At 43.8% G+C, this 144,179-nt stretch overlaps 3 protein-coding genes across 4 annotated transcripts in view; all 3 read right to left on the bottom strand.

Moving 5' to 3' along the window:
• Window positions 1-40,823, bottom strand: part of SCP2 (sterol carrier protein 2) — a 101,412-nt gene extending 60,589 nt beyond the window's left edge. Inside the window, exons 1-6 of the mRNA XM_085897913.1 lie at window positions 40,705-40,823; window positions 39,951-40,002; window positions 31,248-31,319; window positions 18,760-18,891; window positions 9,903-9,967; window positions 9,661-9,793 (exon numbers count right to left, since the gene is read on the bottom strand). Coding sequence (XP_085754039.1) covers window positions 9,661-9,793; window positions 9,903-9,967; window positions 18,760-18,891; window positions 31,248-31,319; window positions 39,951-40,002; window positions 40,705-40,791 — 541 coding nt within the window. The 5' untranslated portion in view covers window positions 40,792-40,823. The remainder of the gene's footprint in view (window positions 1-9,660; window positions 9,794-9,902; window positions 9,968-18,759; window positions 18,892-31,247; window positions 31,320-39,950; window positions 40,003-40,704) is intronic.
• A 24,166-nt stretch (window positions 40,824-64,989) lies between these two features.
• Window positions 64,990-132,834, bottom strand: LOC147018342 (uncharacterized). Of its 2 annotated transcripts, none has more exons than XM_085897911.1 (9): window positions 131,416-132,832; window positions 125,390-125,418; window positions 124,735-124,789; window positions 116,903-116,976; window positions 100,927-100,985; window positions 87,557-87,699; window positions 85,744-85,845; window positions 85,432-85,534; window positions 64,990-73,850 (listed from the first exon to the last, which is right to left on the bottom strand). In XM_085897911.1, the coding sequence occupies exons 1-9, from the start codon at window positions 132,686-132,688 to the stop codon at window positions 73,682-73,684; spliced, it is 2,007 nt and encodes a 668-aa protein (XP_085754037.1). In that variant the 5' UTR covers window positions 132,689-132,832; the 3' UTR covers window positions 64,990-73,681. The 2 variants fall into 2 exon arrangements, with proteins under 2 accessions (XP_085754037.1, XP_085754038.1); XM_085897912.1 differs by lacking the exon at window positions 64,990-73,850 and adding an exon at window positions 73,881-74,416 and having other exon boundaries at window positions 131,416-132,834.
• A 2,128-nt stretch (window positions 132,835-134,962) lies between these two features.
• Window positions 134,963-140,386, bottom strand: RPL32 (ribosomal protein L32). Its single transcript, XM_085897910.1, has 4 exons — window positions 140,232-140,386; window positions 139,749-139,849; window positions 138,556-138,737; window positions 134,963-135,152 (listed from the first exon to the last, which is right to left on the bottom strand). Exons 2-4 carry the CDS (start codon window positions 139,842-139,844, stop codon window positions 135,023-135,025), a joined length of 408 nt encoding a protein of 135 aa, XP_085754036.1. The 5' UTR covers window positions 139,845-139,849; window positions 140,232-140,386; the 3' UTR covers window positions 134,963-135,022.
• Window positions 140,387-144,179: the final 3,793 nt, after the last annotated feature.

Here is a 144,179-nt window from a genome sequence, read left to right as displayed (position 1 = left end):
GACGCAAGCTTTCCCCACCAAGTGGTCATTCTCGACACCGAGCCCCGGCCCACAACAGTATTATCATATGGTGCAATGAGTGATGGGAGTTGTAACTGTGTGATAATGCATTAAAGCCTCCAGCGAGTAAAGTTTGATTCGTGATGTTGCATTGATGGGTTGATTGACTGCTTATAGACAGAACTGAGGTTGTGGATCTTCTGATGTAGGTAATCTACTGATATGGATCCATGGATCCGCCATTTGGAGAGGTTTTGGGCTGAAAGGATCAAAACCTCGAGGAAGAACGGTGCCCAGCTGATGATCCGTGCGGTCAGGAAACCATTCAACTGCTTACAGGTTAAGGTTCTTACTTTAGGTGAGGGAACTATGTTTTGAGGTTGACAATTTATATAAACTTGAATATAGGATGTTGTGAAATTAACATAATTTACAGCAATCCTTAAAATATGATATTATAGGAACAGCCAAAACTGTACAGTTAATTAAAAGTGTGTGCGTGTGCGTGTGCGTGTAAGTATTGTTAGGAACAGAAATGGAAAAAAAAAACGAGGTGTGTGTCCGTTCGTCACAGTTTATTCTAAAGAGTTCCTGCTGTCATAGAATAATAAAAGTTGTCCCGTTGGAAAGCTCAATCAAGTCACTTTGAAATAAAATCATGTCCACTTAATCATAAAAATGCCTACTTGAAAAGCCCGTCTTTACGGGATGGAAGAAGAATAAGCAGGACCTGGAGCTTTCATGTAGTGATTCCAATCGTACGACAATAGGAGCCCTTGAGAATAAAGTGCGACGGGCATGGAAAGAATGCACAAAACTCCTTTGACATCCTCATTGAGACTCACAGATATATATGAAATATGTTTGTGAAGTGCATGGTACTGTCTATTCATGAAACCAATCAGTGAAGTGACAGGTAGACATGCCAAGTCTGTATGAAAAGAAGAAACATCACAAGCAGCTAGCTATGCATATTTGCAAGACAAGGTCAAAGAAAACCATTGGGTTTTTTATCAGACACTTCTTCCGGTCATTCCTTAATGGTTATTTAACTTTTCTTGCAAATGGCACAAGCAGTTACTTCACAGACGGTAACAAAGGAAAAACGTCACAACATGGCTGTGTCATTGATGCATCGCATCTCCAAATTCACCAATCCCATGAAGCTTAACATTGACACATACATCATGAAGGGCTTCCCTTACAAAATACAATCAAGATGATGAGAACTAAATGTCGCAAACTAAAGTGTTACAAATTATAATATTGTGAATATCTCAAATACAATTTGTCAGAGGAAGTTTGAAATGTGTGAAACAAAATTAATTTTTCCACCGCAAAAAAAAAAAAAAAAACAGTTTTAACTGCTTGGACAAGAAAAATTACTCTTTCTTCAGGTTTCCATCATGCTTGTAGAAAGCTCAGGATTCATAAGGCAATTCTCTTGTATCTCACAAACGAGTCAGTATATTAGAAACTATTTGAATATCACAAAGAGAAGCACAGGATAAGGTCCAATGTCAAGGAGACGTTTCTCATGAGAGACAAGAAAAAGAGCAATCAGAGTTTGTAGACCCTCATCAAGACTTCTTTTTTTTGTGTGGTGTATTTTGTGTACTGGTGTGTTACATAATTAATGAGACATAATTAGACCTGCCACTTTATAACTGCTGACAGTGATGACCGGGTAACAAGACGTCCCGCTTTGATGGGACACCTGACGCTGACCCATGACGTTTTTTATTATTATTATTATTCCTATCGGATATCCAATATGTGTCGGATAGGGATGGTTATGAGGTGTGTGTTGGTCCCCATGGGTCAGGAACTATGAACCAGAATAGCACTAAGTTCCTTGACTTTGCAAGAAGTCATGGACTTAGGGTGGCTGGTTCATGGTTTCAGCGCCCGCAAGCTCATCGCTGGACTTGGTATTCCAACGCTGGCGGTGTGGCAAAGGAGATTGACCATGTCCTCATTGACGGTCGTTGGAGGATGATCCAGAACTGCAGGGTCTACCGGAGTGCTCAGTTCCTCAATACTGACCACAGGCTTGTTGTAGCAACTCTAAAGCTGCACCTTAAATCCTAGAGAATGGTACCATCCCAGCCGAGGCTGGATGTTGCCAAGCTCAGGGATGAGAGAGTAGCTGAGGAGTTTGCGAACAGGCTGAGTGGACACTTGGGGGGTCTGGGTGCTTTGGGGGGTCCTGAAGAGTTGTGGAGTGCCTTCAAGACCACCGTCCTTGATGTTGCCGGTGGATGTCTTGGAGCTCACCGCAGGGCAAAGAAGGATTTTGTCTCTCAAGGGACACTGGATACCATTGACCAGAGTCGCAGGGCCAGGCTGAATGGCAGAGCTGAGATGTTCAGGGAGCTGAGGCGTAAAACTGTACGTGCACTGAGGGTGGACAAGGAGGCCTATGTGCGAGGAATCTGTGAGGGGGTAGAGCATCACCTGTGGACAGGTGATTCTCGTCCCGCTTACAGGGGAATTCGCGCATTACGTTCATCCAAGCCCATCCCTCGGAGCACTGCAGTTCGAGCAGAGAGTGGTTGGCTCTTGACAGAGGAGTCTGAAGTGAAGGCCCGCTGGGCCGGTTACTTTGAGCGGTTGTACCAGGCTGATCCCCCAGCTGTCGAGTTGGACGTCAAGGGTGTTACAATCCCTGTTGCTGACCCTCAAATCAACTGTGGTCCACCTTCGCTTGTGGAAACACGGGCTGCGGTGAACCAGTTGAAACGGGGCAAAGCTCCAGGGATCTGTGGCATCCATGCCGAACTTCTCAAGGCTGGTGGAAATGCTGCACTCGTGTCGTTGCATGCAGTTTTGTGCTCTGCCTGGAACACGGGCATCATCCCAACTGACTGGAAGAGGGGCCTTGTTGTCCCTCTCTGGAAAGGGAAGGGTGATCGCCAAGACTGCAACAACTACCGAGGGGTGACGCTGCTCTCAGTGCCGGGCAAGGTCTTTGCTCGGATAATTCTAGATAGGGTTCGCCACCATCTGCTTGAGCACCAGCGTCCAGAGCAGTCAGGCTTTACACCAAAGAGGTCAACGATTGACCGTATCCTTGCCCTCCGTGTCCTCACCGAACGCAGACGAGAGTTTCGGCAGGGGCTGCTTGCAGCCTATGTTGATCTCTGTAAAGCGTTCGATTCAGTGAATCGGGATGTCCTCTGGAGGATTCTTGGTCTTCGTGGGGTGCCACCAAAACTGATCGATCTGATGTCTGAACTCTACTCTGGTACTGAGAGTGCTGTGAAGTGTGCTGGTACCACCTCTGACTTATTTCCAGTTGTTACTGGAGTTCGTCAGGGATGTGTACTTGCCCCCACACTTTTCAGCACTTGTATGGACTGGATTTTAGGGAGGATGTCGGAGAGATCAAGTTGCGGTGCATCGTTTGGGAATGTCAAGATCTCGGACCTTGATTTTGCAGATGATGCAGTCATCTTTGCGGAGACTTTAGACATCCTTTTGGGGGCCCTCGAGGTGCTGAATGAGGAGTCGGAGCCGCTGGGATTACGGGTTTCTTGGGTCAAAACTAAGATCCAGGCTTTCGGTGACATCTTGGATGCTGCTGTCCTGTCTGTGTCTGTTTGTGGTGAGGATGTTGAGGTCGTGGAGAGATTCACTTACCTTGGCAGTGATATTCATGTCTCTGCTGGCTGTGAGTCAGAGGTCAATAGACGTCTGGGTCGGGCCTGGGGAGTCATGGATTCACTGGATCATGGGGTGTGGCGCTGCCGGTACCTGTGCGGGAGGACGAAAGTCCGAGTCTTCAGGTCCTTGGTACTTCCAGTCTTGCTCTATGGGTGCGAGACTTGGACTCTGACCAAGGATCTGAGACGGAGACTTAATTCCTTTGGTACCAGGTGTCTTCGGAGAATCCTTGGCTATCGCTGGTCAGATTTTGTGTCCAACGAGCGGTTGCTGAGAGAGACTCGGATGAGATTTGTCACCTGCATAGTCCGTGAGCGTCAGTTGCGGCTGTATGGACATGTGGCTCGTTTTCCTGACGCTGATTCTGCTCACCAGATTCTCTCAGCGAGGGAGTCTCATGAGTGGAGGAGGCCAGTGGGCCGACCACGTGCCTCATGGTTGCAGCAGGTTGACCATCATCTCAAGGAGATGGGGATGGGCCTGGCATCTGCCTGGGGGATGGCCAGACGGAGGCCCCTGGAGAACCGGCGGAAAGTGGACGCAGCGACACGCTGTTCTGGCACATGCTCCCATACCTGACCTGACCTGACCTGATTATTATTCATTATTCAATTAAATTTAGAATGGGATTAAAATAAATTAAATTCAAATCAAATGGAAGCCCAAATTGGTACAGTCCTCCATTGGAGTAATCAGAAGACACCCAAACAAGCAAAAAGCAAAGATGAAGTCATCGGGAGGAATCTGGATAGGATTCACATTTCAGCTGCTACTCCTCTACTCTCAAACCCACCCAGGCACAGCCAAGGGAGCCTTCTTCAAAAAACAACAAAAAAAACAACCCAAAAGAACCCATATCAAAAAATTAAATAATGCTGGCTACCAGACGATGTGTCCGATCAAGTTGAAATTTAAAACATGTTTTCACTATCATGACTCGATTATAAATGTGACATTTCACATCGTTTGATTAAGTGGTTCCAGAGGAAACATTATCTCTATTATAATACCAAGCTTACACACTAAAAACTCGGCTCGCCGTCACACGATCCCTATAAAATTGCTGTGGCACTTAGCGGACATGCCGACAATGTTTGGGAAGTCTTGGCGTTCCATAGTACCACTTGCATTTTGCACAATGCGTATTTTTCTCATTCCCCGTGTACGGTCTGTCGTCTGCTACCAGCTATGTTGTACTGCTATCCCGTGCATGTGCACGGGTATTAGTCAGGTCAATATATGGAAAATACCCCCTCAACCACCCAAAAATTGCTACAAAAGGTTTCTCAACAGATTCTGGTAGGTTTTAGTGTACTTTATAACATACTAAAAGTTTACCAAAGTATGACCCCCGGAAAAGTGTTTTTTTTCAAGATGGCGTCCAAGATGGCTGCCGAAACATTTTAATGATCATAACTCTGTAACTATCAACTCAAATTTGATGATCTTGGTGTCTATACCTAGGTTTTCGGGGGCAAAGAACACATTAAGATCATAAAAAATGATGTTGCCGTGCTATGTAACATCAAAATTCAATATGGCATCAAAAATGAACACATTGTAACCATTTTTATATCACATAGCGTAAGTTAAGATTTTTTGCTGCAGTGGCTTTCCATATTTTCAGAGCTGCAATCAGTTGAGAAACCTTTTGTTCCAATGTTTTGGGGGTTGAGGGGCCATCTTCTTGTTGACAAGAGCCTGCATAGCCAGCTTATAATGGAAATGGCCACAGACAATCCCGAGATTCAGACACTGCTGGATCAAGCCGAGGAATTGTACTCCTCCCTTCTTAGCGGAGAGACGACGCGAGGAGATGCTGCTTGTTCTGAGGTTTTGATGCAACTCGAGACAGTAACGGAGAAGAAGAAATCTGAACTTGCTCAGACCTCAAAGACCAGCCAGTTGTGGCATAATTATCAGCGTATGGTTGGCATGGCAAGAATGTTGATCAAGGCGGATTGTACTGGGTCTTGGTTGATGCATTTGCAGGCAGTGTCCAATTGCTAACTGTCTTTGCTGCAGCTGGGCACTTCATTTACCTGTGATCTGCTCATTACTACCTGCAGCAAATGAGCAACCTGGAGGAAAAGCACCCAGACATTTATCGAAAGTTCCTTGATGGTTTTCACGTTGTTTGTAGGAGCAATCAGTGCTGGGCAGGGCTTAGTAGCGATCTTGTCATTGAACAAACGTTGATGAGGTCTCTAAAGAGCACTGGTGGTCTAACTCACGGCAGTGGGATGACCGAGGACATGCGAAACCTTTGGACCTTATCTGCACCTGTAACATCTGAGTACAACAGTGCGATGCAGGATTTCACAGACCTGACCTATACTACAAGTCCGCAACACAAAGACTCAACTGAGGCACGCATCAATAGAGATGCATGTGATCTCGAGAAAATTCGAATAAAGCTTGCAGCCTGCTCACCCTTCACATCTGATTCTACTCCGAGAAACATTGTCAACGGGATAGTGGCTGGGCCAGATGTGAATGTACATGCCTTTGAATCGGTTGGGAACAAGATCATTGAAGATATAATCGGGAAGTCGGCATTTACTTACAAATTCAAGCGGAAAGACAGAGCCCAAACCCTTGGGAATATCTCTGCTGTGAAGATTGCTCCTGATCGTACCATTGATCCTGCCCTTCTGTTCCAGCGTTTCCTTGTGGTGTCAAGGTCAGGATAGCTTTCCCTTGAAGATGTTTTGAGGTATGAACTAAGCCCCTACCCTCCAGCCCTCTTTGAGGTCAGGAGCATTCTTCGAAAAGCAGACAAACCTCAGCTTGCTCAGGCAATTCGAGACCATGCTGGGAACTTATCAAGTGAGGCTGTGATGAACTCTATTCTTAAAACAGATTGTTACGTGCACGATGGTGGCTCTTTGCTCCATCGTTTACCGTGGAAGAAAGGCGACTCATTTAATGCAATGGCTGAGTCTTATGCAGACTTCACTGTGAGACATTACGGACTACCGACAGTGGTGTTCGATGGCTATGGTGAAGGTCCCTCCATAAAAGACAACACACATCAGAGATGAGGACAAAACCTGCACCCTATTGTTAGTTCCACTGCAGAAACAGAGTTTTCAGGGAAAAAGGAGGACTTTTTGTCTCGTGACAAAAACAAGGCAGACATGATTGCTCTCATCAGCACAGCACTAACTAAAAGGGGATGCCATGTCATTCAGTCACCAGGGGATGCCGACGTTGATATCGTTAAGGCAACTGTTGAACGATCCCATCATTGCACCACAACGTTGGTCGGTGAGGAAACAGATTTGCTGATCTTGCTCCTTCATTACTCTAGAACAGACAATGAGATCATCAACTTCTGTTCTGACACAAACATGCAGTCAAAAGAACACAAAGTGTATAACATTAACGTGTTGAAAGCCGCTTTAGGAGATGATGTGTGCAATGAGTTGCTCTTTGTACATGCCTACACAGGCTGTGATTCAACTTCAAGGATTTTTGGCAGCGGAAAAAAGTCAGCCTCCCGAAAATTAGTGAAATCTGATCCTGTCATGAAGTCCTGTGCTGGTGCATTCATCCTTAAAAACAAATCTCAAGAGGACATATCAGATCTTGGAAAAGACCTGATGGTTGATCCCTTTGGTGGCAAGTCTAATGATACGCTATCATCACTGCGCCATATCATTTTCACCAAGAAAGTGGCAACTGCTCAAGCATTTGTCACTCCTGAACGGCTTCCACCAACATCACCTGCAACAAGATTCCATAGCCAACGTGTGTACTTTCAAATTATGGTATGGATGGGGATGGCAAATTAAATGAACCCAACTGAATGGGGATGGAAACAGGAAAATGATCAGTTCATTCCAATTATGACCCAAAACAATGCTACGCCTCACGAACTCTTGAAACTTATCCATTGCAACTGTTCGAGGGGGTGCAAATCCTCTCGATGCAGCTGCAGACGCTATGGACTTCCCTGCACTGCTGCATGTGGCCCTTGCCAAACTGAAAACTGTGACAATCCAAACAACACTCAAGAGGTCGATACTGAGGAGGAGGATGACACTCAAAACTGAATGCTCTGAAACTTATTCTATGGACAAAGGTTGGATTTTTGTGTTACATAATAGGCCAACATCATTTTTTATGATCTTAATGTGTTCTTTGCCCCCAAAAACTTAGGGATAGACACCAAGATCATCAAATTTGAGTTGATAGTTACAGAGTTATGATCATTAAAAGGTTTCGGCAGCCTTCTTGGACGCCATCTTGAAAAAAACACTTTTCCGGGGGTCATACTTTGGTAAACTTTTAGTATGTTATAAAGTACACTAATACCTACCAGAATCAGTTGAGAAACCTTTTGTAGCAATTTTTTGGGGGTTAAACTGTGTATTGACCTGACTATATCTCTATACTAGTTTAATATATATTATTCAATATCGCTGCCAAACCATGTGACCGATCAATTCATCCTGAACAAACTTGTACCCCAAGCCATGGGTGTACATTTGCATGAAGTTTCCCCTCGATCTGTCCAGCCATTCTGGAGAAGAATTTTATATGTTTTAGGGTAAATCCAATATGGCTGCCAAACCATACTACCTATGATATCATATGTGTGAACCTTTTGTTCCTCTCATGGACAGGCGGTCAAACGTATAAAGTTTCGCCTCAATATCTTCAGCCAATTCAGAGAAGAAGATTTTTGAAGGGTTTTTAAAAAAAAAAAACAATTATAGCTGCTGAATCACGTGACCGATGACATCATCAAATCGTTTTCTGTTGACCATTTTATCCTGAGATGACCCTCAAAAATGTTCATACTGATCAGATGTAGCGTTCTCCATGTGCAATTATGACATCATCAAAACATCACACTTATGCCCCACGAGGAGTACTTGCCATGTGCTAAGTTTCAATTTTTTTCTTGGTGTGGTTTCAGAGATACAGAGGTCCAAAGTTTTTCCATTTTCCAACATGGCTGCCACACCACGTAACCTATAATATCACAATTATGACTACAACATTCTACATGAGTAATCACACTTATGGTGAAAATTCTGTTTCAATCCGACAAGCGGTTGCGGAGAAAAACATGAAAGTTCTGTGTGGACAAACAAACAAACAAAGACAGGATTCATTGTTTTTTTGGGGGTGGAGGGGGGGGATGCAAGTTAGGTGTGTGACAGGCAAACGGATCCAAACACAATACCCTCTCCTTCGGCGAGGGTAATTATTAATCTTTCATAATTTTGACAGTTGCATATGATGAAAACTATGATGATGATTATTTTGGTGTGTATATTCCAAAATGCTTAAAAAACAAAAATAAAGAACAGGATCATAACTAAAAGGCATTGATGAATCCTCAAAGCACAACTTAAAAACTTTACTTCTTCACCCTATCCAAACATACCTTCTCATTCCTGCTTAATTTACATAGAAATGCAAACGAAAAAAATAAAAAATAAAAAGTACAGCGAAGTCGATGACGTGCCATTGCAAATCCTGGTGCTTCCCACTGAAAACAAAGTTTAAAGATGGCAAAAAGTTCCACCAGTAATGACCCAATATCAAATTTTGAGTTAAAAAACATCATCTGTTTTGACTGCTGTAAATAGAAATCCCCACCACTTGGAGCATGAACAAGGGTCAAGTCAACATAAAAATAAAATCGTTTGGTGCACCAAACTGAAAAAGTTTGATGAATTTCTGCACAACTGTTTATAAAGAGATGGTGTGATGGACAGACGGACAAACAGACAGGACAGGACAGACAGAGCAAATTACAATTCCTTCCACCCTCCCCCCTCCCTCCACCACTCCCACCCCACACCCTGTTTTTTTTTTTTTTTAAACGTAGAGATAGAGATTTCACTTTTACCCCTTTACGTCTCCTTTGTGCGGTAGATAAAGGATGGAAAAGTACAGAGACTGCAACAAGGAAAGTGTGGGATGCAAGTTCGGTGTGTGCCAGTTTCAGTGTCAGATGATGACATGCGATCACACCGTATTTCTGGCTATGTTCACGTCCAGCATTGGAAAACATCTGTGGAACTATTGGTGCAGCATCAAAACCATAAATATCTCCCATCACTTCTACGTGGTGATCCAGTGGATTGGTATGCAAGGGAAACTGGTTCTGAAATGCAAACATACATGTGCAATGGGTGACATAACATTTAAACAACCACATTGGTTTTTTGTCACAATAGGCAACAAACAACATAACATTTTATGCGAGGCCTCGCCTTGTTTGTGAGAGGACCACGGTCCATCTTCTCAAAGCCAAGTGCCAGCACACAATCTGCCAAACCTACCAAGAGAAGATCATGAACACCAAATGCAGTGTAAATAAACAAACATGTGAAAGGCTAAATTAAAGCAAACGATTGTATCTGTATGTGCACGCGCACACACACACACACACACACACACACACACACACACACACACACACACACACACACACACACACACACACACACACACACACACACACACCCTATAGAAAGTCGACACCTCCTTTCAAAATTTTCACCTATTGTTGTCTTATAGCCTGGAATTAAATTGCATTAAATCAGACTTTTTCCACACCGTAACCCACAGCTTCCAAATGTAAAACAAATTCTACAAATTTCAGAAAATTAATTCAAAATACAAAACTAGAATATCTTGGTTGGATAAGTGTCCCCTCTATAAATTTGGAAAGGAGCTCAGCTGTAACCAATCACCTTCAAAATCACACACCGAGTTAATTGGCCTTCACCTGCATTAAATAGTAGTGGTTCTGATTATTTCAGAATAAAATCAGCTGTTCCTGTAGGTTTCCTCTGCTGAGTAGTGTCGATGCAATTCCTCCAACATTGGCATAATGGGCTTGAGGGTGATAAAAACAATAGTAAAATGTTGTTAATTAAAGCTCAATATCAAAATTTATGTTTTGTTATTAATCTGTAATGAAAAATGTACTCAAATATGGTATGATTTTATGTGCTTGATCATGTATCTATTTTATTTTTTAATATACATAATCATATCTTTCCTCTGTATTGAAAGATGATCAATCTGTCTCGTAAAGATGTTCAAAACAGGTTGGCTTTTCAAATAAAACTTAAATCATTATTCAGTATTTGCCTATCATTTAAAAGCTATCTTGCTTTCGAAGGCATTTTTTTATGAAAGGCACCAGCAAGCTGGATGGGGAATATGATTTCAGGCCAACTGGAATGTGGGTCTAAGGAAATGTCCAGATGTATTCACTCAGCTCCAATTGCTTCAAGATAGTGTATTTCCCCAATTTGTCAGAAGCAGACTGACTTTTAACCTACACACTATAGAAAACTATCAAAATACTCAAAAGGGTTGCAGTCTGACATCATTCTATCATTCTGTGCATCATTCTGTGCCAGGAGAGAATCTACACATATGGGTTTGAAATATATGCTACAATTCCACAACAAATCAAGCTGGCGGCTGCATGAAGGTTGAAGATGAGCTCCACTTGGGAATATCAAGACCTGACAAAACTGTGGTGCCAGCATTTGGAAATAAAAATGCTGTGTCTCACTGGATTCTATATAAACGACTTCACTCTATCATGTATTTCAGAGATCTGGAGCAAGACTGTGTTCTGATCACTCCATATGTACATATGTATTTGTTTGTATGTTGAATAAATGTTCAAATGTACAGAATGACATGAGAATTTCTTCTACAGTAGTGCATTTCACAGCAAAAAAAACCCTCAACCATGAGCACCAAGGACCTTCCAAAAGACCTCTGGGATAAAGTTGTTGAAAGGCACAGATCAGGGAATGAGTATAAAAATATTTCAAAGGCCTTGAGTATCCCTTGGAGCACAGTCAAGACAATCATTAAGAAGTGGAAGGTGTATGGTACTACCAAAACTCTGCATAGATCAGGCCGTCCTTCCAAACTGGATGACCAAGCAATGAGGAGATTGAGCAGAGAGGCTACCAAGAGGCCAATGCCAACTTTGAAAGAGCTACATGCCTTTATGGCAAAGACTGGTCACTGTGTGCATGTAACAACAATATCCCAAGCACTCCACAAGTCTGGCCTGTTCGGTCAGGTGGCAAGAGGGAAGCAGTTACTCAAAAAGCCCACATTCAGTCCCGTTTGAGGTATGCAAAAACCACTCCAGAGAGTCTGAAGGCATGTGGCAAAACGTTTTGTGGTCTGATGAAACCAAAATGGAACTTTTTGTGTTCCATCATTACGTTTGGTGCAATAAAAACAGAACACATCACATCGTTACGATAAATGTACAACGTTACGTTTGGCGCAAACCCAACACAGCACATCACCCAAAGAACACCATCCCTACTGTGAAGCATGGTGGTGACAGAATCATGTTAGGGGGACATTTGTCATCAGCAGGAACTGGGACAGTTCTCAGGATTGAAGGGAATATGGATGGAGCAAAATAGAGAAAAATCCTGGAGTAAAACTTGCTGCCCTCTGCAAGAAAGCTGAAATCAGAACAGAAGTTCACCTTTCAGCATGACAATGGTCAGATGCACACAGGCAAAGCTACACTGGAGTAGCTCAGGAACAAAAAGACAAATGTCCTTCAGTGGCCCAGTCAGCCCCGACCGAGATCCAATCGAAAATCTGTGGCACAACTTGAAGATTGCTGTCCATCAACGCTCCCCATACAACTTGACTGTGCGTGAACAGTTTTGTACTGAAGAATGGGAAAATATTGCCACCAATCAAGGAGTGCAAAGTTGGTGGAGACCTATCCCAACAGACTCACAGCTGTAATTGCTGTCAAATGTGCTTCCACCAAGTATTAACTCAGGGGGGTGAACCCTTATCCAACGAAGATATTCTAGTTTTGTATTTTAAATTAATTTTCTGAAAACCATGTAGAATTTGTTTTTCACTTGGATGTAGTGGGTTACAATGAGTAAATAAAGCTGGAAAAAGCCTGATTTAATACAATTTAATTCCAGGCTATAAGACAAGAAATGGGGAAAATTTTGAAAGGGGGTGTGGACTTTCTGTAGGCACTGTATAAATCAATAGATATAGATATAGAAATCGATATATGTATATACATGTGGCATCTGTACAAGCGCTGGGCTCATGAGGCTCATACTCGGACCTGCTGCCAAAACCGACCTTGAGGCCTCCGGCCACAGATAACTACGTAGCCCGATGGGTTGTTAAGCAACTGCGGATGCCGGCAAAAGCAATTACACCGAGCGGTGTCCTCGAGTCCACAGCCATGTTACCGACTCATTGGTACAACTATCTGAGCTTGGGTCCACACCCTCAAAGTGCACTCATATCACTGCTGAGCTTGACAGAGTGCAGCGCTGGCTAACCCGTGGAGCCAATTAGTGGGGCATAAACTTCCTGTCTATCTATGAGACATTTTGTTGGATCAATGGAAGAAAGGACAACCGAGCAGATTGGAAAGATAACAGTTATTTACACACACAAGCAGGCAATCATTAAAGTGAGTATTTATAAGGAGGAAAAAGGCACAGAAGTGCAGACTTAACCTGAGTACGTATTCCCCTTAAACAGATTTACTTAGAAAAAAGACATTTGGTCATCATTGAATCCAGGAAGAAAGAAGACAAGAAGAATTGAGAAGAAAGAAGCGGAACAGAGTGTGACGCCGACCCCTCTCTTACCCCACGCAACTATGCGGGGTTACGTCGAGCCAAATATTGTGAGGGGGGGGCATGTTTAGGATGAGAAAGGTGAACGGTGGAGTGTCTGAAGCATGTGACATGAGTGTATAATTTGTGGAACTGCGAACCCAGGGGACTGCACCGCACTCCTTCGTTCATCCTGCCACTCGCCTCTGGCCCTGGCATGACTTGATCCCATGCCTTGTATCCCAGTGCAGCCAAGTCCAGCGCTACCCACACGCCGGCAGGCAATCTCTCAAACAGGCAGTCGGAGATACACTCGTGCTCTGTGCATGAACAGCTACCGGGGCATGGACAGCAGCTCTGAATGCTCCTTGTTCTCCGTCTCTTAAAGCAGCTTCGGCTGGGCGTAGTTTTGAGGGAGTAAACGTTATGTAAGCATCTTCCTCATTGGTGCACATCCGGCAGGAGGCAGGGTGTAATGCCAGCAATGGAAAATTCTGCCTCATGCTGTGGATGCTTTCACATGCCCACGTTGACGACGAGAGCCCCTGCTCCCTCCCTCACACACAAACGTTCCATTGTGCAGTGAGTACTGTATTGCGTATGTGAGATGTCCTTTGTACTGGACAGTGTATGGCAGAGGTGTTGTAGTTTACTTTGTATGTGAGAAGGGTTGGCCCACGTGATGAATGTAGGAGTGCAGGGAAGGAAGAATGTGGGGAAAGGTAATTCGTTCCTGGTCCGGAGGATTAATTGTTTACGATGAGTGACGGATGTTTGGTGGTGAATAATAACAGAGGAAGTGTTGGATGAACGGATGGTTGTCAATTATAAAATAATGAGTGAATTTGAGTGGTGAGTAAGACAGACAGACAGAATGTGCTTAATACAATAATGCGTTGATGAAGTGGTAACGGAGAGGGACACAGATGAACCGAAGGACGAGAATAAACCTGCAGGGTTGAAAGAAAGACCAACGGGATGAGGGAGGGGTTATTGAATTGAGGTTTGGTGAAGCAGATTATTGGTGGGTTGAGAAAGGCAAAGGAATGATTGTTGGAACGGATGTTGGATTGAGAGAAATATTGAAAGTCGCAGAATGGGGGCGTGGGGGGGGGGGAAGACATCACACTGGGCATGCACAAACTAACCTCAACGCATCCCCTCAAATGCCTGGACAAGGGGCAAAGGTCTACCTTCCACATCAACTCATGACATAACTCATTCTCAGGAATCCAACATGTGCAGTAATGCTCTCTCTCGGGATACATTTCCAAACAAGTCACAATATATTATTGTGGTTCACTCCTCCGATGCAATGGCATGCAACATATAGCAGTCCTGAGACAGTTATTTAACTAGTATTCATTTAAGATCGCCCTTCCCTCATGTGTTGTGGTTTTATGAGATAATATGCATTGCGTGGGCTTTAGGTCATGTTTTCCTTTCCATTCTTTACCCATCTTTCTTTCTTTAAATTAGTTTGCTTTGCCGTACACAGCCTTACTTGATGCATGTGTGCACAGCAAAGACCATAGCAACAGGGCAAGTCATTTGCATACGTGCGCCATTATCCCAGACAATACACCTCCGACTTCACCAGACTCAAACCCCAACGTTGCAACATTCCATATACGACCAAGATAGATGCGTTTATTAAAAAAAAAAAATCCACACCATTGGACCACAACCCAAGCTCATTTATCTTTGCCATGAACAACAAGGAGTAAGGAGGCAACAAGTAACAATCCCCTCCATCACACTCAATTCCTCCCAACTTTACCCTCTGTTTCATGTCTTAAATTTTTTTTTTTTTTTAAACAAATAAAATAAGAATCTTTTCCCTTCTCACCTTTCCCTCCCATAACCAAGTGACTTCCTCTTTGGACTATTCCTCTTCTTCTTTGCCTTCCACATTTCCAATCCCACTTTGATGGTGAAGGTAATCACCACTCACCTTCACTTCCTTTACTCTGCTCCCCCTCTTCCCTAATCTTAACAAAGTCTTAAAATGTTTCAACTTCCTCTCTGCCATGCTTCAAAAACCTGATTTATTTTCAAACTTTCTTTCATCCTGTGTCGAAAAATTCCATCTGTTACAAGTTACAACGCTTCCTTCCTTCATTCTCTCAAATCTTCTGAACTCCATCCATCCTCCAATGTATTTAAACGAATCTCTGCCCAACACATTTTTTTAATCCCATTTTGCAATGTGTGTTCGTCTTCCAATCGTTATTTTTTTTCCAACTTCAGTGCAACTTCATCCCACCTCCTCCAAACTCCTCCCATGTTATACCCCCTCCTTACTCCTCCCATCTTGCCCCCCATCCTACCTCCTCTCTTCACTCCTCGACATTGCCCTCTGCTTTAATAACAGCTTCCCCTCTGGTATCCCAAACTGTATGGTTTTTCAAACATCCTTGGGCTCCATTCCATCCAAACAAGTATCTCACTCACTCATTCAGTGCACTCTTCAATATCTCAAACATGCTCTCTCTTTCTTCTAATCAACACCCCCCCTCATCCTGTCACACACACACACACACACACACACACACACACACACACACACACACACACACACACACACACACACACACACACACACACACACACACACACACACACACACACACTCTCCCAGCTTTACGATACCTCTATTGAGCCTCATCCTTCCCCTCTCTCTACCATTCCATTCTCCCTCCTCCACGGCCGTGCCTGCTCTCATCGTCTCCCCTCTCCCTCAAAGCTTCCCTCTCATCCCTTCCTCTCAATTCAGCCACCTCCCTCTTCAAGGCAAACATCACTCCCCCCCCAAGCTTCCCCCTTACCTTTATCAAAAGTTCCCCACACCTTTCTCCCTCAATTCTCTCCTCTCACCATTCTCCTCAATTCTTCCCCTCACCATTCTCCCTCAATTCTACCCTCTCACCCTTCTCCCTCAATTCTCCCCTCTCACCCTTCTCCCTCAATTCTCCCCTCTAAACCTTCTCCCTCAATTCTCCCCTCTAAACCTTCTCCCTCAATTCTCCCCCAATTCTCCCATCTCAACCTTCTCCCCTCTCAACCTTCTCCCCTCTCACCATTCTCCCTCAATTTTCCCCCTCACCATTCTCCCTCAATTCTCCCCTCTCAACATTCTCCCCTCAATTCTCCCCTCTCATCCTTCTCCCTCAATTCTCCCCTCTCAACCTTCTCCCCTCAATTCTCCCCTCTCAACCTTCTTCGTCAATTCTCCCCCTCACCCTTCTCCCTCAAATCTCCCCCTCACCCTTCTCCCTCAATTCTCCCCCTCACCCTTCTCCCTCAATTCTCCCCTCACCCTTCTCCCTCTCACCCTTCTACCTCAATTCTCCCCTCTCAACCTTCTCCCCTCTCACCCTTTTCCCTCAATTCTCCCCTCTCAACCTTCTCCCTCAATTCTCCCCTCTCAACCTTCTCCCTTTCCCCTCAATTCTCCCCTCTCAACCTTCTCCCTCAATTCTCCCCTCTCAACCTTCTCCCTCAATTCTCCCCTCTCAACCTTCTCCCTCAATTCTCCCCTCACCCTTCTCCCTCAATTCTCCCCTCTCAACCTTCTCCCTCAATTCTCCCTCTCAACCTTCTCCCTCAATTCTCCCCTCTCAACCTTCTCCCCTCTCACCCTTCTCCCTCAATTCTTCCCCTCACCCTTCTCCCTCAATTCTCCCCCTCACCCTTCTCCCTCAATTCTCCCCTCACCCTTCTCCCTCAATTCTCCCCTCACCCCTCAATTCTCCCCCTCACCCTTCTCCCTCAATTCTCCCTCTCACCCTTCTCCCTCAATTCTCCCCTCACCCTTCTCCCTCAATTCTCCCCTCACCCTTCTCCCTCAATTCTCCACTCACCCTTCTCCCTCAATTCTCCCCTCACCCTTCTCCCTCAATTCTCCCTCAATTCTCCCCTCACCCTTCTCCTTCAATTCTCCCCTCACCCTTCTCCCCTCTCACCATTCTCCCTCAATTCTCTCCTCTCACCATTCTCCCTCAATTCTCCCCTCACCCTTCTACCTCAATTCTTCCCTCACCCTTCTCCCCTCTCCCTTCTCCCTCAATTCTCCTCCTCACCCTTCTCCCTCCTCATATCCCCTCCCTCCCCCTTCTCAAAGCTAATCCCCATCTGATTTCTCAACAATCCTCTTGAAGTTCTTTCATTCAAGCTTTTGGGTCTTACTATCTGCTATGATCTTTCCTGGGAGAGCCACATTTCCAAGCTGGCCTCCAAAGCCAGTCACCAACTGGGAATCCTCCATCATACAAAGTCCTTCCTCGGCCCAGCTGAGCTCCTGACCACATACAAAGCCTTCATCCGCAGCTTGATGGAGTACTGCTCTCCCCTCTGAACTGGTGCTCCCACCTCACACCTTTCTCGGCTTCACATTGTGGAAACCAAGACATTAAGGATCATTGGTATCTCCCACGATAAAGCTGAGTCTTTGGGTCTCTCACTCTCTCACCGCAAGCAGGTCAGTGGTCTTTCTGTCTTCTACAGTCTCCCGTCTGGCTTCGCCCCCATCCCCGCTCTGTCTGTGATCTGCTCCCCCCCCATATTTCCGCAGAGGTCCACCAGCAACCTCCTTCTGGTGAAACTTCCAAAATCATTGCTCACCTTCATTCTTTCATTCCTCTTTTCCCGCCTTTGGAACAAACTCCCACACTTTCTTCAATCCCACTCTTCCCTCCAGGTCTTCAATATAGCTGTTCAACACCATCTCTCGTCTTCCCCCATCCAAAACCATGATCTTTTCTACTCCCATTAATCCACCCCAAACCTACCCCTTCAAATCCCTGCTTTCCTTCCTGAAAGTCGCTGTCGTGTCCATGTACCCCGCCCATCCTTCTCCCCCGCACAGATCTCCTAACGTCTCGGTTCCCCACTGTTTTGCGCTTCCCTCTCTCACCCCTCCTGTTTCCAGTTCCCTTTGTTATACATTGTGTTTTAGCTCTTATATGAGCCTCGATATTGTATACAAAAAAGGACATTAAGAAAATGGACAAATGAACACAGACAGTACACATGATGTCAACCTGAAATTCCACCATCTTGAGCTGTGTGTTCAGATAGGAATATCAGAGACCTAACCCAATGCACTTATAGCATTTAAGCTGGTGTTGGTGTTTACTTTTATCCATTGGGCAGGAACTATTTGGTAAGAAAATAAGTTGTGTTACGAGTTCGACAAGAGGCAATTGCATTTTCCTCGAGTGGTCTTGAAATACCAAAGGGCCTGCATCAGATAAAAATGAATTCATAGATTCATGGTATCGAAAACACAATCATGGTGCAGTCTTATCAGGTATGCTCTATGTGTGGGTCAGTGAGCTCTATTTCTCACGATATAATCCCCATTAGCTCAAGGATACAGAATGTTAACAGTGGAGGCAACAAAGTCAGATACACATCCAGAGCACTACCAACACAACAATCATGATTAAAAAAAAAAAAAGTGGCACACCTCCTTCGATGACTTGGCGTGCACCAAATAGGGCAGTAGAACCACTGGAACAGTTGTTATTCACATTAAAGATTGGGATGCCAGTCATACCCAAACTATGATAAATTGCCCGTTGTCCACATGTGGAGTTCCCTGTTCCGGAAACACAATAAATACACACATAAGCGAGCATGGAAAGGAGTACAGAAACTGTTTATTTTAAAAAGATAACAACAAACACAATATATGGAGGCAAGCAGTCGCTGCGGTAGCAGGAATGCGAACAGGAACATTGGATGCTGAAAGAATGGATTCAACATGTCGGATTAATATTTCAGCCATAATTTAAGATTTCCTTTTTGTCTATAATGTATGACAGACAAAAAGAATCCTGAATACATTTTCAGATCATTCATCTCATCACTGGTGGTGATAACAGACAGCCAAATGAGAAAAGCATGCAATAATATGCATTTCCTTACAAGCAACTTCAGTTTTGGAGAAAGCCATTGGGCCCATCAAGCCTGCACAATGGTTGCCAACCGATGCTCCATCCTTTTTAAATGCTGAATGTCAAGCAAGTATGCAGCACGTACTTCGGTAAGACTCATGGTATGATCTTTGGTATGGTATGATTCAGTCGGAGTTGAATTTGAACCGCCAAACTAGCGGACACTCTAACTTAACCATTATGCCACCAAGTCTGGTTATGGACTTAGGTTTGAGCAAATAGTTTTAAACTTGCAATTCTGCTCTCACAAGCCCAGGGTGTATTTTGCACCTCCAGTAGGATCAAAATATGAAATAAACAGCCTAACCTCAAAAAAATTGCAAGAAAACGTTTTATCACGTTTTTCTGTAGTACTTGGTCCAGAGAACAACATCTATATTAATATTTTGGCATGCCCCTTTTTTGTTCCACCATCAGATTTTTGTTACTGCATGAAATGAAGCAAGCTTTGACATATTATATAGTAATGATATTATTGTCTTCCTTAAGAGGCTCCTCAAAATTCGTTTTGATGATTATGGTAGTTAAACAGTTCATGTTCTCCATTTGCAAAATGGGAGGAATTATTGCACAAAAAAGAAATAAAAATGTTTCCCATTTTTTAGAGGACCACTAAGATGAGTTCGGCTCATAGACCCACGCTCCATTTGGGGAGAAAACAGTTGAGTTCAGACCTGACTAATTTGCACTTTCCATGTGCCGTAGTTTCTTCACAAAACCATGGCTTTCTGACCATCTAAAATTTACAAGATATGAATATATAGACGAAACTGATCCGGCCTTTTGGATCACTTTAAAGTAGGGTGCCCTGTAATTTTAATGTGCTCTATGGATCCTCCGGAACTCACGAATCGTACACGTTGTGTAGTCACTAAACTACGTGGTAATGTCATCGAAGGAGAAAACCTGAATGATAATCAATGGATAAAAATGATATCATATATTGTTTAAAATACATTCATGCTATCTGCCTTTTACCATATGTTGCCAGTGATGCCCGCCGAAGACGGGCACCTTTACGAGTATCAAATGTTGGCTGAAATCGGACCATCAGAAAGGGTCAAACTTTGACGTTAAAAAAGATGGCTGCCACTATTACAAAGTGCCTCATTTCTTCTCATATCCCATCATCTTAGCTGTTTTTACACATATAAGTGTAAAAATAAATAGTTTAAAACTGTTCAAACCAGTATCTCAGTGAATTCGCCATTCGGTATTGAACATTGCATACCCAGGTGACGTCATGAGGTAATCTATGACGTCATGACGTGACTTTTATTATTTCACAATTATGTGGCAAATTGATGATGATGAAGATTTTAGATGGTATTACTGAAGGCATGCAAGTTCATTAATTCTTCCTGATCAAGCACCTATAGTTACAGTGCTGCCATCTACAAACATCTTCAGAATATTAAGACAAAGAATTCCAATCAGCTTCAGATTTTTCCAAATTTCACTTCCATCAAAATGTTGAATTATGATATAGAAAATGACAATATGTTTCGAAACTAAAGAAGATCACACAGGTAAGATTAAAAAAAACTTTCAATGGCCATTTTTCCCATTAGACAGTCATTCAGTTTGACTTCAATTAACGCTGGTGAGGCCATGTGCAATTTTTGTGTAGGCGTACATGGTGTAAACTATATGTAGGGCAGAGACCATTGATGAAGTACGAACTTTCGCCTTATCCACCCTCCTTGTTCGAAGCTAAACATCAACTATGGAAACTGAAATGAGAGCGAGAGAAGAACCTTCAGAGTTTAGGCTTTATTCCATTTGATTGGAGCCACTTCTGCGGGCACACCGGGGAATACAGGTTCAGCTAGGAGTACATAAGCAGTAACGTATACATGTGCAATTAATCATTGCAGAATAAATCCGCGTAAGCACGGAGTTCGATATAATCTCCATTCTCACCAGTCAATGAGCACCTTCAGTCAACGAGCACCAAGTGAACAGCCGATGTAAATGGCAATGCCCCGGGGACAATCACCCCGTGCCGCGGAGACCTCCCCTTATACGCGAGACGCACAACATGTGATCCCGCGTCATGTCCCTCAATTCACCTCAATTCACCACATTCTCCCCACCTTTAAAATGCAACTAGGGGCCCATCTTACGCACCATGATTGCTTTAGCACTATAGGAGTATACATTTCAAGCAACGTGGACTAATAGGTCTACAGAAGCATACATGCCAAGCAGTGATTATTTTGAGTTGTAGGAGCATGGTAATGAGCATCGATATATGATATAATGAGCATATAGGAGCATGAGCAGCGAGAATGCCGATAATCCCCTTTACAGATTGAGTCATCGAGGAAGCCTTATTCGTCGACCTCTCCGGGAGTAAATGGCAGTTTCACTTGAGGGAGACTCCCGATCCTCTTGGTGAGCCTCGACTTGTGCCGGGGATGACTCCTCGATCGCTCTCGGGTGGAACGCGGCAGCCCCGTCGCCCGGTGGAGTTCCTGGGGGGGAACACCTGGGGAGGGGATGTCAGAAGGAGGAGTGCCAGAAGGTGGTGTACCTGCGGGAGGAGTACCTGAGGGAGCCAGATGGCGAACCGACACAGTGGTCTCCCTGCCATCCGGGAGCCTGACATGAGCATACTCTGGATTAGTGTCAATGAGTTCGACCCCCTCCACCAGGGGTTCATACTTGCTTTGTCGTACCGGGCGTTTCATGAACACTGTACCGGGATGGGTCAGCCAGTTGGGCACCGTTTGACCGTCAACATAACGTCGCTGGTGAGTAAACATTCGTTCGTGAGGAGTTGCATTGGTGGACGTGCAGAGCAAAGAGCGTATGGAATTCAGAGCGTCGGGAAGAGTAACCTCCCACCGCTCGGGGCCCAGTCCTCTCGATTTCAGCGCCAGAGTTACGGCTTTCCAAATAACTCCATTATACCGTTCCACCTGCCCGTTTCCCTGTGGGTTATAACCCGTCGTTCGACTAGTTGCTATGCCGAGCTCTAGTAGGAATTGTTTTAGCCCGGCCGACATGAAACACGGCCCTCTGTCTGAATGTATGTACGAAGGTTTCCCAAACATAGCGAAGAGGTCAGAGAGACATCTCACGACAGTGCCCGAGGTCATATCCGAGCACGGAAATGCGAAAGGGAACCTTGAATATTCATCAACAACGGTGAATATGTATCTGTTGTCTGTCTCGGTCGGCAGGGGCCCTTTGAAGTCGATGTTTAGTCTCTCGAAGGGGGAAGTGGCCTTGATCAGTCTGCCAGATGCCGCGCCATAGAATCTGGGTTTTAGTTCAGCACAAACAGGGCATGAAGCATTCATTTGTTTAATATCTCCAACAGAATAGGGAAGGTTCTGTCTGCGCACGAAATGTGCCATTCTGGTTACCCCTGGGTGGCAGAGAGACACGTGTAGGTCTTGCAAAGCCTGACTGATTGTTGCCGAACTGTAGACCCGAGAGAAGGTATCTGCAGCAGGGTTTTCCTTCCCGGGCCGGTAAACAATGTCGTAACTGTAGCAAGCTGGGTCTATCCGCCATCTCATAATTTTTTCATTCTTAATTTTCCCGTTATTTTTCCCATCAAACATGAATGCAACGGATCGTTGGTCCGTAACGAGCGTGAAGTGGTTTCCCAGTAAATAATGTCTCCATTTCCGCAGCGCTTCGACGATGGCGTACGCTTCCTTCTCTATCGCTGAGTGTCTCTGCTCGCTTCTAGAGAGAGTTCTCGAGAAGAACGCGACCGGCCGCCCAGACTGATTAAGCGTAGCAGCTATGGTGTGATCTGAAGCGTCGGTTTCCACCACAAAGGGCACCGAGCTATCGATCGATAAAACCACGGACTTACTGATATCATCCTTGAGGTTGTGGAAAGCTCTTACAACAGCGGCATCTGGTGGAAAGTTTTTGCAATGCACTAGGGGATGTATTTTCTCGGAGTATTGCGAAATCCATCTTGCATAGTAAGCGAACATGCCGATCACCCGGCGCATTGCCTGCAGGTCCTGAGGTGGCAAAACGAATGTCAGGTCAGGTTCGATCTGTGACCTGCTACAGGTACCATGTAAACCTGTACTAACCTGTTCCATGGTCGGGTTGTCGGCGACTAAACCGTCTCCCCCACCAGGTTTTCTGGTGAGGAGGGTGTTTGGATATGGACACCCAGCAGGATTAAAAACAAAACCTGTCAAAGGGCGGAGGAGCTCCTTGTGAGCCAACGGCCATCCATATCTAGTGCCCAACTGTGTCTGCGGACGTCCTCCTGCAGTTGGGGTCACTTCTTATTAGGAGGTTGGTGGCAGGATTTGCACTCCGGCCACCGTAAAACCCTTCATTCCGCAAAACGCAAAAACGCAAAAAAATCTGAAAACCCACTCCGTGGGAGTACCTCCTGTGCAGCTTCTCTTTGCAGGGCAGCTCACCGGATGACGGGATTGGGGCAAAGCTCTCGGGACCCCCAATCGTTGATAGGAGGGAAACCACGGGGTAACATCCCTGGGTCAGATTGCGGGAGAGTGTGTCGGAGTGGTGCTGAGGTGTCGTCCACCAGACGGCGGTCTCCTTGGGTTAGCCTGAGGCGGTCCCTTCGGGTGGGTGCCTGGAATGTCCTATCCCTAAGAGAGGATGATCACCTGTCTCTGTTATCATCTGAGCTCAAGCGTTTGGACATCGGGATTGCAGCTCTCTGAGGTTCGGAGACCGGATTGCGGCGAGATAATGGTGGGTGGTTACACCTACTATTGGTCTGGTCGCTCTGATGGTTACCATACCCAAGGAGTTGCTGTAGCTGTGTCCAATAAGCTGACCCCAATGATAATTGAGGTAACACCGGTCAACGAGCGTATTATGAGATTAAGGATTCGTCACTCCTTAGGTGTCATTTCCCTGGTCTCTGTTTATGCTCCGACTGAGGCGAGTGATCTCACCGTGAAGGACACATTCTACGCCACACTCGAGTCTGTGGTTGATCAGTGCCCCAGACGAGATACACTTCTAGTCTTGGGGGATTTCAATGCATCGACTGGAACTGATAGGGACGGTTATGAGGTGTGTGTTGGTCCCCATGGGTCAGGAACTATGAACCAGAATAGCACTAAGTTCCTTGACTTTGCAAGAAGTCATGGACTTCGGGTGGCTGGTTCATGGTTTCAGCGCCCACAAGCTCATCGCTGGACTTGGTATTCCAACGCTGGCGGTGTGGCAAAGGAGATTGACCATGTCCTCATTGACGGTCGTTGGAGGATGATCCAGAACTGCAGGGTCTACCGGAGTGCTCAGTTCCTCAATACTGACCACAGGCTTGCTGTAGCAACTCTAAAGCTGCACCTTAAATCCTGGAGAATGGTACCATCCCAGCCTAGGCTGGATGTGGCCAAGCCCAGGGATGAGAGTAGCTGAGGAGTTTGCAAACAGGCTGAGTGGACACTTGGGGGGTCTGGGTGCTTTGGGGGTCCTGAAGAGTTGTGGAGCGCCTTCAAGACCACCGTCCTTGATGTTGCCGGTGGATGCCTTGGAGCTCACCGCAGGGCAAAGAAGAATTTTGTCTCTCAAGGGACACTGGATACCATTGACCAGAGTCGCAGGGCCAGGCTGAATGGCAGAGCTGAGCTGTTCAGGGAGCTGAGGCGTAAAACTGTACGTGCACTGAGGGTGGACAAGGAGGCCTATGTGCGAGGAATCTGTGAGGGGGTAGAGCATCACCTGTGGACAGGTGATTCTCGTCCCGCTTACAGGGGAATTCGCGCATACGTTCATCCAAGCCCATCCCTCGGAGCACTACAGTTCGAGCAGAGAGTGGTAGGCTCTTGACAGAGGAGTCTGAAGTGAAGTGGCGCGCTGGGCCGGTTACTTTGAGCGGTTGTACCAGGCTGATCCCCCAACTGTCGAGTTGGACGTCAAGGGTGTTACAATCCCTGTTGCTGACCCTCGAATCAACTGTGGTCCACCTACGCTTGTGGAAACACGGGCTGCGGTGAACCAGTTGGAAACGGGGCAAAAGCTCCAGGGATCTGTGGCATCCATGCCGAACTTCTCAAGGCTGGTGGAAATGCTGCACTCGCTGCCGTTGCATGCAGTTTTGTGCTCTGCCCTGGAACACAGGCATCATCCCAACTGACTGGAAGAGGGGCCTTGTTGTCCCTCTCTGGAAAGGGAAGGGTGATCGCCAAGACTGCAACAACTACCGAGGGGTGACGCTGCTCTCAGTGCCGGGCAAGGTCTTTGCTCGGATAATTCTCGATAGGGTTCGCCATCATCTGCTTGAGCACCAGCGTCCAGAGCAGTCAGGCTTTACACCAAAAAGGTCAACGATTGACCGTATCCTTGCACTTCGTGTCCTCACCGAACGCAGACGAGAGTTTCGGCAGGGGCTGCTTGCAGCCTATGTTGATCTCTGTAAAGCGTTCGATTCAGTGAATCGGGACGTCCTCTGGAGGATTCTTGGTCTTCGTGGGGTGCCACCAAAACTGATCGATCTGATGTCTGAACTCTACTCTGGTACTGAGAGTGCTGTGAAGTGTGGTGGTACCATCTCTGACTTATTTCCAGTTGTTACTGGAGTTCGTCAGGGATGTGTACTTGCTCCCACACTTTTCAGCACTTGTATGGACTGGATTCTAGGGAGGATGTCGGAGAGATCAAGTTGCGGTGCATCATTTGGGAATGTCAAGATCTCGGACCTTGACTTTGCAGATGATGCAGTCATCTTTGCGGAGACTTTCGACATCCTCTTGGGGGCCCTCGAGGTGCTGAATGAGGAGTCGGAGCCGTTGGGGTTACGGGTTTCTTCGGTCAAAACCTAAGATCCAGGCTTTCGGTGACATCTTGGATGCTGCTGTCCTGTCTGTGTCTGTTTGTGGTGAGGATGTTGAGGTCGTGGAGAGATTCACTTACCTTGGCAGTGATATTCATGTCTCTGCTGGCTGCGAGTCAGAGGTCAATAGACGTCTGGGTCGGGCCTGGGGAGTCATGGACTCACTGGATCATGGGGTGTGGCGCTGCCGGTACCTGTGCGGGAGGACGAAAGTCCGAGTCTTCAGGTCCTTGGTACTTCCAGTCTTGCTCTATGGGTGCGAGACTTGGACTCTGACCAAGGATCTGAGACGGAGACTTAATTCCTTTGGTACCAGGTCTCTTCGGAGAATCCTTGCTATCGCTGGTCGGATTTTGTGTCCAACGAGCGGTTGCTGAGAGAGACTCGGATGAGATTTGTTACCTGCATAGTCCGTGAGCGTCAGTTGCGGCTGTATGGACATGTGGCTCGTTTTCCTGACTCTGATCCTGCTCACCAGATTCTCTCAGCGAGGGAGTCTCATGAGTGGAGGAGGCCAGTGGGTCGACCACGTGCCTCATGGTTGCAACAGGTTGACCATCATCTCAAGGAGATGGGGATGGGCCTGGCATCTGCCTGGGGGATGGCCAGACGGAGGCCCCTGGAGTACCGGCGGAAAGTGGACGCAGCGACACGCTGTTCTGGCACATGCTCCCATACCTGACCTGACCTGACCTGAGGTGGGGGTAGCTCACGAAGTGGGCGCAATCGTTCAGGATCAGGCTTAATTGTGCCGTCGGCTATTGTGTAGCCGAGAAGGTCAATTGACCTTGCCGAGAATACGCATTTCTCGTAGTTGAGAGTCAGATTATATTTTCTAGCAATGCTCAAGAATCTGTCCAGATTCATGTCATGTTCCCCCTGATCCCTACCGCACACTGTGACATTGTCCACGTAAACAAAATTGTCTTTGAGGTTTTCATCTGAGATGATGTCGTCCATAACCCGTTGGAAGCAAGCTACCCCATTCGTGACACCGAAAGGTATCCTCCTGAATTGGTAGAGGCGCCTCCCTGCCTGGAATGCGGTGTAAGGTTTGTCTTCCTCTCGGATGGGAATTTGATGATAGGCGCTTCGCAAGTCGATGGTGCTGAATGCCTTATAATTGGTCACGCGTTCGACCATCTCGTCTATGCGCGGCAGGGGGTAGGCATTGAGTTGGGTAAAGCGATTGACCGTTTGGGAATAATCGACAACCATTCGTTTCTTATGGTTCTGACTGCTGGTTACTAACACCTGTGCGCGCCATGGCGAATCGCTCGGTTCTATAACTCCTTCTTCCAGTAATCGCTTGATTTCTGAGGTGATGAAATTCATGTCAGCAGTGGTATATCGCCGCGATTTAATCGCTATCGGTTTGCAGACCGGCGACAAGTTAGCGAACAGCTGGGGGGACGTCACCTCCGCGGTGGTCAACGCATTTAAAATTAGACGAGGTTTGCTTCCTCCAAAGGGTATTTCGACGCTCGTGTGCTGCTTGAGGACATTATGACCCAGAATTACGTCTGCGCACAAATCACGAAGCACCAGTACCCTTACATCCCGATGCGTGTACCCTTTTACGTCCAATTCAACATTGCAGTACCCTCGTACGCGGGATTGTAGTGAGGTGGCGGCCATGCATACCGTATTGTCAGTCGGGTGGATTATCCATTTCCTGCCTTTTACTAGCGAGCTGTTGACGAAACTTTCAGAGCTACCGGTATCAATCAGTGCCTCAGCCATATGCCCGTTAATTCGTACGTTGATGATAGCCTTGGATAGATTCCCCGGGGAGGCTGCAGTTAATTTATTTTGCGAGTAGAGAGCCGCAGAAGTGGGTTTATTTCTCCTTAGAGTAGATTTACATACCCTGGCATAATGCCCTTTCTTGTCGCAATTCATGCATGTGGCATCTCTGGCGGGGCATTTTTGACGAGGGTGCCTTTTGTACCCACAAAAGAAGCATTTACCAACCGGAGCAGTCGCTGAGGAGTTTGACGTGGCCTGGGTATCCGGCTCCTCTGGTGTTTCTCCATCCCCTATGTCTGGCTGTGTCTGTGCCAGTGGGGTTCCTTGGGTTCCCATTGTAGCAGCGTTCATGAGCAGCATCGGTGTCCCAAATGACTCAGATTGCTGCTGAGCCGTATCCATCGCTCGTGCCTGATCGACTACCTTGTCAAGAGTGGGTTGCGCTTTCTCTAGTAAGCGTTGCCGTATGTGGGCTGATCTGAGTCCTTGGATGAATGCCTCCCGTGTGGCTTCCTTTCGGTGTTCCTCGGCGCTTACGGCCCGGAAGCTGCCGTCTTTTCCCAGCTGATTCAGAGCTTGCAGGAACTGATCGATTGTCTCCCCGGCTGCTTGCTTGCGTGTGTTGAGAAGATGTCGTATGTATACCTCGTTCTTGGGCTTCACGTAGAGCGCTTGCAGCACGTCGATCGCTGCTTCGTAAGTGTCGCACTCCGAGAAGAGCCTGTACACGCTGGGCGAGACATGATTCATGAGAGCGGCAAATTTGTCAGCTCCCTCCTCGATGATGGTCAGATAGTGTGAGAAGGAACAGAACCAATGCGACCATTTCATTTCTGCGTCAGTCGCGTTTGGGTCTGCGTTGAACCTCTCTGGTTTGTAGATCTTGTCCATCGTTGGTTGAGAGAGCCGAGAAAACCAAATGGAATAAATTGAAATGAGAGCAAGAGAAGAACCTTCAGAGTTTAGGCTTTATTCCATTTGATTGGAGCCGCTTCTGCGGGCACACCGGGGAATACAGGTTCAGCTAAGAGTACATAAGCAGTAACGTATACATGTGCGATTAATCATTGCAGAATAAATCCGCGTAAGCACGGAGTTCGATATAATCTCCATTCTCACCAGTCAATGAGCACCTTCAGTCAACGAGCACCAAGTGAACAGCCGATGTAAATGGCAATGCCCCGGGGACAATCACCCCGTGCCGCGGAGACCTCCCCTTATACGCGAGACGCTCAACATGTGATCCCGCCTCATGTCCCTCAAATCACCACAGAAACCAGACAAACCTGCGCTTCTCGAGGCTATACGGAACCATGCTGCGTCCGTGAATGATGCTGTCCTTCAGTCTATTCCCAAGACAGATCACTACGTCTTCGATGGAGGTTCCCTTCTACATCGCTTGAAATGGACAGAATGAAGTACCTACAGTTCAATTGCCGATGAGTATGCATCTTTTACAGTGGAAATGTATGGAAAAGCCACTGTGGTATTCGATGGATATGAAGGACCAAGCACAAAGGACAACACCCACCAGCGACGGAAGACAACAACTGTGAGAAATGCTGTCAACATTACAGAGACAACTAAATTTGTGGGGAAGAAGGATGATTTCCTTTCCAATGAAAAGAACAAAAAGTCACTTATTGATATGATATCAGCATGTCTGAAGCAAAAAGGCTGCCATGTTGTCCAGGCAGAGGGGGATGCAGATGTGGATATAGTGAAAGCAGCTATCACAATGTCCACTTTCAAATCAACTACGCTTATCGGAGAAGATACAGATCTTCTAATATTGCTTCTCTATCATGGGAAAATGGATAGTAAAGAACTTTACTTTCGGTCAGACAAAGGGAAACCAAATGTCCACAATATAAAGGTTTTGAAGCGGTTACTCGGAGATGATGTTTGTACTGATTTGTTGTTTGCCCATGCCTTTACTAGATGTGATACTACTTCTAGAATCTTTGGGGTTGGGAAAAAAATCAGTGTTCCAAAAACTCATCAAAGGTGATTCTGTCTTGCGTTCCTGTTCAATGATTTTCTGTGCTCCAAATACGGATCAAGATGCTGTAGAAAGTGCTGGCTGCAAGGTAATGGTGTCATTGTTTAATGGGAAAACGTCTGACTCCTAGCATCATTGCGATACAGTTACCTCTGCAAAAAAGTGGCGACAGCAAAGACATTCGTAACGCCAGAGAGATTGCCCCCCACAACTTCAGCTACAAAACAGCACTCAAGACGAACTTATCTTCAAGTCATGGTATGGATGGGCCGGAGTGATGACATGGACATTACAAAATGGGGCTGGGACATTCAAGGGAACAAACTCACACCAGTAATGATGGACAACAACCCTGCTCCTGATATTCTGCTAAAAATGATTCACTGCAACTGCTCGGCTGGATGCAACACACTTAGATGTAGTTGTAAGAAGTACGGACTTGAGTGCACAGGGGCTCGTGGACCTTGCCAAGATGGCAACTGTGAAAATATGAACCATGCCCCATTTTAGATGAAAATGAGGACGAATATGCTGACTTTTTTTTGCTAAAGCAGTAATGGGTGTCCCAACTGGAATGACTTCCTTGGTACCAACTACCCGGGAATTATTTCAAAGAAATTGAACACATTCGTCTCCATGGCTGTTGTTTTTGTGTACAAGACTGCGCCTTAGTTAAAGGTATGGTTGTGGCATCACGATCTTGGCATCATCATTGAATTTATGATGTCATCTGGTCATGAAACAGGATGAAAACTATTTTTGTGAACATGTTTTCATAAATTTGGAAGTTACCATGAAATCACATAAAATTACATCATAACATCATTCATGACATCATGACACAATGAATGATGTCATGATGCGACTTTGGGACACTCCCAGCAACCTCACATGTTTTGGTACTTATAAGGTAATAAGTTTTATCGTTAATTGTCACTTTTAAAGTGGTTGAGAACTGTTTGTTTCAAAGGTATGCATTGATATTAGGTATTTTGCTCTAATGGCGACCATCTTTTTTGACGTCATATTTACACCCTTTCTGATGGTCCAAATTTTGGCCAACTTTTGATATGTTGCTCTCTGGGCCAAACACTACTGAAAAACACCATAAAACGTTTTCTTGCAATTTTTTTAGGGTTCGTCAGCATGTTGACCCTACTACTCAAAGCAAGGAGGAAAAAATAAAACAAAAGAAAGCATAATGGCTTCAGAAAATGGGAAGCTTGATGAAAAAAATAAAAAGAAAGAAAAAAAATACCATAAACCATCCAATTACAGAATGCAGTACTGCAAGATAAAGGTCTCCCTCAACTCATTTTGAGATGCATTGTATAAAATCCCAAGCAGGTGGCAATGGAAATTGAAGACACACCAGCCTGTGCAGAAAGAAACGTCCAACTGCAACCAAACAGCAAGCTCAAAAAACATAATATGGCAGAGCTACTCACCATAGACGTATCCAACATGGGCCTGCTGGACATCAGAGTAGCGGAGTTTTGCATCAGCAAGTGCAGCTTCAGCTGTGAAAACAACAGACAAACACAATCGCTACATTACCCTTGGCAATTTAAAATTAACGAGCAACTGCATGTAAACTTAGGGCATCGAAGAACAGTCGCTCAATGTAATTGGGAGACTCCAAAGTCACTGCAATTGTGAGAATCGCGGAGAGGTTAAAACACCAGAACAGTCCAAGTTCTCTCCAACGAAGGCCACTCTGTGGCTGAAACGTTGGACTTTTGACAAAACCAAGAGTTGGTTGTGCTCGTAGTATCCGGTGTGCACTTGTTGCCATATTGGTGGTGATGTACTATCGCGTAGATGGTTCAAATAATGTTGAGCTCGTCGCGGCGGGAGGTTAAAATCCCGCGATATCCCAAGCGGCTCAACTCCTGAGGAAACGTTCCGAATTAATAGCAGGCAACGTGTGTGCGGGTCGTGAGGAGAGACAGACCCAACGAAAGGAATACCATGGTGGGTTTGGAGGGAAGGAACGGAATGCAAGGAATAAATAATTATATACAAGGTGAATCAAATTAATCTAAAGAACGAGGGTGCCACGCACCAGACTCAGTCACTGACAGGAAGGGGGGGGGGAATGAAATAAAAACCACGGGACTCTGGTGGTAGCAGGGAACGAGCAGGTGATGAGGACGACGATGAAGCGAGCAGACGATGTTGAGACGAAGACCAGGATGATGAGACGAAGGCATACGTGCAGGTTGCCGAACGGGGCAAGGCAAGAATGACAAAATGGGAGGAAAACAGGCAGGACGACCTCCTAAAAACTCCTTTTCCTCCAACTTTTTTTCTCCCTCCGTCGTGGTCGCCTCAGACTTGCACAAAAACCTTCCAGCTGTATTCTCCTCAGACCAACTGCCTGATTAGCTCCACCTTCTTCTCCCCAGGCCACGCTACGCCCCAAAAGGCGTTCCTTAGCTCCACCCCTTTGGAGGCGACAACCACTCCTCCTCTCACTCTCGAGGCCATCCAAATTCTGCCCCCTCTTTCTCTCTCTTGCTGAGTCTCCTGGTGCCCCCCCCCCCACCAGAAGAGGTTAACATAGAGGTTTTACACACAATTACCCTACCATGATCCCAAACCAATTATTACCAAGCACCACCCCCTGTATGGCACATATTCAAACAAGACAATTTATTGAGCTAACGTTTCCCTAATGATTACATCAACATTGGCTAACTACCTGTACACAGACCATGCTAATCTATACATTCCTATCTTCTCCAAGGGAATATCTAACCACCCCACTGCAAACATAAAAGTACTGCAGCTTTGCACTTTATTCGAACAGAAGTACATTGCGGTTCAATAAATAAATAAAACTCCAAAATGATTTATATAAACAAGCAGAGTACCCGCCCTACGGACAATCTTGTTCCAAGCATGCAACACGTTCTTTGACACATGTTTATTTGGGCGGTGTATAGGCAACCGACAGCTGCCTCATTCGCTCCCCCAATTTTTTTTTTTTAAACCATAACTACTGTCACAAATTTGGTGCATTTGCTATACAAACTCTTACTAGACATTCAATGAGTGCTTGTTGTATCGTATCTCTTCTTTCAAGGTCAGAACTCATCTTGCCCTTGTTCTTTATTTTGTAATGTTGTGCTTTTGCTTCCTTTGTTTCAGGACTGCTTCATTCAGTTGAATAAAGCCATGCTTTGGATCTCATGCTTTACTTACTTCACCTCCTACTTATAATTCAAAACACCTCAGTGCTCTGGAAAACGTGGGGACAGGAATGCTGTACTGTAAAATGGTGGGGACTTGTAACACCCTCTCCCACCTGGGGCGGCGCCACACTATACACGTTTACATTGAGAATTTGTGTCTCCCCCTCCTCCCGAAGACCACCAGCAAAAATAAAAACACCCCAATACACTAACTGGAGTCATGCTGAACCAAAGTAGCAAGTCTGGATGGAATCAGCCCAGAACTGCAGGAGGAGTAACACGACAAACAAACAAACACAAATGAAAAATCACTCAGTGACACTTGGCGAAACGGAATGGCACTTGGTAACGCGCATACCTCCACCGAGCTGAACATTGTACGTTTTGTCTCCCACTGATAGGTCAGATCTGAATCCGGACCTTAACCAAAATCGAAGTGGCTTGTTGTCATCTTACCAACTAATCCACCTAGTTTTGTTATAACTTGTCCACAACTTTTTGAGATGTCATGCTATACCTCATCTTTGGACTCCATCTCTCATTGGTGAAGAATCACTTAACAAGTTCTCATATCCGGATTTGAATCTTCACCAAAATCGAACCAATTAGTCCTTGTCACATACCCAACATGTCCACCAAGTTTCATCCGAATCCATCGCAAACTTTTTGAGCTATCATGCAATTTTTGCCCGGGCCCCAAGCAAAAATAACATTCCTTACCTGCAGTAATTCTCTGCAGACTATTGTAGTATATGGGAGTACAACTCTCATATACTATATTTCGAACTGTTGCATTTTTGCCTGGGGGCAAGTGGCATGAGCACGACAATGCTAACTATGATAATAAGGAAGCATCACCAAAATCTCCCCAAGCGTTAAAAAAAATAATAATAATAAATAAGATACCGGGTTCATCCTGGTGTTCCTAACTATATTATCTAAACTCTAAAGTGAAATCACTCAAAACTTTATGCTTAACCATGTTGAGAAATGAACAAACAATATTAGAAGCACAGCTCTTCAAACAAGCTCACCTCGTAGTGGAGCACCATTGACTGTACAACCCAATTATATATTTGGTCGATGGCTGAAGCCTGGTGTTGCTTCGTGGTTAGGGTGGCTTTGCCAAATCATTATGCGGACAACAAAACGAATTTCCATACTGGATCGGTCGAGGCCCGGGTTACCAACGACCGCCACCGGTACCGTTGGTCAGCGGGTGGGGTGGATCAGTTGAAGTGGGGTGAAGTGGGGTGGATCAGTTGGTCAGCGGGGTACCAGTGGAAATTGTGCTACTGCTGGGCGAAGGAGGAGAAGGAGATGGGGAAGGCGAGTCCGGAGACAGTGGGAGAGGGGGAAGGGTAGAAGTGTGGAGGTGAGAGTTTGAACTCTGAATGTTGGGACGATGACTGGCAAAGGGCGAGAGTTGGCTGATATGATGGAGAGAAGAAAGGTGGACATACTGTGTGTACAAGAGACCAAGTGGATGGGGAGTAAGGCGAGGAGCATTGGAGGTGGTTTCAAACTGTTCTACCATGGTGTGGATGGGAGGAGAAATGGTGTCGGGGTAATCCTGAAGGAAGATTATGTCAAGAGGGTATTGGAGGTGAGGAGGGTGTCTGACCGAGTGATGAGTGTGAAGTTGGAAATTGAAGGGGTGATGATGAATGTCATCAGTGCATATGCCCCACATATGGGGTGTGAGATGGAGTATAAAGAAGATTTCTGGAGTGAGTTAGATGAAGTGGTGGAGAGTGTATCCAAGGATGTAAGAGTGGTGATTGGAGCAGATTTCAATGGGCATGTTGGGGAAGGGAATAAAGAGGATGAGGAGGTGATGGGTAGGTACGGTCTCAACAAGAGAAATGTGGAAGGGCAAATGGTGGTAGAGTTCGCATAAAGAATAGAAATGGCAGTGGTAAATACATAGTTCAAGAAGAAGGAGGAACACAGGGTAACATACAAGAGTGGAGGAAAGTGCACACAGGTGGATTGCATCTTAAGCAGGAGATGCAACCTGAAAGAGATTAGTGACTGCAAGGTGGTGGCAGGGGAGAGTATCGCTCGACAGCATCGATTGGTGGTCTGTAGGATGATTTTGGAGGTGAGGTTGAGGAAGAGAGTGAGGGCTGAACCAAGGACCAGATGGTGGAAGCTGAAGGAGGAAGACTGTTGCGTGAAATTTAGGGAGGAGGAGAGACAGGCGTTGGATGGTGGTAAAGAGTGGTGGGATGATTGGGCAACTACAGCAGAAGTGGTGAGGTAGATAGCTGGGAAGGTACTTGGTGTGACATCTGGACAGAGGAAGGAAGATAAGCAAACTTGGTGGTGGAACGAGGAAGTACAGGAAAGTATAAGGAAGAAGGGGTTGGCGAAAAAGAAGTGGGATAGTCAGAGAGATGAAGGAAGTAGGCAGGAGTACAAGGAGTGGTGGCGCAAGGCAAAGAGAGGTGGCTAAGGCCAAGGAAAAGGCATATGACGAGCTGTATGAGAAGTTGGATACAAAAGAAGGGGAAAAGGATTTATACCGATTGGCAAGACAGAGGGACCGAGCTGGGAAGGATGTGCTGCAGGTTCGGGTGATAAAGGACGCAAATGGGAATGTGCTGACGAGCGAGGAGAGTGTGTTGAGAAGGTGGATGGAGTACTTTGAGGAGCTGATGAATGGAGAAAATGAGAGAGAGAGAGAAGTTTGGAAGAGGCGGAGATAGTGAATCTGGAAGTGGGGTGGATCAGTAAGGATGAAGTGAGGACTGCTATGAAGAAGATGAAAAGTGGAAAGGCGGTTGGCCCAGATGGTATACCAGTGGAGGCATGGAAGTGCTTAGGAGAGATGGCAGTGGGGTTGTTAACCAGATTGTTTAATAAAGTCTTGGAAAGTGAGAGGATGCCGGAGGAGTGGAGATTAAGTGTGCTGGTTCCGATTTTCAAGAATAAGGGTGATGTGCAGAGCTGTGGAAATTACAGGGGGATAAAGTTGTTGAGCCACACCATGAAGTTGTGGGAAAGAGTAGTGGAAGCTCGGTTGAGAGGAGAGGTGATGATTTGTGAGCAGTAATATGGGTTTATGCCAGGAAAGAGCACCACTGATGTGATGTTTGCTTTGAGAATGTTGATGGAGAAGTATAGGGAAGGCCAGAAGGAGCTACATTGTGTGTTTGTGGATTTAGAGAAAGCTTATGATAGGGTGCCAAGAGAGGAGTTGTGGTATTGTATGAGGAAGTCGGGAGTGGTGGAGAAGTATGTGAGGATCGTGCAGGATATGTATGAGGACAGTGTGACAGCGGTGAGGTGTGCGGTAGGAATGACGGACCGGTTTAAGGTAAAAGTGGAATTGCACCAAGGATCAACGCTGAGCCCTTTCCTGTTTGCAATGGTGATGGACAGGTTGACGGACGAGATCAGACTGGAGTGCCCATGGACGATGATGTTCGCGGATGACATCATGATCTGTAGGGAGAGTAGGGAGCAGGCTGAGGCGAGCCTCGAGAGGTGGAGGTACGCACTGGAGAGAAGGGGAATGTTAGTCAGTAGGAGTAAGACGGAGTACATGTGCGTAAATGAGAGGGAGGGTGTGGTATGGTGCGGTTGCAAGGAGTTGAGGTGGGGAAGGTGGATGGGTTTAAATACTTGGGATCAACTGTCCAAAGTAAGGAGAGTGTGGGAGAGAAGTGAAAAAGAGAGTGCAGGATGGAGTGGGTGGAGAAGAGTTGCAGGAGTGATTTGTGACAGAAGGGTAGCTGCAAGAGTGAAGGGGAAAGTATATATGACGGTAGTGAGACAATCTATGTTGTATGGTTTGGAGGCGGTGGTGCTAACAAAAAGACAGGAAGCGGAGCTGGAGGTGGCAGAGTTAAAGATGCTGCGATTCTCGTTGGGAGTGACGAGGATGGATAGGATAAGAAATGAGTATATTCGAGGGACAGCGCAGGTAGGATGGTTGGAGACAAAGTGAGAGAGGCAAGATTGAGATGGTTTGGACATGTACACAGGAGGGAAGCGGAGTATATCGGGAGAAGGATGTTGAGGATGGAGCTGCCAGGTAGGAGGAGAAGAGGAAGGCCAAAGAAGAGGTTCATGGATACGGTGAGGGCGGACATGCGGGTGGTTGGAGTGTCAATGGAAGATGTGGAGGATAGAGTGAAATGGAGACGGATGATCCGTTGTGGCGACCCCTAACAGGAGCAGCTGAAAGAAGAAGATAGATCGATAGATGGAGAGAGAGATTCCGGCAGATGTGATGTCCAGTTTGATGTCCATCCAAGAGACAGAACACACATTGATGAATCACCTTGCCTGTGAATGAATCATCCAGATCCGGCCTGTCCGTGGATTCGAAACACAAACTGTTCAGCCTGGTGGACGTATGCGCTCCACCGAGTGTCACTCTAGTTTATTTACTTGTTTATAAATGCTTCAAAAACAGGAAAACTACTGAACCAAATCAAACCAAATTTTGCATGTTACTTAAGGGTACTTCAAGTATTGTTTCTGTCATGGTAGCATATCTGGGGGAGGGTGTTCAATGTGGGGGGGGGGCAAAATCCCAATTTTCTCAATGTAAATATCTATCATATAGCGTCCCCTCCAGCATGACAAATAATTTTCCTCTTATATAAAGAAAATTCAAACAACTTAATAATGTGCATCTTGAAATCTGAGTGAGAATAGTTGAAAATTTTCAAAATGTCGTGCAGACTGCTTTGCTGATGACCCCAAGTCACTCCTCTCCCTCTTTGGTTGGCGAGGTCTGGACGTGGCTTGGTTCAAATCCCATTGGCCGCTGTTTTGAAGCGGCATGCACAAACACGTCTCGCACTCAGTTCAAGCCCGTTGGTTCTCATATAATTCCATTATCTTTTAATATTCATTGGACAAGGCTGAGAAAACAATGGATGACCGTCCAAAGAGGGTTTGAATTGACGACGAAGGGGAGGGGGGTGAAGATGAGTCATGGAATCCACCATCACAGTTATGAAATCCTTCCTTTTCTCCAACTGCCTCATCTCAGATCATCAAATTGGATTCAAACTAGGTTACTCTGCTTTGGACATGCTGCTTCTGCTATCCCAACAATGCGTGGAGGTCCTCAATGTCAGACATGAGATGAGGACCGTTTCTCTGGACATATGTTGAGCTTTTGGTCATCTGGCATCCTGCCTTACTCGTCAAACTCATCCAAGGCCAACTTCACACTTGGCTTACTGACTTCTTGTACTCTCGTAGCCAATGTGTGGCTCTCAACGGAATCCTATAATCTCCTCTCCCTGTCAAGGTGGAGTGTCCTAAGGCAGTGTTCCGGGCCCCTTCCTAGTCCTAATCCTCATCTTCATCAACGATCTCTCCGATTCTCTGAAAAACCCTCTTTACGTTCACCACCAAAGGTGGACGGAGGATACGTTTTCACCGGTTTGTTTGTTTGTCTGTTTGTGAACAGGAATCTCAAAAAGTTGAGGATGGATTCGGACGAAACTCAGTGGACAGGTTGGGTGTGTGACAAGGACGAATCAATTAGATTTTGGAGAACATCCGGATGTGAGAATTTTTTCAGTGATTCTTCACCATTGAGAGGTCGGGCCAAAAACGATACATCGCCCGATATGTCAAAAGATTGTGCACAGGTAGGGGTGTGACCAGGACGAATTGATTCGATTTTCGTGAAGATCCATACGAGACTTTTTTTTGTTTTGTAAAAATCGATTCTTCACAATTGAGAGATGGGGCCAAAAATGATACATAGCATGATATTTCAAAATGTTGTGAACGGGTTATGATAAAACTTGGTTTATGATTTGGGTAGGTGACGAAAACAAGCCGATTTGATTTTTTTGTTAAAGTCTGGATCCAGGTGCAGCCCAATCAGTGAGATACAAAACATAAATCATTGATCCTGCCAGAGGTATGCACTCCACCGAGTGCCGTTCTAGTTACATCTTCGTTGATGACCCCCGTCATCCTCCATGACATCCGTCATCCTTCAGAAAGGCAGGCTCTTCCTTCTCTTCAAACCTTAATAGAATCACAAGCGAACACTTGGAATACGTCTTGTAATCCTGACTGTTGGTGTGTCCCCCTCTCTTGCTGCTATTCCATTTGTTTTGTTACATCCTGATCCGTTCAATGTTCTTGCTCTAAACTCCTCCACGAGCCTCGACTTTGTGTACAATTTCTTTTTCAGGAAACCACCTACGTACATCTAAACACGTACATTTAAGGAAAAAAAAAATAACCACTCTGTCACCAATTCCTTCCCTTATCCTTCTTCTTCTTCTTTCGGCTGCTCCCGTTAGGGGTCGCCACAGCGGATCATCCGTATGATCCGCATAGTGATTTGGCACATGTTTTACGCCGGATGCCCTTCCTGACGCAACCCTGGTCGCCTCTTACAACACAGGGATATGGTACACCTATTTTAACCGGGGTATACTTCCATTATTTTTCTTCTTCCCAATTCTTCCCAATGGGTATACTTCCCAATTCCTTCCCTTATCCACCGGGCCATTTTCCCCACAACATTATAGAGCAAATAAACACAATACACAGAGCTGGATTAACCATAAGGCACACAAGCAATGTGCCTCAGGACCAGCCAAAAATTCGGGCCACAAAAATTTAGGCAACTTTGCAATCCAAGGTCTAGTAAACTGTAAAGCAAAGTGCCAAATGTGTACGTGTTTTGTCATGCATACATTCATACACTGAAAATTGTATGGAGGGATTAAATAAACTATTTTCTTTTCACATTAAATATTTATCTTTTTTTTATTAAATATTTTGTTCTTGAATCAGTTCATCTTTTGTCTGGGGTCCATTTCCATGAGCCCGAGATCTAATTTAAAATTTTCAGGCCATTCTCTAAAATTTCAAAATGTGCCTTTGGGCCAGCCGAGGCTTAATCCGGCTCTGACAATACAGCATGCACATTTTCATGTATTATACAGAAAATGAATTTACCTGCATCTTTGGCAAGATCAGGGTAGTCACGTGGTCCTCCAGGTTTCACAAACTGCAAAAAGTTGAATTCATACGTTGGAATTTCAAAATATCATAAAACTCATTCATGAAGTATATGAACCAGACTGAGCCTACGTGGCCCATCATGATTGTGCCATGTATACATAGTACATACCGGGATAATCCTCACCCCCCCCCCCCCGCCCAGCCCCTTCTCACAACAGGTTCTTCAAGCAGGGAATTTGGCAGAGGTACTGGCACACAACGGCCTACCCTTATCAAAAAGTACCGACATATTGATAACGTCCACAACCGGAATGCACATAGGACAGCCAGCTTAATATCCAAGCCAATCTGAAGTGAACCTGCAAAGGTGTATTTATTTACAAGCACTGTGCCAGAGTCAAACTCCATCGAAATTTTAAAATTAATAAATTATTATTAAAGGGGCGAATGGTGAGCACGTCAAATAAGCCAAGCTGAATCCAGTGATGCCAACGAGAACCACTTGTGATCCGTGATCCGTGTTCCCATATGTCCTGAACATATTACATGCAATGAAAATAAAGGAACCGCCGAAGACTGCAGGGATGAACACGTGACAGCAACATGGACCCAGCACAGCGGTAACCAAGTTCCGTGAACACTTGAACAGGTAACCACTCAGAGTGCAGCGAGGTGCACCCATCACCAGTCAATGGGAACACGTGAATTAGCCAAGCAAATACCCCGCAGAACACGACCCCGATCACACCTGCGTCACTCCGACTCCTGCAACAAACACCCGTCGTCTCAACCCGTCCGCCATGGTTCTTACACACACGTCATAAACTACCGCCATCTCCTGGACACGCTCCGAATAGCTTCGTTTCCCTCGAGTTCAACACACCTCTTTCAGGTTTCTTCCAACTTTCCATGGGCAATTATAAAAAAAAAACAAGCTCAAATGAGCTGAGATCTCATCCTCTTAATGATGACGTCATAAAAACGAATATGACGTCATTGTGATGTATCAGGTTTGTGATAAATTACACTGAACAACAAATTTCAAAAATTTTGTTTTACTGGAGATGTGTAAAGTGATTAAGACTAATTTGGGTATGCTGATTTCAAAAATCATAACCGTTTTGCTGTATCACGTCAGGATTTTCAGGAACAGAAATATTCCCATTGCCTAGAAGTCAGGATTTCAATGAAATTTACATATGTCTTTAACATGTCTATTTCGTACAATTGTTGTTAACTTGTGTTATATTTCTTTCTTTCCGATAAAGATGAGTAGGCGTTCCTGTACCAATCATCCTGACAACTTCTGTTATGTCTGTGATCGGTATACCAAAAAAGATCAACAGCGAAGTATATCTACAGCAGTGAAAATGAAGGCCGCCTACTTTCACTACTTCGGGTGTAAGGTGGGGGACCAAGAACAGAGCTGGGCACCACACATCTGCTGCACAAGCTGTCACACAACCTTGACTCAGTGGTTGGTGGGCAAGCGCGCGAGCATGCCATTTGCGGTGCCCATGATATGGCGTGAGCCGCAGAATCATCATGATGATTGTTATTTCTGCTGCACAAGCATCGCCGGCTTCAACAAGAAGACTAAAGGTCACATCAAGTACGCTGACTGCGTCTCTGCTCGTAAACCTGTGCCTCATGATGACGAGAACCCCGTTCCAACACCTCCAGCTGATTAGAACATAGCTGTAAGCAGTGGTGAAGAGGATGGTGATGATGAACCTTTTGAACCCGACACTCAAGAATCACACCTTCTGAACCAGGGAGACTTAAATGATCTTGTAAGAGATCTCTCGCTGTCAAAGGCGAAGGCAGAGCTGCTTGGATCAAGGCTGCAGCAGTGGAATCTACTTGAACCTAACACCAAGATATCCTTGTTCAGAGCACGTCACAGAGACATGGCTGAGTTCTTTGAGATGGAAGACACGATGACATTCTGCAGTGACATCAACGGTCTGTTGAAAGAACTTGGGTGTGATCACGATCCTGCAGACTGGCGCCTCTTCATCGACTCGGGGAAGAACAGCTTGAAGGCTGTTTTGCTCCACAATGGCAACGAGAAACCATCAGTCCCACTGGCTCACGCGTTCGGCATGACAGAGACCTATGAGACTTTGCGGCAGCTGCTTGATTCCATCAAGTACAATGACTTCAACTGGCACATCTGCGGAGACTTGAAAGTGGTGGCGCTGTTGTTAGGGCTGCAGTCAGGCTACACGAAATACATGTGCTTCCTTTGTCTCTGGGATAGCAGAGACGACAAGAATCACTGGATGAAGAAAGATTGGGAAGAGCGAAAAGAGCATGTACCTGGTCGACACAACGTGAAGCATGTCGCCCTTGTCGACCCAGCCAAGGTTTTCCTTCCACCACTCCACATAAAGCTCGGCTTGATGAAAAGTTTTGTACGGGCAATGGATCTGAATGGGCGTGGGTTTTTATACCTCAAGGAAAAGTTTGGCAACACCTTGTCGGAGGCCAAGATCAAGGCTCGTGTCTTTGTTGGACCGCAAATCCGACAGATTATGAAGGACGAAACTTTTCCGACAACTCTAAACCCCAAAGAGCTGGCAGCGTGGAGGAGCTTCAAAGCTGTGACGGACAACTTCTTGGGGAACGAGCGCGCGGACAACTATGAAGAAATAGTGCAGCAGCTGCTGGAGTCCTTCAGGAAACTTGGCTCCAGGATGTCCCTGAAAATCCATTTCCTACACCAGCACCTGAACTTCTTCCCTGACAACTTGGGAGCAGTCTCGGACGAGCACGGCGAGCGATTCCACCAAGAGATTTCACTCATGGAGACGCGTTACCAAGGGCGGCGCAACCCAAACATGATGGGCGATTTCTGCTGGTTCCTGCATCGTGAAACTGACACAGAGCAGCACAAACGCAAAGCCAAATGCCTAAAGCATTTTTAATTCCATTCTAGTGGAGTTTTTCTGTAATTTCTATAATTTTGAAGCATTCATGATGAAATAAATGAATAAATGAATTTTTGTAAATTTCATTGAAATCCTGACTTCTAGGCAATGGGAATATTTCTGTTACTGAAAATCCTGACGTGATACAGCAAAACGGTTATGATTTTTGAAATCAGCGTACCCAAATTAGTCTAAATCACTTTACACATCTCCAGTAAAAAATTTTTGTTGTTCAGTGTTATCTGTGCTAATGCCCGGCTTGATTCCCGCAAACAAAATTCAAACAGCTTGCCTGGTTTCGGAGATAATTTTTTAGGCGATTTCCATTAGCGGAGATATTTTGACGTCATAACTTTTTTTTCTTGGAGGAATTTCCAAAATCGGAGATGGTTACTGTCTGCGCAGGGTATTTCTACATATACATGCCAAGTTTCAGGAAGTTTCGATGAAAACTGCAGGCTGTGAAACAAAAAAGTCCACAAGAAGAAGATGAACAACAACCTGAGTAATACTTGGAGATCCTCCACAAGAATCTAATTTTTTTTTCAGACAGATAAAAAGTGGTCTATTAATTACGTACGCACCAAGGGTTGCTGGTCACACATTGTTTTGAAAGATGGGTTTATAAACCATTTGTTTCTTCAATCTATTTTATATACTCAACTGTGTATATATTTCATCATAAATCTTATTTTTCAATAAATGGGGGGGGGGGGGTGACTCCCCACCCCTCCCTCTCCTTTCCTCCCAAGTTCCAAGTTCACCGTCACTTGGCAATATAAATGGATTTCCCAAAAACAAAAATAAAACCACATTCTGTGTAATAATAAAATAAAAATAAATAAAACCACAATAAAAACCACAAAATCAAGTCATTTAATTTTCTGTTTATCTTGTTTGAATAACACATTGCATCTCTCACCATCGGGTTAACTTTTGTTCTTTTCACACTTTCTAGTAAAAAAAAATAATCCACAATTCTCTTTAATCATTACAATTATTGATTTTTCTTCTCTTTCATTATCTATCTCTCCAAGGAGAAGTGAATTCTTGCAGAAATGTTTCTGTAAGGTTCACTTGGCTGCACCTGGATTGGTTTGAGGGTTGTGGAGTTGCGGCTGAAACCCGAATCCTATCCAGGTTCCTCCTGATGACTCCATCTTCGCTCTTTACTAATTCTGGTTCCTTCTTGATCTTCCATTTCATGACCAATGAAATGGAACACTTTGACCACCACCACCACCCCCTTTTGAAAATGTCCCCTAATATTAAATTTTGTTCATGAAACCAGCATCAACTCTTTATAAATGTCGAGCTTACTGATCCTTTTCTAAACATGGTGCACAGAAAGATATGGTCACATTAATTTCACTATCCATTGCAGGCTAAATGTACATCCGGATTAAATTGCCACTTTTAAAGCAAATAATAGTGGCGAAAAGCAAGAGGTATAAGCATGGAATCATGATGATATCAAAATACAAGAGCGGTATTCTATTCTTTTTCTTTCGGCTTCTCCCATTTTTAGCTTATCAGGAATTGAAATTTCACATAAGGTATTGTCATCATCATTTCAGATAATTTCAGATAAGGTATTGTCCGTTAATCTCCCATTTCAACATCTCTGGCCAAACTGCAGGGCCGATCCGGCTCAAATTCGGCAGCATGGTTCCACTCCTGACTGGTAACGGGGATTGCAAAGCTCGTTCCGGTCACAAGACTAAGGAGGTCAAAATGGCCGACTTAGTAAATTCCTTCAAAAATCTTCTCTAGACACACCAGTCAGAACGCTACCAAATTTGGGTCAACAACATTAGGCCTGGGTATGAATGTTGAATTGTGGAGGTCATGCTGATCATGTTACCGGAAATGTGTCAAAATGGCCGCCTTAATTTTTGGGAAAAAATTGCATAAATTCTTTCAAAAATCTTCTTCTCCAGAAACACCGGTCAGAACGCTACCAAATTTGGGTCAACAACATTTGGCCTGGGTATGGATGTTGAATTGTGGAGGTCATTCTGATCATGTGACTGGAAGTGTGTCAAAATGGCTGCCTTAATTTTTGGAAAAAAATCGCGTAAATCCCTTCAAAAAATCTTTTTCTCCAGATACACCGGTCAGAACGTTACCAAATTTGGGTCAACAACATTAGGCCTGGGTATGAATGTTGAATTGTGGAGGTCATTCTGATCATGTGACCGGAAATGTGTCAAAATGGCCGCCTTAATTTTTGGGAAAAAAATTGCAGAAATTCTTTCAAAAATCTTCTCCAGAAACACCGGTCAGAACGCTACCAAATTTGGGTCAACAACATTTGGCCTGGGTATGGATGTTGAATTGTGGAGGTCATTCTGATCATGCTACCGGAAGTGTGTCAAAATGGCTGCCTTAATTTTTGGGAAAAAATTGCATAAATTCTTTCAAAAATCTTCTTCTCCAGAAACACCGGTTAGAACGTTACCAAATTTGGGTCAACAACATTTGGCCTGGGTAGGGATGTTGAATTGTGGGTCATTCTGATCATGCTACCGGAAGTGTGTCAAAATGACCGCCTTAATTTTTGGAAAAAAATCGTGTAAATTCCTTCAAAAATTTTCTTCTCCAGACACGCCGGTCAGAACGCTACCAAATTTGGGTTATAACATGAGGCCAGGGTCCAGGTAAGCTGCAGGTCTAGTGGTCCTATTTTAATGGGGTCACTATAATGATGGTTGATCACCTTTTTCCATCTGTCAATTGCCCATTCATCTTCTAATCCCACAACTTCTGAATCTCTCACCACTGCATCCTTCCACCTGGTTTTTGGCCATCCTCTTCTTCCTATCAATCCTATCTCCATTGCACTCAGCTCACCACATACTCTTTCCCTTTTCTTATCACATGACCAAACTAATTCAATCTCTTCTCGGCTACTTTCACAATCCTCACTGACCCCTTGATATACTGGTTTCTAATATTGTCCTTTCTTATCACTCCATACATCCATCTCACCATCTATATCTCATTTACATCCACTTTGTGTTTCTCTTTCTTTGATGTTGCCCAAGTTTCCACACTATGTAACAATGTTTGTTTCCACACCCAAGTTTCCTCACGACTGTCTTGTAAATCCGTCCTTTCAGTTTCAGCAGTACTTTTCTATGACAAAACAATCCACTGTACTTCTCTCCAATTATTCCAACCAGAAGTAATCCATCACTGAATTCCCATTTTTATCTTCTGTCACCACTGCCCCAGATACTTGAAGCTACTCACTTTCTTCAGGTCTTTACCCATAATCTTTACACTTCCATCCCGATCCTCTTCCACAGGCTAAAACTGATAATCCATATATTGAGTCTTTCTTCTATGGATCTCCATACCCCTAACTTGCAGCACTTTTCTCCAAATACTCAGTCATATTATCATATCCCCACCACATAACTCAATGTCATCTGCAAACACCATTGACCACATGGCACTTCTTGTCTCACTTGCTCAGTTAGAACATCCATGACAATCAGGAAGAGGAAGGGGCTCAGTGCTGATCCTTGGTGCAATCCAACTTTAACTTCAAAACTCTCACTCTCCCACATTGCTTCTCACTCTTGTCTGGCACTTTTTGTTCATGTTGTACAACTGTTGTATATACTTCTCAGGGACTCCACAAATTCTTACACGTCTGTCTCACTTGAGAAGCAAACAATTGTAGTGATAAGCAAGAGGTAGATTAACTATGGAATCCTAATGATAGGAAAGACAGGAGTGTATTCAAGAATGTGGAAACCTCACTTTGCTGCCACGCAAAGTCGATTTAATCTTTTTGGTCTCATTTCCAATGAGCAGTGTTTGTTGACTTTTCATCCATTCTGCTGACACGACGCATTTCTCTCAGTTAAAATTTCATAAAGCAGATTGTCGAGGGCCAAATGATGGATTAACTCTTGCTAACAAAGCAAAACAGGAAGAGTGTAAGAAAGTGTGGTTGGAAAATAAAATGATGCACATTCCTTTTTTGCACCACCATTTGATATGGGCACCCTGTATAACGCAACAAACAGAAATGTTTTGGAATGTCATTTAGCCTATCTATATGATATCCCCATCATAATCTACGAGTCATGAGAGCAAAATAAATATAAAAGAAGAATCATGCTTCCAGTTTGAAAAGGTGACATGAAATAGGCCGACTGAAATTAATATCTACTTTCTAGATATCTCAAAACTCTGTTACCTCATATACAGCTGGCAATTGACAGCAATCTACACCCATATTATTTGGCAACTCTTACCAACAATAAGCAATTTACAGATGTGGATTGAAGGTGAAGAGGATGTAGGGGAGGAAATGGGGAACGTCACTCACGGTTTCTTCAGTATTAATAGTTTCTCCAGGTGTCAAGCTGTATCGGAATGATAGCTGGGTATATGATTTATCGGAATGCTAAGTATGATTTATCAGAATGCTGGGTTCATTTGCCATGGAAGGTCTTTCCTTGGCTATTTTAAGCTTTTGGCAACCTACAATGCCTTCATTCACAGCTTGATGGAGTACTGCTCCCCCATTTTGGCTTGTGCCCCTGTATTGATCACACCTTGTCCTTCTTGATGCCGTGGAAAGCAAGGCCTTCAAATCATTGGGATCTCCCCTGATGAAGGTATGTCTTGGCTTGTCACATTCACATCACAAACATGTTGGTGGCCTCTCTGTATTCTACTGCCTCCTTTTTGGTCTTGCATCCTCTGCCCCCTTTTCTCTCTGTCACTCCCAGGTTTCTGCAGGGAGCAAACAATCTGCAAATCATCCTCCTCTTCTAAAACTCACAACATCTAGGCTCAGTGCTCACCTCCACCCATTTGTTCCTCTTTTCGCTCAACTTGTGCATCGAACTTCCCCAGTCTGTTGAGTCCCATTCTTCCATCCAGGGCTTCAAGACAGCTGTTCACCACTACCTCAGGTTATTCCCCATCCATACTCATGATCCCTTCCACCCCAAGTAACCCCATTCCCAAACACTTTCCTTTTCCAGGTTATTGTGTTTTTCCCCCCCCCCCCCTCTCTCACCTGTTTTCGTTTGTTAGTTGTCAGTTGGTATGTTCCTTTTCTGTTTCATCCCTGCATTCCCCTTCCTCTTCTTGCTGCATTTCATTCAGCTTGTGTGCAGCTTATTCACCCTCGTGTCCTCCTCTCCCACCCCCTTGATCTCACTTATACTTTGCTGTTGATATCCCCTTCAATTCTGCTCGAGCTCTTCCATGAGCATGGCATGCATTGTGGGAGGCGTGTGGAAGTATGGAACTCTGTGGCATGTGCGAATATGGATCTCTTGTGGCATGTGCTTCCTTCACAGCAGTAAAGGGTTGGTCGAGTTTCCCAGTCTCACGCAAAATTCAGCCGAGCATCAGCCCTGAATATGAACTGCCAAGTAGGAAAGATACTAGGGCTGTGCTCCTGAAACAGTGTCAGAACGAGGTCAGCGTTCCCTCTGCTCTTCACCTTGGCATCTCTCATTTTCCTAAAAATTCCCCTTTCGATCCATGCTGTCTTTCCCTCTCTTCCTCAACTGTGTTTTCAAGCCAGCTTTTACAGTCAAAGTTAGATAATACCAATTTTAATCCCTTCTTGACCATTCCCTCTGGAAAATTACAGAATGATTTATGCAGCTTCTTCGGCTAGAAGAGCATGGGAGGAGTCGATTTATTTATGTAATCCCAGCCTCGTTGGTTTAATTGATTAGGTGAGAGCTAATTGGTTATTCCCTCCATTCACAGATGAGAGATGTGGGTGGGTCTTTGTTTTTTATTTACATGTATATTGACTGCTTTTGTTGCTTACACATGGTGCATGCTTTGGAGCCTCATTGGCGTGCATTTCCGCATGTGCTGTCACTGATGATTTGCCAACAAGCGATGAAACTGGTCCAGTAGCTGAAGGGGTGTGTAGCATTTGGAATATCATGTGTGTACGATTTGTGAACATCTTTACAGCTGTGGAGAAACTCTGGAAGGGTTTGAAACGGCAAAGGGCTTACCTTGGGTAGCCTTTTAGTGTATAGAATTTTTAATTTCTCACAATATTTGGCAAGTTCTATATTTGATGTTGTATTCTTTCCAAATTCTTTAAACCACTCATCAATGCTCATTTATTTATGAGAAAGATATAATCCATTACCGCTTTTCGTTAATTTTACACCTGTTTGTGCGATAGAAGAAAGCATATCTCAAACTAACAATCTTGCTTTATCAGGTAGGCTTTCAAGTTTTTCAGCAAAATCTACAATTACACCACTTCCACTAATTTGTTTCTCCAATTCTTTGATATGTCTTTCCAACTCTTTTTGAGCCTATATTTGAGCCTTCCTTTCGTTGGCAGTTTTCGCCACTGCTGAAATTCCGCCCATCAATGCTCCAGCCGCATTTAAACCAACAAATAAAGGAATTAGAAATGGGAGAAATCCTCCACTTGCCTCTCTTATTGAATATTTCTTCAACATTGGTTTGGACATTTTAATTTTAAGTGAGCCAGTATCGTTCAAGATTTTCACTTGTTTTCTTGTGAGCAAAACATCAATTCTTACTGCTCCTTTTCTCTGAATTGTATTAACATTAATCATACAAGGCTTTTGATTTTGAATAAAAGATGATGGTTTATTAAGATTGATTTGATTAACATATACCCGAGTTGGCACTTTACTACTCATTTATCAAAACATTTTTGTGAGACTAATCATAACACCATTATCTGTATTAATCTGTAGTTCTGTTTCTCCCAAAAGCAAACAATATGCATCAACTTCTTCACTCTCTCCTCTTTCAATGTATGGGGAAGTATCCACTTGATTAGACTTTATAGTTTCCTTTTGAGCGCTCAGGTCAATCGCATAGATTGTATAAAGTTTTTTACATGCTGCCATATCCAAAATGGGTTCTTTATTGCCATTTCTTTCACACACCTTTTGGTAAGACTTGTATGCTTCAGCATAATCATTTTTTTCCAAATCAATTTCCAATCTATCTCGTGGATAAAATGTTTCATCCAGAGAAACCCGAAGTTGTTTCAACTTAGCATTATCACTCAACACATTATTCTTATCAGGAGCAGTATCGCCATCTGGTTTCATAAAAATGAGCCATCGGTATTGTGGCTTTCCTTCAAGACAACACAAATTCCACGTGTAAGTGGTTTGGTTTAGTTTAATGTATGATACATTTAGTGGTTTCTTTGAGTTAAGCCTTATATTCAACATCTCTTCTGTTTTAAGATTAGGAGTATATTCACTAATATACCAACTAATTTCATCAATAACAAATTTATTCTGATCACCAAAAGCATTAGCAACACCAAAAAACAAATCTATTTTCATTATCATCCCTTTGTAGTTGAAATCTCATTTTAAGTCCAAATAGAACTTTATTATAATTACAAAATCCAAATATACCTTTAAGAGAAACTGCCATGGTAAAACTTACCTGCTTTTGTATCATCATTATACATTCCTTTTCTTTCACTCCAACTGGGGTCGACATTTGCTCCCATTGTCATATCAGGAATAAAACCTTCGACAGCACACTTACCCATTCTATCACAAAATTAATATCGTGTAAATTTAATCAATTCAGATGTATCAGACACATAATCAATCGCTTCAACTTTTTGTGTTCCAATATACAAAACGAACACTATCAAACATTTTCCAGAAGAAATCATTTACGAGTGTAGCGTTTGTGTTATCCCCAGCCTTAGTGAATGTAAATTTAAACAAGAAGAAGCTATCGGTGAGATTCAAATAAGTTTGCTGATTATTTGTTTCAAAAGTTTTTGTTCCATTTGTATTACATTTTGTTCCTGTAAGAGCATTTACCTTGAAGTAGTCTTCTTTTTAGTAGAGTTTGAGATGATAATGGTATCATCCAAATCATAGATACTATCAATTGCTTCCATACTTGTATTTATTTTGTAAAAAAAGAAAGATGTTAAAACTTGTGAAACCCTAACACAAGTATTTGAATTATTTTCTGTCGTTCTTGGGGAGACAACTGAGTTTTGCCTTTCTTAATTTCTTTTATTGTTTGCAATTTATGGGATTCCTTTTGGCCATCTTTTATACTCTTTATAGCACCCGGTATATTTCTCACAGCAGAAACAGTTGAACCAATTAAGTCTTTATGTTTTAGAATAGTTGAACCTATACCCATTAGAGTATCAATTATCCCATTTCCGCTTTTTCTAAATTTATGTCCCACACCCCGTTGTCTCTTCGGTTTATAGTATCCTCTACCAAGATACATATCTTCACCCTTGTAGTATGGGGAAAGGAACATCCCATCCCCTGTAATTATTTAATATTTTCCCAACTCGTGTTTCCTCACAATAACCATCGCATATATTTATTGGGAAACTTCACATAGGTGAATTCCGACGGATATAATTTCTCCATTTAAAGAAATGATGCGATTATCTTGGTCAGTTATCCTAAAATTTACTTTGTATAGGTTTTTTACAGACACAGGCAGATAAACCATATTTTTGGGTTCCATATTGAATTTGTAACCAATTGGGGTTGAGTATGCACTGAATGAAAATATTGTATTTGTTCTTATTCCATCATTATAAACACCATCAATCAAATCACAGTTAATTAATCCCGAATTTATGCCTGAGGGTATTTGAATGGCATTATCACTATAAAACGTTCCATTAGTTTCAATCTTCTTTGACGCGAAACCCAATAACTCTCTAAATTAATTATTAATGCTGACATCAACCTTATAGTTATTTTTAAGTTTAATCATCAATTTGGAATATCTATAACAATATTTTTGGTTCATCACTCTGTTCTTTCATCAGGCGAGCAATTTTGGAAGATATTTGAGAAATCTCGTATGCTCCGGGTGAAGCTGTTATATTTTTGTAACTGCTTCTTGGATTATAACTAAACTTGTCATTTTTATCTGTAATATTATACAAGGTATTATAAGTTTCCATCGACAATAAAGATGCCTCATATTCGTTTGTTGTGTCAAGTAGTAGTGGGTATGGGAACAAAGACGTGTGATCACTCGTGAAATTAAAAATAAGGATTGTGCTTCTCATTTTTAAGTTTAAAAAAAGTCTGTAGTTATTATTATAAATCTCCTTTTTATTTGCTGAAACACCATACTTGTTAAAGTCTTGAAAAGAAGATAAAAACAAATCATTTTTCTTTCATCATTCAGTGGCAGTAATTCTACCATTATCTTATCTCTAATTATATACACTTCTTTATCATCTTTCAACCATAAAAAAAAAAAATCACTCATTAGCATCTACAATTGATATTTTTTTCATTTTCATCATGAGAGAGAATTAAACTCATTTAACATGGGATAAAATATCTTTGTATTGACATTTATTAATTATTTTCATGTTCATTAACTGGTCTAAAATGGCTGATGCTTTATTACAACAATTGTTATTTGCAGCCTTCTTACTACCTAACAACAATAAGTCTCCTAACTAATTGTGATGGGTCATTTGAAAGATAACCAACACCTGAATCAAGCCTACTTAAAGGCTCAATAATGTGTTTCTCCTTTTCATTCTTCCTTCCTTTACTGGCAACCCTATAATAAAGCGAGTTTAGCAAATCAATTCATTCTCTATCATCCTCATTTTTTATATTCAATGGTTTATTGAAATAACTTGAGTCACCTCTCACAGTTGAACCTTGTATTCCATCTTTTGTAAGAAGAAACATTAATCTCAGAGTTCATTTGACAGGTGGTTGAACAGAACTCAAGACCTCAATTCATCATTATATATCAATCCCTTTTCTTTAACAATCTTCTTCTTCTTCTTTCGGCTGCTCCTGTTCGGGGTCGCCACAGCGGATCATCCGTATGATCCGCATAGCGATTCAGCGAATGTTTTATGCCGGATGCCCTTCCTGACGCAACCCTGGTCACCTCTTACAACACAGGGATATGGTACACCTATTTTAACCAGGGTATACTCGGGCCGAGTACACTGGTACTCATTTCGCCGACCTCGGAAGGATGACAGGCTGAGTCAACCCCCTGGTGTATTAATTCAGTGGCTCAACGGGGCTTGAACTCAGGACCTTTTGGATCCCAAGCCGCTGCCCTAACCACTGCGCCAACACCAGGCTCTTTTCTTTAACAATATGGAGACTTTTTCTTTAACAAGACTTTTTACATCAATCCCTTAACAGCTGGTTGTTCTGTTGGAATGAGACCTGCTGTGGTTTTTGAATCCACTGAATATTCATTGTTTTGAAGAACATTCACTATATAATCAGGGGGTTGATTTATCTCTTCTAGTTGTTGAAATAATCCTTCATCATCATCTTCTAATTCTTGCAAGTCTCCGAGTTTTTGATCCATCATTTGATGAAAATCTTTTATCATTCAAAGTTTTTTTTGGGGTGTATTCTGTCATAGGAACTGTAGACATTTGTAGGGGAGTTTTTTTTTAAAAGCGGTTTAAAAAATTTAGTTTTCTTTCAAATGCTTCTTCACCCGATAGTTTCTGTCCAGATTTCTTCTCTATGTCTTCCTGTTGTTTTACAACTTTTGAAACCAACTCTTGATGTTCCTTAAATCTTCTTGCTCATTCTTTCGCATCCATTTATTTATTGGAAAATATCATTTAATGAATTGTAAAGGTCAATAGGGAAATTTTCCTTTTCTTCATCATTAAAGTAGATGTGTTCAACTAAATCCTTTTCTTTAAATATTTCATCGAATTCTTTATTAAAATTAATATGAGTTGTAATTTCTTCTTCACTAATACATGCATCTCTGCTTTTCATACGTTTGCGTTGAGTTTATTCATCAACATCAAAACCGAATGATAAAATATTAACTCTATTACCACTCAGATGTTGAATAATTTGTCTCATTCCTTCTGGATTAGTTTCTAATAACCCAAGACCACCACATTTTAGTTTCTTTAACTCACTTTTACAATGTGAATATTTTGTTGCACCAAGAGAGACCTCAAATATTTGACCTTCGTTCCTCAATCGCATATGTTCCTCCATTGAAATGTAGTAATAATATTCACCTTCTATTTCCCCTGGTCATCTATGAATGTCATTGTTTATAAAATAAAATAAAAATAGCCCTCAGTATCTCATACTCTGGTTGTTGTAGATACAATATGCATCACAGGGTGTTTTTTTTTATCATATAATCTTTTCATTTTCACTGTTCAAGAACCGAGATTTTTGAAAGTTTTTCCCAGAAGCAGATTCACCAACAAGATTAATAATAACAACTGCCATTTATGAAAGTCATTGATGAAAACTAAAAAAATAGCCCTCAGTATCTCATCTTGTTTCACAACAATGTATTTATATTTTCCAGCCATGCGTTTCATATACTCCTCAAATTCCTTTTTTTATTACACAACGTAGAACAATTGTCTCTCCAAAAATTATTTATATCTGTTGAGTTTAACTTGAATAAAATAAAAGTATGAGCATTATTTCTTATCGAGCGATGAGTGAGTTGAAAGTATGATTGACTAAGATAAATACAATTACACGAAGAATACCTCCTTGTTGTGAGATGACGATCCATAACCATTTGGTTTCTCTCATTAACACAATCAAAGATAACGAGATTATTTTTTGATTTATCCAAATCTTGAGGTGAAGGTATACCATCCGTATTATCACGAAGAATTCAAGTTGTAGGTTTTGATTTCTTTTTACATTTCTGTGTTTTACAAAATAGTTGAATTATATCTTCAATGTTATGATCATTTCGTTCGTTTTGAAGTTTAAATAAACCAATTATGTCTTCTTTTTGAAGACCTGCATAAAAACCTTGTGAGTAATTGATACTCAGGTTGAAAACTTGACTGTGAAAATTATGAAATTATCAAAATCTACAAAGTTAGGAATCAGGAGCATCTAAAAAAGCAGGCAGGTTTTCCCCACATCCACTTGAACAAAGGATGAGACATCTTAATGAATTTGGAAGATTTTTATGGTTGTTAAATTTTATCTTATTTTCCCAAATGGGTAAAAAATCATTCATTTATATATTTAGAATAAATAAATTATGTTTTGATTGCCTTTTTTATAAACTCGATGTTTTATCCTGAGTTCAGGTTTAATTTCAAGATAATACAGTATTTTATTTATACAATATCTTGTGTTGTTATTTCCCTGAAAATGGCAATCGTGAATAATATACTTCATCAATCCATGAAACATTACCGTCATTTGTTCAGTCTCTTCTCTTGTAAGAAAAGGTGTTATCACCCTCGTACTTAATATTCATTTATTTTATTAATCTTGCCACTAGAGGGAGCAGTAGAGTCGGCTCCACCGAATACACCGGAATTTAGGTCGCGACCCTCGGATAAGTCCGAAAGGCACAGGTCCCTTAGAGGACCATGAATCGCCAATAATTCGACCGCGTGGGGTAGGGTTAATTGGCAAACTTCAATATACCTAATTACCCACGCGGCAAAGCTACCGGGGAATTCACACCCTCGACAGACCTCGAGCGGGATGAGCCGTCACAGAGCCCGAACCATGTGTAACCCGAGCGGAGGTTACCAAGGCCTGTCGGTCAAAATGAACAATTTACTGCCTCGCTTTTTCTCAACACACACCGTGCTAAGCCAATGAAAGAAACACAGAAACAAGCTGGAACATTTAACAAAATGGATATTATTTATAATGGGGCAAGGGAACACACAAGAAGGCAGAGTTAACCAAATAAAAAGAATGCAATTTACAATGAAAAGAAAACACTTAAACACCTCGACTTAACAGAGGGGGCCCACGGAAAGGCCCACGGACGCGCGCGCACGCACGCACGCACGCACGCACGCACACACAGTGGTCGTGGTCCTTATTGATACCCCCAGCTCGGAGGAAAGGTGAGCTGGAGGTAAGAGACTGTCTTGGACCTTTCCGCTCTGTGTGGTTACACCGACTTCGAAACCACTGGTGGGACTCGAACCCACGACCTGAAGTCCACGGCCCTCATCCCTGGCTGCTCGGCCGCTGCACTGTTTGGTCACCACCACCACGGTGAGCCACCACAAAGGACCGTAGACTGCAATCGCCGTTATCCCGCAGAACCCTCATCGACCACCACTCTGCCGTCGCCACGATCACCCGGTCTCCGTCCTCTCCTCTTTCTTTTCTCCCCTCAGGTCCGAGCGATTTCTTTTCTCAGCACGCTCGCCTCCCATTGGCTGGGGCGTGCGTGCGATGCTTGCCCTTGGCTCATTGGGCAGAGGAAAACATTCCATGCCCTTTTTTGGAGCGGAGCTTCGAGCCGAAGCGATGGAAGCCCCGCCCCCGTCTGCGCTCAGCACGCATGCGCGTGAGGAAGGCCGATGGTGGCAGGAGCGAAGGAGCGATGTTGTCGTTGTTGTTGTAGTTGCTGCTTAAAATGTAAAAATCCTAACTATAAAAAAAATAACCCATATCACACACTTGGAATTCCCATTAGACAGAAGGGGATGGATTTGAACTGTAAACATACTTATCGGCATAACTAACTTTGGGCCCTGATTGTTGAGTGTGCATGGTTTCCAGATTCGGAACAATACTATCATCACTCATAATCTTCAAAATCTTCACTTGAATAATGACTCATTTTTAATGAGTAGAAAAAAAAAATATTACCATCAATATCCATCTACTTTTTTTCATTAACAGATTCGACGACTCCATTTTTTTTTTAATACAAGGATAATTTTAAAATGGTCCTCAACTACTACTGAATGAAATACAATTTCACCTGATGTATTAACATCCTTTATTTCATCAAGATTTACATCTTTAGGGTTGTTGAAAAAATACAAATTTCTCCTCGCATATTGCTGATGGTCTTTTCTTTTCTTTCTAAAGCTTCATCCATAAGGTTTTTCTTTTTTGATACTTTTTCTTGTTTCATTGCTTTTTCTAGTTTTGAATGTATTGCCAGAAGGAGAGGAGAAAACTTTGTTAGAGCTACTTTGATGTTTTTCCAGATATACTAAAAGCCCTTCCACTGAAGGAAATTGAAGAACTCATATTATTAACCATAATTATTTTTATCCAAAAGTTGTTATATTTATTTTTATTCAATATTACATCCTCGACATATTTCTCAGTATCTTTTACAAATGCAGAGATTGAGTGAAACTTGTCTTTTGTGTCTTGATACATTGTATTTATTAAGTAAAAAAAAGTTGGTGGGTAAAATGGTTTTAAGCACAGATTCACCTATAGATTTAATGGAATTTTCATCAAGAAAATTTTAGTTTACATGAAAAGCATTGATAAATTACTGAGATTTTCATCAATAAAATTTTATTTTAAGCAAAGTTTTTCCAGATAAATATGGTGAATACTATGTACTGTGGCGTTTGTAATGAATATAAATGTCGTAAATAAAAAATAAAAAAACCTTCAAACAAAAAAAAAAAACCTTCAACAAACACACATTCAATCTTTTCAGACAAATATCTCCATTTGAACGAGAAACAAAACATTGTGATGTCTGTTCTAAGGATGTCTTAAAAGAGAGTTATAAAAAAAACCTTCAATCACAAAAACACAAACAAGATTGAGAGAAACTTGAAGAGAAATAAGAAAAAAATTGATTAGAGGGAGATGTCTGAGACAAAACCATTTGAAATATCAACTCTTCAAAGATGTTGTTAAGCTCGGATAGAGGTAAAACTTCTATCCGATCTATAAAAAAAAATTAAAAAAATTCGTGTAAGATCCATTTAGGAAGCGATTCACTTCTCAAGGTTGTTCGAAGAATGTTGAAAAAGAATAAATCGTTCAAAATATATCTTGGAGCCTCCTTTACCTTCTCAAAAGAAGATAATGTTATTGAAGAAAAATATATGAGAACGAATCCACCACACCTTATATCAATTGATAGCTTCCTTAAATCTCCTATCTCTGAAGAGCTTATAAGATTTGAATTAGAAGAACAACAAGGGAGTGGGTTCAACATTGGGAATGTTTCATATATCGATCTTAATATTCTTAAATCCACTCCGACAAAAGGTTCTTCTGAGATTGATTTACCTCAGGATATAAAGAATAAAAAGGCAATAATTAATATTAAAATAATGATAAAAAATGCTTTCTCTGAAGTATCTTAGCACATCTTTATCCACAGGAAAGGGACTGTGAAAGAGTTTCAAAGTATAAGAAATATGAGAATATATTAGAAAGTGGGGATCAAGGCATCTCGAGAGGAGAACCCATGAGCTTAAAAGATATAACAAAGTTTGAGAATATGAATAACCTAAAAATAAATGTTTATGGTTTAACTGATAAAAAAGTCCAAATTCTAAGAGTTTGTAATACTACACCAAATGATAATTGATCAAATGACCGGCATGTAGATCTCTGTTTCACTAATAAAGAAACCGCTCATTATGCTTAAATCAAAAACTTTTCTAGATTGGTAAGTAGTCAAGTTTACAAATCAAAGCATAAATCATATCCTTGTAAGAGATGTCTAAATATCTTTAGATCTCAACAAAGACTTGATAAACATTAAAAATACTAGTGCATGCTCTACGTGCGTGGCCGTACGTGAAAAAAAACCTTTCAAACCGCGTGCCAGAAACATCAACCACACAGGCCATTCCTTCGCTCTCGCGTGCCCGTACGTGCGTGGCCGTACGTGCAAAAAAAAAATTAAAAAATTCTGTATTTGGTAAAACAATAGAAAATATAAGGAATAGTCAAAGTGTAAGACTTGCTACAACTTGGGAGCATGCGGAGAAATTGATAAATAAACCAAGCTTTAAAAGAGTAGAAATATTTACAGATAATTTTGGTGCTGTTCATTTGAATAAAGAGAGTATAAAGATGGATAAACCGATTTATGTGGGAACATCGGTTTTAGATCTTGCAAAGTATTTAATGAATGATTACTTTTATAATAATCCAAAGAAAAGATATGGTGAGAATATTGTATTGCTATACATGGATATGGATAGTTTCACACTAGAGATAACTACAGATGATGTTTATCAGGATATGAAAGAAGATGAAGCTATTTCTGATACAGGTAATTATGATCCTAAAAACCTGCTCTTTTCGAATAAGAATAAAAAAGTTATTGGTAAATTTAATATAAAGATGAATTAGGTGAAAAGATACTAGTGAATTTGTCGGTGTTCAATCAAAGGCATATGCTTATAAATACCTAACTGGAGGGTTAAATGAATTCAATTGTGAAAAGAAACTGAAAGGTCTAAAGAAGAGTGTGTTGAAAGAGACCACGAACTTTCAACATTACCTTGAATGTTTATGGAAGAGAAAGGATGTTTATGGAGAGATGAATCTTATTAGAAATTATAAACATGAAATATTCTCAGAGGCTGTTAGAAAGAAAGCTCCAACAGCATTTGGTGATAAAAGATATACAGGGTAGCCCGAAAGTTACTTTACCCCTGATAAATTTCTCGCACTTCCCTCCATCCTTTCCCTTCTGCCCTCGCCGCTCACCCACTATGGTATGCGGAAACACTGACTCAGAAGAATGATGGAGCACATACAGATACAATGAAAAACTAATTGTTAGTACTGCACAATAAAAACTGTATATTAAAAGAATTCAAGAACAATGCGTCACTGGGAAGGGGAAAAGTGACTTTCAGGCCACACTGTATAATGAGTGATGGAATAAATACTGTTGTAGTTGAGCCGGCGCGTCGCCACAAGCACGACCCTCGATGGAGCAGTGGGGCCGCCTCGGCTCGATCGCCCGGAATTACAGATCGCCGGCCCGGAGAAGTCCAAGGTCGGCGGGTCCTGGTTATTTTGGACGGAAATACGCCAATGGGGAGATCACGTGGGGTAGGGTCGATTGCCAACTTCAATTTACCTAAGTACCCACGTGATCCAGCTACCGGGTATTTCACCCTCGACGGAACTCGTACGGAAACGAGCCGGTTAAGCGAGCCCGTTCCGTGTGCGATGCCGAGTGGTTTTATAATCGCCGAATTCCGCCGGCCCGATTATCCTGTTACTCCGTTATAGCGACAATGACTGCTCACTTTCCCACACGCACGACACACCCAGTCAATGGAGAAATGACACGACGAGCTGAGTACATTTATACAATTGGGTATGTTTATTTACCAATGATGGGGGACTAGGGGAGCACGCAAGAGGAGAGCTATACCGAATATCAAGCAATGCACGTATGTACAGGCAAAATACTTGTACAATTCACTACTTGTCAGACTGGCGCCCAGACAGAAGTGGACCTCAACGGCCTTTACTGCGACTCTCCAGCCGAGGAGGACAGACCAGCTGTGAGCCAGGGGTGGCCGGCTACCTGGCCACGAGCGCGCGGCTGGACGTCCCCTGGTCTTGGGACTGGTGTCGCCGTACCACCCAGGCGGAAGGCGACAACACGAAGCTCTGGAGCCGGGACGAGGTCGTTGCAGGAGAAGCCAAGGTGATGAGCCGGGCAGAGAAGAAGCGGGAGAAGAGAAGCAGGAAAACAACCAGAACAACTCCAAGAGAGCAGACTCCGATAATCTCCTCAGGACACACCTTATATCGGCCCCTCCTGCTCAACGAACGCTTCTCTCCTCCCCACTCGCCCTCCCATTGGACGGGAGGTCCCATGTGACACCTCGTCCGCTCCCAATTGGACAGGCGCGTGGTGGATGGGGCACTCCATCCCTTGGGTGGAGTCTCCAGCAGGGGGCGTTTGTGGCTCCACCTACGGCTTCACCTCAGACCGCGTGTTTAATGGCGATGATGCTGGGTCGGAGGCGGAGCGCAGAAGGCGCCGGCTCCCCGCCGATTGGCCACGGAGGGACGGCATGTCTGTGTTAGACTCCGCCCACGCGCACACCTGAAGAACGCAGTAGCGCCAGTTCCATGTTGAACATTCCAGTTCCAGAATGGCGCCGTTGTGGCATTGTTGAAACTCTAATACAATCGTAGCGCATTCACATTTGATTTACCCCTTAGACCAGGGACGGGAGCTATCTATAAAACATATACTTACCGATATAACTAATCTATAGCAACCTGAATGTTGAGTGCGATAGCTTTCCAAATCCGCAACAATACATTACCTTATGGGTTTAAAGTACAAGTATGAAGAAAAAAAATGGGGTTGGGGGTTTTAATGGGCTACCGCTGCATTATTTTTAATTGATGAATAAATTAAATTATTCCTGCAAATAAAACACAAATATTTATAGGATCTCTATTTGACTGCTCAATTTGGTGAAATAAATGGTCACGTGAAATGAAGGCAAAGCACAGCCAGCCCCGCAGGGATAGTCGTGTCAAAAGGGAGGTGTTTAATGAAGTAATGTGTTCCAGTTTGAAAAGGAGAAATGGGAAACATTACTGCGTCAAACCCTCCTTTTTGACACCACTAATCTCAACCAAGTTGTTGACCTTTTGGTCTATGTTAACCTCAAAATAATTGGCTAGTCGAATTCAGTGAACTGAAATATAAATCCTCTTCAAATTTCAAGTCAATCGGATGAAAATTGAGGATTTTAGAAATACACTAGTTGTTGACCTTGGGTCTATGTTGACCTTTTGGTCGATGTTGACCTCAAGAATAATTGGCTAATTGAATTCAGTGACCTGCAATATAAATTATCTTCAAATTTCAAGTCAATCGGACGAAAATGGAGGATTTTAGAAATACCACCTTAGTTGTTGACCTTGGGCCTATGTTGACCTTTTGGTCTATGTTGACATCAGGAATAATTGGCGAGTTGAATTAAGTGACCTGCAATATAAATCCTCTTCAAATTTCAAGTTGATCGGATGAAAATTAAGGATTTTAGAAATCTCACCTAAGTTGTTGACCTTTGACCTATGTTGACCTAAAAACAATATGCTTCTTCCTTCTGACAAACCCTACCATGTGATTAAGTTTCGTGAAGATCGGTTTTCAATTGTGACCTGTAGGCAGCAAACCGACAGACAGACAGACAATGAAAAATCACTCACAGAGCAACACTTGGCAAAACAGCACAAAGTAGAACGGCACTCAGTTGAGCCCATACTAGGTGGAACAGTTCATGTTTTGTATCCCACTGATGGGCTGGATCCGAACCAAAATCTAATCCGCTTATTCTTGCAACCTAAGCAACTCATCCACCTTGTTTTGTCATAACTCGTCCACAACTTTTTTGAGATGCAGTAATATGTAGATATAGTTTTTTGCCCAATGTATCAATTTTAGAAATTAGGCCTGTTTTGACCTTTTGACTTTAAAATTAATTGGTGGTTGAATTCAGTGACCTGATGTGTAAATACTCTTAAAATGTCAAGTCAATCGGATGAAAATTGAGGATTTTAGAAAATTTGGCCGATGTTGACCTTTTGGTCTAAGCTGACCTCAAAAATATTAGGTGGTTGTATTCAGTGACTTGATGTGTAAATACTCTTCAAATTTCAAGTCAATTGGATGAAAATTGAGGATTTTAGAAAATTTGGCCCAAATTGACATGTTGACCTACGTTTCCCTCAAAATTTAATAGGTGGTTGAATTCAGTGACCTGATATGCAAATGTTGTTCAAATCAATCGGATGAAAATGGATTTTAGAAAATTTGGCCTTTTGGCCAATATTGATCTCAAAAATAATTTTTGCTTGAAAAAATAATTGGTGAGAGGTTTGGGCTGGAGGCGAGCGGACAGGGAGACAAACAAACAAACAAACAAATGAACAACAAAAAAATTACTCATAGAGTGCCAACTTGGTAAAACAGCACAAAGTAGAATGGCACTCGGTAGAGCACATACCTCTGCCAGGTGGAACAGTTCACGTTTTGTATCCCACTAATGAGCTGGATCCGAACCAAAGTCCAATCTGTTTGTTCTTGTCACTTCATTTTGTCAAAACTCGTCCACAACTTTGAGATATAGTGATATATTTAGTTTTTGGCCCTATCTATCAATTTTAGAAATTATGCCTGTTTAAGGACCTTTTGACCTTAAAATTAATTGGTAGTTGAATTCAGCGACCTGACATGAAAATGCTTTTCAAATTTCAAGTCAATTGGATGAAAAGTGAGGATTTTAGAAAAATTGGCCCAAATCGGCCTTTTGGCCGATTTTGACCTTTTGGCCTATGTTTACCTCAAAATTAATAGGTGGTTGAATTCAGCGACCTGATATGCAAATGCTCTTCAAATTAATTGGAATAAAATGGATTTTAGAAATTTGGCCTATGTTGACCTTTTGGTCTATGTTGACCTCACTGATGGTGACCACAAAAATAATAGGTGGTTGAATTCAGTGACCTGATATGTCCTTTTCAAATTTCAGTGACCTTCTCAAATTTCAACTGAATCAGATGAAAATTGAGGATTTCAGAAAATTTGGCCCAAATTGGCCGATGTAGACCTTTTGGCCTATGTTTACCTCAAAATTAGTAGGTGGTAGAATTCAGTGACCTCATATTCAAATGCTCTTCAAATTTCAAGCTCATTGGATTAAAATTGAGGATGTTAGAAATTTGGGCTATGTTGACCTTTTGGTCGATGTTGACCTCAAAAATAATTGGCTAGTTGAATTCAGCGACCTCAAATATAAATCCTCTTCAAATTTCAAGTCAATCGGATGAAAATCGATGATTTCAGAAATACTACCTTAGTTGTTGATCTTGGGCAGATGTTGACCTCAAAAATAATTATAATTGGTGATTGAATTCAGTCACGTGAAATATCTATCCTCTTCAAATTTCAAGTCAATTGGATGAAAAATGACGATTTTAGAAATATGACCTTAAGATGACCTTTGACCTCAAAATCAATATGTTTTTTCACTTGAGACTCCCTTTACAATTCTGTGAAGTTTCAGGAAGATTGGTTTAAAATTGTGACTTGGTAGGCGATTGACAGGCAAACAGACAGACAGAATAACAAAACTGACTCACCAATATACTTGAAAAATCATCGATTTTGAAAGTAACAAACAGACAGAGAGGGGTGAAAACATAACCTTCCTCACCTTCAGTGGCGGAGGTAACAATCATGGCAAACACGTGGTCGGATGGACCTTATTGTTTTATATACTGTATGTACTGTATCGATGTCGAAGTGAGGGATGAATCATATTAAAAGATCACACAAAAAGGTAAAACAAAACGATGCCCAGTAAAAACAAAATTGCATATTTTCAGCAGATGAGACCTCCCGTGGCACACAACACACGGCATCGGTCCAAAGCACGGCATCGGCCCAACACAAGTGGAAACGTCGTCCAATCGATGTTCCATTGAAAGCATGGGAACTTTTACCAAAACGAACAACCAAGCCACAATAAATACGTACGATACGATACATATGGTATGAATCCCTTTTCTTAAATTTTCTTGTAACAAATAAATAAATAAATAAATAAACCTCTATAATATAAAAAAAATAGGAAAGAAAAATAAAAAATTATTGGTATCCTCTCCTCTCCAACTTCTGGAAAATGAGAATAAGTGAGACAAAATTAAGCAGACATGGGAGTAAGCATGTTGATACCTCTGTGACTGTTCCATACAAAGTTAATGTGCAAACGTATTTGGATCGAGATCAGAAAATAAAATTATCAACATATTCCTTTTTTTTTTTTGAGGGTGAAAAACAGGGGTGCAGTTAATACATGGCCACAGTTTATACACCTGAAAGCAAGGCACACAAAATTGTGGAATTTTGACACCAATATCCCTACTCGTTTTACTTCTCATGATACGTTCTCATTTCCACATTTATCTTCACTCCCCTTCCCCTATTTTCTACCCCTCCAACTGGAAAATAATTTTCAGGTCAATAAGTATATTAAGAGCAGCGAGGGTTGCTTTGCAATACATGTCCCTCCCGATGTGATATTTTCTGAGTCCAAAAAGGACATATCTGTGAAAAATTGACGAAACGCCCCAAAACTCGAACTTATTCTGTAACATCATAATAAAGCCATGTACCACAGTTCAGTTGAATATGTCAAAGGGAATGGAGGAAAAATATAATAAAAAATTCTGGAAAACCACAGGTGGGACAGACGGCTGAACAAACCGATCATCCCCTCTGGTGAACCCGGTAAGGGACTAATAAAAAGACAACTGACCAAAAAAAAAAAAAAGAAACAGAAAAATCAGTCAATTCCATTGCATATTTTATTTTTCAACCACTTGCCTGTCCACACAACGGTTTAAAAAAAGAAGAAGAAAAAGCTTTGGCTCACCAAGTAATGATGCAAAATATATCAAGGGATTTTATACAAAAAAAATAAAGAAAGTACACAGGACTTTGCAAAACCACCAATCAGGAGAATTTGTGAGCAAGATGACCAATGTCTTCAAATCGTCCAAATTGAACTTCTCACAGGCACAAACCAAATTACTCGTAATTGCAATCCTTTCTACATTCAAATGAAAAGAGGCTTTCATTGCCAACAAATAGTGTTTTATCCAGACTATAGAATTGTCCAAACATCTGCAATGGATGTCATCAGTCTGAATTATTTATCTTAAAAAAATATAAACATGTTGTGCTGCTGTTCAAACCAAAGTGACAACACGGTGGTTCTGTGTTATACAATGTGCATGTGCTAATGAAAAGGAAGACCAAGTAGGAAACCAAAGAAGTTAAGAGCAAAGATGGAGTAATAAGGAGGAACCTGGAAAGGATTCGGGGTTCAGCCGCTACTCCCCGACCCTCGATCCCATCCAGTTGCAGCCAAGTGAGCCTTACAGAAAACTTTCTGCAATAATTCATTTTTCCTGAGAGATAGATAACGAAAGAGAGGAATAGAGAGTAAAAGAGATGAAAGAGAAGAGAAAGCAAGAATTAGAATGAGTAAAGAGAATTGTGAAGAAAAAAAAAATGAAATAAAAAAATTAGAAGAAAATGTGACAGGAACAAAGAACAAAGATGTTGGGAAGAACCTGGAAAGATAGATTTCAGCAGTTACTCCCCAGGCTCAAATTCAGCAACATGTCCAAGCTACCAGAGGTCTATAGTACAGCAGCTAACCACCAGAATCTTTCAGTTTTTGCAGAAAGCATGAAACTTTGCACAGGGATACTAATACCCCTCGTGATCTTAAAAAAAAGTGGACCCCAAAAATCCGTGCCCCCTTGTGACCGCCATCTTGACTTTAAATATGGCTGCCATTTTAATTTGACTTTTTGTTACAACTTCAAAATTAAGCCAGATACGAAAGTTATTTTAAGGTCTAACCTTATATTTTCAGGATCAAGGAACTCATTTAAGTCATTTCCATGCAAACCTGATGCCGGCCATTTTGAAATTCAAGATGGCGGCCACCAAATCGGAAAATATTGAATATCTCTGTTGTTAATCATGATAGAAACATAATTCAAACAGCAATTCCAATGTTTTCAGTGTCAATCAACCAGATGGCATCTTTTTCAAGGGCATCAGATGCATCAAATACCATGCTGTAAGAGGCATATCTGATTATGTCATACTTGATTCCAATATGGGTATGAAAGTGAAAAAGGTCAATATTCCATATTTCAGTTTAATGCAAACAACTCCTGAATGTATCAATCATTTCAGACCATACCGAGATCATTTTAGGAACACACCTCGACACCTGGTCAAGGATGCCAGAGATTAATTAAATGAACCCCTATAGGTGCCCCCTAGTGGCAGAAAAATCACAACCGTGCCATCAATATAGGTTTTTCTGGTTTCTCATTGTCAGTGATGACGCAGTTACCTTAATTTTCCTGTGAAGACAGTTATACTTCATAACAAGTGCCACCACATATGCACAGGGCAGTGCAAACTGGCTTTATTGTGGAATTTGTTCTATAACATTTGCAGTTCCCTCTGCAGGACTTAGTACACTTGCATGCAATCAGCTTGAGGCAAGCTTTCCCTGCAATAGGTGGAACTGTCCACTTAGGCCTGAAATTGTCCTGATCGGTGTCCCAGCCCCAGTCAGACGGTCTGGGAATTGTTGGCAGCTGTTCAAAGCATTGTCCCCAGATATGTCCGGCTTGATATACTGATCTCCTTGTGTGCTCCTCAAGGACTGCCTTTGTAGGTGGAATGTTATCAAGGGTCCTTGACATTCTGGAAAAGTGTCATTCTTGTCCACATTAACATCATTAGTACGACAGTACAGGAGCACAACAAAGCGTTCAAGTTTTTCCATGATATTCTCCGGTAGAATTGGTGACACTGGTGATGACAAGAATGCAAAACACTCAGTGATCTCTGGCCACGCACGCCAGGTATTCCACGCAGACTTCTTGCCATTATTTGCAAAGGAGGATGTAGTGTCACATCCTGAGAAAGCATGAAAAAAAGGGCAAACCTTTTGCCATTTCAGGGCCAATTGCTGTTGCTATCTCATGCACGAGAATGTATCGGAATTATTTTCCTGTTCCAAACGCTATCCATAGTTTTTCAAAGTTTTCCAAGTTCTGAAAATGAGCCACAGCCAAAACAACAACGTCCGTGTCAACAGTCCTGATCATCACATCTTTGAAACCAGAATTCAGGGCATCTTTCACATGCAGTAGAATCCTGGTGTCAGCCTCCTCATGTGAGCAAGGCTGTAGTCCATCCAAGTTGTGGTTCATATTAGAGCTGACAACTGACTCATGAACAGTGGATATGATAACCCTGTCGCCAGTATCCTTTGACACACTCTCGGCACCTTGGAACTGGAAGAGTTCATCCTTGCTGTCATCATTGCAAAGGAAGTTTTTCCAATTGCCTGGCAGCTTCACATTTGGAGAGACACGTCTACGAGCCCCTGTCCTTCTCGTTGGTTGGCGGGGGATATAAAAATGGGTTCCGTCCGTCCAAACGTCACATTTCGTTTTCGGAGCTTAACTACAAATCCCCTCAAGATATATTTACAAAATTTGGTACATATATCAAGCAAGTGGTGAACTGGTGCCTTTTGATATTTCGAGATTTTCCCCAAAAAAATTTCTGTCACTTTCCATGGAAACAAGTTGGGTATTAAGAAATAATTGAGGTTAACCTTTGTTTCCAGAGCATAGTTGCAAAACTATTAACTATTTCTTTATGAAATTTGGTACACACATCAAGAATAAATTGAACTGGTGCCTTTTGCTACTTGTCCTCATTTACTATGGCAGGGGATATCGAAGACTTTGTCTTAAACGGATGCTAGTTTCTCTTGCTGTAAGCTTCAAAGTGTTTCTCTGATAAACATCCCAAACAATATCGACTCGAAGAGACCTTTCTAGCTCTGAAACTACATATGGTACAAATACCTCCCTGGCATATTCCCCAAAAGTCCTGGATTCTCCAACTGGCAGAAAGTGCACCACTGCAACACCATCAAGTATTCTTACTTCAGCAGTTGGGGTATTCAAGTAGGCTGATTTTCCGCTAGATTCAAGGCATCCGAGGAGATCAGATTTCTTTCCTTGCCTAAGTTTTCCTGCTGTAGATAATGATGGTGGAAATTTCTGATTCTCGTGCTTGAAAAATTCCTCTAGATTTCCTTCTCTTGACTGGCTACCTATGTATAATCTAGCAAACAAAGAACAGTCACTCTTGAGTTCAGAGATCTTCTGCTTATCCTTTGATTTGGCCGCCTTATTCAGTCGACTGAATAGTGGAAATCTGTTCCTTGATATTGGTGCACTGACTGACTGGTGTTTCATTTTTTAAGAGCCTGTCCTCAATGAAAGTACTGTACTGTTATTTCTGCTGTTGCATGAATCTGTGGGATAGTTTCAACAACAGTCATCGGCATGATTTCCTGGGTGTGTAATGTAAGCAAATCCTTACTACGATCAAGAAATGGATTTCCTAATTCTTCTAAGGTAGAGACAAGACCACAAACATCTTCAAAAAAGGATTTCTGCGAACTATGGGTTTGTTTTATGATGCTTGTCATCAGCATCGTTACCATCATTGGGATCAAACTGTTCTTCAAATTCAGCTATTATGGCTGGCAACTGAAGGCCAGCCACCATCCATCTCCGTTGGGCACCAGGGTTTTTGGTGAAGCCGATGGCACCCCCATCACCTTTCACACGCGCATTCAGATGTTCATGGGCTTGGTCAAGTCCTATGGCAGAGAATGAATGTCCTGTTTTATTTGAAGTAAAGGCACCATGCATGAACTGCTCATAAACATCTGGACATCTTTGGTGAAGAGTGGTCATGTTACGTACGTGCACAGGAACCCATCTAGCATAGTGTACATGATCCATTGCAAAGAACCATGGGGCCAATTTAGCCATGGATTCTGTGTATAACTCGAAATCAGATGTCCGAAGTGCTCGAATGAAAGCAAGCAATGTTAACTCAAGGTTCTTTGAATTTCACGAGGTTTGTTTCAAATGATTGAAAACCTGTTCCAGTCCCTTCGACATGACCTTGTCCTCGTCCTAGCCAGGGCTGTGAAAGTGATTCGGATGTTGTCCTCCGCCAAAGAATGCACAAGGTCCAGTCTATTGGTGGCCTCTTGACTTCAGCTACATCACTTGGTTTAACGAGCTAAAGGCCCGGTCACACCTTGACGTTTTAGCCAGCGATGGCAACGCATTAAAATGTATGTAAAACGCTGGCTTACGTTGAACTTTTGATGTTTTTTTTTAAAGATTCGGACGTATTCATAGCGACTTGGTCTTATGTATAACGCATTGGTAATGGACACAGAACGTTTCGTTGTGTTATAGATAACTTATACCAACGAATGCTGAACCTGTTGTCAGCCGACACAACCGATGCCCAACGATAGTCTAACTTAGGCATAGCGCGTTGCACTCATCGCCGACGATGTCGTGACATAGCCTATTAAAAGGCTGACGCACAATGATTCGAATCATAACTGCCGTAGAAATGGAAGTGACAACATCGCGGTCACACCTTGGCGATCTTGGCAGCGTATGCCGACCTAAGAAAAATGTGTCTAAAACGTTGGGGCACGTCAAATACGGTACGAGTAAGTTTGGTATACGTGAGTAGAACGCTAAAGTACGCTATCATACGTCGTAGTAAGTAGAGTATGTCAAGAAATTTTAAACATGTTCAAAATTTTACGACGTACTCGGCGTATGACACACGTTCCGCATGCGATGGGGATACGTTTTACACACGATATGTGGACGCTTACACACGTCCACAAAGGCTACTTATAAGCTACTCATAAGTCAAAACACGTCGCGGTAATGTCTTTTTTACGCGAAACTTATTTCTAACTTATGTTTGACGTGCTTTGAACCAATTCTTTACGTAGTCCCAACACACGTCGACGTATGTAGACGTATTCCAATGACGTCTTCCGGTCGACAAAAAAAAAAATTAACTTGTTTCTAGCTTACAAGTGCCATATAAAGACGTGTTCCCAGCGGTTTTGGGAATTGGTATATAAAAATGGTGTTCATAAAAGGGGAACCCAACAGTGTTTTCGAGTCCTTTTTGAGTCGATGTCCATGTCAGAAGTAACAGTATCAGTATTAGTATTAGTATTAGTAGTAGTTTGTTCATGTTGGCAGTAGTAGGTGAGTGTGAGGGGGAGGGTGTGGGTTATGATGGATCCTCCTTGCGTCCGCGTGTCCACGGTTAGGAGACATCTTTGCACCATTGTTCGAAGTTCTTCGCGGCTAATTTTCTATGGGGCTTTTTCAACAATGAGCTATAGCTTGTTTTTACGATTTAGGTCTATTCATAACGGGTTGGACAAATGCACAATGAACTAATAATGTGCATAGAGCGCTTTGATTACTTATAGATACGATATACCAACGAATAATTATCGTGAAGCCGGCGTTCACAAACTATGCCCAACGATAGCCTAACTTATCCATATCGTGCGGCAGTTTATCTTTGCCGGTGACGTGGGGTTTGCTATTCATAGGCTGCCACTCAACGATTTAAATGGCTGCATCTCCACTATTGAAAGTAGATGCTTGTGCTCAACAATTGGATTTTTTTTTACACTCAACGACTTTTAAACGGTACCACTCAGATATTTTCATTGTTTACAATGAACGATTTAAATTGCTGTCACTCGCCTTTGTTTTTTGACGCTGGGGTTTGGAAATTTGAAGCGTTTCTTCTGAACGTGTTAAAACGCTCGAACTCGACTATTTTAAATAGACGCTGCCGATGGACAATTGGAATCATAGCCAAGCTAGACATCGAAGTGTGAACATCCTCGTCATGCCGAAGAAAAGTTTGAAGAATGCTGCAAGTAAGTGTCCTGGCCGTGGCCGTGGACGCTGACGCAAGGACGATCCATTATACCGACGTCTTTCAGCCTATGAGTAACTTAAAAGTAGCGTCTGTCGATGTGTGGCAACGATCGCGTAACGTGCCAACAACACGTTAATCATAGGTTAGAAATAAGTTTCGGGTAAGCTAAACATTACCTCGGCGTGTCTCAACTTATGATTAACTTACAAGTAGCATGTGTTGACGTCTGTCAACGATCGCAGACGTGCATACAACTTGTGGCCATTGTAGCGGAACGTGTGAGTCATACGCCGGCATACGTCGTGAAATTTCAAGCATGAAAAAATTTGAGGACAACCAAAAAGTACAACGTTTAAAGCCAGCGTACAACAACGTCTGGCAGTGTTTTTCAGCGTGCTCTCAATGTTATCAAAACTTACCCATAACGTATTCAACGTGTGCCAGCGTTTTAGAAAAAAAAATTCAAAAATAAGCATACGTTGGCTAAAACGTCAAGGTGTGACCGGGCCTTAAAACTGTTTCTCCATCATTCACACCATGTCATTGCAACCTGAAAAATAAAGAACTTGTATTTAGTAATGTTATCTCAATGTTTTCACTTATTTCAATGCTAAATGTGCCATATGCCTTGAGATGCCAATTTTCTTACAACAAAGGCATGAAACAAAGAATAAGAAATGAACAAATATTATATAGACACATCATATCCTGTGTTTAGAGCAGTATAATTCAACAAATATAGATGAAATGCCATATTTTGGTGGCCATATTTATAATCAAGATGGTGGCCACTAGGGGGCGCAGATTTTTGGGGTCCATTTTTTTTTTAAGATCCCCAGGGGTAGTGGTATCCCTGTGCAAAGTTTCATGCTTTCTGCAAAAACTGAACGATTCTGGTGAAAATCCTGCCTTAGCCGCTGAACTACTATGTTGCATTGCATTCAAATCAGACCAGATTATTAACAGCATTCTGCAGTGGTAGTCTTATCATCAGCATGACATGGGGAAAAATAAATAAAATAAAATTAAAAACTCTGGCAGCATTGACTGGTACAAATCTTACTTTAAAATTTTCAAATCAAAACCAACGGTAAGTAAAGGAAGCTAATCCCATACCAGAAGTAATCATCATACAAGTGACATTGTTTTCAAAGTTGCCAACCATTTAACTGTGCATAATTCGAAAACAAATGACAATCCACTGCCAAATGAGAAGTACTTTCCAAAACGTGCCATCACTCCAGCAAGAATTTGAGCAAAGGATAAAAAGAGCACACAACTTACCGTATTTCTTATTTAATACAACCATAAATGATGATACTTGCATGGATGCAATCTGCATGCAACACCAGATTATAATCGGTCTGAGAGATCACAAATTTCCAGCTTTTGCAAAAGTAATTCACTCCAGGACTCAGAGCTTTTTGGTAGATTATGAGAATGATCCTTAACTCATATGTTGCCAAGGAGGGGGTAACAGAAAACACCTGAAAGATGACTGCAAGTTTCTCAGATACAAAGGAATGGTTCTTCATATTTCCCATGATACTTCATGTTTCTCTGCATTGGAAAATTTGAACAAGTTCCTGGTGGTAATCCTCTCTACAGCATTGAACTTTCAACATTACTTTTGGTGAAAATTGAGACAGACCGTGCACGTTGTGGAAAAGTACTCTTCACATGCATATTGAGTACAAAGTATAAAACCCATTGAGCAGGAAAGAAATGCATGCAATAAAATATTTAAAGGCTACAGTGGCAAGCCAGCAAGTTTTCAAATGACAAAAAAGAAAGGTAAATACAGTATTTTAAGGACCACAAATATACTCATGAAAGAATGCAATTTTTTTTAAAAAGGTAAAATGTCAAAGTTTTATGACGACAGCTGTGGATTTGCTTTGCACTCCTTCACTGAAGATAATAGAGTTAAAACTGTATACCATAAACAAAAACTATTTAAAAAGCCGTTCCATACCCTATAAGCCAAATACGTGAAAGCCGGCAATAGAAAATTCACACGACGTTGCGAAAAGGAATGTGTGCTCTTAACACCTCAGTTTCATTGCATTTTCAAAAAGAGACAGCTATTTCCATTTTTACAAGGCAGCATTCCTTAGAAAAACGATTTATAAAAATAAGTTTTTAGCCTCACAACTACAAATCAGCACAGAGTGAATCATTGAAGATGTGCCTGATTTTTTGTTTATTTTTTCCAAATGTGCCTGAAAGATCAAGAGAAAAATTCAGTTTACAAAACAAAATATGTAGAGATGGAAAAAAAAATAATTGCCTTCAGGAACCTCGTTTTTATTTCCTCGTCAAATGAGGTAGATTTCTCATATCCAAATCATGTAAAACATTGAACATCCACTCTCAGGTTGTCACTTCCTGCCAGTTGTTAAGATGTTGGAGGATTTTCAATGTGGTCATGGGTGGAAAGCAGTTGCTCATCCCCAAATGCCAGAATATCCTATTTTCAAAGTTTATGAAACATCAAGAACATTAAGGCATCTTCGTTACACTACATTTCTTTTCATTTCCAAAATATGTACTAAAGATTTCCAAAAAAGATCAATTCCTCGTTCCTTGCCGTGGATAACCCAACTGCACACCAGAATTATCAGAAATTTAGAGGTGATAACTGATCCTGCTCGTCTTTGGACTGCTTGGTCCAGGAACCCAGCGCCACACCTCGCAATCTTCACCATTCACTACCTGGTACTCTGTGCGAATTCGAGATTCACGGTGCGAGCTAATAAAATTGTCTGCCATTTTCCAGACTTTCATCAACCGAGCCCTGCAATACAAGAATGCAAGATCAACAAATAACATTACTAACATGGAAACCAACATCACCCTGAATATGGTTGACCCAATATGAACATCCTCTCTTAATTTAAAGAACACTGACAGAATCTGTCAATTGAAGAATCTATTTCATAGAATATTAAGAGACACCCCTGGGATAAGTTGTCAAATATCTCAAGGCATTTTCATCATGGCATAACAGACTGTCTGACTACTCTGATAACATAAATAACCAGCTAAAACAAGAAAGAAAGAAAGAAAAAGAAAGAAAGAAAGAAAGAAAAAGAAAGAAAGACATAAAATGTCAGAGCCGCCGTTGTTTCAGTAATTTTGCCATACGGAGTTAATGGGTGAGCCATATTTATTTACAACTAAAATGGCCGCCAGTCTACCAGTCGGCCATCTTTGATCAAATCACAAAATAAAGTTAGGTGCAAGCGTAAGTCATTGCGTACTTTGAACAAAAGTTTGAACAAAATCGGACCACGTATGTCTGAGAAATGGATGGGGACACGTTGAAGTCACAAAATGCCCACCAAAATGGCCATCAGGGATCTGATCGAAAGAAAAAAAAAAAGAAAAAAAAAAGACATGCATATGTAAGCCATCATTCGTCGTTATCTGTGAGCCAAGTTTGAACAAGATTGGTAAACGCATCTCTGAGAAATGATTGAGGACGTGTTCAAGAACGTTATTATTTTTTTATCAACAAAAATGGCCACCAATCTAGTCAGCCATCTTTGATCAGATCACAAATTAAAGTTAGGTGCACACATACAGTCGTGGCCAAAAATATTGGCACTCTTGAACTTTTTTCAAATAACTCAATTTTCTCCAAAAATAAGTCGAAATTAACAAAAGTATTTGGTCTCCACAATTCTTTATTTCACTGTTAATATTACAGAACCTTTGTTTTTTATTTCAGAATTTAATATATCCTTTTAAATCAGAGAATAAAAAGAAATGGCATTGACAAAATTATTGACACCCTCGACTTAATATTTGGTATCACAACCTTTGGACAAAATAACTGCAGTCAAGCGCTTCCTCTCGCCATGATTGAGCTTCCTCCACCTCTCTACTGGTAATTTGGCCCACTCCTCTTTTGCAAACTGCTCCAGTTCTCCCAGATTTGAAGGGTGCCTTCTCTCAACTGCTGTTTTCAGATCTCTCCACAGGTGTTCAATGGGATTTAGATCTGAACTCATTGCTGACCACTTCAGAACAGTCCAGCATTTTGTCTTGAACCATTCCTTGGTGATTTTTGAAGTGAGTTTGGGGTCATTGTCCTGGTGCTTGACCCATACCCATGACCTTCGACGGAGATCCAGCTTTCTGACACTGGGTTGAATATTGCACTCCAAAATGCCTTTGTAATCTCCTGATTTCATGATGCCATGCACACATTCAAGGCACCCAGTGCCAGAGGCAGCACAGCAACCTCAAAACATCACTGAATCTCCTCAATCTTCGGTAGACCCTGCAGTTCTGGACCATCCTCCAGCGACCATCAACGAGCACATGTTCAATCTTCTTTGCCACACCACCATCCATCCATTGGGACAATACTCTGTGAGAGCGTTGGTGCTGCCTAAGCAGTCTCCTTGGCTATTGGGCACAATCCTGGACAGGTCGCCACTCTGACACAGGATACCAGCAAGCTAGTACTCAATTTGCTGACCTCGGAAGGAAGACGGGCTGAGTCAACCCCAACTGGTATTAATTCAACAGTAAAGTGGGAGTCAAACTCAGGAACCTAGGATCCCAAGCCCACCACTCGCCATTAAGCCAACATCAGGCATAAACAAGTCTCCCCTGCAGAAGAGAAAAGCCGACAACACCCGGTATTCCCAGGCGCACTCTCTCATCCAAGTAGTAACTGGGCCAAAACCTGCTTAGCTTCAGAGATGGAATGAGATCGGACGTATTCAGGATGGTATGCTAGTAGGCACATCTTCCATGTTTGATTCTAGGGAAGGTGTTCTTTTCTTTGAATGCTTCATTTTGTTTTCTGAAAACATAGAGATGATGTGCTTCACCAAAAAGCTCTAATTTGGTCTCAACTGTCCACAGGACATTCTCCCAGAAGGATTTTGACTTGTTCAGGTGTGTTTTGGCAAATTCCAGTCGGGCTTTCTTATGTCTCTCTCTCTCAGCAGTAGGGGTCCTCCTGGGTCTCCTAACATAGAACCCCCTTTCATTGAGTTGGCGATGGATGGTGCGAGTTGAAACTGTCATACCTTGTGTCTGATGGTCAGCTTGAATCTGTTTGGCAGTTGATGAAGGTGCTTTCCCTTGCGCCACATCCAAGAAGGTTGGCTATCGTGCAATGGGCTTTAAACTTCCTGATAACGTTGCGTACGGTGGACACAGGAACATCAAAGTCTCTGGAGATGGGCTTGTAGCCTTGAGATTGTCCATGCTTGGCTACAATCTTGTGTCTGACCTCCTCAGACAATTCTCTGGTTTTCTTGCTTTTCTCCATGCTCATTACGGTGCACACAGTGACACAAAACAGCAAAATGACTCCTCTTCTCTATTCAAACTGATTGAATGAGTGATTTTTATATTGCCGGCACTTGCAACTCACCACAGGTGAGTTCAATTCAAAAGTAAAGGAGAATCACCTGCTTGAAATCTAATTATTTCTAGCAATTTATAAAAGGTGACAATAATATTGTCCGGCCCATTTTAGGATTTCTGTGTGGAATAAGCTAAGATTTCGGGGTTTTTTTCAGATTTTTTTGTTTTGCTCCTCTGCAAACCAACGGAATATAGATGTGGATACAAAAAGATTTTTTTAATTTCAATCTTCTGGAAGAAATGGGGCATTATTTGAAAAAAGTACAATGAGAGAAAAAGAAAGACAACCAGAGAATTGTCAGTGTTCCCAGGTGGCTCCCATTCACATCCCTGGATGTGGCCGCAAGAGAAAACTTAATCGAACATCGCAGCGAAGGATTGTTCAAATGGTGGAGATAGCACCTCGATCAACTGCTACAGATTCAAACTGACTTTCTGGCACAAGGTACGACAGTTTCGACTCGCACCATCCATCGCCAACTCAATGAAAGGGGGTTCTATGTTAGGAGACCCAGGAAGACCCCCACTGCTGAGAAAGAGAAATAAGAAAGCCTGACTGGAGCTTGCCAAAACACACCTGAACAAGCCAAAATCCTTATGGGAGAATGCCCTGTGGACAGATGAGACCAAATTAGAGATTTTTGGAAAAGCACATAATCTTTTGGTTTACAGAAAACAAAATGAAGCCTTCAAAGAAAAGAACACCTTCCCTACAGTCAAACACAGAGGAGGTTCAGTGATGTTTTGGGGTTGCTGTGCTGCCTTTGGCACTGGGTACCTTGAATGGCATCATGAACTGGCACATGGCATCATGAAATCAGATGACCAAAGCATTTTGGAGCACAATGTTCAACCCAGTGTCAGAAAGCTGCGTCTCCGTCGAAGGTCATGCATGGGTCAAGCAGCAGGACAATGACCCAAACACACTTCAAAAAGCACCCAGGAATGGTTCAAGACAAAACGCTGGACTGTTCTGAAGTGGCCAGCAATGAGTCCAGATCTAAATCCCATTGAACACCTGTGGGGAGATCTGAAAACAGTCGGGAGAAGGTATCCTTCAAATCTGGGGAACTGGAGCAGTTTGCACAAGAAGAGTGGGCCAAACTGCCAGTAGAGAGGTGTAGGAAGCTCATTCATGGCTATAGGAAGTGTTTGACTGTAGTTATTTTGTCCAAAGGTTGGACAACCAAATATCAAGTCGAGGCTGTCAATAATTTTGTCATTGCAATTTCTTTTTATTTTCTGATTTAAAAGGACATATTGTTGCGGGGCCAGGATGTCGGCCGTGGTCCGTCCACTGGATGGAGCCGCAAGTGGGCCCGACCGATCGCCCGGAATTCAGATCGTCGCCCCGGATAAGTCCGGAGTCGACGGGTCCTTGTTTTGAACCGTGAAGGGCAATGTTTCCACCACGTGGTACAGGGTTATTTGCCAAATCTTCAAAATACCTAGAGACCACGTGGCGATCCACTGAGTCTTCACACCCTTGATGGAACAGGGTACGGAAACGAGCCACTTAGTGCTCTCGTTCCGTGTGCGATTCTGAGCGGTTTAATCGCCGAGAACCGCCGGACCCGATTATCCTGTGACAACGGCAATGGCCAGCTAATCCCACACACGCGACACGCTCAGTCAATGCAAGAATAGACACGAACGAGCTGAAAACATTGAACAATCGGGGTATTTATTCACAATAGGAAAAGGGGAAACACAGAGCAGAAATAAACTGACGAGAAAAGCAATGCAGTCAATGTACAGGCAAAAAGCACTTAACAATTCCAACTTAAAGACGGAGCCCACAGGACACACACATGCACACACAAAGACCCAGGACAACATGGACCTTCCCGCCTCGTGCGGTCTTCGACGAGACGACCGAACCAGGACGAGACAAGCCCAGCGTCGTCGAGCTGCGACCCGTGCCCAAGATGACCAGCGAGCGTCCAGATGCGACCCGCACTCGAGCTGACCAGCGAGCGTCGGGATTCGATGAGCACAGACCAATCTCTCTTCCTCGTCCAAAAGATCACCAACCTTCTTTCTCGTGTAGGGAGGGGTCTCTTCTCCTGACCACTCGCCTCTTGATTGGCCGGAACCATCGCGCGATTCCCTGGCCACCCTCCATCGGACAGATGCAAGGTAGGCGGGGCAACTCCCACCCTCCTGGGCAGAGTCCCGAGCGGAGGCGTTTGTGGCTCCGCCCACCTCCTCACCTCTGACCGCGTGGTTAATGGCGATCGGGTTGAGTCGGAAACGGGGAGGATGAGACGCCCGCTCCTTGCCGATTGGCTAAGGAGGGACGCCATGCCGATGCTAGACTCTGCCCATGCGCGCGCCTGCTGGCGAGCGCGCGAAGAATGCCGCGAGCGCCATGGCGTCAGGATGGAAGTGAAGATGGCGTTGTTATCGTTGGTGTTGTTGTCATTGGTGTTGTTAAATAAAAGAAAACCTGACCATTAATATAACTTCACAGCGCATTTACATTTATTCACCCATTAGACAAGGGGATGGATTCCAACTAGAAAACACATACTTATTGACATAACTAAGCTATATGAACCTGAATGTCTGTGTGCTCATGGCTTCCAGATTCACAACAATATTAAGTTCCGAATCAAAAACAAATTTTCTGTAATATGAACAGTGAAATGATGAATTGTGAAGACAAAATACTTTTGTCAATTTCAACTTATTTTTCGAGAAAATTGTGAGTCATTTGAAAAAAGTGCAAGGGTCTTAATATTTTTGGCCACAACTGTATTGAACCATCTTGTGTTGTCTTTGTGGCAAGTACGAATAAAATTGGTCCATGTATGTCCAAGATGTGCATCTGCGTGCATTTGCCTGTGTCTGTCACACACCCTCCCTCCCACAGTGAGTAGCAATGTTTGGTGAGGTGTCGCTCTCCCAACCTCCCCCCCCACCCCTTTCTCGTTCTCCCCTCCCCCTTCTTAATCCTCTCTGCCTCCCCTCCTCCCTCATCTCCCTCTCATTCCCCTCACCCCCCCCCTTCATTGTCCCCATCAGCAAAGCGACGGGTTCTGTTTGCTCATCATCTATCTATAATTCCAGCCATGTGTGTGTGTCTGTCTCTGTGTCTGTCTCCGTGTGTGTCTCCGTGTGTGTCTCCGTGTGTGTCTCCGTGTGTGTCTCCGTGTGTGTCTCCGTGTGTGTCTCCGTGTGTGTCTCCGTGTGTGTCTCCGTGTGTGTCTCCGTGTGTGTCTCCGTGTGTGTCTCCGTGTGTGTCTCCGTGTGTGTCTCCGTGTGTGTCTCCGTGTGTGTCTCCGTGTGTGTCTCCGTGTGTGTCTGTGTGTGTCTGTGTGTGTCTGTGTGTGTCTGTGTGTGTCTGTGTGTGTCTGTGTGTGTCTGTGTGTGTCTGTGTGTGTCTGTGTGTGTCTGTGTGTGTCTGTGTGTGTCTGTGTGTGTCTGTGACCGCTGTTTCTCGACAACTACTGGTCCGATCTAATTGAAACTTGAAAGCTATATTGCTGGGGACCTGAGTATGTGCCTTTTCAAGGTTTGATATTAATCGGACAAGTGCTTCCCAAGTTATGGCCATTTATTTACCAATCAATGACAAGACACGTTGCTGTGGCCATTTATTTACCAACCAATGACAAGACACGTTGCTGCGTAGGCGTGGCCGATGGGGAAGAGAACCTCAGCCGAGTTCCCCATTACGGGTTACAACTTATGGACAGTGATGAGTTAGTGTATTCGAATAATTTCTCGATTTCTTATGCGCATTTATAGATAAACACAATGCCCCAATCCAGTCATCGTTTACGAGAGCGAAGGAACACACTGTGTGGTTGTTTGAAAGAATTTTTTTTTTTTTTTTTTGTACGCATGGTTTTTTTTTTCTCTTCTCTTCTCTGTGTTTTTCCTTGCGATGACATTGCGAAAATGCAAAATACGTTGGCGCTAATTGAATAATTATTCGTTCTAATGGCCAATTATAATTGGCCATTAGAACGAAATTGCGAATAATCTGCGATTAGAAGTAACTGCGATATGCGAACTTCTGGACAGTGAGGACTTAACTTCGCGTAGGCCGGTGCGCGGCCGGCCGACGATGACGTCACGTGCCGGTTACGATGGGGATCGATTGGTGCCTTAGTTACCGTGGCGTAGGAGTGGCAATGGTCAATGGCAGCGAATGTCATGGCAAGCAAAGACAGGGAGGTAAACTTGATTTTAATCAACTCTCTGTGCGGAAGTATCACAGTCAGTTGTTACTTCAATGCAAGCGATAATTCGTGGAATGCATGTGAACATTCCATACGGGCACACACTATTCTTATGCGCATTTATAGATAAACACAATGTCCCAACCCAGTCGTCGTTTACGAGAGTGAAGGAACGGCCTGTGTGGTTGATTCTGGCTCGTGGTTTGAATTTTTTTTTTTTTTTTTTTTTTTGCACGTACGGGCACGCATTAGTAATAATAATAACAGTAATAAAAGTAAATGCACTTTTTCTCTGTCTTGTAAGTTCCATCAAATCCTGAGCTGAGTTCTCTCCGCTACTCGCTCCTCTCACAATCCCTTACCCTCACCCCTTCCTCTTCTCAAATAACTATGAACACCCAGTATGATACACATGCATCAATATGTAGATGACACTTTTGTGTGCTCTATTACAAGTTAATTTTTTTTTTTTTAAATTGCAACCATGTCCGAAGGAAGCAGTTCAGTTTGGAATTTTTAAGCGGTGAAGCCACTTTTAAAGGGTGATTCTCAAGGGTCCGAGAGGGTAATAATGTTTAATTCTAGAGGGTTCTAAGGGGTAGTTCTCGAGGGTTATAAAGTGAAATTCTCGAGGGTAGTGTTCTAAAAGGTAGTGCTCTAAAGGGTATAGCTCTGAAGGGTATAGCTCTGAAGGGTATAGCTCTGAAGGGTATAGCTCTGAAGGGTATAGCTCTGAAGGGTATAGCTCTGAAGGGTATAGCTCTGAAGGGTATAGCTCTGAAGGGTATAGCTCTGAAGGGTATAGCTCTGAAGGGTATAGCTCTGAAGGGTATAGCTCTGAAGGGTATAGCTCTGAAGGGTATAGCTCTGAAGGGTAATTCCAGAGGGGTCTAAAGGGTAGTTCTAAACTGTTCTAAAAGGTAATTATAGGGGGTTCTAGAGGGTAATAATAAGAGTTGCTAGTCTAACTGTTGGTACTATGCACATGGAGCTGGTGAGATAGTGGAAACTTTGAGCCGCAGAAGAGTGGATGTATGCTGTGTGCAGGAAATAAGGTGGATGGGAGGTACAGAATGGTTACAGGTAGAAATGAAAGGTACAATTTTTTTTGATAGGTTGTGACTCTGGAACTGGTGGTGTTGGGATTATGGTGGCCGAGAAGTGGGTGGAGAGGGTGTTGGAGGTTTGGAGGGTAAATGAAAGAGCTGTAGTCCTTAAGCTGTTGTTTAGGCATATATTAACAATGGTACCAACATTCATCCCACATTACTACAGTTTAAGGATTAGAGGATTAAGTGAGGAGGAGGACGACGAGTTTTAAACACACTGGTGCATGTTGTTCGAGGGATTAGCGACAGAGAAGTTGTGATGCGAAGGGATTTGAATGGACATGTTGGAGAGTTGGCATAAGGATATGAGGGTGTACATGGTAGGTCAGGTTTCGAAGTTAGAAACACTGAAGATGTAAGAGTACTTGAGTTTGGGGATGCTTTAGATATGGTTATCTGCAACACAATGTTGAAGAAGAGGCCGAGCAGACTGATCACTTATGAGTCAGGTGGTATAAAGAGCCAGATAAACTACTTTCTAGTGAGGAGATAAGATAGGAAGTTGGTTCAGGATGTGAAAACAATAAGTGGAGAAGAATGTGTCTTACAACATCCGCTGTTAGTGTGTGATTAAAAAGTTAAGTTGGAGCAGGGAAAGGAGGAAACCTTATGTCCCAAGGAGAAGAGTATGGAAACTAAGAGATCAGAATGTAAAGGAACATTTCTGTAGGAAACTTTTGGAAATCAATCTTGGAAACCCTATGGTAGGTGAGAATGCAGAGTTGTTGGGACACTCTAAAAGATGGGCTACTGCGTGCTACTGATACGACATGTGGCTGGTCGAAGGGCCCAGCTAGACATGAGGCTACATGGTGGTGGAATAATGAGGTGGATATGGCGATGCAAGGAAAAAAAACTGTTTAGTATTTGTAAAAAGGGAGGGGATAAGGAGGAATACTTATAGTGGCTAAACATAGGGGAATAAAGGAAGTTTATAAGGCTAAAAAATAAAAGTATGGGATTCGCTTTCAGATGTGATAAATAATGCTGATAGTGGAGGGGAGATATTTAGGACAGCAAAGCAAATGATCGGTCATAATAAGGATCTCATATGAGAACAATGTGTGAAGGATGATTTGGGAAATGTACTGGTTGACCGTGGGGAGATTAGAAATGCTTGGAGGAGTTACTATGAGCACCTGCTAAATGAGGAGTTCCCTTGGAACAGGGATATTTTGGAGGCAGTAAGTCGAGCCGGTGCAGAGCCCACCACCTGAGATAAAGAATGAATGGGTGAAGAAAGCCATCGATGAAATGAAGAATGGTAAAGCGGCGAGCAGCACTGGTATTGTCGCAAAGATCCTGAAGGCATCTGGTGATATTGGAGTGAATTTAATCACTAAATTGAAAATTGCAATTCGAAGGGAGACATCTGTCCCAGAAGACTGGTTGAAGAGTGTAATGGTGAATATGTATAAAGGGAAGGGTGGTGCCTTAGCATGGGGCAACTATAGGGGTCTGAAGCTGCTGGACCATGGACTGAAAGTGGTAGAGAGAGTCTTGGGTAAATTGATAAGACTGTGTTAATATACATGATATGCAATTTGGTTTCATGCCAGGAAGGGGCACGATCGAGACAATTTAGATAAGTGAGGCAATTACATGAAAAATATCTGGGGAAGGAGAGACAACTGTACTTTATATTTGTGGATATGGAGGTGTTCGATAGGGTGCCTCAGGAAGTGGTGCAATGGTCCATGATAAAGTTACGTGTGGAGGATCGGTTGGTTATGGTAGTTATGGCAATGTGTGATGGCTCAAAAACTTCTGTGCGGGTAAATGGAATGCAGAGTGAGGATTTTGAAGTGAAAGTGGGTGTTCATCAAAGGTCTGTCCTGAGCCCAATCCTGTTCATTATGGATCTTGAGACTATATCACAGGAATTTGGAGGAGGCTTACCTTGGGAACTCTTGTATCCTGATGACCAAGTGCTGAAAGCTGACAGTGTGGAAGAGGAAATGTGTAAATATACAGTATGGAAGGAGGGTATGGAGGCCAGAGGACTGAAAGTGAATAAAGGGAAAACAAAAGTACTGATTAGTGGTGTGGGAGAAGAAAGTGTGGGAGGGGGAGTGGAAGGTGGCCCTGTGCTCTGTAAAAAAGGTGTAGATAGCAATTCAATATTGTGTAAATCCTGCAACTGCTGTGTGCACAAGCGGTGTAGTAGCATCAGGAGTAGACTGCAGGTGGTTCCTGACGTAAAATGTGCTGTTTGCGCAGGTAAACACGTGGCTCCAGTTCGAGCAGAAAGGTTAGTTTATGGTGATGTATCTCTGGAATGTGTAGATAAATTGTCATCTTGGTGATATGATTCATGCAGGTGGTGGTGTAGAAGCAGCAGTGATTGAAATAATTAGAAGTGGCTGGAGGATGTTAAGAGAGTTGTTACTCCTATTGACATCAAGAGGGACCTCTCTCTCCCATTGAAGGGAAAACTTTATGCAGTTTGCATTAGAAGTGTGATGCTATATGGCAGTGAAACATGAGTGATCAAAAATGAGGATGAACAGAGGTATGAACGAAATGAAATGAGAATGGTGAGATGGATGTCATGTAACACTGAAGGATAGGAAACCAAATGTGGAATTAAAAGATAGGTTAGGTATAGAAAGCATTAGCAAGGTTGTGCATATGGGTAGGTTGAGGTGGTTTGGACATGTGGAAAGGATGGGGGTCGGCAGCTGTGTGAAGACGTGTGTAAATGTGAATGTGAATGGAAGGAGAGCTGGAGGCCATCTGAGGAAAACATGGGATGTGTTGCTGAGAGACGATCTTTACCTAAGTTGTTGTTGAAAGATGTAAGGCACAGTTGGCTGCGCCTGGATAAATTTGAGGGTCGTGATGTAGCGGCTGAAACCCGAATGCGATCCAGGTTCCTCTTGATGATTCCATCTTTGCTCTTTATTTCTTCAGGTTCCTTCTTAGTCTTCAGTTTCATTATGTTTGTACCATATCCTGATGCTGTGTGGACTGTGCTTCCCTGCTGCCAGACCTCTGGTAGCTTGTACACGTTGCTGCATTTGAGCCTGGGGAGTAACTGCTGTACTCTATATGTCGCAGTTCTTCCTGACATCTTTGTTCTTGGTTCCTTTCACATTTCTTTCCAATTCTTTTTTTTTTTTCATAATTCTCTTTATTCATTCTAATTCTTGCTTTTTCTTCTCTTTCACCTCTATTCCTCACTTTCATTATCTATCTCTGTAAGCAGAAGTGAATTCTTGCAGAATTTTTTCTGTAAGGCTCACTTGCCTGTGCTTGGATGGGTTTGAGGGTTGTGGAGTAGTGGCTGAAACCCAAATCATATCCAGGTTCCTCCTGATGACTCCATCTTTACTCTTTACTTCTTCAGGTTCATTCTTAGTCTTCCATTTCATTAGAGTTAAAGCTCGAACAAGAAGGCTAGCAAGGGAATGTGCAGCCTGGAAAGCAGTCATTAAGTGAACCACGGCTTACACGTGTAAGCATGGAAACAGCCGTAAAACGATGATGAATTCTAAAGGGCAGTTCGAAAGGGTTTTCGACGATAATTCTAAAGGGTTCTAAAGGGTTTTAAATGCAAGAACCAATCCGAGCTTCAAGTCGTGCTGAGATTAGAAATTACACGAGGCAGCTCAAAGGTACTACCCTCGGCGGACTGGTGAGTGTGTGCGTGCAAGTGCAAATACATGCACACTTATTCATGCCTCACCTATCACGAGGCTGGATGAGTGAATCTCGGACATGAAGAACTGACATGTAAGGCTCCATAAAAGACACAGTCTGGCTCTCCTCAGCTTGTGCCTGCAGGAGAGCTGCATGGGCAGATGCCAATGTCATATTAAAGAAGGTCCAACAAGGATATGACAAGCAGTTGATCAAATCCAGAATTGTGATGTCCACAATGTCCAATTCAGCATTGTGAAAATGACATTTCATTATCATAATATTTATGCAAAGTACCAACTAATAAACAGTTTTATAGTCAACCAATACGAGTATGGACTTGGCAGAATTAACGTACCAGCAATCCTGTCCACCAGATCAAAAGCCTGCTTGCGAAGTTCTTCACGCTGCTTCAACCAGAAGCGGATGTAAAGCACAAGCGCCCAGATAACGGCAAAGCCTGAGGTCATGAAAAATCCGTGCAATTAATTCAGGGCCACAATACCTACAAGGATTCATCATGCATCATGAAGAAAAGTTTCAATGAAATAGTAGCTTCTAAACACGGTACATGACGTCAGTGCAACATAACAATCCAATATCACCATCTTTGGGTTAAAGAATATTTTCACATTTCTTTACAAAGCCATAGGATGGGAAGTTTGGGGAAATTTTACATTCTTCTTATTTTTCATTTAACAGGAGACTCATCTTGCCACCACTTCACACTGAAACGCTTTGGCCATACCTAAGTTTGGAATGAAGAGCATGTGGAAAAAAGAGCAAATGCTTCCATGTGCTGCATCAATTTGGAATTCTTCGCCGGTTCCATGCTTCCCCACATATTACGATCCATTTTCTTTTACGAATAATATAAATTACTACCTTCACCATCTTTGATCATTCTTTTCTTCTTTTTTCTTTTCTTTTGTAGGCCTACACATTTTAGTGGCTCTCAGCCTTGTGTAGAGCAAATTTCAATGAAAACAAAAAAAAACAATAAACGGCCATTATTAACCTACCTTTTCTTGTGGGATCGGCCGGGGGAAGATTGGCCAGAGTCTTCACGAACCGGCTGGCCAGGTCTAACATTCTACTAGTTATGGCAGGAATTTGGAATTTTGCATGGTGCTGGCGATAGCTCACCGACTCTTCACGAAGGACACCATGGGGATGTTTGACGTCCACAAACGAACGCTGTCAGACGAGATTCCCGTTTAACGTCCATCTGAGGGACAACACACACATTGATGAAGCACTGCCTGTGTAACACCTGGCTGACAGCTTATAGCTGGGTCAGAAATCAAACCAAGGCTAGACAGCTTAGAGGCAAGTGTGCTTAACTCGAGGCCATCCTGCCAGACTGGGGAAATTTTACATTAATGTGCACAAAAGGGCTTGGTGAAACAAAATTAATGATCAATACATTTCTCCAGCTGAAGTATGAAGCTATAGGTGATGAGCACAAATGAAGATCATTCCCTCTGCCACCCAAGGTGGACGGAGGTTATGCTTTCAACGCTCTTTGTCTGTCTGTCTGTGAGCAAGATATCTCAGACAGTTATGGAAGGATACAGACAAAACTTTGTGGACAGGTTAGGTGTGTGATGAGGACAAATTGATGCATCTGGCAATTTGGTAAAACCAATTGGTCAGGCCTAAAATCCACTCTCTCCGGTCAAGAATAGTCGATTATCACATCAATTCCCAAAAATGACTGCTACTCCTGGAATTCCTTAGACTTGGAGGTAATTTATTTTCTTTTCAACTTAATTCCATCCTACATTCAAACTTCTTGTCTATCATCTCCGCCCTGCTACACTGATGCGTGCCATGACGGATCGCAAGAAAACTCACATCCCCCTCCCACAAGGCAAACCCTATTGATGGCAACCATCCATCCCTCTGAACAGCTTGGAAGCATTGTGAATCTGTCATACGAAGAACACATCCATGGAATCTTCTAAACACATGGATCATTTCTCAACCTGTTCCCCTCTGGGCCAATGCAACTCTCGTTTTTGTTTTCTCCTTTCCTCTTTACGAATGGCCATCCGTCGCACCCCAAATACCTTTCATCGTCTGTAAACCTGCTGCCAATTGTTATTTAACACCTCCATGAGCCGAGACTCTTGTATAATCTTTTTTAACATCAGGGGACAATAACTTACCGACAAACATGCAGAGAAGGCGGAAGATGACCTTGCACAGAGCAGTGTGAATGCGACAGAGAATACTTTTTTGTGAAAAAAGAGACTCCAAAAACACCACTTTTTCAAAAGAATCCACAGGTTCGCCATTTTCTCCAGTGATGCTGAACAAGAAACATGCATCCCAATAAACATATTGCCATTTATGCTGTATCGAGTCAATCCATCGCATGCTATAGCGAAACTCATTTCTGAAGCAAAGTGCTGATGCACCTTTAACCTTCTTACAAGATAAAATAAACAAAATAAAAACTAGATGGTATTCGTAGAATACTTACACTGTGCAATCTTGAGAAGGACTTGGTGCAACCCAACTCTTCTGTTGTTTTTTTTAAGGTTTTTTTTTTTTCTTTGATCCAATATGGTGCTAGACCAGTGACCGATTGTCAAAGGTGGTGAGATACGTGCACACCTTCGGGGTTTCTTTTCCTTTGGTGTACGTATGTTGTTCGTGGTGCACGTCCTCTAATGACTACAGTCCAAGCTTTGAGCTTCACGAGACTGGACGAATGTACAGGTCAGCTCCCACTCAAATAGGATCTTTGTCAGTTGGTGTCTGACTTCTGAGTAGCGTTACAATGGCCACATCAACAGTGTAACGTTTTTGAAACTTGTATTTCAAACAAACAGATACAAATTCAAATGAAGAAGTTCACCATTGCATGCAATGTCCAACTCCGATTCCCACGAGTAGTTGTTTCCGCTACCCAGTGTCTGTCCTGCCGACACAACTCACGCATGTTCACCTTATCCACCATGGCTGTTGACCGTTTGTCTTGTTGCGGTGTTCTCTCATATGATGACCCGTCCAAGATGATTTTCAAGAGCTCAAAGAAATTATTTCCCGAAACACAATCTTCATGAGATGTAAACAACCTGATTACAATCGGCTGCACATGTTGACACTGCTCTGGACATTAACACCTTGTTCACTCATCGGAGTTAAATCGAGCACGGGGACGATGGAAACACACAACTCGTCACATATCACCAGTCTCTCAACACCTCACTCTCACGGGATTATATTATATCGCATAACAATCCCACGCGTTCCAGCAAACGCAATTCTTGTCCATACTGGAAGTTTCATCTGAGAACATTCCAGCATCTACACAAATCTTACCAAGCAGTTTACAGTACAATACTGCTATCTTGCACCTTCTGAAACCCACACATGGAGATAACAACCAACACACCACAACACACACACACACACACACACACACACACACACACACACACACACACACACACACACACACACACACACACACACACACACACACACACACACACACACACACACACACACACACACTTCCATTCTGGTAATGCAGTTTAGATATGTACTCACGCATAAAATACACGAATACGACAAACACAAAGATTTACCTTTAAACAGAGTTCTTTGAAAGAGGAATTCAAGTGGGAAATTAGTAAAATTCAATTGAAAAATATATCAAGGACCAGAATACAATATGTCGATCTCTGCTCAATGCCTTCACAGCTAGATCATCGCAAACACCTGGTCAGATGGACATTATTCTTTTTATATATGTATCTATGTCGAAGTGAGGGGTGGATTATATTAAGAGGAGATCGCACAAAAGGTAAAACAAAATGATGTCCAGTAAAAATTAAAATGCACGTTTTCAGCTGATGAGACAACTCCCGAGGCACCAACCGCAGGGCTCAACACAGGCGGAAATGTACATCTGTCTCATTGATGTTTCATTGAGAACACGGGAACTTTTACCAAAACAAACAACCAAGCAGCTTAGAGAGCACTCGCCAAGTGGCTTTTCCACACATTAAACATACACCTCCCGGAGACGCCCGATTATACGTACTTTAAAACATCTGTTTTTTTCCCCAGAGTTACTTCGATTTCCCCGTAGGGCACCTCGCAAAACCCCCGAAAATATAGACAGATCTGGCAGATGCTATGGATAGGCAGTCCCTCTAGGGGACAGAGCACGAGGTCTGCCAGTGAATGCATTAAATTGTATAACTCAATGAAGCTAGTTAATTTTGTTGTGTTCCTAAATTTTTTGTTCACTCAATATAATTCTCTAAACAGTTGAAAAAGATAAGCTTAATGGTTTGGAAATTGCACATTTTCTTGTGTATGTATGGAGGATGGAACACAGCTTTGCTTGCTTAAAGTAAAAAGGTATTTTAGCTTAGTGATACGACTTGGTATATCGGCAAAGGACGGAGGCGCTCCTTATGAGCGAACAGCCATCCACATCTCGTGCCCACCGATGTCTGCGGACGTCCTCCTGCAGTTGGGTTACTTTTCATGAGAATGTTGGTGGTAGGATTTGCACTCAGCCACCGTAAAACCCTTAATTCTGCAAAAGATTTGAAAAGCATTAAAAAAAATATGAAAACCCACTTCGTGGGAGTACCTCCTGTGCAGCTGCCTTCAGCAAAGCAGCTAACCCGATGACAGGATTGGGGAAAATGCTTCGGGACCCCAAATCTTTGATGATAGGAGGGAAACCACGGGGTAACCTTCCTGGGTCAGATTAAAGTGGTGTGTCGGGGTGGTGCTGAGGTGTAGTCCACCAGACGGCATCTCCTTGGGTTACCCTGAAGCAGCCCCTTCAGGTGGGTGCCTGGAATGTCCGATCCCAAAGAGAGGATGATCACCTGTGTCTGTTATTACCTTAGCTCAAGCGTTTGGACATCGGTATTGCAGCACTCTCTGAGGTTCGGAGACCGGATTGCGGTGAGATCATGGTGGGTGGTTACACCGACTATTGGTATGGTCGCTCTGATGGTTACTCACTTCCGCAATACTGACCACCAGCTTGTTGAAGAAATTCTGAAGTTGCAGCATAAATCCAAGAGAATGGTACCATCCCAGCCTAGGCTGGATGTTGGCAAGCTCAAGGATCAGAGGGTAGCTGAGGAGTTTGCGAACAGGCTGAGTGGAGATTTGGGGGGGTCTGGGTGCTTTGGGAGATCCTGAAGAGTTGTGGAGTTCCTTCAAGAGCACCGCCCTTGATGTTGCCGGTGGATGTCTTGGAACTCATCATCGGGCAAAGAAGAATTTCGTCTCTCAGGGGACACTGGATACCATTGACCAGAGTTGCAGGGCCAGGCTGAATGGCAGAGTTGAACTGTTCAGGGAGCTGAGGCATAAAACTGTACGTTCAGTTCGGGGGGACAAGGAGGAAGAATCTATCTATGAGGGGGAAGAACATCACCTGCGGTCAGGCGATTCTCATCCGACTTCCAGGGGAATTCGTGCATTGCGTTCCTCCATGTCCGTCCCTTGGTGTACTGCAGTTGGAGCAGAGGGTGGTGGGCTCTTGACAGAGGAGTCCGAAGTGAAGGCCCACTGGGCTGGTTACTTTGAGCGATTGTACCAGGCTGATCCACCAGCTGTGGAGTTGGATGTCAGGGGTGTTACAATCCCTATTGCTGACCCTCCAATCAACAGTGGTCCACCTTCGTTTGTGGAAACACAGGCTGCGGTGAACTGGTTGAAATGGGGTAAAGCTCCTGGAATCTGTGGCATCCATGTTGAACTTCTCAAGGCTGGTGGAAATGCTGTACTTTTGGCATTGCATGCAGCTCTGTGCTCTGCCTGGAACACAGGCATCATCCCAAATGACTGGAAGAGGGACCTTGTTGTCCCTTTCTGGAAAGGGAAGGGTGATCGCCAGGACTGCAACAACTACCGAGGGGTGACGATGCTCTCAGTGACGGGTAAGATCTTTGCTCAGATAATTATTGATGGGGTTCACCACCATCTGCTTGAGCACCAGTGACCAGAGCATTCAGGCTTTACACCAAAGAGGTCAACCATTGACCATATCCTTGCTCTTTGGGTCCTCACCGAACGCAGATGAGAGTTTTGGCAGGGGCTGCTTGCAGCCTATGTTTATCTCTGCAGTGTTCGATTCAGTAAATCGGGATGCCCAATGGAGGATTCTTGGACTTCGTGGGGTGCCACCAAAACTGATCAACCTGAATTATACTCTGGTACTGAGTGCTGTCAGATGTGGTGATACCATCTCTGACTTATTTCCAGTTGTTACTAGAGTTTGTCAGGGGTGTTTACTGGCCCCTATACTTTTCAGCACTTGTATGGACTGGATTCTGGGGAGGATATCGGAGAGATCAAGCTGCGGTGCATCGTTTGGGAATGTCAAGATGTCTGACCTTGATTTCGCAGATGATGCAGTCAACTTTGTGGAGACGCTGGATATCCTTTTGGGGGTCCTCAATGTGCTGAATGAGGAGTCACAGCCACTGGGATTACGGGTTTCCTGGGTCAAAACAAAGATGCAGGCTTTCAATGACATCTTGGATGCAGCTATTCTGTCTGTACCTGTTTATGGTGATAATGTTGAGGTCACTGAGAGATTCACTTTCCTTGGCAGTGATATTCATGTTTCTGCTGGCTGTGAGCCAGAGGTCAACAGACGCCTGGGTGGGGAGTCATGGATTCATTGGATCATGAGGTGAGGTGCTGCCGGTACCTGTGCAGGAGGACGAAAGTTCCGAGTCTTTCTGGTCTTGCTCTTTGGATGTGAGAATTGGACTCTGACCAAGGATCTGAGACGGAGACTTAATTTCTTTGGTACCAGGTCTCTTCTGAGAATCCTTCGCTATCGCTAGTCGGACTTTGTGTACAATGAGCGGTTGCTGAGAGAGACTCAAATGAGATTTGCTACCAACGTGAGTGTCAGCTGCAGCTGTATGTTCATGTGGCTCATTTTCCTGACGCTGATCCTGTTCACCAGATTCTCTCAGCGAGGGAGCTTTGTGAGAGGAGGAGGTCAATGGGATGACCACATGCCTCATGGTTGCAGCAGGTTGATCAGCATCTCAAGGGCATGGGGATGGCCTGGGCATCTGCCTGGGGGATGGCCAGATGGAGGCACCTGGAATGGAGGTGATACACGACCCCATATGGAGGCGGAAAGCGGATGCAGCGACGCGCTGCTCCGGCGCATGCTCTCATACCTGACCTGACCATATACGACTCGATATTTCTTTAAATGAACAGATTTCACAATAGATTTCAACACATATTTAGTCCGGACGATATCTGATCCTCAAAACAGAAATAATATTTCGATGATATACTTTAATTAGTCCGTGAGAGTCGATCATGGAAAATCGGCTCATGTAATGCATGAAATCGCTCCAAAATTGAAAACTTATAGTACTTACAAAAGCAATGTACACAACGATTCGTAGCTGTAATAAACAGGCATTCGATATGAGGTAGGAAAGTGAAAATAAACTTTATCGGCCTGTTCCAAGTCAAGGTAAGGTGAGGTGAGGTTGAGCAGGCCAAAAAACATGGTGGCTTCAGACCCCAGCAAGGTTATCCAGGAAACACCTTAAGACTCCAGACAGCAAGGTGGCCGAGGATCACCTTATGAAGGATAAAATTAAATAAGGCCATTAATTATCTTCAAAAGGGGTGTTCTAATTAATCGAAACATCCAATTTTCACTCTTGCATTTCCTTAGAGTTTTCTTTGCATGCATGCAAAGTTTCAGGCAACTTGGTTTTATAGTTATGGATGACCGGCACGCGCGCACACACACACACACACACACACACACACACACACACACACACACACACACACACACACACACACACACACACACACACACACTTTTATTAGTACAGATAAAGTGGTACAAGATTAAACTTATTGAAATATAGCAATACTTGAACTAATAGTAGTAATTAAATAACTTCGAATGAGAATATTGCATTGCTGTGTTGACTGATTGCATGGACACAACTTTGAGGTTGTGGGTCCATTGATGTTAAGCAATTTACTGATGTGGACCTGCAACTGGAGTAGTGGATCCGCCATTCAGAGAGGTTCTGGGCTGAAACCTCGATGATAAACGTTGCCCAGCTGATGATCCGGGCAAGTACTTACCAGTATATAATATGTTTGTTTGTTGGGTGGTCGCGAGAGTACCCTTATTGTCGGGTTTTCCGTGTGTGTGTGTGTGTGTGTGTGTGTGTGTGTGTGTGCGTGTGCGTGTGCGTGTGTGTGTGCGTGTGTGTGTGCGCGCGCAACGCGAGGCTCCACAGCACAAACCAGCAAACCGATTTCGATGAAACTTGGCGATCAGGTGCCATATGAGCTGGGAGTGTGCGCATTTGAGTTTCGTTGCTATGCAGCGGCCGAAAAACCGCGTACGGTATTTTCAATACTTGTCCTACAGTTTTGAATGTGGAGAAACAAGACTTCGGAATTAAACACTTCGAGATATTTAGAATATTTCACTCGAGCCGATTTTTGATTTTGGTTTTATTTTTCAAATGGTAGTCCTTCAAAAATCGGGTGTCTATTTACCGTCATTTTTTTTTTGTTTGTTTGTTTGTATTGTTACGGCTGTGGAAATTCGCAATACACCATAAAGGGTCCTCAGGTGAGATATATCAATAAGTTAATGTGTCGTTACCCCACACCCGTTGTTTAGAGGGAATATGTGTGATTCAACCGGGCTCCGACGCTTTGAGTTAGCCATTTTTCTTTCTCTATCGTTATTTTGGACCAGTAAGCCACCAACAACCTCAAACCAACCAACGACAACGGCAAAAAAGAAACCTGCGCTAGTGCGCGGGTTTGCGCACCCCTCTGCGGTGCCAAGGCTGGCATGGGAAGGGGGGCAGGGCAGCTCCCTTCCCATTGGTGGAGGCCCGGCGTGAGGCGGTCGGAGTGGGGGCACGCCCCCCTTCGAGAGCCTTCTGGAAACGCCTCAAAAGGGAGGTGGAGCCACGAACGGGGCGGAGCCCCGCACAGTGAAGGGCGGAGCCCCGCCTTACAAAAGGCAAACGGACGCGAGGCCCTCTCTCTCTGATCGTGGCTCATGTTGGCTGTCTCTCTCTCCAAAAAGGCTCGGTCTCTCTCCTTGGGTCTCGCGCTCCAAAGCGCTCCCTTCCTCCTCTCTCGTTCCCGCGCTCGTGGCCCGGCGCGGCCTGTTGGTGGAGACGCGGACGGGAGGCGCCGCAGTGCGGCCTGTAGTGGGCCTGCGCGTCCGGACGAGGGGTGCCGGAGAGGGTTCGCCGGCCGCGTGGGAGGCCGGAACCAGGCGCGACCGCGCTGACGGTAGTATGAGAGGAGGACTTGACGGTCCATGAGGGAATTCACTTCTTTTCTTTTCTTTTTGGGATTTTGTATGTGTGTTTGTGGCGCCAGTCCGACAAGTAAAACCTGTATAAGTGACTGTGCTGTAAATAATTGCCTTTTATTCGGTCGTAGTGCTTTCATTTGTTCCTATTTGCCTACTTCTGTTCCTATTTGCCTGCTTACGTGTGTGAAATAAAAGTGCTTGCTTGTTGAACTGTTTCCCGTTTCGCTTCGTCCTTTCCTTTGTTGAATCTCCATCTTGCATCACGTAAGGGATTGATAGTGGGTTTAAAACACCCGGTAACAAACTCCATATGAGTTTTAACAAACTCCATATGAGCTTTTAGATGCATCTTTTCCCCCCCAGAAATAGCTTCTTTCTTCGCACCTGTCCATAGAGGCCAGCTTTGTGAAGGCAATGAGATATTTTTGATTGAGGAACACCAACCTCCCAGCCCTTACCCCCATCTTGGACAAAGAGCATTGCAGATCTTTGGTTCCTGTGGTGCTGCTGTCCGAAGGCTTGGGATGATCAAGTGAGTTGCACCTTAAAACTCATCAGATCAGTGAAGGAGCTTAATTTTTAAAGAGCAGGTTGTGGGTCACCAAACATGTTCTGAAAATTTATCAATATGATTATATGTGCATTAAATAGTTCGATGCAAACTATTGTGGTTACCTAACTATTGTGAAAATTAATGAAATTTAACTCCGAAGTTGTTATTTCTCGAGGCTGTTGAAAAAAAACATCCGTGTGCCATATATGGATGGTGATGTCACATTCTCCAAAACAAAGCGGACGCTCACTCACTCATTGAAGAAGTGTCTAGTTCAGCGGACCGTTCTTTCGCTTTTTTGAGCTTGCAACTGTCTATATTATCCTTTTTTTTATTTTGAATTATTGCAGAACAAAGTTATTTGGATATTTGTACATCATGCCTCGTACGTGTGTCGTCATGTTTTGCGAAAATGGCTGGAAAACGGGTAATCACTCCCACCGATTCCCGAAGGAATCAAACATTCGCCGGCAGTGGAGAAGATTTGTACAAACAAAATGGGCGAATTTTCCCCCAAAGAAAACGGGTAAAGAGGACCCTTTGGATAGACTTGTCATTTGTGGTGACCATTTCACAGGCGAGGATTACGAAGGCATAAACACATCTGATCACCACTCTGTGAATATGAGTTGTTGGTTGACAAGTTCTCCAGATACTGCTCTGTCAGAGAATCAATTGTTGAGTTGAAGTGAGAAAAACCTTGAAATGTATTCTTAAAGAGTACATGGAAAAACACATAAATAAACTTTCTGAAAAACACAAGCATGAAAAAATTTCTCAACAAATCAACTTATTGTTGATTAAATTACTTTTTTAACAGCATCTGCAAATTGGGCTATTTCATTTCAATTGTAAAAAATTGATCAATTTTCCACTTTTTTTTCTAAATTTGGTAGAATATTTCCCAATGAGGCTAAACATGTTTTGGTATTTATATGCCACAACAGGCTCTTGAAAGTTGGGGTTTGTTCTAACTGTTCACTTTCACTGGGGTCAAGCTCAGCTGTCAGAAAGACTTCAACACCAAGGCTACGGTGTATAATATATTTGGTCCATTATTGATTCATTCTATTTCTGACTCTAGTGACTAGAGCTTGGTTTTTCAACCCCAGGGGCGCGACCCCAAGCGGGGTCACGGGCGTCCGCTTGCAGCGAAAAAAAATTGTCTATTTTCGATCGGTGTTCGCTTTTCCGGGATGTAATATAAACGGTTCGTTCAAAGTATGGGAACCGACGTAACATGACGCTTGGAATGGGATGCAGCCAATGCGCGGGCTCGCTGAAGGGCGGTTCATTTTGGCGGGAAATTAGTGGTTTGATTCACGGCCTCTCAGACTCAGACTCTATCATTAACGTCTATTCACGTCTCCACATACGACTCGAGACATTATTTGTGATGGCAGCACAGGCCACCAGCAAATCTCGAGAACGTTCTTACCAGGATAAATTTCTGGACCTTGGATTTTACTACGTGGTGGATAAAAGTGGGACACAGAGGCCTCAGTGTGTGATTTGTTTCGAAGTGCTTTCTACGGAGTCTATGAAACAAAATAAGTTGCAGAGGCATTTGACTACAAAACATGCGCCTTATCAGGATAAGGAGAGAGCGTTCTTTGAGAGGAAACTTCTTGCACTCAAGAATACGCGTCTTGACAGAGAGGGTACATGCCATCAGACCAATTATCGGGCATAAGAGGTCTCATATCGAGTGTCGCTCCATGTTGCCAAGACTAAAAAGCCTCACTCCATTGCGGAAGAACTCGTGCTGCCATGTGCAAAGGACATGGTACCTCTGATGGTTGGCGAGGAAGCGGCGAAGAAACTGGCAGTTATACCCCTCTCTGACAACACCATCCAACGCAGAATTGAAGACACGAGTCTGGACCTAACAGCTCAGGTCATACAGAAGATCAAGGAATCGCCGTGGCACGCCATACAGTTGGACGAGTCCACTGATATCGCATCGTACGCGCAACTCATCGTCTGGTTCCGCTTCATCAAGGCTGATAACTCTGTCGATGAGCCTCTGCTCATCAAACCATTGGAGGCCACGACCAAAGGCGAGGACATTTTTGGGAAAGTAGAGCAGTTTTATCGTGACCATGATCTGGACTTCGGAAAGTTGCTCGGTTCTATAACAGACGGCGCGCCAGCAATGTTAGGAGTGCGTTCTGGACTCAAGGCTAAATTGCTTGAGGTGGCTCCTCAGACCTCCATGGTACACTGCATGATTCACCGAGAAGCGCTCGCCTCTCGTACTTTGCCAGAAACCTTGCAGAGCGTGCTCTCATTAGTCGTAAAAATGGTGAATCACATCAAGCTATTCTGCCAGGAGATGGACGCCGACCATAAGAATTTACTATTCCACACTCAAGTGAGATGGTTATCTCGAAGAAACCTTCTTCTGCGCGTTTACGAGCTCAAAGATGAACTGAAGGAGTTCCTACGCACACAAGGGAAAACGGCATGGGTAGCGTTGCTTGAGTCAGACTCTTGGCTGTCAGAGCTGTGCTAACTCGTTGACATCTTTGAACGTTTCAATGTCCTCAACCACTCCCTCCAAGGCAAAGACGCCAACCCCATGATTTTTCACGACAAAATGAGCGGATTTCTGATGACTAAAATTACTATCAGACAACGCAGCTGTTAAGTGCTTCAGCCTTTTCCCCCGTCTGGTGGAGCATCTAACGACCTGCCAGTATGATGATATTGAGCTCGACAGTCTTTCTGGGGAGATAGCACGTCACCTTCGGTCGCTCATTGAACAGTTCGAGCACTATTTCCCTGAGCTCGATGTGCAGTCCTTTTCTGTGGTTCGGGACCCTTTCACGGCTCCACTGGACTCGATTGCTGATGAAGATGATACAGCACAGGAAGAGCTTGTACAGCTCCAGCAGGATTCAGGAGAGCAGGCTCTTGTACGGACGAATTCGTTGTCGACATTCTGGTGCAAAATGCTGCCGTCGTACCTGACCCTGTCACGGCGCGCCATTAAGGTTCTCATGCCATATCCTTCATCATACTTTTGTGAGCAGTCGTTCTCCACCATGGTGGTGATTAAAACAAAGTACAGAAATCGCCTAGAAATGGAGCATGATATGATCCTGGCATTGTCATCTACTTCTCCACGAATAGAGAAGTTGGCTTCTGAAAAACAGGCTCATCCTTCTCACTGATGTATCTAAATGTCATTCGGACTAAACTTCTGAAACATTCAACTGTACTATTTGGATACTGTCGGCTATTCTCCGTTTACTCGTCTATGAAAACATGACGATGGTGAATAAAGTAAACAGTAAATGTTCTTGTGTCATATGAAATCTTATCTTATATATTATGAATTGGGTTTTGAATCTTTTGGGTCAGGCGATGTAGAGAGGTTCTGAAATTGGGTCACCACTAAAAAAAAGTTTGAAAACCAGTGGACTAGAGGGTTGGTGGTGGTCGTATGGCAGCTTAGCTGCCGGGGTAGCTATCATTTCTTGAAGCGCGACTGTGTCGCCGATGCAGTACCCCTCTACCAGTACACACACTGGAACTGGTACTCATTTCGCCGACCTCGGAAGGATGACAGGCTGAGTCTGGTGTATTAATTCAACGGCTGACAGGGCTTGAACTCAGGACCCTAGGATCCCAAGCCACCACCCTAACCACTGAGCCAACACCAGGCTCCTCGAGGGTTAAAAAAAATTATTATATCAAGTCACAGACGAATCAAACTTTACATTATTTTATGCATCGAACAAGAAAATGAAAATCTACAAACCAATCTGTCTGGTGGAGTCTGTCAGTGTGAACTGCCGAGCAGTCAGTCCTGCCACTTGTACACAAATTAGGTCGTTTTCTGGCACTTGCAAGTGGCTCAAATTTATATGGCTCAGGGCCAGAAACTCCATAGTATAAATTCCCATCATCCTCGGCAATATCGGAATGAAAACACTCAATTTCATCGCCATTGAAATCACTCTCTGATTCGCATCTCGCCATTGTTCGCACGCTGTTTCCGAATGTTCACGAAGTTTTCGGAGAACGTGACGTCATAGCATCTTCGGTAAATTCCGGTCTTTTTTCGATCACTGACAAAAGTTTTGACTCAAAAGTTAATTTTAGCATATTTTGAGTTTCAAATGCAAGAAAATAATTGCCCAACGATTATTAATGTGATTACAACCTTCGAATCACGCGGTCATCAGCGACCCAAAACATGCTCTTTAAGTTAAACGACTGATTACATACAGATGAAACCGATTACTTATTTTGTAACTTTTCAAACAAATAATTTGCTCCTGAAGTGATATGGGGTTAATTAGGCAAAAGGAGTTGAATACTTATGCAACTGAGAATAATCTGATTTTCTCCATTAATCAAACTTAGTCACATTTTATGTGCATTTTTTTTTGGCTTTATCACTTTGGAGTTGTTTGTGAAAACTCCATATAAGAAGTTTGATTTGAAAGAATCATGAAATAAGTTCAGGTGACATCAAAAGGTGAAAACTTTGAAGGAGGGGGAGGGGGGATGGTGAATACTTTTGCAGGCCACTGCACAAACATGGTGCAAACACAGATACTCTTCACTCTGAGCTTACTTCCAATCATCAGCAAGAACTTGGACTCCATCATCCCTGGTGACATCAAATCCTTCCTTTTCTACAATCTTCTGATCTCAGACCATCACTTTGAATTGCAAGAGAGACAGTCAAACCTAGACATGCTGTTTGTGCTCTCCCAATGATGGTTGGAGGCCTTCAACATCAGACATGAGAAATTATTTTCTCATGTTTGACATCACCACACCACCACCCATAACTCCACAAGCCCTTCTCCATCCAAGCTTCCAGTTTTTTTCCTCCTGGAAGTTTCCTTCTGTAACGATCTTTTCCTTTCCTGCACCCCATTTCTCCCCCACACCCATTGTTTGTCAAAGTTTCCCTCCATCTTGCCCCTCAACTCTGACTGTTGGTGTCCCCCCCCCACACCACCCCCCATCTCTCACTCTCACTCCTGTTCTTTTTGACCTGTTACATTCTGATCCATTCAGTGCACGAGAACTGCCACAAGCCTCGACTATGTACAGGTATCCTCTGCTTAACGAATGTTTGATACAACGAATGGTTTCATTTTGGGCTATTCGGCGTTTAATGAAGGCCTTCAATTCACCACAATGAAGGAGCCGTCACAGGGTCTGGTGATTGCACAACATCACTTCCACAGCAACAAGTTTTTATAAGTTTTACCACCGATTAACTTTTCAAATGGGGGGATTAACTTTTCAGAATAAAGGTGTTAAAAAATAACCAACTCCTCTACCACTTCCCACCATATGGAAACTTGGACTCAAGATTGTTTTGGTTAAGTGTTACAATTAAATTAACTTTATTATTGTTACTGTCTTTATTAATAGGTAAATAATAATATTATGTCACATGCAACTAAAACCATCGTTACACCAAGTATATGACTTCGCTCATTGACTGAAAAATTGGTTCGGAAACGAAGTGTAACTTTCCCATAAGAAACCATGGAAAATGAGCTCCCGCATAATGAAGGAGTGCAATGATAGACAACCCCTTCATTAAGTGGTGGATAGCTGTATACAAAAGAAAAAGAAAAAAACCAACAACAAACAAAGAATGTAGACATACTCACATAAAGTTATCCTTGTAAGTCCCTGTCATAAGAGTCTTGAGCATATCGTCATTGTATCCCTAAAAGGAAATAGACAGAAGAAATAATTTCAAACATAAACATACAAACGCTGATCAATATCAGTATCTTTTTGGATTCCCTCCTTGTGTACATTCTTCCATGTTTGGAAGCCAAACATGGAAGAATGTACACAAGGACAATTGTTCAGTTAAATAGAGGACGTGCATTAAAATCACTGAAAAGGAATGATGCATAAACTACAAAATAGAATTTGACGCGAATGCGTCGATGGATATGCCTCTGTCCATGTTAGATGTCATCCCAATGATATGTTTCACCTCAATTAAAGGTCACGTGAAAACTTAAAGGTCACATGAGAGGGAGAGCACGAGAGAAAAGGCACAAGTATAAGAGAACATCACATGTTTGAAACTCGAGTTATGGTCTGCAACATGCTAAGTTTGGTTGTTTACATTCAGTGGTTCACAAGTTATTGCTATAAAATAATTTTCAATTAAAGGGCACACCCCATGACATTTGATGTTTTTAATCCAAAATGTAATCAGTTCATCTTTGTGTTGTAGCCTATACTCCTATGAAGTATGGTTGAAATCCCTTCAGTGGTTCACAAGTTATTAAGTTAAAGTAACAAATATTTTTAAATGAAGGTCACTTTCACTTAACCATAGACCTTTGAACACAAAATTCAATCGTTCATCTTTGTACCACAGTATATACTGTACTTGCACCAAGGTTGGTTAAAATACCTTCAGCAGCTCACAACTTATTGTGGTAACAAAAATCTTCAACACACACAGACTTTCCCAGAGCTGCACCGACAAGCTGACAACAAAAGGCCTCAGCTGCGGACACATAAAAAACTAGAAGGGCACTCGGTAGAGCGCATACCTCTGCCACCTAATGCCTGATCCACGAGAACATATCGGGCCCAATACATTTTTGAGATATCATGCTGTACATCGTTTTTACCCTCCCTCTCAAAGGTGAAGAATCACTTAAAAAATTCTCGTAGTCATATCCGGACGCGGATCTTCACCAAAATCTAATCAGTTCGCCCTTGTCACACACCCAACCGAGTCCACAAAATTTCATCTGGATCCGTCTACAACTTTTTGAGATATCCTGTACACAAACAAACAAACAAAGACAAACCAACAAACAACAAACAACAAAAAGGTGTCGTGCAGAGCACGATATTTGTAAAATCCACCCCCCTCTCCAACGGTTGCCATGGATACATTAAATTGCCCATTTCATCAAGATTAAAATTGACAATCTTAATCAAAGCTCAGGTCAATCGGATGAAAAATGATTTTTCAGTTGAAAATTGATGATTGTAGAAGTTTGACCTTGATAGTTAGAGAGCCCAGTGACGTTTAATTAAAGTATTGAGCATGAAAGGTTTCAAGGTGTCTTTTGATGGCCCATGGCATGAAAAACTAAATAAACCATTTCTTGAGTTCGGCCACCATGGCCTTCAAGGGTTTTAGGTCCCTGAAAAAGGCCCCTTTTGTACTTTTGATCAAACTATCGACCACGAGAAAAACGAAAATTGAAATCATCGATTTATTGAACTGAAATCATGAAATGACAACTCAAGAATAACTCAAGAATGATCAAGATCAAGACAACTCAAGAATGATCGGTATTAAAAATACGCAGGCTTGGCTGAACAAGAAGGCCCCAAAAAGGGCCCCAATTTGTTTTCATAAAACTTTTAAGCATGAACTCCAAAGTGGTCTTAGAATACTCCAATAATGTCCAAATCATCAAAAACACCGCTCAAGAAAAATATTACCTTGGCCCGTCAAGACAAGAAGGGCCCAAATTAGAGGAGGTGCTGAAAAAGGGCCCAAATCGGATACTTGAAAAGAACAAGCGTATACTGTCATTAAGCAGTGTCATCGCTATCATCAATGTCATCCAAGTCGTCCTCATCTTCTAGCAAAGCACTTTCATCTATCTGTTCGTTTTCATCATCACCATCACTATTTTCATCGTCTTCCTTCTGCTTTTCGGGAATAACATCGTCTGGAAGTTGATCGCCTTCAAACCACACAAAACGATAAGTGCCGTCAATCAACTCCCAACCCTTACTGGGTATTTTGGTCACACTGTTAAGGTGAGCATCATGCCAGTATTTCGCCACGAACACAGTTCTTTCAATTTGCTGTCTCACCTCTGCCTCGCAAGGTGGTAAGCTACTCGCGTCAACACCTTTCATTTTTGCGAATGGTTTGGCAGGGTCCTTGGGAGCGTACGCTATTTCAAATACATGGTGTCTGTATTTGTTCAGCACCATGGGCTTTTTGGCACCGTACAACAAGCACGTGAAGTCATCAATGGCATGCACCACGGTCTCATTGGGCGCTTCTCCACTTCGTTCTGCGAAGACTTTCTGGTACCGTTGATCTTTCTCCAGAATAGCAAGCGGGCGCTTTTTCCCCTTTCGTGAGAAGGCTGGAGTGCAATCGCACCCAGTGAATGAATGGAATGCAGGGAGCACGGGGCATAACAAGGGTCCACATCGTCTGCGATCTGGGATACGTTCACATATCTTCTGTCACCTCGACCTGACGTGCCAACTTCCATCCATACACCAAGGGTCGTTTCGGGAACGTGATGGAGGAGTATGACGAGGATATCAGTGTCCGATGCCCTGATCACCACGTTATCGTGATCGGACAGTCGCGACTCGTTGATGTGCATAAGGTGCTGGCAGATTCTCGTGTCTCCTTCAGGATGATTGCTGCATAGTTATCCAACTATAGACTTATGGATCTGTCCGCCCTCCACAGCGAAGCGTGCGCAGACATCGTCAACTCCAATATAAACTTCCTTGTCACGGAGCGCATGGGCATGATGTTGGTCTCCCCAATCTTTCAGAAGGAATCACGGTAGCTGGCTTTTGAATGACGTAGATTTCAGAGCCTTATTCAAATCTTTAGGGAGGATTTGATCTGGGCCAGTGATTGTGTAGCGTACATCTTCAGCGCCGCATCTTTCCCATTCACAGTCTTTAATCCAAGGTAGTTCATAGGTGTCAAAGACGATATCAACCCTCGTGGATGGGTACGCACCAACAGCGTGAATAATTGATTGTGATAACCCTCCATAAGTTGGTGGGAGCGACGGTGGGAGGAGTCGGAGCTGGTAGTTACCGTCAATAACGTGCACATCAAGAGCTGGTGGACTTCCATGCTGTGATACTTTTTGTTCAAGTACAGAGAAGAGGGCACTCTTTTCTGTGTGCATTATTGTTCCGTCCGTTTTGCACATTGTGAGAGGTACTGGCGTCAGAGGGTGAGAAAGCAGGTACTCGAGATCGACTTTCTTTTGTGACGAGACAATGGCTATTCTGCCGAACATGTCTCTGGTGCACCGAAGCTGTCTGACGATGGGATTTTGCGCCCTTGGGTTCTTCGCTCCCCGATTTGAAAATGTCTTGAGTCGATTTCTCTTGATTGGCTTCTCAAATCTGTCAGCGTCTTCAGCGCATTCTTGGATGAATGAAATGTGTCGCTTGCGACCTTCATTAGCGATATTTAGAAGTGACTCGGTGATTTCAGAAGTTGCGCTTTTTCCCGTACTGACGTTGAACAGATCAAGAGTATCGAGTTTGAATGGGTATGCCGATGTCTGGATACTCTTCATCAGTTTCTGTAGATCGGTATTATCTTGCCGTATGCAGCTTGCAGACAGTTCCGCCTGTGCATTTGTTTGTTCATAGCATGCCGACCATTTTGAATAAAGCGCCGATGAGCGCGGCTCGAGTCCCTTTCGTGACGCTCCACTGGAGGCGCCCGCTGTAACCGTTGGTTGATGCCATCAATCCCTTCTGCCTTGAAGATGCATCACAATTGACAGTCTGCTCGAGGATCAGGTCTATGGGCAGTCGGCTGAACTGGTTCTCTGTTCTGCGACACGAAAACATCCCTTGCCATAGCATCTCCATCAGTCCAGGGTGTGTAAACTCGATATTCAGCAAATCAAGCTGATATTTCGTCATCCATCTTGAGTAATAGTGGTGGTTTGTGGCAAAGAAGACACCAGTCACCTGTGTAATCACCCAGATGAACAGGTCAACGTCATTCGTGCGGACAGCTGTCCATGATTAGAAACAAACCCACGTCGCCAACGTACTGCAACCAAAACTGTGTGGTTTTGCCGAACTCGCCATCTGGTGTGCTCTGCACCAACTTCCCGTACTCATCGAATACTGCATTAATGACCCGAGATTCAGCCATGGTGTCCATTGACTGGGCGTTGGTCATATCCACGGAATGAATCAGAGTAACCAATGCATCGAAGTTCTCGTATGTGGTCAGAAATTCTCTGAAGTGAAGAACGCGCAAGGCTAAGGCAAACATTGAGTGCAGACGTTTGCAGCGGTTGTAGTTGGTGCATTCGATGAAGCCACGTACTGAGTCAGATGCAAGGACGTCTGCATCAACCAGGAGCCGTGGTCCTCCGGATTCACTGATGAGCTTTCCTATTGCTCTGAATAGACATAGTGAGATATGGAAAACACCGAACAGAATGAATACATCATCAAATGTTGGACTTTCAGTGGATTGGATTTTCAAAGCATTCTTTGCCACATCCAAGTCATAAGTCAGGACTCCGTACCTCTGCCCGAGCTCAGCAGCGCATCCCTGTGTCACTGAGGGTCTGGACAACGATATTGTTGTGGTTCCTGCCTGTTCGGCATGCGGATAGCCGCTTTGAGCCGAATCGCGGCCGTACACCCACCGGACGGGCAATCCAGTCGCAGCCTTCCGGATCAAACGCCGGAACTCAGCTACGGGTGTGTTTTTCATCACACCATAGACCTGCCAACACTCCTGTCCAGGCACTACAAGGTCAATCGCCGAATTGTCGATATACCTAATTATTTGCGCAGACAGGAATGCCGGGGATCTATACCTCGGCGGAGGCCGGTGCAAAACGAGCCACTTACGCACAGCTCGCTTTGTATGCGATTGCCGAGCGGGGGTTTATCGCCCGACCTCGCCGGACCCGATCACTTTATCGGCCATTAAAAAGCCCGCAAATATTCCGTACGCAGCAATGGCAACTCAAATGGTGAAAAAGACGCAAAAACAGGTACATTGAGACAGGTACATTTATTGATACACGTGACACAAACAAGGAAGCAATATACAAACAGTATGCAATGGGGGAATGGGGGTGGGGGACAGGAGGACCAAAGACCTACAGCCGTTCTCTATTATTATTATTATTATCTACAGTCACTTAAGCAGGTTTACTTAAGGACACGGTGCCACAGACACACACACAAAAGCCCAAAAGAAAATAAAGAAAGGAAGGCAAAATGTGACCGGGTGGTGGATCCTTGAGCTCGAGTCCTCCTCGATCCGACCCAGAGAGACGACTCGCACACGATCCTGAGTGACTCCGCCACGACCACCGACCCCCTCAAAGTGCCTTCGATCCAGAGAGCCCAGAGCGATCCAGCAAGCACGATCCAGCGAGCGAGATCCAGCGAGCCTCGAGCCTTAGCGTACGCACACACACACACCTCAGACCTTCTCTTCAGCGCTCGCGTTTCTGCCACCTCCAGAGACTCTCCTACAATGGCGCCAAGAGCGACCACTGCCGCGACTACGGTCACGACTTCAGCGCTCGCGTTCCACCTCTTTTATCACCAAGCCCTGCCCCCTTTCAACTCCCACCCCTCCTTCCAGCACACGCGGGAAACTTCCAGAAGGAAGCGTTTTCCCGCCAAATCGGGGACGCTCGCACTGTTGCCTGCTTCTTTGCTCTGGTTTTTCTCCTTGTCCCTCGCAGGGTGAAATCCACCGCGTTCGTCAGCGGAGATACAATTCGTTGGTGGGGAGGGGGACGGGGATCGCCTGCTTTCCCTCGACGAAGGCCAGGCCTCTGGCAACCATGTGCTGAGGTGGAACGCAGTGGTGGTTGTGCTCATGGTGGTGTGGTTGAGGTGGCGTGGCTGGCGTTTTGTCGTGGTAGTAATGGTGGTGTGGAGATGCGGTTTTGGAGGAGGTGATTGTGGGGAAGGTGGTCGTTGTAATGGTGGCGTGGTTGGCGTTGTGGTCAAGGTGGTTGTTGTGGTTGGCCCAAAATAAAGACAGCAAAAGAAAAACACTATCTCAAAGATCACAGCCCTGATTACACGAATAATTCCCGCTACCCAACGGTGGGGAAATTACCTGAACACATACTTACCGGAATAACTGAACGAAGGACCTATATGGTGTTCCATGAATTTCCACAACCGTAACACTACCCCGACCCCTTTTTACAGACTCGTTCTGAGTCGTCGAATTTCCATGTGCCTTCATGTGTAAGTTTCCCCAAATACGATTTACCTTCGGATCCCTGATTGCGACATTTGATGTATCCGTGTCCCAAAAATAAATAGCCTAAGGGCTGAGTAACTAACTAAACAAACTCACTCATACGGATGACTTAACTAAAATTGCCGGCGCCAAGACAAACATGCAGGGTGGGGGGGGGTAAAACTCATGTACAACTTACCCTTAACTTACACTTAACCTTATGAATTCTGCATGAAACCATGGCCCAGGACTGATGGACTCTGTGGGAAAAAGAAGGCACATAGCAATGTCAACGGTTTTTCAGGTGGATGAGAGCTCAGCAGCTTAAAGGCAAGACGTCTTCGGGGCCATGTTCAAAACAACCCCCTTCTGGTACGTTCTTCCTTTTTTATATTTGTTTCTTCAGCTGCTGAAGGCAACTCACCCCAACCCGGAGGCTATGCGCTATCCCACAGGCCATTTTTGAAGCAGCGAGCCAGGCTGCTCAAATGCAGTCTCTGGCTCATGGAACAAATGCAAGTGTTGTACAGGGAATGTAGCTGGCTGCCCAATGCAGTCTTAGGCCTCCCCCTTGAAATGAGCGCAGTGAACACAAAACGGTGCACGGGCTGCACCAATGCAGTCCCGTGGTGCGGCTGCCTACAGGGCAGTCCCTGCAGCTCGTGCGATGATCCTGGCGTACATGGTGATGGATGGTGTGGGGTAAATGCAAATAAGGGTTAGCAGGCATGGGGTCAAGGCAGAGGGAGGCAGACTAGGCATGGCAAGGCCGGCACAGGCCGTTGTAGCAAAAACAACCAGGCCGGTAGGTGAAGCTGGCCGGCCACTTGTCTCGTTCTGGAGGTGTGTGGAGGGAGTGCGGTGGTGCCGACCGGTCTGAAGGTGGGCTCGGACCTACCCTACTGTCTCCCTCCCAACCTATCGCCTTTGCCTATCTCTGTTCATACCCACTCCCTTAATTTGCAAAACAAATTTAGCCCCATCTTATTTTTTTGTTTTATTTTATTTTTATTTCCCTTATTATAAATCGTCTCCCGAACCCCCTTTATTGTCTCTGTCCGGCTAACCTACCGTCATCCTAGCCTACTCCCAACCCCTACGTTCCCTTCCTGGAGAGGAATAAGGGAGAGCTAGTGTCCTGTCCCGAGGCCCACTCAAGCCTCAGAATGGCCTCCTCAGATCTCAGCGATCTACTTCACCACGGTGAGTCCAGCGACCCACAACGAGAGCGAAGGGATGGATGGTGCGGTGGGGTTCATCTCCTAACTACCCTAACATTTATTAACCTTAAACTACCCCGGGGCTTTCCAAAAGCGCCTGTCGCTTAATCTACTGGTTCTACCAACCAAGATTCCCGTCACCTGTAATGGTGTTCTCACAATTTTGGGCCATGCCCTCTATTTTTCCTTCGTGCCTTTGCACGGTCTCATGGCTGGGATGTGTGGCTCCCTTGGCAGGAACTACCCTCTGCCGATTCTCCAATGATGCCACCCCCGGGCCTTGCAACTGTCTCTGAGCCTACCAGCTCCCTAAAATCGCAGGGGGTTGCCCTCTCTGGCATTGCCCGCCTCCGATGCCCACGTGGCACGTTGGTGCCCCGGGTCCCTTTCCGAGGGTCGCCCGCGCCCAGTACACTGCCCCCATGGCTATTGGCGCCACGGGCCCCGCATCATGCGGGCCCACCCGTGCCCACAACGCTATCCCGGCCCCTCTTGGACCCTTGGCCTACCGCGGCCGACTAACCCGGTGCCCGGGGTACCCAAGAAGCGATACTCACCGTTCGCAGCCATGCTCCCAGCCCGTCAACAGGACTCTTGCACTCCTCCAAATGGGGTTCGAGCCTACGTTCCCACCAACAGCAAAACAACCTCCATTTTGTCAATTTGACAAACCCACTAACTCACATTACTCTGACCCCAGGGTCCCTTGGGTGGTAATCACTCCTCCCCCCAATCACTCATCGCACCATGCATTCCACATTCACTCCATTCACTCACCCCGCTGGCCCTCACTCACTCAACATGTTTCCATTCCATTTCTCAACTCACATCGCTGATCACTGCCTTTCTACTCACTAAATCCCCTAACTACCTCGTGCTCCCTCGTCGTCCCTTGCAATATTGCACATGCTTTTAATCTACGTAGCTAAGCTACGTCCCCTCTCCACATCCAAAGTCTGTCCGTGTCTTCCAAAATCTCTTTTCCATCTCCCATCCGAAAGCTAAACTAAAAAAACCCTCTACCTAATCCATTCCACGGGCCCCATGAGGACATGTACCTGCCCCATGAAGCTGGTCTAACTAATGCTAACCAATCCCCCTAACTAGTTGTTATCCTGTGCCCCTGACAAGGGGGTTCTTCCACCCTCTGCCTGGGAATCCTGTTCACCCAAAACGGCGAGACTTGCTTTTCTCTCTTTTTTTATGCACTCACCAGCGCGGAAACTCGCAACCTGTGCTCCTTCCCCGTGACGTCATGGCAGCTGTTCGCGCTTCGCGCACCTCGTCCCTTATCGGACGGTAACATCCGGCAGGGATTCCCCTCCTCCCGGATTCCAACCATGCAGCCACGATGTCACCTTGCGCATCCCAAAGCAAGCCTCGCGTTTCGAGGGGTTCCCCATGCGAGCACACGTGCTCTGCTCGGCGGAGCTTTACAAACATACTCGCGTGGAGAACCCATCCGTTTCACATTCATTTATCCAGCCTAGCTTCTGTCCGTCCGCGGGATCGGCTTACATCCACCACGTGCGTTTCCGGACCGGATTTCACCTGCGCAGACGCGCACGTGGCGGCCTCATGCGTACCACAGCACGGACCCCACGCGCGCTGCCGTGCGAATCTGGCACGGTGCTCAAAACAGCTACGGCCGCCACTCGGCCTTTGTCCACCGTCAGGCACCGTCGTCGTCGCACTCTTACGCACACTATGCTCCATTTGAGTCATTCTTCCTCTCCGAGCTTCTTCCTTCTTTTTATCTTCTGTTCTAAGCTTCCTCTTATCTGATCGCCTGATCTTACCTCTTCCTTCAGTTGTTCCAATTCCAAATTGTGTTTCCGTTTTTTCTCTTCCAGCTTTGTTTTTCATTCTTCTTCCAAGTTCTCTCTATCCCGGGAGTTACTAATTCGCTCTTCCTCTATTCTTTCGGTCAGTTCGCTCTTCTCATGTTCCAACTCATGGGTACTCCCCTCTACTTCCCTCATTTCTCCCTGTAGTTCTTCGAACTGTCTTGACTTCTCCAACAATTCTTCCTTCCTTTGCTCCAGGTATTTCTCTCCTCTTTCTATCCCCTGATCCAGGCTCTCCCTTATCTGATTGCCTGATCTTACCTCTTCCTTCAGTAGTTCCAATTCCAAATTGTGTTTCCGTTTTTCCTCTTCCAGCTTTTTTTCCCATTCTTCCTCCAAGCTCTTCCTATCCCGAGAATGACTAATTTGCTCCTCCTCTTTTCTTTTATTCAGTTCACTCGCCTTTTGTAACAAAAACCCACGCAACCAATCTACTTGCGTCGTTTCCCTATGTAGTTCCTCGACTGTGTTGGCCAAGTCCTCTTTCAGCTCCCGAATTCGTTCCACTGCATCGGCCAATTCAATTTGCAATTCCTCTATACAGTTATCACCACACCTCCACTGCTCCAAGGCATCCGACAATTGTGTCTGAAGTTCGCCAATGTACGCGTCGTCGCGCTGCCTCGCCTGCCATTCCCCCTTGGTTTGAACCGGTGGGCGGGACACTTCCCCCGCCGCCGTGTGGCTTGTTGTGCTATCAATAGCAACCCGCTCACACCTCGTGCCGCGCTGAGGTGCGGCCGCACCGCCATCTTGCGACTCCGAGTTTGTTTGCCGGAAAAGTTCCTGCACAGGCCGCTCCCACTGACTACAATTAGTGGTGGGGTTGTAATAAAAAGGAGAACCAGATACATTGCATTGCCGTATTTCCCAACCTTCTGGTACGGGACCAAACCGTATGGCGATGGCGTCCTCGACCATGGATTCTACCATTTCTAAACGCATATCTAATACCCCCTGCTCCCGATCGCCTTGGACTGCCATTTTGCGTATCGGAATAAATTTAAAAGCTCGTAATTTGGGGGAACGGAGGGTCGCTCTACACACCTTTGATCCGATTCCCATTAATTTAGTGTGGAGGCGGGATGGATTCGAATCTCACTCCTGGACACCAGTGTTGTGGTTCCCGCCCGTTCGGCGCGCGGACATCCGCTTTTAGCCGAATCGCGGCCGTGTGCCCATGGACGGGCAATCCAGTCGCAGCCTTCCGGATCAAACGCTGGAACTCAGCTACGGGTGTGTTTTTAATCACACCATAGACCTGCCAACTCTCCTGTCCACGCACTTCAGGGTCAATCGCCAAATTGTCGATATACCTAATTATTTGCGCAGACAGGAATGCCAGGGATCTATACCTTGGCGGAGGCCGGTACAAAACGAGCCATATACGCACAGCTCGTTTTGTATGCGATTGCCGAGCGGTGGTTTATCGCCCGACCTCGCCAGACCCGATCACTTTATCGGCTATTAAAATGCCCGCCAATATTCCGTACGCAGCGATGGCAACTCAAATGGTGAAAAAGACGCACGGACAGGTACATTGAGACAGGCACATTTATTTATACACGCGACGCAAGCAATGAAGCAACATACAAACAGTATGCAATGGGGGGAATGGGGGTAGGGGACAGGAGGACCAAAGACCTCCAGCTTTTCTATATTATTATTATTATTATTATCTACAGTCACTTAAGCAGGTTTACTTAAGGACACAGCGCCACAGACACACACACAAAAGCCCAAAAGAAAATAAAGAAAGGAAGGAAAAATGTGACCGGGTGGTGGATCCTCGAGCTCGAGTCCTCCTCGATCCGACCCAGAGAGGCGACTCGCACATGATCCTGAGTGACTCCGCCACGACCACCGACCCCCTCAAAGTGCCTTCAATCCAGAGAGCCCAGAGCGATCCAGCAAGCACGATCCAGCGAGCGAGCCTCGAGCCTTCGCGTCCGCACACACACATGCCTCAGACCTTCTCTTCAGCGCTCGCATTTCTGCCACCTCCAGAGACTCTCCTACAATGGCGCCAAGAGCGACCACTGCCGCGACTATGGTCATGACTTCAGCGCTCGCGTCCACCTCTTTTATCATCAAGCCCTGCCCCTTTTCAACTCCCACTCCTCCTTCCAGCACGCGCGGGAAACTTCCAGAAGTAAGCGTTTTTCCGCCAAATCGGGGACGCTCGCACTGTTGCCTGCTTCATTGCTCTGGTTTTTCTCCTTGTCCCTCGCAGGGTGAAATCCACCGCGTTCGTCAGCGGAGATGCCATTCATTGGTGGGGAGGGGGATGGGGATCGCCTGCTTTCCCTTGACGAAGGCCAGGCCTCTGGCAACCATGTGCTGAGGTGGAAACGCGGTGGTAGTTGTGGTTATGGTGGTGTGGTTGAGGTGGCGTGGCTGGCATTTTGTGGTGGTAGTAATGGTGGTGTGGAGATGCGGTATTGGAGGAGGTGATTGTGGGGAAGGTGGTCGTTGTAATGGTGGCGTGGTTGGCGTTGTGGTCAAGGTGGTTGTTGTAATAGTGGCGTGGTTGTTGTGGTTGGCCCAAAATAAAGACAGCAAAAGAAAAACATATCTCAAAGATCACAGCCCTGATCACACGAATAATCCCACGAAACAACGGTGGGGAAATTACCTGAACACATACTTAAGGTCCGGTCACACCTTGACGTTTTAGCCAACGTATGCCGATTTTTGAATTTTTTTTCTAAAACGCTGGCAAACGTTGAATACGTTATGGGTAAGTTTTGATAACATTAAGAGCATGCTGGCATACGTCGTAGTACGTTGCCATAAGTCGTTGTACGTTGGCTTTAAACGTTGTACTTTTCGGTTGTCCTCAAATTTTTTCATGCTTGAAATTTCACGACGTATGCCGGCGTATGACTCAGACGTTCCGCTACGCTGGCCACAAGTTGTAGGCACGGTCTGCGATCGTTGACAGACGTCAACACATGCTACTTGTAAGTTAATCATAAGTTGAGACACGCCGAGGTAATGTTTAGCGTACCCGAAACTTATTTCTAACCTATGATTAACGTGTTGTTGGCACGTTACGCGATCGTTGACACACATCGACAGACGTTACTTTTAAGTTACTCATAGGCTGAAAGACGTCAGTATAATGGATCGTCCTTGCGTCAGCGTCCACGGCCACGGCCAGGACACTTATTTGCAGCATTCTTCAAACTTTTCTTCGGCATGACGAGGATGTTCACACTTCGATGTCTAGCTTGGCTATGATTCCAATTGTCTATCGGCAGCGTCTATTTAAAATAGTCGAGTTTGAGCGTTTTAACACGTTCAGAAGAAACGCTTCAAATTTCCAAACCCCAGCGTCAAAAAAAAAACAAAAAAAAAACAAAAAAAAACAAAAAACAAAGGCGAGTGACAGCAATTTAAATCGTTCATTGTAAACAATGAAACTAGCTGAGTGGTACCATTTCAAAGTCGTTGAGTGTAAAAAAAAATCCAATTGTTGAGCGCAAGCGTCTACTTTCAATAGTGGAGATGCAGCCATTTAAATCGTTGAGTGGCAGCCTATGAACCTATCCGTGGACACGCGGACGCAAGGACGATCCATCATAACCCACACCCTCCCCCTCACACCCACATGAACAAACTACTACTAATACTAATACTAATACTAATACTAATACTAATACTAATACTGATACTGTTACTGCTGACATGGACATCAACTCAAAAAGGAACTCGAAAACACTGTTGGGTTCCCCTTTTATGAACACCATTTTTATATACCAATTCCCAAAACCGCTGGGAACACGTCTTTATATGGCAGTTGTAAGCAAGAAACACATTAATTTTTTTTTTTTTTTTGTCGACCGGAAGACGTCATTGGAATACGTCTACATACGTCGATGTGTGTTGGGACTACGTAAAGAATTGGTTCAAAGCACGTCAAACATAAGTTAGAAATAAGTTTCGCGTAAAAAAGACATTACCGCGACGTGTTTCGACTTATGAGTAGCTTATAAGTAGCCTTTGTGGACGTGTGTAAGCGTCCACATATCGTGTGTAAAACTTATCCCCATCGCATGCGAACGTGTGTCATACGCCGAGTACGTCGTAAAATTTTGAACATGTTCAAAATTTCTTGACGTACTCTACTTACTACGACTTATGATAGCGTATTTAGCGTTCTACTCACGTATACCAAACTTACCCATACCGTATTCGACGTGCCCCAACGTTTTAGACACACTTTTTGTAACGTCGGCATACGCTGGCAAGAACGCCAAGGTGTGACCGCGATTTTGACCCTTCCATTTCTACGGCAGTTATGATTTGAATCGTTGTGCGTCAGCCTTTTAATAGGCTACGTCATGACATCGTCGGCGATGCGTGCAACGCGCTATGCCTGAGTTAGACTATCGTTGGGCATCGGTTGTGTAGGCCGACAACAGGTTCAGCATTCGTTGGTATAAGTTATCTATAACACAACGAAACGTTCTGTGTAGTTACCAATGCGTTACACATAAGACCAAGTCGCTATGAATACGTCCGAATCTTTAAAAAAAAACATCAAAAGTTCAACGTAAGCCAGCGTTTTACATACATTTTAACACGTTGCCATCACTGGCTAAAACGTCAAGGTGTGACCGGGCCTTTACCGGAATAACTGAACCAAGCACCTATATGGTGTTCTGTGAATTTCCACAACCGTAACAATATCTTTGCTCGTAGGCAGCTCCGGAACGTTTTTCATGTCGAGGACACGTTGTTTAGGGAGGTGGTCAACATAGAAACGAACCATGAAGCTGGCCCACATTGGAATATTTTCCATCTCGAGAGCATGTGCAGCCATCCAGATAAAGTCCAACTTTCTAGCGTTTTAAGACTTATCAGCTCGACTAAATACACCCATGTTTTCGTACGTGAAGCGGTCCATGCAGAGTTTCTTCTGGTATGTCTCCAGTGCTGCACTTTGGACATTTACTTTTCGTCTTGGTTGCCGTTTGTGGGACGACACAGTGGGCATCGACTCCTCTGGAAACACTTCTTCAAGGGGTCGTCTTATCCAGGCGGGAATGGTTTGATAAAAGTTACCCATGGTATCGTGCAATGTGTTTGCTCCAGAAAGGGTATGTAATGACCTCGTCGTAATTGTCAAACGCCAGACCCACCAGTTCATCCACCTCAGTTTCATCCGGGCAATTGAGCTTCCTGTCGAGAATGGAATACGCTAATTCGGTCTCCAGCTCCTCCGTTGCTGTGTCGTTGATACAGTATCCGAGCAGATTCAAGATGGTCAATACACGGCGACTTCCGGTGCATGACTTCAGCGCCATGGCGATCAGAATATGCTTGACAGGTTTGATGGTGGCCCCTGATACAATGAAGAGCGCATCTTGACTGGCGGCATTTGCTCGGTGTTTAACAGCTTCTGAATGCTTTTTGACATTGGGACCACCAAATAGGACCCTGTAAAATGTCTCGACCAATTAAGTTGGATTACCTTCACCCTTTTTCAGTGAGTCAATTGTGAGCGGATTGGTGAGAGGCTCTTTCCTCACAGACTTACCTGCCCTTCGGGTGATGACTTGAAATCGTAAACCGTTTCCACTGACGAATAATCAATGGCCACGCTATGGACTATCACACCATATCTTTTGCTGGCTGATTAATTCATTATCATACCATACTCTGTGCTCTGTGACCATACTCTGTGCAGAGCGTTGGTGCTACCTAAGCAGTCTCCTGGACTATTGGGCACAATCCTGGATGGCTCGCCACGCCGACGCAGGATACTCGAATGGCTCAATCACCCCAGCAAGCTGGTACTCATTCTGCCGACCTCGGAAGGATGACAGGCCGTGTTAACCCCATCTGGTATCAATTCAACAGCCAAGCAGGATATGAACTCAGGACCCTCGGATCCGAAGCCCACCAGCCTAACCATTAAGCCAACACCAGACATATATCCCCAGACGACCCTCAAAAATGTTCATACTGATCGGATAAAGCGTTTTACTTGTTGCATTATGGCTGGGCTACCACTTCACCAATAATGTCATGGTTAACCACTTTTTCCCCATCGGGAGGAGTACATGCCAAGTTTCAACTCTTTCATGGAACGGTTTTGGAGATAGAGGTCCAAAGTTTTTTCCATTTTCCAACATGGCAGCCATACCACATGACCGATGATGTCATACTTATCATTAAAACATTGTACATGAGTAGTCACACCTATAGTGGGAATTTAATGTCATTCGGAGAAGCATTGCAAAGAAAATTAACATAAAAGGGAATCACGGATGGACAACCAGAAAACAATGCCTCTGGCGACTTCGTCAGTGGAGGCATTAAAATAAGTGTCCATGGCTCGCTCAGGTATGGCAAATTTCACATACAATCATGATAAAGACCATAGCTAAGATCAGTGTACACTATTACGTGAATTACACATTAATTAGGAAATGGTGGACATCAACATACTGTAGTACATGTGATTTGAACCCTGGATTACAAGATCATCAGCAAAGTGCTCAGTTTAGAATGACAAACTCAGCCAGATTGAAAGCAAAAGAGAGATGTGTCGTACCTGGAAGTCATCCATCTTTTTCAAATCCGCCAAAGATATTTTGTAGCTGTTTGAGTAACCACATTGATAATTTCCTGAAACACAAGGTGCAACTTGTGAACAACAGATGAATGACTCATCAAATAATAAGGGAACAGAGACAGTGAAGCAATTTATTGTTGATGGGGGGGAGGGGAGAACTTTTCGCAGAAAGTGATGCGCAACTACAATGGCACTCATAGAGTGCAGTCTTGCCTCGTGCGCTCATTCTGAACAAAAATAACTGAACAAGCTACTATTATGGCCCACTGCTATTATGACCCATATACCCGTGTCATCCATGCACCCTATCCTGTCATATGCATTGACATTATCCGTAGCTTTATTAAGATACTAGCTGAAGTACCCGGTAATACCCGGGAAATTTGCCCTATTTTCCTCACGCTAGTTAGACTGAGGCATTAGTTGTATGGAGAAAATTAGGAAGGCTTCTTTTATTCCTCAGATTTATGGAAGAAAGGCTTTATGCTGCCGTAATCCTCAGAGAGGTCATAGTTGAAGGCGCCCTTGAGCCACTCAATGTTTCTAGCATCAGTGGCAACTGTCCTTGATGTCCTGCCAAAACCCGGACCTAGAAAGCTGGAACGTGAGTTTTGTGCTTGTCTCGCGCGTCGTTGTGACGCTCTATTTGCAGTTAGGCGACGCTCTCTCTGCAGCCGACTCTGCTTGCTTGGCTCGTTCATGAGCAGATATTATATCAGCAGTAAGACGACTCCTCTTTTGATTTATAATTGATCCCCCTCCGAATACAACCGAAAATACTATTTGCTTTACCCATAACTGCCTGGCATTGTGCTGCCTGCTCACCTCCCGTATCTATTACCACCCCAGATCCTTCTCCTGTGTGACACGCTCCAAAATTACCCCTTGCATCCTGTAATCTCTATTTCCATTGCCCTTTCCCATCCCCAACACCTTACACTTGCTTCGGTGAAATTCCATCTGCCAATCTTTTGCCCAATCTATACAAGTATCAAAACTCTCTTGCATCTGTTCACCACCCCCTCTGCTATCCACCTCACCTCCAAGCTTTGTGTCATCCGCAAATTTGGAAAGCTTACTCTTTACCCCATTGTCTAAATCGTCGATGTAAATATCGAATAGCAATGGTCCGAGTACTGATCCCTGAGTTACCCCGCTACTTACATCCTCCAGCCACTCTTTGCTAACTATATCACTAAGCCAGTTTCCAATCCAATTAGCTACCTGACCACCCACTCCACAAGCCCTCACTTTGACTAACAACCTCCGATGTGGGACCTTATCAAATGCCTTCTTAAAGTCTAGATATACGATGTCCACTGCCTTTCCCTCATCCACCCAATCAGACACTGCTTCATCGAACTCTAAAAGATTTGTTAAACAGGAACTACCTTTGGTAAACCCCATGCTGACGACCTTTAATTAGTTTGTATTTATTGAAATGATTCTTCATCTGGTCTTTAATTAATGTCTCCAACATCTTCCCCACGACTGAAGTCAAACTAAAAGGTCTATAGTTTCACAATTCTTCTCTGGATCCTTTCTTAAATAATGGTGTTACATTTGTTACTCTCCAATCCTCCGGTACCTGTCCTGACTCCAGTGAGGTATTGAAAATATCCGTTAACATCTCGCTTTCCTGCTCAGCCACCTCCATCAATACTCTCGGTTGCATATAATCTGGACCCAGAGCCTTATCTACTCTTAGATTACCTAGCTGTTCCGTTACTTCCTCCAAACCAACCTGGATCTTCTGTAAAAGCCCTTTCTCACCTCCTTGATAGATATTCTCAGCTATTGGCAATTCTCCTGACTTTTTGTGTAAAAGTTGAAGAAAAATACCTGTTTAATAAGCCTGCCATCTCACTTTCATCACGAACCACTCTCCCAGTGATATTCCTCAATGGGCCCAAACTGGTTCCAACCTGTTCTTTTCTCCTGATATACTGAAAGAAAGCCTTGCTATTATGTTTAATATTCTTAGCCATGTCCTTCTCAAACTCTCTTTTGGCTTGCCGAGTTATTTTCTTCAATTGCCTCTGTTTACTCCGATAGTGATATAAATCTAACTCCAGTTCTGTTATTGTAAACCTAATAAATGCCTTTTGCTTCTCCTTAATAGAGTTCCTTATCTCACTACTCAACCACCCTGGTCTCTTTGTACTTCTAGTTTTACACCTCATTGGAATGTACTTACTCTGCACTCGACACATTTGGTTCTTGAAGGTTTCCCATTTTTCTGATGCTGATTGTCCTGTTGTTGGAGTCCCCCAATCTACATCACCCAACTCTCTCCTCATACCCTCAACGTTTGTCTTGCTGAAATCTAGCCTTACCCTACTATCCTGAACTCAAACCCTCAACAGAATCTTTGCACACAAAATGTCATGGTCACATGCTCCGAAATGCTCCCCAACCTCCACCATATTGGGATCATTACTTAAAAGGTCGAACACTGCACTCCCCCTCATGGGTTTATCGACAAACTGGGTTAAAAAGCAATCTTGGAATAAAACTAGGCAATCCTCGTCTGCTCTGCCCTTTCCCTGTTCTTGGACCCAATCTGTCCCTGGCAAGTTAAAATCCCCCATAATCAATACTCTGTCCTTACCACATGCCCTTTTGAACTCTTCATGTACTCCTTCCTCCTCTTCCTTCCCACCCGGAGCCCAATAAAAGCATCTTACCAGTATCTTACTGTTCTTACAATTTCTAATCTCTACCCACACAGAATCCTCAACATTTATTCCCTCCTTAATGTCACCCATTTCTTTTGATGCAATGCTGTCCTTTACCCAGATTGCTACTCCTCCTCCTATTCTCTCCTTCCTATCACATTGATAGACCTTGTAGCCTTCTAATCCCATCCTCCAGTAACTCTCCTCCATAAACCATGTCTCACTCACTGCAACTATATCGTACTCCTCGCTATCTACTTTGGCTTCAAGCTCTTCCATCTTATTATTTAAACTTCTGGCATTGGTATAGAATATATTTAACATTTCCCTTGCTGGAATTCTATTTTCCTGCCTGGCCTTACTCATCACAATAACATCATCCGTTCTTTCCTTGATAGCTTTCCCACCCTCCGCTGACCTAAAAAAGCCTGAATTCCTTCCTCAATTCCCACTGCAAACGTTGCTGCCCCCTTTCTATTTAACATACGGCCATCATTCAGGAAACACTCCCTTTGTCCCCTAACTGATTCCCACTGCTTCCTTAATGTAAAACCTTCCTCCCGACACCATTCTTCCAGCCACTGATTGATGTCTATTGCTCTGCTCATAATTTCTATATCTTTTCTTAATCTTTGGAGGACCCCAGAAAACATGACCTCACAACCCTTTTCTTTCAGCCGCTAACCCAATATCCTGTATCTATTTTTCAAAACCTCTGAGTAAACTTTCCCTACATCATTTGCACCTAAGTGTACCACAACCAACTTCTTCCTGCCGTGACCCGAGACAATATTGTTTACCATTCCTTCAATGTCCCAAACTCTCACTCCTTCAAAACTACACAGAATTCTGTGTCTACAATCCTTCCTGCAGAATGAAGAATCTACATATTGTTGCGAATTCGCGCTCGCCGGCGTGCGATCGGCCACGTGACTCGAATCGCGGCACGTCGCCCACCGGACGGACAATTCTGTCGTGACCTTATCGGACTAACGCCGGGAGCTAGTTACGGGTGGGCCTTTCGGCCTCACCACGATCGTGCCAATCGGCCACCCGCGTGGGATAGGGTTGTTCGCCAAACTCGACCTACCTAAGTACCCACGCGGATGGTAGACCGGGTGATCGCACCTCGCCGCAGGTCGACTCCAGACACGGGCCGCTTAAGCGGTCCGTTCCGTACTATCGGGATAACCAAGCGGTGTCATCGTCGGCCGAGACGGTTCCGATTAATTATCGGGCGTATTAAGCCCACGACGAACCCGTTACGTGAAGCAAGATGGAGATTCAAACAAAGGAAAGGACGCAGCGAAATGGGGAACATTTCAACATGCAAGCACTTTATTCACACAGACACAGAGCACACATATAGCAATTAAAACAATTATGCACAATAAGCAAATGTAATAAAAACAATAAAGCAACAACGACGCAGAGCTACAACCGACTACGCGAGCACACGGCAACACCTAAAACAGTTTTACTTCACCAGACTGGCGCCACACACAAACGTTTACACCAAACCCCAAAAGAAAATGGAAGTGCGACTTTCCTGATCGCGTCGAGTCCTCCTTTTGCGACCGCAACTTCGAGCCCCTCCGGCGTGCTCCACGAGCTCGTTCCGCGCGTCGCTCGTGTGGTCCGCTCGACGGTACGGACAGTGTTTTGGGGAAACGGACGGGGTTTGTTCGGCGCTGTTTTCCGCGCTCGCGCACGGGTCAACGAAGCAAGGCAGGAACAACAAGCTCGCGACTCGAACCAGAAGACGACCATGAAGACCAACCCTCGACCAACCACTCACTCCAACTCTCGACCAACTACCTCTCAAGGTCCGTCCTGTCCGCCTTTTGTAGCGTGGGGCTCCGCCCTTCGCTCCGCCCCGTTTTCGGCCCCGCCTCCCTTCGAGCTTCTTGGAGAAGCCTCTTGAAGGGGGGGGGCGTGACCTCTCGCTTTCCCTCCACCCCGCGCCATGCGGGGGCCGGGGGAGTCAGTCTTGGCTCAGAGCCAGGGAATTATTCCCCCAAAAAGAGCCCACCACCTTTTCTCACTTTTGACCCCTGCATCGTCCCTCCTCCACACGGAGCGCGGAGAACCTCGACGGGAAAAACAGGCGGGAAAACCCCCGAGCATAGTTGTTGGTTTTTGTTTGTTCCCGGAGATCGTAACCGCACAGGGCCTACTGAATGGCGAGTGGCAAAGATGTGGTAGCATTGATGGTGGAGGTGGCGTGGTTGTTGTGTGGTTGGCGCTGTAGTGGGGATGGCGTGGTTGTTGAGATGCTGTTTGTTTGAAATAAAAGATAGAACAGAAAAAATGGCTAACTCAAAGCGTCACAACCCGGATGGATCACATAAATTCCCTCTATACAACGGGTTTGGGCTAACTACACATGTACTTACAGAGATATCTCACCTACGGGACCTGAATGATGGTTTGCGAAATTCCACAACCATAACAATATTTAATAATCTCATCACCCACAAAAACTGTCTCCCATACCTCAATTTTTAAAAATTTATATTGCTGCACCTCCGCCACTGCCCGCACCCGCTGCACCTCTGCCCGCACCTGCTGCACCTCTTCCACTGCCCACACCCGCTGCACCTCCGTCAATTCCCGCACATGTTTCCCCGTCACCACTGCTCGCCCCCGTTGCACCGTCACCACCGCCCGCCCCCGTTGCACCGTCACCACCGCCCGCCCCCGTTGCACCGTCACCACCGCCCGTCCCCGTTGCACCGTCACCACCGCCCGTCCCCGTTGCACCGTCACCACCGCCCGTCCCCGTTGCACCGTCACCACCGCCCGTCCCCGTTGCACCGTCACCACCGCCCGTCCCCGTTGCACCGTCACCACCGCCCGTCCCCGTTGCACCGTCTCACCGCCCGTCCCCGTTGCACCGTCACCACCGCCCGTCCCGTTGCACCGTCACCACCGCCCGCCCCAGTTGCACCGTCTCACCGCCCGCCCCGTTGCACCGTCACCACCGCCCGCCCCGTTGCACCGTCACCACCGCCCGCCCCGTTGCACCGTCACCACCGCCCGCCCCGTTGCACCGTCACCACCGCCCGTCCCCGTTGCACCGTCACCACCGCCCGCCCCGTTGCACCGTCACCACCGCCCGCCCCGTTGCACCGTCACCACCGCCCGCCCCGTTGCACCGTTATCACCGCCCGCCCCTGTTGCACCGTCACCACCGCCCGCCCCCGTTGCACCGTCACCACCGCCCGCCCCCGTTGCACCGTCACCACCGCCCGCCCCCGTTGCACCGTCACCACCGCCCGCCCCCGTTGCACCGTCACCACCGCCCGCCCCCGTTGCACCGTCACCACCGCCCGCCCCCGTTGCACCGTCACCACCGTCCGTCCCCGTTGCACCGTCACCACCCTGACACGTACAATTCCACAGACCCTGATACAAATCTCGATAAAATACGCAAAATGCTTTAGGACTGGAAACCGCTTTAGAGGGCCTGGAAGGAAAGCTTGCCACCCAGTCGTCCTCGTCCTCATGCGCCGATCCCTGAACCGGAAGTCCGTAAGTGACATACCCAATCCAACAATTTGCAACAAGGATTTCGATTCAATTATGGCTGGAATACAACTTCACCAATGACGTCATCATTATCATCCTATTTACCCCATGGACAGTTGATGACATGCCAAATTTGTATGTATATATTTTTTCCTTGAACAGTTTCAGAAATGTCCAAATTTTTTCCTTTAATCGAACATGGTTGCCACACCATATGACCTACGATGTCAGAATTCTCAATAAAACATTCTCTATGGAGTGTCCCGTAGATGTTTGAAGTTTTGCATCGATCAGACAAGCAGTTGCAAGGAAAAACATATATCGCCGTGGGGACAGAAAGATGGACGGATATTGCAATAATCTCTCAAACCCATCAGGGCGAGACCAATACAGATGAAACAACCAAGGCTAGCTGAGCTCATGACCACAAACAAAGCTGTCATCCGCAGCGTGATGGAGTACTGCTCTACCCTCTTGGCTGGTGCTCCTGCCTCTCACCTTTCTCAGCTTCACGATGTGGAAACCAAGGCATTTCGGATCATTGGTATCTCCCACGATGAGGCTGAGTCTTTGAGTCTCTCACTCTCTAACCACAGGCAGGTCGGTGGTCTTTCTGTGTTCTACTGTCACCTCTCCAGTCTCTCCCCTCTGTCTGCGATTTGTTGCCACCATATTTACGCTAGGTGCTCAAGGTCTGCCAGCAACCTCTTTCTGGTAAAACTATCAAAATCACGAATCATGGCTCACCTTCACTCTTTTATTCCTCTTTTTCCCCACCTTTGGAATAAACTCCCACACTCCTCAATCCCATTCTTTCCTCCAGGTCTTCAAAACATCTGTTCACCCCCAACCTCTTATCTTCCCACATCCAAAACATCGATCTTTTCTACCCCCATTAATCCACCCCAAACCCACCTCCTTCAAATTCCCTGCTTTCCTTCCTGTGATGTCCATCTTGTTTACCCCGTGTACCCCGCCCCATCCCTCTCCCTTCCACAGATCTCCTAATGTCTCTGTTCCCCACTGTTTTGTTCTTCCCTCTCCCACCCGTCTCTTGCCCCCCTCCCCCTCGTCTCTTGCCCCCTCCCCCTCCCTCGTCTCTTGCCCCCTCCCCCCCTCGTCTCTTGCCCCCTCCCCCCCGGTGTTGTGCGTTAGCTCTCATACGAGCCTCGACAATATATATATATATGTATAAAATATTTTTAAAAGCTGCAGCATCTAACAATATCTCTCTTCACATTATAAAAGCACCACCAACATATGTCACTTCATATCAGCCAAGCACTGACATGCATCATAATAGTAGATCGCAAAACTGCAAAAGTACAATTTAAAAAAAGAAATTCAATCAATCATTAAATAAAAATCACTACAGACTTGATGTTTATCACAGGAAGGAAAATACAATAACTGAGCATTCACAATCAGTTGGCAAGAATTAGCTCAGTGGTCTTCAAACCAAACTTTTCCACCTTTCTAATACCCACACCTTCCTCTTAATCCAACTCACCCAAGTATGCATGAAACATCTCCTTTTGCAACTCCCCCTCTCTCATCCCCTCCCCCAACCCTATCACCAAATTGATTCATGAAATAACCCACCTTTCATTTGGGCCAGCATGATGTAAAGCTTCCGAAATGACTCAGCTCGTTTTTCCTGAAAAGCAAGCATGCTCAAGGTTATATTCCATGTTATGACATGTGCAAGAAAAATTGACAGCAACGGCTTTCGAGCACACCAATAAAACTACACATTGGAGGAAAAAATCACTAGAAGGGCACTCGGTAGCGTGCATACCTCCGCCACGTAATGCCTGATCCACGAGAACATATCAGGCCCAATACATTTTTGAAATATCATGCTATACAGTACTATGCCGTTTTTGGCCCTACCTCTCAATGGTGAAGAATCACTTTAAAAGTTAAATAATTTTCGTATCCAGAACCAGATTCAGATCTTCACCAAAATCGAATCAATTCGTCCTTGTGACACACCGAACCTGTCCACAAAGTTTCGTTCGAATCCGTCCACAACTTTTTGAGGTATCGTGCACACAAAGAAACAAACAGACAAAGGGGTGAAAACATAGTAACCTCCTTCACTTCCGGTGGCGGAGGTAATAAATGGAAAAAAATAAATTAAAATATATGAATGAGAAATCAAATGCAGGTGAGCGACCCGAGACAACGGGGAAGCACGGTTTGTTATTGCTGAGAATGTATAAGCACACCCTGATAGTACATAAGGAAAACTCACCTCATGGACACCGTATACTTGAAAATCACCTGCAAAATGCATTCAGATTAGATACTGCATTCATAAATTTTTAACAGTGCTCCAAAATAAGTCTTTTTTTCACGTTATTACATCATGTATGATCCTGCAAATCCAGTCAAGTACAAGTATGGAAGGATGTACATTCAGTGACTGGCACAAAACTAGAATTACCACTCACTGGACAAAACTGTAAAATGCCAGCAAATTGGCAGCTGCTGCCACAAGTCACAGAGAATCGAGGCTTCAGATTCACACTATCCTTGTGCCAACAGGAAGTCAGGCATGGAACATCCAATCAAGAAGCTACAAAATAATGGTGCAGATGCAACAGAAAGGAAATATGATTGAAAGATAATCGTCACATATCATTCTATCAAGGTCTGAAGAGAGGGAAGAGGTTGCTTCCTGCCAACCTGAAGAGGATCAATTTTTGTACCTTGTATATGTAATGCAGTGATGTTGCCTGACTTCCAACCAGATGGAAGATAACCGAGGGCAACTGACAAGGTGAAAAGCCCAGACAGAAAACGTACAAAAGCAGCAGAGCAGTTTTTTAGGACATGTGAGCTGATGCCGTCAGGTCCAGCTGCGGATTCAGAGCTGAATGAGTCAAGGGTTTCCTTCTCAGATGGAAAGGACAGAGTTCAAGAGCATTTGGATATGACAGGGAAGATTGAGGGGTTGGGGACACAATATTTGGAAGCAAACACAGAATTGAGGCATTCAGCCTTCTCATGAGCGGAGTCGGCTGTGGTGCCATTTGAAGTTAGGGAAGGGATGCAAGTGATACATACACTATAGACAGACTTAACAAGGCACCATCAGATTACTAGAGGCACCATCCCTCCATTTATAGGAGGGGAGACAAGCTTGCAAGCTCAATCTTGGTATGGGGTTGGACAGATGTTGTTTTCCCGCTCTCCTGAGAATGGACACACTTTTTTATTTTCCAACAAACAACAAATGAAAACAACGTTCCTTTTCTTCCTGGAGAACGGGATTCCAGTATATCTCTCAGCTATCGTGAGAGTGAACACACACTTGTTGTGGACTTTGTGGAATGATCTGAGATTGCCTTCGGTCAGATTTGCCTTCCAGGAAGAGAAGGCATGTTGTTCTAAGGCAACTGCCTCACAACAGGATTCAATGTACCATGGATGGGAAGAAGGGTAGAATAACTGAAGACAAGAAGAGAAGAATCTGTAAATGGAGAGAGCAGGATTCTGAAAATAATTCCAGGGTGAGTTAATATCATCGGCAGCATATATAGGAGACTAGTCCAGAAGCTTGCAGTCCCTGCCAGTCAGCCTGAATGAACTGCCAACGCCGATGCTGAGGCAGCTCTCTGAAAATAGCCAGGGAGAAAACTACTGTTTATAAATTCTGGTGTACATTCCTTTTCATCAATGTCCTATACTCAATACAGACCATCAGTGCTGCCGAAACAGTATTTTGGTAAAGGTTACGGTGGGTGGATTGACGTTCGCGTCTCTTCCCAGGAGTCAGTCAAAATGTGCACCAAGTTTAAGTTATTGTATAAACAGTTTTATTGCATGGTTTAACAGAGTTGTGGAAGTCCTGGATAATAGGATTAAGTTTTTTTTAAGAGTCGGGGCTTGCTTTCACTGGGTCTGTCTAAACCAGTGTTGAACAAGCCGAGTGTGCGTAAAGACATTCGGGATCTCCATGATTGCTACATTATAGTTCCAGCGGATAAGGCTGCTAATTTTTATGTTTTTTAATTTAACATTAAAAGTTTTATGTGGAGGTTTTATTAGGAGAGTTAGGCATTGATACGGTTACTTTCACTTGTATAGGAAATAGCACATATGTTCCTTGTCATAAATCGCTCCAAGATATTATCTCTGAGCATCAGAAAGTTTTAGTTAATAATTTCAGTATTAAATGTAAGGAGGTAAATCTTTCTATTCCTCGACTTTTCTGGATTCCAACACTTTATAAGAACCTATACAAGGATAGGTTTATAGCGGATGCCAAGCAGTGTTCTAACAAACAGTTATCGGTTATCATTAACTCATGCTTACAAGTTGTTAGAGAACAGTTCAGGAAATATTGTTTAGCAATTGAGAAGAATTCTGGGATTAACACTTTCTGGAACATTAATTCTTCCTTCGAGTTCTTAGATATAATTAGATGCCTCATTATCAAGTCAGTTTAAGTTTTTGATTTTTCAACTTTTATATACAAATTTGGATTTAGTACTGGTGAGGGATTCACTCTTCCAAGTAATTGATAAGGTTTTTAACTCTATTAAGTTTTTGTGTGTCAAGTTTGATAGAGTATACTTTTCTAAAAAGAAACATTCAAGTATTCATTGTTTTGAGAAGCAGAAGTTTGAGGATGCTGTTAATTTCATTGTATTTAATACTTTTGTGAGATAATGTTTCAACAGGTTAAACATATTCCCATGGGTGGGAATTGCAGCCCCCTACTCGCAGACATTTTTCTTATTTTCTGTGAATTTTCATTCATGCAGAAACTGATGAAGGAGAAAAATTACAAGATAAAATATTATCTCATACATGTCATTATATAGATGATATTTGTGTTGTTAACTTGATTTTTTTTTATGATAGGCAGCTTCACAAGAATTATCTAGATAGCCTGATTGCAAACAGGAGTGGTAATGATTGTACAGTTGCTGCATAACTGGATGTGTTGGTTCGAGTTGGACAGAATGGTTTTAGTACAAGTGTCTTTCATAAAGTTGATGATTTCAGTTTACCTGTCGTCTTGAATACCTTTCCAGATAGCAATGTACCAATTAAAATGGGTTACGATGTCTTTTCATCTCAACTACCTGAATTTGCAAGAATTTGTTCAGTAAAGGATGATTTTGTGGAACGTGATGAGAAGGTTTTTTCCATAATGTTAGAGTATATTTGGCTGATTGTTTGATCAGGTCTTGTGAGAATGTCTTTCGACTCCATAGTCATCTTTTATTTAAGTTTGGTTGGTTTTCGTGGAAACGAGCTCCTTTTGCATTGCATTTGATATAATAATGATGAATTAATTATTTTAGTGAGGTAAATTTTCTAATACTGTTGAATATACATACATATATATATATATATATATATATATATATATATATATATATATATATATATATATATATACATATACATATACATATATATATATATATATATATACACATATACATATACATATATATATATATATACACATATACATATACATATATATATACACATATACATATACATATATATATATACACATATACATATACATATATATATACACATATATATATATATATATATATATATATATATATATATATATATATATATATATATATATATATATACATATACATACACACAAATACACACACACACAGTATTAAATAATGGAGGTATTTAGATAAAAATGAAATAAATTATTATTGATAAAATACATTATAAATAAACATTAATAGCATTTCTTGGTGGTTGCTAAGATACACAGTGCAGCATGTTTAAAATGTGTTAGTAATAAGAATTTCAATGACAGTTTGAGTCTATGGTTAGATGGAAGTGCTGTGTAATGGACATGTCTACAAGGTAAAGTGTTTATCACTTAATATATTATCATATAAAGTGGTGTATGAATAAAGTTAGTCATATGGTGGAACACTTTAAATACAAGTAAAATTTAAATGAGTTTGAATAAGGATATTGCATTGCTGTGTTGACTGACTGTCTGGACACAACTTTGAGGTTGAGGGTCCATTGATAAGTAATCTACTGATGTGGATCTGCGACCGGGGTTGTGGATCCGCCATTCAGAGGTAAAAATCCATCTGCTTCTTCTGATTTTTTTTTATTCAAGGACTCATCAAAAAGTAGCACATAACTGCTGTTAACCTTTTGTTTCAGAAACGCTTTGAAGTGCGGTGCAAGACCAAATACGTTGAAGTAGGAAGCCTTCTTTTCTGCACATTGAAATTGTGATGCAATGCCGCTATCTGGGAACATCCTGTGAAAGAGTGTTCCAATACCTTGACAGGACCTGTATGATTGGTGGGACTCTATAACATGTAAAGCCCAAAGAATCTCTGCCTTTAGCACCTCATCCTTTGTGACAAAGTCCTGTATTGTTGCTGTGCTGGCTGGTGCCAGTCTTACATCAACCTCTATCTGCAAATCCACTGTAACATAGTTCATATAACAATTTATTAAATACATCAGCAGTCATCAGTAATATAAAAAAATATTCTCTAAATTCAAACCACAACTTTAAAATTGTTCCTTAATTGTTTTTTTTTTTTTAATTTCATTAAATATCCGTACGATTTATTTTCTCAGTCGGTTTGATTCCAAAGTCATAAACTTTAGAACAATTTCTATGATAAAAAATTATCATAACCTTATTAATAATTTACCGTTTTACAATTTTCAATTAAGTATTTTTGATAATTATATTATAATGATAATTTCCTATCATTTAATGTTTATTTTATTTATTGGTTTTGTACCATTATTATAAATTGAACGGTTTGTGTGTTCAAGAAATGAGGATATTATTTCACTCATCATTCATAATCATTCAAGGGGAGACAACCTGTTATAGTTATTTTAGCTGTGCTAAGTCTTATCTCCCTTGGTTACAAAAAGTCAAATTTATAAACTGGAATTTTTTGTGATGTGTTCATTGAAATCTAATCACGGCAGATGAGTTTTACGCTTAATAGTTTATTTCATAAACAAATATCCATGACAATACCTGCTGGTGCCGATGTGCTCGCCGATCCAAAGAAATTCTGTAATTCGCGAACGGGAATCGGTCGCTGTCTGCTGCATCAAGCGCACGTGTTTGGTTCCCTTGGCATGACTTTTGAGCGTGCTTTCGCCCATGTTCAAAATATCGACAACTTTCTTGCACACATGGCATCTTGCTTTGTGGATGGACACCCTTTCTAGCCAATCCCGATAGTCGGGATGGCTGAGCCACGCGGTGTTGAAATAACAAACTTTGGACATTTTGCTTCTCCGTTCTGGAGCCGAAAAGTTTCTCCGCGCAGAGACGATCATGCAGTTACTCAAGTCAATATGCTACTGACAGGGAGATTATGGTGGCGTCATCGATCAACAGCCAATTAATTGTTCGAGCATATATTTCCAATGCTTTTCATCGGTTGATATTTTATTACACTTTACAACCGCATACAGAATCAATGAACATAACCCTAATCCAGGTCAATCAATCCTTTGGCGGCAAAATGACCGATATCGGCTTATTTTCTTACAAAAAAAACAAACAAAAAAACAGGATAGAAATATGTAAGGGACAGTGCACACAAAAAAGGTTTATTTTCCAGGAGTTTCCAAGAGTTTCTTCTTTTTTCCAGGACTTTCAAGGAGTGTGTGTGTGTGTGTGTGTGTGTGTGTGTGTGTGTGTGTGTGTGTGTGTGTGTGTGTGTGTGTGTGTGTGTGTGTGTGTGTGTGTGTGTGTGTGTTGTCTGGCTTCCTTCTTGGGACCAAGGTGCAGTAATTGGTCTTTATTTTGATCTTTTTTTTAAGACAGACAAGACAGGAATTTTTCGACAGGAATTGTACTCTGGGTGCCGAAAAAAAAAGTCACCTACTCTTCGGAAAAAGACATTGCACGGGGTATTTTAAGTCCACGAATGACCAGTGCCTGTAGGCAGATACTCTCATTTAACATCGTTCAGATGGACAGCACAAAGTCTTTTGCTGGGTCGAGATTCAAACCCAGGCTGGACAACTTGGAGGAGAGCACAGTTACATCTCGACTATCCAGTGAACCTGCAGGTGCACAAAGTTGCCGAGCAATTGGCAGAATACGCACAAAAGAATAGCTTAAAATTTACCAACCAGCTTCACTTTGCAAATGGAACTACAATTTTATCAATCATGGCAGTGAATATACAGACTGTACAATCTGGACAAATATCCAAGTAATCAATATGCAGCAATAAAAAGAAAAAAAAAACGATGAAAAGGATAACTCACCTCCATTGTCCTCAGCAGTAAACAGTAACGCCAACACAACTAAAGCGCCCAGCAGTGCAAGGCAGAAACCGAATTTACAAACGTTGGACAGGTAGCGCTTGTAGAATACATCCCTCAACTTGGCGTCACCATATGCCTTGTGCAGGGCAGACCCACCAGATTTTGAAATCCCATACTTTGTAGTCTGGGTTTTACCAAGTGGTTGGTATTTTGAAGCAAAGGAAGAGCTTGGATCCAGGTCTCTCCTCGATGAGCTCAATGCACCACCTCGATAAGACAAGCTGCTTGGTGAAACTAGACCGGCAGATTGACCCCTGTAGGGTTGTCTCAACCCATCACCGGATGTCGCACCTCCGATTTCAGTTGATCTCACAGCACCAACTCCTCTCGAGAGTGGGAGTGTCTCACGAGAAGACAAGACCGATGATGTTGATGGACACCAGTCTTTGCTCGAGTTATCTATCCCATATAAAGATCCCACTCTACCTTTAATTAATGGAGAACCTGACCAAAGGCGATCTCGTTCAGATTGGGACAATCTAGGGACCTGTTGGCCGTTTACATTAATCATGCCCATGGATCTCCTTGAAGGTACATCATGAGGATTATTAATCACTTGGGTTACTTTGGTGGAGGTTCCATATTTCTTGAAAAGAGAATCGCCTGGCAGGAAGGTCGAAGTATGTGTGGAATATCTTGAGCTGAGAGTATTGTTGTATCTCTCCGTCTCAATCACATCACGCCCATAACCCTGATCCGGCATGTCTTCAGCCTCCATTGGTTCTTCTGCATCATCATCATCATCATCATCATCATCATCATCATCATCATCAAAACGCTCTTCTTGAAACTCTCTGATCTTGTTCCCAGAAGCAACAGTGTGAGTCTTCGGAAACACACTTGGCATTGATCTCCGCCCAGGGCTCAAGACCGACGACTTGCTGGACCCTACGTGGCTCCAACCTGAAGCGGCACCAGCTCTGGGTGCCTTGCTCAGCGAATAGACAGAGGATCTCCCCCTGGCAGGCTGTTCGACAACCTCGGAATCACTATCATCCGAGCTGAAAGGGAGGTGAGCCGAGGCACGCACAGCCTTCTTGACCTTGCCCTTTTCCTCTTCCAACTGCGTTAACTTACGGATCAGCACACTTCGAGTGGTACTCGTCACAGGCCCAGGGTTATATCCCAGTCCTTCCAACCTCCGTCGTAGTTCGCTATCCTCCAATTCGCCATTCTCATGTTCGTATTTCAGCTTACCAGACCTGCGACTCATGCTTTCCACAATGTATAAACAGGATGACGTATAATTACGATTGACTCGTCTTCCACACACACGACGAGGAGGAGGAGGAGTTCCTCTTCCGGGCGGGAAACGGACACCACGCTAACGCCGCGAACGCCGTTTTGGCCGCGACAAGCCCGTCACAACTTTTTCCTTCTTTTAATCAAATGTTTCCAGGTTTAATGGAATCTAAGTACCAAAAAAAAAAAAAACACTGAATGGCGAAGCATCTGAATGGAAAACCCAATATCGAAGCATTTGCACACGACGAACGCTAGAATGACTGACGCGAACTACTACGCCGTGGCCATCATTCGACGCGCAACTAGCCGGTATACACTGTACGAGTCTTGCAACATGTCGTCACCAATCGGCAAACATTGACCGAAATCGTCCCATTTCATGCAATAAATTGTTGAATTAAAGCCGTGTCAGCAAAACTCAAAAAAAAACAGCCCATTTATTCAACTCACCGTTATTGACCCGTTTGGAAAACATAAAAAAAAACTCGAAAAGTATTTCTGCTGATACCTTTACCTTAGAAAAGTGAAATGCAAAGCCGCCAACAATCCTCGTTAATAAAATATATATATATATATATATATATAGGACCGCGGCTCCTGAAGCTCGCCCAGATCAGGAGCAAGTGAATGACGTCATAAAATATCGAAATTTTGTTCATGTGCACAACGACTGGTCACGTGATTGATTGAATGCAACGCCTGCTGTAGTTTTGGGGAAAAAAAATTGTTGTTGCGTTTTCGGCCCGATTTCAACCCGTTAATGAGCGCAGATTTTGATGCGGTCGATACACCTTCGTTAGGCACCAGATATGAAGCTTGTGGCCAAATTTCATCAAAATCGCGTGTTTGGTTCAAGTGTTTACACTCAATGACTGACATCTCCAGACACTGCTCGAGTCCAGGAGAGCTAAAATAATAATAAATAAATAAACGCAAATTAATTCCCCCATAACACCACACGACCACAACCATTTTACTGAGCATCTACTGTCCCACTTGAGGTGAACGGTATCAAGATGTAGTCTTCAAATCACCGGCTTTAACTCATTTTTTTGAAATAAGTAAAGGTTTTCAGATCATGAGTGGTAGTCTCAACCACCAATGGCTTCAATCGAGGTACCTGTTTTATCTCACCCAACAAGACGTTTTGGCCAGCCAAGGTGCTGGTTCACATGCAGGAGGACATCCACAACGGGCAACATGGCTGCCTCCTTCCCTCTCACCCATTTACCTGAAATCAGTCCATGGATCCTTTTCACAGGCGAAGCATCACACAAAATGATATTGGTCCCAACAGTCGAATTGGTGACATGTCACTCATAACCTTTTATGTGCTCACTTTCAGGAAATAGTCATCAAATGGAACAGCTTTTGCAGATTTTGCAATTTACAGACTTGAATCACTATTTTTTTTTAAAAGAGGACCTTCTTTTACAAATCACATCAACTTAAAAAAAAAAAAACCCAAATAACATTTCATAGTGAGCTTGAGGTTGCATCCTTGCCAGGAACGTGGCTGGAGGAAATAATGCTGTGCACCCCCCCCACCCCCCCCGTAGTGACACCGTTTAAAGTCCATCCGAGGGACCATGCATCTATACCTGGGTCCTGCTTGCAACACCCTGGGATGAGTTTACAGCTGGGTCAGCATTCAAATCCAAGCTGGAGAGGCAAGTCTGAAAACTACAATGACGTTTCAATGTATTCACCTCACTTTCAACAACAACAAAAACCCATTTGAAAACCTGTTATTGCCCAACAGAAGAATTTTATAAAGAAAACCTGCTACTCCCATCTTCAAAAACAGAATGGTACTGTGGAGCACATGCAGTACATCTGCCAGGCTGAACCATTTTTAATCCCACGAATGGGCCAGATCTGGATCCAGACCTGAACCAAAACCAAATGGCCTTATTGTCACCAAACAAACTCATCCACCAAATTTTGTCATAACCAAACCACAACTTCTTGAAATATCATGCTGCACTGTACAAACATCATTTTTGGCTCCATTTCTCAATGGTGAAGAATCACTTATATTCTCGAATCCAAATCTCCTCCAAAATCAAATCGATTCGTTACACACGCAATCTATCCATGTTTTGTCAATAACTTTGGGATATCCTGCTCACAGACAAACAAACGGATGAAAACACCCTCTGCCCACCTTCAGGGGTGGAGGTAACAATAAAACAAGCAGATAAAGAACTTTACTCAACTCGATACAAAGCAGACAAAGGAGTCTGAAAGTGAGTGTTTATTCCACACGAGCATCAAAGGAAAAATGCTTCCAATCAATCATTTATTCATTCTCTTCACTACGGAGCCGAGCATTGGGGTTGGTGAGTTTGATCGCAAGCTGTGCCGCCCTCTCGACAATAGTCTTGCGCTTCTGCGACGAGACGTCGTGAGCAATCTCTGCACAGTGAGACCTGCAAACCAGAAGCACGGGTCGGGGGAACAACACTGAAGAGATTCTGGTTTGAGATTTTGTATGCAAAGCACAAATGGGCACAAGATGTCATGAAGTTGAACCAAAACCCACAGTGACAACCGATCTAACTCGACCAACAAATGGATTTTGTTCCTGCTCGGTGTCCAAGGACACAGACAACCTGCAGAGAATGGAATGAGACAAAACGTGCACACACAAACAAACCGTAAATCACAAGTTGATACATTTGCAAAGTAAGAATGATGAGAAAACTACTTTTTCATATGAATAATGTTGCAGCAAAAAACACTTAAAACTTGTCCAGGGAGCCGCCGATAGGTTGCCAACTCTTCATTCCGATGTGCTGGTCGACCAACCAATGCCAACAGACGGGACGCCCAGTTTAACACCCATCCGAGGGATGGCACCCACTCATGCCTCGCAATGATGTTAATATTTCTTCTTCTTGTACTTGTAACATTTAACCTCCTCCAAACCACCGGTAATTACATTGAGCTTCCAGTTGTGCTTGAAGTCTCTTATTTTGTATGAAGCTTTTTTGAAGCTTCCTTTTCTTTTGTATGCAGTGCCCTCTGTAAATTGCGGCTGGAATTTCGGCAGGGTACAGGCGATAGCTCACCTACACTTCGTGAAGGATATCATGGGATTTTTTTTGAGAGAGACAGACATCAGATAGGTTGTTTATATGCATGAGGAACAAAATTTAACCCAATCCAGTCTTGGGACACTCCAGCTTCCACCAGGACAGAAGAGGAGAGGATTCAATTGACCACGACATGTGGACTGTATGAGTTGAGGAAGTCCAGAAAGCCAGGAATGAAGATGGAATTGCATGCAGCAGGCAGTGAACTTGCCAAGCAAAGGAGGATGCCAGACTGTTTCGAATGCTCATTTTGGTGCATCATCGGTGCAGCACTCAACAAATGCCATGACCTCTTTTTTGACATTTCAGGTCTCTGGCCATTGCTGAGAGAGAAGTAGCAACATGTCCCGAGTTGTAGAACCATGAATATGATGGAATCCAAACCGATGGTTAGAGATTAGTCTGTGTGAGGTGTAGGTATTGGTTTCCTGCACTTATGTCCTAAAATAACCAACGATTCCTTGTTAAGGCCCAGTCACACCTTAACGTTTTAGCCAGCTTATGCCGATTTTTGGAAAATTTGTCTAAAACGCTGGTACACGTCGAATACGTTATGGGTAAGTTTTGATAACATTGAGAGCACGCTGAAAAACAATGTCATACGTCGTAGTACGCTGGCTTTAAACGTTGTACATTTCAGTTGTCCTCAAATTTTCCATGCTTGAAATTTTAAGACTTATGCCGGCATATGACTCACACGTTCCGCTACGCTGGCCATAAGTTGTCGGCACGTTACACGATCGTTGACACACGTCGACACACGTTACTTGTAAGGTGCTCATAAGTCGAAACACGTCGAGGTAATGGTTAGCGTCAGTGTTCCAGACTCCCTGGTTTTTTGTTTTGTTTTGTTTTTTCTTCCTACCTTCGGTCTGATGGTGATTTTGACACCGATTTCTAGTGCAGTTATAATATAATATAATTAATAGGCTGCCGCTCAACAATTTAAATCGAAACCGCACTGTACACTGAACACCGTCATACCGAAGAAAAAAAAAACCGGGAGTCTGCAACACTGACGCTAACCATTACCTTGACGTGTTTCGACTTATGAGTACCTTTCAAGTAACGTGTGTCTGTGTGTCAACGATCGCATATCGTGCGTACAACTTATTCCCATCGCATGCGGGGCGTGTGTCATACGGCAAGTACGTCGTAAAATTTTCAACATGTTTAAAATTACAAGAGACGTACTCCATTTAATACGACGTAGGATAGCGTACTTTAGCGTTCTATTCACGCATACGAAACTTACTCATACCGTATTCGACGTGCGCCAGCGTTTTAGACGCATTTTTCAGAGGTCGGCATACGCTGGCAAGATCGCCAAGGTGTGACTGCGATGTTGACACTTCCATTTCTGCGGCGGTTATGATTTGAATCGTTGTGCAGCAGCCTTTTCATAACCTACGCCAAGTCATCGTCGGCGATGCGTGCAGCGCGCTATGCCTAAGTTAGACTATCGTTGGGCATAGGTTGTGAAGGCCGACAACAGGTTCAGCATTCGTTGGTACAAGTTATCTATAACACAACGAAACGTTCAAAGTCCGTTACTAATACGTTATGCATCAGACCAAGTCGTTATGAATACGTCCGAATCTTTAAAAAAAACATCAAAAGTTCAACGTAAGCCAGCGTTTTACATACATTTTAATACATTGCCATAGCTGGCTAAAACGTCAAGGTGTGACTGGGCCTTAACCAAGGTATCCAGGAAGGCCAGAGATCAAAAGTTTCACAAATGTGAGCTTGACCAACTGCGAGAAAAAAAAACAATCAACGGTGCTGTGCATTGTATTAATGGTAACACTCAGAGATGACAAAAAATGTCAACCGAGAAGCAAAACAGCATTGTCGCTACACATGATAATTGGGGAAAGGGCTTTCATGATCATGTTGACCACCACTGCCAACAACAAAGGGACCCCATGGTGGTGCCAAAGATAGACATTTCTCCTCCAGAGACAAAATATGTGAAATAGAAAAAGAAAGAAAAAAAAAAAAGCCTCGTAAGATCACAGATATCACTAGCACCCAGAGCAGATGGTCCACATTCCCATTCATCTTCTTCCATCAACAGTCTGGTTCCTTCCACACCCAATTCAGCAGGCAACATCACAATGAGAAACAAAACCCTCAAAGGAAATCACAGATTTGGCAGTCTTTACTGCTCAACACACTGTGCCATTTCCACCAGACTCGTCTCATAAAATGACACATCTAAGTGACGAGAGATTAATGATGTCACAGGCTGTGGTTGAAATAAATCTACAGGGAGGGGGATACAGAGCAGAAAAACAAGATAATTTTACATTTGTTTGTGCACAATACCAATTACATCATTCATAAACTCTAACTTGCGATATTTCCTCAAACGCCACTTAAGGAATCACACAAAGGGAAGCAGCTGGAATGATGACCTACATCTAACCCAGTCCAGATGAAAGCTGCTTCTGCATCTGAGTAACATCACAGTTGAAGAATACAAATCAAGGTGGGATGGTGGCATAGTTGGAAAGAGTGTTTAACTTTGCAACATAAAGATGTCACAGGCTTTCTTCCATTTATCCCTACTAAAACGAAGGAACAATGGAATGGGTCGCACTGTATTGATTTTCCTCTCAATAATTCAAGGAACCGCTGAGCACAAGAAAGCACAGCAGTTACATTCAAGAGGGTCTGGCTGCACAGGAATGGAAAATAAGTCAGGTGCACAGAGTAACAAATGGGCACTCACCTGTTGCTCATCATGAGGACCTCAAGTTCACGCACGTTGTGGATGAGAAGCTTGTGGAATCCAGACGGCAGCATGAACTTGGTCTTCTTGTTGCTTCCATAACCAATTTTGGGCATGCGGCGCTGCCCCTTGAACCTCCTCCGGACACGATTGTCAATTCCCTTCGGTTTACGCCAGTTTGGCTGAAAGCGAGGGGAGTGTGGTTAAGACAGCGGAAAAGACATCTGATCTTGACGATCTTAGGTTTCTGGAGAAGCCTTAGGAGCCAGCATGATGGTTGCATGCAGGAGAAAACAGGAGCAAAAATACTTGCAATCACTTGAGGGGAGGCGTGGGCAGGACAGTGGGGCAGTGGGGGTGGCGTGGGCAGGACAGGGGGAACGGGGAGCATGGGGTGGGGATGGCATGGACAGGATAGGGGGAGCGGGGTGGGGGTGGCGTGGGCAGGACAGTGGGAGCGGGGTGGGGGTGGCGTGGGCAGGACAGTGGGAGCGGGGTGGGGGTGGCGTGGGCAGGACAGTGGGAGCGGGGTGGGGTTGGCGTGGGCAGGACAGGAGAAGAAGGGGGTGGTGGCGTGGGTACGACAGGGGGAGCGGGGGGTGGGGGCGTGGGTAGGACAGGGGAGCGGGGGGTGGGGGCGTGGGTAGGACAGGGGAGCGGGGGGTGGGGCGTGGGTAGGACAGGGGAGCGGGGGTGGGGGCGTGGGCAGGACAGGGGGAGCGGGGGTGGGGGCGTGGGCAGGACATGGGGAGCGGGGGTGGGGGCGTGGGCAGGACAGGGGGAGCGGGGAGCAGGGGGTGGCGTGTGCAGGACAGGGGGAGCGGGGTGGGGGTGGCGTGGGCAGGATAGGGGGAGCGGGGTGGGGGCGTGGGCAGGACAGGGGGAGCGGGGGTGGGGGCATGGGCAGGACAGGGGGAGCGGGGGTGGGGGCGTGGGCAGGACAGGGGGAGCGGGGGTGGGGGCATGGGCAGGACAGGGGGAGCGGGGGTGGGGGCATGGGCAGGACAGGGGGAGCGGGGAGCAGTGGGTGGCGTGGGCAGGACAGGGGGAGCGGGGTGGGGGTGGCGTGGGCAGGATAGGGGGAGCGGGAGTGTCGGGTATCACGATGTATTTCCACCAATATTTATGGTTATTTTGTTGCACGACGTAATTTTAAAAAACAAATGTGTTGTAAATCAACACGAGGATTTCACCTTCACTCTGTCATAGCGATCCGAGTGGTGGCGAACGAACTTCTTTAAACGTTTCTTGACGATCTTCGGTTTCCGGAGGGGTTTGAGGGCCGGCATGATGGCTGCATGCAGGGGGGGGGGGGGGAGAGAGAGAGAGGGAGAGAGAGAAAATATTCAATCACTTAATTACTCAGCTGATAATTATCTGATAACAACAAGAGGATGATGATGATGATGATGATGATGATGATGACACAAAGCTCGCTTCAAATCCCACGAAGTTCAACAACAGGCCCATCAGTATTTCCGCCCCCGACAACTGCCAACAGTAGGACGACGCTTCTTCCCGTCAAATTACATTTGTAGTGATACAGAGAAGAGCTCGGTTAAATTTCCTGTGGCACATTTCAAACCCGCAGAGACAAACATTTATCAATATACAAACGTAATAAGTTTCCAGCAACAACAGGAGAAGAAAAACTCAAACGGATGGCATTCAATTACCTCGATTGGCGAAGATTCCGATCCACGAGCCCGACGGACACCAACGTTGGAAAATTCAAAATGGTGGAAAAGAGATTATCAGGATATTACTTCCGGTTGCTTAAAGATGTTCCTTTAAACTCTCGCGGAGTTTTCGATTCCAACGAAAGCGTTATGACTGTATGTTAAAATGAAGCGTAAATCAATAGTATATTAAGAAAAAAAAAAGCATACGCTCGAACGATGATTTGTATGTTCTGTGGACAAACCTGAACGCCCCTTGCATGTTCCGGATGTGGCGCGCCGTGATTACGTAATACGTTTCAGATTACGTAATACGTTTCAGATTACGTAATACGTTTCAGATTACGTAATACGTATTGCTTGAGTGCTTGAAGTCATGGGCGAACGTTCTCAACGTTGATTGGTCATGGAAGGCACCCCCTGGTTATGGAACCAATATGCAGAAGATGAGACATGATTTTGTTGCACATCTTTGTGGTGTGGTGTGGTGTACGTGTTCCAAAACTCGGTGATGTATTGGTTCGAGCTTTAATGTGGTATAAAAGATATCCGAGACCTTCAGATTCCGAGTCAAGTCTTTATTAAACCTGAACCACCACCATGAAGTTCTAAAAACCCCTGCTAAGAAACCCCGGACCAGAAATCCTCCGATAAACCAAAGCTAAAGCATATTCACACACACACACACACACACACACACACACACACACACACACACACACACACACACACACACACACACACACACACACACACACACAACGCCACTCAGAAGAGCCCATACCTCCGCCAGGCTGCTAAGTTTACACTATGTTTCCCACTGAGAGGGATCTGGATTCGGACCAGAACTAAAATTGAATCGCCTTGTTCTTGTCACCTCACCAACTCATTCACCAAGTTTCGTCGAAATCCAAACACAACTTTTTTTTTTTCAGATATCTTACTATATGTCGTTTTTGGGCCAATCTCTCAAGTCCAAAATCACTGAAAAATTCTCGGATCCAGATCCGGATCTTCACCAAAATCGAATCATTTAGTTCGTATCACATACCGAAAATCTCTACCAAATTTAGTCCAAATGAGTTCGTCCTTGTAACACACCCAACCTGTCCACAAAATTTCATCCGAATCCGTCCACAACTTTTTGAGATATCCTGTACACAAACAAACAAACAAACAAATGAAATTGCTCGTTAAGCAAGGAATTGCCAGAATAACTTTGTCATATCGCCATGATCTCTGAAAAAACAAAAACCGAGAAATCAATTTTGTTCTTATAAGTCGATTGTGCTACTGTTTAATGAGTTATAGCACTTAGTTTGGTCATGATCATAACTTGGAAGTCAATCGGACTTGAAATGGCGTTTTTATCGCAATTTGAAATTTTTGACCCGACCCCCCTGACATTCGACCCCCGACCGCTAAGAAGGGTGTTGGTGTGACACCCCAATGAGACATATGGTTGGATGCAGAATTGGAAGATGCACATTTTGGATTTGGTTTGAAGTCGATACGACCATTTTAGCGGACGTGATTGCGAAAATAAGAATTTAGGTTTTTCGGTAACCTTGACTTGACCTTTGACCAAGATTCACCAAAAACGACAAGTGTCTAAGTTGGACCATGGCCGACGCCTCGACCCAGTTTGCTCATGATCGCTAAAATGGTGTGGCTGCTACAGGGTAAACAAACACACAAACAAACAGACAGAATGACACACACAACTGACCAACATTATTGCCGAAATCCAAAGGATTCCGGTCTTGAAAGCAAAACAATCTTATTTTTATACGTCCTTTAAATGCCCCATCAGTGTTTTCAATGGAGAATTTAGTGGCACCTTCCCTTTCTTCATTGTTCTTGTGCTTGCCTGATTGAAGGTGTTTATTGTAATTTTAAAAAAGAATATCATTATCACATCAATCACAATGTTTTGTTTCTTGGTCAAATGGAGATATTTGTATGAAAAGATTGAATGTGTCTTTGTTGGTTTGAAGGTGTTTTTTATAACATTTATATTCATGATTACAAACATCGCAGTATGTTGTATTCACCATATTTATATAACAAAACTTTACTTAAAATAAAAAAATTGATGAAAATTCCATATAATTTATAGGTGAATCTGTGTTTAAAACAATTTTATCTTCCAACTTTTTTCACTTAATAAATAAATTGTGTCAAGACACAAAAGACAAGTTTCAATCAATCTCTTCCTTTGTAAAAGATACTGAGAAATATGTCGAGGATGTAAAATTGAATAAAGATAACTATAGCAACTATTGGATAAAAACAATTATGGTAAATAATATGAGTTCTTCCATTTCCTTCAGTGGAAAGGCTTTTAGTATACCTGGAAGAACATCAATTAAAGTCGCTCAAACAAAAGATTCTCCTCTCCTTCTGGCAATATATTCAAAACTAGAAAAAGCAATGAAACAAGAAAAAGTATCAAAAAAGAAAAACCTTATGGATGACGTTTAAGAAAGAAAAGATAAGACAATCTGCAATATGCAAGGAGAAATTTGTATTTTTTTCAACAACCCTAAAGATGTACATCCTGATGAAATAAAGGATGTTAATATATCAGGTGAAATGACATTTCGTTCAATAGTAGTTAAGGATCATTTTAAAATTACCTTTAATATAAAAAAATGTAGTAGTGGAATCTGTTAATGAAAAAAAGTATATAGATATAGCGTTACGGATTGGAAGCCTCTTGCACACAGACAGTCAGCAGTCCCAAAGTTCAGTTATTTCGATAAGTGTGTGTTTATAGTTATAACCCTCCCTATGTCAAAAGGGAATTTCATGTGTGCGCTGCGAGTTATTTTGTAGTTAGTTTTTTTTTGATATTCCCCAACAACAACATCCTGCTTCCTTCCGCCACCCAACCAAACCTTCGCGCACCGACTCCATTATCCATGTGTTTTTGGCTAAAGGCGTGGGTGGAGCCTCCATCGCCTCAGATCGAGGCTCCGCTCGGAAGAAGGGCAGGGAGTGTTTCCTCCAGCCAATGGACGAAGAGCGAGCAAAGCCGAGGCGCTCCAGCCAATGGGAAGCCAGAAGACCAGAAACAACCACAGAGCCTCTTCGGGGGGCGGGCCACCGACACGCCACCTGTCCAATGGGAGGCAGAGTTACCTCAGGACGGATCCCTCCCACCTGCCAGGAGGGGTTGAAGAATTGTCAGTGCGATCCATCTGGGTCATTTCGTCTGGTCTGCTGGCCATCTTCCGTCTTGGTGCTGGCTGGCGTCTGCCACTTTGTCTTGGTTCCTTGGTACTTGGTGCGAGGTTGTCTGTGTGGGTTCGAGTCCCACCATGGTGGTTGGAGTGTCCGATCTTCCCAAGCTCCACAAGGGCAGGTCGGCAAGCCGAGCGAACGCGGCCAGGTACCAGCAGAACTCTGACCCTCCAGTTCGCATTTCCTCCTGGGCTGGGGGTCCGAATAAAGGCCGGCCGGCGCCATTTATTTTTGGTGTGTGTGTGTCTGTAGTGGTGCCGTCCCATAAGTAGAAATTGTATAAGTGTTGATTGCTCATTGCACATTGCATTTTATTCGTGATTAAGTCTGCTCTGTGTCTCCTTTCCCGAATATTGTAAATAAACCCCTGTTAAATGTACCAGCTCGTTGCCTGTCGTTTCTCTCATTGACCCAGCACAGTGCAGGCTTGAGAATTAATGAGGCCGTTTGTGCCGTAATTTGTTCATTTGGTCCGGTGCGGCTTTGGTAATTTCCGCTCGGTTATGCCGGATCCAAGTCGGTAATAGCGACTCGGCTCGGACAATGTCGGCCGAGGGTGTGGCTTCCCCGGTAGTTAGACGGCATGGGTACTTAGGTAAATTGGAATAAGACAAGTGGACCCTACCTGGCGCCATCAAAATATTGGCGACCACGGTCCTCGAAGGGACCCGTCGACTCCAGAGTTATCTGGGGTGATGA

Source organism: Eptatretus burgeri, chromosome 10 (genome assembly GCF_056783735.1).
Source record: "Eptatretus burgeri isolate ZD-2024b chromosome 10, Ebu_testis_v1, whole genome shotgun sequence".
In the NCBI taxonomy this organism is placed as follows: domain Eukaryota; kingdom Metazoa; phylum Chordata; class Myxini; order Myxiniformes; family Myxinidae; genus Eptatretus; species Eptatretus burgeri.
The sequence above is the reverse complement of the archived record's forward strand: the minus strand, read 5'-3'. Positions and strand labels throughout refer to the sequence as shown.

Bases quoted from the DNA above. Each gene is read 5' to 3' on its own strand.
- RPL32 (XM_085897910.1), bottom strand. From the start codon at position 139,844: ATGCCGGCCCTCAAACCCCTCCGGAAACCGAAGATCGTCAAGAAACGT. The intron at 138,738-139,748 runs GTGAAATCCTCG...CCTCGCTTTCAG, and splicing joins ATCGCTATGACAGAGTGAAG to CCAAACTGGCGTAAACCGAA. The intron at 135,153-138,555 runs GTGAGTGCCCAT...TCTGGTTTGCAG, and splicing joins GTCCTCATGATGAGCAACAG to GTCTCACTGTGCAGAGATTG.
- LOC147018342 (XM_085897911.1), bottom strand. From the start codon at position 132,688: ATGAGTCGCAGGTCTGGTAAGCTGAAATACGAACATGAGAATGGCGAA. The intron at 87,700-100,926 runs GTGAGTATGTCT...TTTCTTGTTCAG, and splicing joins ACTTACAAGGATAACTTTAT to CATCACTGGAGAAAATGGCG. The intron at 85,846-87,556 runs GTAAGTTATTGT...TCATGACCTCAG, and splicing joins CCTTCTCTGCATGTTTGTCG to GCTTTGCCGTTATCTGGGCG.